Genomic DNA, 144,179 nt, shown 5'->3' on the forward strand with positions numbered 1-144,179 from the left:
TACAAAACAATCCACAGCTATACACATGTATATCCATACGCACATACCCACCCAGGCACACATACATGCACATACATGCCACAGGTACACTCATGCAAATGTCCTATGCATATATCCACATATTCAACACAATCACACCATACATATCATGCATGTACATATGTGCACTCATAAGCTATATATATATATACCACATATATAGATCTACATGCACACTCACACACATTTATATACAGACATATCCATCTGTATACACACATTCACATTCTTTCATATATAGCATAAGTATACCACATCATCATAATATATGTATACATCCCTATGTGAACATGCCCATATATCCATATGCCATGTATCATAACTACATATATATACCCATTTACACACACTTTCACATTCACATAAACATACAACACTCACATCATATCCAAACATGTATATTCTTTTCATTTTTGCATACATACATATAAAATATACACACACATTTTTGTACCCACATTCACACTCTCATACATGCATGTACAATATGTATCACACACTTCATACTCACATATGTATGTATTTATACTTATTTATAATACATGCGTACACATGTACACACATATCACAACTACATGTATGTGACACATGCATACTCATCTCTACATGTGTGCACAGAGACTAAGTCTCCCCAAGGACATTCATACACAGACTCATCCACATGTACATGCAGAGGCACATAAACATACATCAAAAACATATATGTATGTACTTACTTCCATAACTAACACATACACATGTTTACATACATATCCAAACATACACATGTGCACACACAATGTATGAGCACACACTCATGCTCTAACATATCTGTGTGTGTGCACATATCCATACCCACACATGTAAATACATTAACATGAGTATACACACTCATAGCTACACATATATACATTCATATCCAAATCTTCACACATGCACACATTATACATGTTCATATGCTGGAATAGACTCAACCATACATACTCATGCGCTCGCATACTTTCTTATATGTACATATACATGTGCACAAAATACCTACACAATATACGTGAGTACCTCCTACACATGTGCTCACACAGCCCTGCCATCAGTTTGGTACGAGGGATGGTCCCTGGGTCACCTGTCCCCCAGCTTAAGGCTATCTCTCTGCACCCATCCTTCTGTGCACACTGGGCAGGGGGAGCTTCTGTGTCTTCATTGGATTCTCATGTCCTCAACAGTCAGACACACACACGTACTGGAAAAGCAATTGCTACTCTTTGTTTATTTCCCTATAAATAAACTCCCAGTACATCAGACCCTCTGAGTATTTTTAGGAAGTTCTGGGTACTGCGGCAGAATTCAGCATCTTGCCCATTCATAAGCTCTCTGCATTTCAGAGAAACAAAACCCGTCGCAGATTCCACCGACATTCTGCCAGTTTGCTCTCTAAATAATTCAACATTAAGATCCAGTCAACTCTCCTACCTCCTCGAAAAACTCCTGCAAACAGTGCCAATTAAGTTGCTGAAAACAGCCGATTCCACTGATACTGTACAGATAAAGCTGACCATTAAATTGCAATTTGCCATCGCAGCCAGCGGTGGCTGCTGACAGCCTGCCGGGCTTGTAATCTCATTTAACCCCTCCTGTCAGAAGCGACCCACCCCTTCACAGAAACCACCAAATTAGACTCGACAGGGCGGTTGGGAAGTGAAGCCTCTTTAGCTAAAAGTCAGGCCTCAGTGGGCAGCCCTGACCTTCAGTGGCCCCACTGGCCTCACGGTTCTCCAGGGACTCCGGAGACATTTGCTTCCAGAGAGAGGCCTGGTGGCAGAGGGACAGTGGGGCGGGGCCCTGGCCACAAGGACCTTGGATTTCCCTGGGGGCAAATTACAGAGAGTTTTTCTAAACAATGGAGGGAAATTTCACCTGGGTCTTTCAAGTCTTTCTTTGGTAATAAAAGACGAATCAGGTGCTTCTGTTCAAACCACACTGGCTCAATATTTTCCTCTGCCTGTGGTGCCCTCTGACTTGGAGCCAGGGGACGCCTCTGCTGGAACACAGAGCCCCCCAACTCTGGCCTCACCGCCTGCATTTTAGATGAGGCCATCTTAGCTGGTGGCTGGTGTCTTCAAAGCCGCCCTGGCTGGCATTTACTGCAGTCCAATTTTCCTAAGAGAACCAGCTGCCCGGGGTAGCGCCCTCCATCCTTCCCCGCTGCTCCCCCCCATTCCACCTGTTTTGTTCAGTGCCCAGTACAGTCCTGACAACATTGATTTCTTAGGGCATCTGTGCGCTGTTCCCCCAAATCAAAGCCCGGCCCGTGGTGTTCAATATCCACAACACCCACAGATCTGGACTTTAACCCAAGTAACTTTATATTGCCCCATTAGAAAAAATTCTGTTCTTTTCTTTATTCTCTCTCTCTCTCTCTCTCTCTCTCTCTCTCTCTCTCTCTCTCTCTCTGTGTGTGTGTGTGTGTGTGTTTCTCTCTCCCCCCTTCCTCCCTCCTTTCTTTTAAAACAATCAGTTATTAATTTAAGAGCTTCTGTAAATATACAGCACCCTCCCCGGCAACAAGAACAAATGAAATGTTCTAAGACCACATGTCAAAACAGCCTCTTTGCAAGCAAATGTAGTTTGGTCCTTAGAAAGACCCCCAAACAACACCGTACTTTAAAGTCTGCCCACTCAGCCCCTTCGCTGTTTGAACCTAAAAATTAGGTTGTGATTGAACAAATAAGAAACTCCTATAGTGTTTGGAGGGGAGGAAGGGAGATATATATGAGAGAGAGAGAGGGAAGGAAGGAGGAAGGGAGGAAAGGAGGGAGGGAGGGAGGGAGGGAGGGAGGGAGAGAGAGAGAGAGAGAGAGAGAGAGAGAGAGAGAGAGAGAGAGAGAGATTCTTTTAAAATTGCTTCTCATTGGGAGCAATATGTCTCCTGAAAATCAGAGGAACTTCACAATGCCTGTCAGGTCTGGGATGCACTCTGGCTCCCCAGTGCAGTCTGCTGCTTCTCCCTGTGGGCTTCCACTGCTTGCCCCTGGCTGACAGCCCCTGTGTCCACACCCTGCCCTGACTCACCATTCAGGCTCCCAGAGCCACACAGCAGGAAGGAACGCTGAGCACTTCTGGGAGCTGCAGCTCTTGGCTCAGGCTCGGTGGTGGTCAGTTGCGGCTTCAGAGGCCGGTCCATCCTTGCTGCTGACCAGCTCAAGTTCTAAGCCCTCCCCTCAGCCTCATTTTTCTCCTCCTTCACTAAAGTTAGCTGGACTTGCCACCGAAGCCACCTCAATGTTTATCCGACTTCCTGGGGCTGCAGTGAAGTGAAGTCCTGCCTGCCCAAGCCTTTTGCAATGGAGTGGTTTATTTAATTTGTCAGGATAATGGGAGCAGCTGAATGAGAGACAGAGAATGCAGAGTGGAATCAAAGAAACAAAGGCTAAAAGTACCACTATTTTGATTCTCTTTTTAAAATTACTTCCAAAGTGTGGTGTCTATTGTGAAGAAGAATGCTGAACAAAGCCCGGGGTCTTGGCAATATTCACAGAGCTTATTCACCCACAGCCAGCCCTGTCTGTACATTCAGAGGTAGAATACACTTATAAATGATGTATTGGAGGGACTATAGCTCCCATTGTGCTCCCAGTGTAAACAAAAAGGCAGACAGGAGCTGACTGGCATATGGGCAGCGAGGCCTGGCTGGACCCAGCCATTCCCTACTCTCAGAGGGAAAGTGGGAACGGGAATAGCTCACAGGGCAGGCTTCACTCCTGTGCTAGCCTCTCCACCCATTAACCCTGGAGCTGGCTGCAGGGCCTTCTAGAACATTCCACTGGGCAGCACCGACTAGACTATATCTACCCATCACCTGCCATAAACTGACTCTCCTGGTAAGTCCCTTGGAGGATACCTCTGTTGACAACAGCACCCCCATGTTTCAAAGCACATGACTGTCGCCTTGGAGCACCATGTACAGAGACTGCAGTCCCAGGTTAGTCCCCGGGAAGCAAGCCCTTTGTGGTTATCCAGCTGGCCAGCACAGCAGAGGGGCTCTAAGCTTGTGTCTCCAGCCACTCCCTGTTCCCCAGCTAGGCAGTTCTTCCCTGTTCAGCTCCAGTGTGGAGACGCAATGTATTTCCTTAAAACAATGAACCCTGCTTTGTAGGAAGGGCTAACATGTGCAGTTTGAAAATGCACACCCTGGGGCTGGAGAGATGGCTCAGAGGTTAAGAGCATTGCCTGCTCTTCCAAAGGTCCTGAGTTCAATTCCCAGCAACCACATGGCATCTCACAACCATCTGTAATGGGGTCTGGTGCCCTCTTCTGGCCTGAAGACATATAGATAGACAGAATATTGTATACATAATAAATAAATAAATATTAAAAAAAAAAGAAAATGCACACCCTGTTGTGTGCCATTTTCTCCTGGTGAATTGTCTTCCCGTCCTTAGCACAAGAGAAAAACCTTTGGGCTCTTTCCCTGCAGGCCTGCCCGCTAATAGGGGCTGAGCCCTTGTCTCTCCTTAAATAATCCTCATGCTACAACCCCAAGGGAATTGTCAGGCAGCCTACTGGCTTAGGGTCCTGGGGCTGTTTCTACAGGGAATGAGCCAGTTTAGGCTGGGGATTCTGTGGGCTTAGAATGGAGCTGGTAGGAAACACATCAAAGATGGGATATATTTTGAGGAGCAGTTGTTTTCTGCCCAGAATGACCCTTTGGGCCAGAGGGAGAGAAGGTGAACTGATTTGCAGCATCTGGTACCCCAGGAAACACCGACCTTGGTGCTCACCAAAGGCTGGGCACAGACTGAGGCATGCTTTGTTTCTGTGGAGAAAAAGGCTCCAAAAATGTCCACACTAGACAGACGAACAAGCCAAATCTTTCAAAGCGCAGAGGATTCCCAGGCTAGGGCTTAGCAGGGTCTGAAGCACCTAATCCCTGTGCACTGGGTTAGTTTATCTAGGCGTTGGTCAACATGGTTCCAAGTTTCCATTCCAGCGAAGCCAATGAACACGGCTGAGGTGCAGCCCACACTTCGGGCTGTACCCGGTGGCAGCATGACCCCGCCCCCTTATCCCCTCCAGCAAGACGAACCATGACCCCCTCCACACTCAATCCAGAGGTGACTCTGCAGCCTTCAGAACCTCCCGGATGTCCCATGGTTACTGTGCAGCTGTGCCTTGATATTGTCACAAGACATCTGTGTCCAAGGGAACCTTTTAAAACTACATTTGTTCCACGACAGCACGGCAACCCTTCACCACACATTCCCAAATCAGGATCCTTCGAAATGTCTTTAAATTTTGGAGAATTCCATATTTTCAGAGGCTGTAATAGTATTATTTTACTACAATACTCCAGAAAACTTAGACAATTTTGTGTGGTGAATGCATCAACAAGATCCAGCCCTGGCTGTAGTGTCCACAGGGTCAGCCTTGCTGAGCCTCCACCCTTCCCATTCCATAATGCAGTCATAAGGGTTACCACAAGCAGTGATGAACTCATGGAATTCAAGCGTCACGGTAGCCGGCCTTTCAGGCAGGAGGGGTGGTTTTTTGTGGTTCCAAGGCTGAGGCTTAGCTAGAGGAAGGAGCCGATCACCTCAATGATTAGATGGTTTGGATGCAGCTTCTCCAGTCAGCAACACACCTGGGTACACGATCCCCGCTCCCCACAGGGTCCTTTGCATTTTTCAGCTTTTATAAAAAATATTTTACCATTGTGTAGCTAATGGGGCCTACTGAGTCCACATTGTTGGCCTCAAGTGGAACCAAAGGTCTCAGGGGCCATCAACTTCACCTTGACTTTGATGAACATAACTCCAGAGTACGGAAATTGAAATAGGGTGTGTGTGTCATGGAGACAGATAGCAGAGGAGGCTAAGAAATCTGTAAGGTGGACTTTGACAGAGGGGGAAAATGAGATCCAAAGAAATTTCACTTCTTCCATTAGTTAGTAAACAAACTGGGGTTAGAACTTAGAGGTTTTCAGCCACCCGGGGATGAAATTTAACAATATAGCTAGCTCTTCTTATCTGTGGCTTCCTCATTGACCAGTCAACCAACCATGGGTCAAAAGTATTTGAAAGAAAGGGTTGCTTTCCTAAGCACGTGTGAACATCCTTGTCCCCATTCCCCAGGCAGCAGAGTGTAAGGATCACACGTGCAGAATTCATGCTGTGCTAGAAATCTGCCATCAAGAAGTCATTTCAAGGACTGGGAGAATATGGGCATAGCCTTCACCATTCGGGGCTGGAGCATTGTGGGTCTGGGTACCCACATGGACTTCTGGACCTTACCTACTTTGATACTAAGAGACAACTGTATGTCATCTCTGAAGAGCAGAAATAAAAGATATTTTAATCAAGCTCTATATACAAACTTCCCACTACACATCCCTTATTTCTATGCATTTTTCTGTCTTGTTCACAAAGTTCTCAGATGAAGAGTGACTGGGTTGCTTCTTGCTGTGTGAAGACACAAAGACGTCTCACTCAGAAACAGGGAGGCACGGTGTGGGGTTGACTCTGCTGAAATCCCAGTCTGCCTTCCAAGGGCAGTGACCAAAGACTGAATGTTGAAATCACAGGACCCTCTTGCTGTTGTGGCCTGGCCCCCCTTCAACTGTTCGGAGCCCCTCACACAGCAATTCCACATTTCGACCAGGCAGAATGATAACCATCCACACATGTCACAAAGAATCAGGGGAACCCTACCTTCCTGCCTTCATTGTGAAATACCTTCAGGAGCCTAAATAATGTGACTGCCTCACTGTCTACTCCTGGAATCGTTTCCCTTCCATGCTCTGGTTTGCTTAGATTCTTCAAACAGTGTGCTTTGGATTCCCCAGAAGAGTAACTGAGGAGAGGCGTTTCATATGGCTGTGGTGGGCTGCAGGCACCACTGGGCTGAACAGCAAACCTGCACAAAACATGAACTTTCATTTTTTTCCAGCTTTCTTTTTTCCTTTTATTTTTTTTTAAATATGCTTTAAAATTCCTTGCAGCCTTCCTTCCTAACTGCACAATATCAAAAGCGCTCTGTTCTAATCCTCTCCTGGGCTGCTTCAATTAATCACTTCTTTATTACAGAACTTGGCATGCTGCCCTGTGCCCACCAGCAAGCACTCTCTCTCTCTCTCTTCTCGCTTGCTCACTCTGCCTGCACAGAGCCCAGGCTCCTCCTTTCTCTTATGCTGCTTAGCCCTTCTCATTTTCTTCCCTCATTTAGAGACAAGCTCCCCGTTTCGCCTTCCGTTTTGTTCTCAGCCCCTAAAACTTGGCTTACTCTTTCGTTGCCTTAGTAAGTATTACTTTGCACTGGCTCTGACTTCTGTGGCAGCTGGGGTCCATGGTAGATATCGTGGTGGTGGCAGGCACTTGTGAGCACTCTCTGAGTGCCAGGTGCTGGGTCTGTGAACGGTGCAACCCTCCAGAATTCTGCGCAGAAGGGTGGATGCCAGCACCATTTGCGCAGGAAGAAAAGCGATGTCAGTCAAGGTTGCCAGTCACTGGGATGGGATCAGAACCCAAGACTGGCTTGCTCTTGGTTCCTTAGCGATGTCAGCAGCATCTGTCTCCTAGGTATAATGTCCATCCTGCCAACCTGACTCTGTGAACTCTATCCTGCTGGGGCTGGTTCAGGTAACTCCAGGACATAGTTATTCTGAGATAGCACTATCTGGCTCTCTTCCACAAGGCACATGCGATGGTTTGAATAAGAATGGCCCCCATAGGCTCATATATTGGAATGCTTAGTCATCAGGAGTGGCACTATTTGAGAAGGATTCAAAGGTGTGGCCTTGTTGGAGGAAATGTGTCACTGGGGTAGGCTTAGAGGTTTCCAAAAGCTCACACCAGGCTCAGTGTCCATCCATTCGTCCGTCCGTCTGTCTGTTTGACTCTCTCTCTGCCTGAGGTAACTTTCAGCTATGGCTCTAGCACCATGTATGGCGTTATGGTCCCTGACACAATAATGGGCTAAACTTCTAAAATAGAAGCAAGGCCCTAGTTAAATGCTTTCTTTTATAAGAGGCACGTTGGCCCTGGTGTCTCTTCACAGCATGCCAACTACCTGTGCTTTGGCAGCTCCACTGGCCACGGTGAGTATTGCAGGGGTCACCAGGGTCACATGTTCAGGAGCATGGATGGAGGAAATGGTTCCCACCCTTCCAGGACTCCGTGGCTGTCAGCTTTTGATGTACTGTTTTTTTGAGGAAGAGTTAGATCAAAATGACAGTCTTGAATTGAGCATACCTGATCTTGGTGGAGATGGACATCAGACACCTACCTCAACAGGATGAGACCCTGCCTTCCCCACCGTCCCCTAACTCACTTCCACACTATCATGGGAACACGAATGGAGTAGAATGTGCCACATAGACCATCCCCCACCTTCTCAACCCTGTTGGCAGAGTAGGCACTGCCCATGCTGCTCCTCTGAACTCTTGTATGTCACCCCAGAAGGAAATAATGGCCTTGCAGGTGGCTGGACCATTGGCTGAGTTGCTCTGAAGGAGATGTTGGACTGGCACAGTCATGGGGTGCACTGAAGAAGTCAGTGGGACCAAGATCTGCATCTCTAGAGACACAGGGAAGCTGCTGCTATGTTTAGGGGATTTAGGATCATGTGTATCACGTGATTTATCTGCTAGTTTCAGCCATACCATTTCTGACGGACTAGATTGGCTTGGTCAATCATTTATCAGTGTGGAAGAGGAACTTCTGCCTCCTACACAGATCCATATCTTAAGGCTATGATTTTCCAGCCAGTGTGATGAAAGATCTGACACCATAGGTGAGGTGGCCATTGTCCCTGAGAATTAAACTGTTTTCAATAATTTTGCCCCAGGTGTGGGTTTTGTGGGTCCACAGTGCTGACCTCTCCTGTCCACTGTTTGGCAACTTCATGCCCAGGGACATGACAAAGTCATAAAAGGTAGGTCTCTGATGCTCTCACCAAAACCAGAGTGTGGGGCTCACTGCAGGCAGACTCTCAGAGAGACTCCACTGTGAGCTGAGCACATGGCTGGGTTGGCAGGCAGGGCTCCCTGCCGACACCTGTCCTGAGGTGTCAAGTATTCCTGGTAACCATATTCAGCAAGACTGACTTCTCCAGTAGTAAATCTGAGCTCCCACACTGGCTTGGGGACACTCCCAAAGGACAGTTGGGTCTCGGGGGCCTCATTCAGTTGTTGGCAGTGGCTGATACATGGGCCCAGGCTGCTTTAATCTGAGGGATAAAGGATGAGGAGCAGGGCAGGCCAGCAAAAGCTTCCTTCTCCAGGTGCAGTTTCCAAACAGGGCGTACAGGTGCTCATCAGGGGAGACTGACAAGGGCAGCCTCATGGTGTGAAAAACACTTGCCTACCCCTCTCCCAGGACTGGGAGAGCTTGCAGAGGCCCAGGTGGGCCTCCAGGGGTTCTGACACATAGGCAGCCATCTTCCCCATAGGCGGCCATCTTCCATCTTCCCCTTTCACACTTTGCATGTGTGCACCAATGATGAAGTAGTTGAGGGGACGGTTGTCCCTTAGTCATCTCCGTGGAGAACATGTGACTGCCCCCACAGTCTTTCTCAGGTGCCAGTGCAAAGCAAATGTTTTACTGTGGGGCCTCAGTGGGTTGTCCTAAGGACTGAAGAACTGAACTGTGCCTGTCACATGATGTGGCAGAGTCGGAGGCTCAGCAGGTGAAACCACTTCCGAGGTCACACAGCTAGGCACAAGGTGTCAAGATGTGTGCTCCTGCCCTGCGTTCGGTGCCTCTGAGGGCTAGGGATGATGGCCTTGGGTTGAGAATATGAGCTCTCAATGTGATTCCTCCCCTGTAGAGGTCCAGAGAAGCTTTCTGAGGTGGTGCACAACGCCCCGGGGGACCTGATGAAGGCCGGGCTCCCAGGGCTTGTCCTGACACTCTTACCTCAGCTGTGGGCTCAAGCCAATGGAAGGTTGAACACATGGGCTCCCACAGTTATGTGGTCTATGATGATGGTGCCATATCTCAAGGATGGGGGAGGAATGTCTAGGGACACATGTGAGACCTACCAAGGGTCCAGAATTAACTGAGACCATCACGAAGGTCAGGGGGACAACACGGTAGAGAGTGTTACCCATAGTAGTGGCCAGGGCTGCCGTGAGTCCTATGGATGTGTTTTCTTACGAGTGTCTACATGCAAGTGCATCTCAGCCTGCTAAGATGGTATGGTCCTCAGGCTTCATGGCACCGAGGCATGTCCTCTGAGAGGCCTCTGTTGGTCACATAATTGTGAAGTGCAGGGGTGGCACTCAGCCAGTCTTCGGGGACATATGGAAATATGCAAAGACAGCTTTGAATGTCCTGACTCAGGAGTAGAGTATGTGCTCCTAGTATCTCATGGCTGGAAGGTGAGAAGGCTGCTGGCCGCTCTATAAAGCATAGGATGGGCCCATAACAAAGAATTGTCCACCGTGTCCACAACATGGAGGTGCAGAAGCCATGCACTGTCAACATGGGCGTCCCAGCTACTCCACCCACCCGACCTGCAGGCATGAGGTGCCTTTTCTGGGGGTATGCTCAGATTCTCAGGCTCTGCCAAGGCTATCACCCGTTAGCTAGCATCTGGCTGTCCTCTGAGGGTGCAACTGGCTTATTCACCCCAAAAGCTCTTAGACACATGCCACTCAGACTGTACAGCCCCACGTGCATGCTCTTTGCACCTCAATAATCATTGTGCACATTGCTTTTGCAAGTCAACGTTCAGATTGACTGCCTGCATGGTAAATTAATATATTTTAATGCTTCAACCCATAAATCATTCATCTCAAACTTCTCATCTCTTATGAATAAGTTCATCATCTTCATTCACGTTTTGTCTCAAAAAAATTAGGAGTTTAGCTTGTCGAAAATTTCCTTTTCCTCTTGTCTTTTCTGCTGCACAAGTTGGTGAGCCAGGAGATTAGCTTTTCTTCCACAGCCGAGGAGAAACTAGAACACTGCACAATCAAAACCAATTGCTTAGGAAAATAATTCCTTTATGTGTGGGAATCACCAATAAGCAGGCTGCTTTCAAACAGAAATTGTTGCAGAGCTCGCCAGGGTAGGAGCATGGGAGTCTGAATTGGGTGCTCTCTGCTGAGTTACTGTTCCAAGTTACAGCAATGCCCATGTCCCAGAAATGACTTTTCTCTAAAGTGGGTGGACAAGATACTACATGAGAGTTGGCTGCTCCTAACATTGTTTTTACAAGGGTGTCTTTAAGAAAGCATCTTTGCTCCATCCCCACCCCCCGTCTGAGTGACCACCAGCGTCTCTGACAGCAGCATGTCCTCGGTCAACAGAGTACCCCTTGCTTGAGGGGCCTCTGCTGATGCTGTCTCTGTTTAGTGCCATGTGTGCAGAGATGCTCAGATTGGCCTGGGCATCACTGACAGGTTGGCTTTTTATCAGGAGGCCACCTCCACACACTTCCCTGTGGCGACTAGTCAAGAGCTGGCGCAGCCTCCTTCGAGACAGAGGGGATCCAAAAGTCACACTGGCGATTTGGAAGGACCTGGGCTGGAGGAAGACTGCAATGCAAACTGAGATTTCATTTCATTTTTTGAAAGAAAACCTTCCATTTAAGAACAAGCGAAAGCAAAAGCTTGGAACCAATTTATATGTTTGCTGTCTTTGAATCATTTTCGCAGTTTGAAGAAAGAAACGAGGTAAATTAAGGTTGTCCCAGGGTATTTCTCCTAAGAGGTTAAAGTATGCTCTAATGGGCAGATTAATTCTGTGGGGGAAAATAACATTAAGTCTTTCCGAAGGCTCGAGACTTCTCAAAAGCATTCTTACTGCTTCCTTGCATTGCAACAAATGCAATCATCTGGCTAGATAATCTGGCGTCTCAAATGACTCTGCTCTTAAGCCCCGTCAATTTGATCTTCTCAGGTTAATTGATTATCTCAACAAGCTTTCTTGCCAGAAAAGATCTGAGTGCTTACATCTTTTCATTAATTCCCGCTGTTTGGTGAGAAGGTGACAAGCAGGAAGGGGCTGCTTGGCTTAACTCCTTCGTGGCCCTGTCTCTAGGGAAGATGGCGAGGCGGGTCTGGGCGTCACTGCTGGGTCACCCCCAGGCCACCCATGTGGTGACCATGATGATCAGAAGGGGCGCTCCTGCAGAGCTGAGTCTTGGGGACTAAGGATGGTGTTAGCCTCCACACAGCAGCTCCCAGGACCCTGATGGCCAACTGGGCACCATGGGACAGTGGATCATCCTAGAAGAGGCCTAGCTGGGGCTTCCCAGGGGAGGTGGAGTGTTTATCAGTCATCAGAGAGTGGCCACTGAATTTTGTTCTGGGGAACAGCTGGGATAGTGGGACCTGACTCAGACTCAGAGTGTTTCTGTGGGCAAGAAAAAGAGTGTTGGTATTACTGGGTGCTCTGATGAGACAAAAAGAACTGGCCAAATCTCCTGACATAAGAAAGATGGGTGCACATGCAGACACGGTGGGCATCACAACACTCTGAGGATAAGGCTCCATCCCTAGAGTGAGCCCAGCAACTGAGGCCTCTCATTTCCTCCCTACACACAGTCTGGGAATCCTTCTACCATCTCTGTACTTGAGTGAAAACCAGAGCTTTCAGAAAGCAGCTGGGGCTACAGCACCTGGGGCACACCCTTCACCTCCCCATCAGCCAATGGGGGTCAGTCATCCATCGCTTCACTCTGAGTAGACATTTCTGTTGCTTGCACTTCCAGGCATAACTGGAGAGCAAAGGAAGGAGAACAAGATGGATCCGTATACCACATCTATGCCAGCAGTGCCCGGGAATCCAGGCACAGCGGGCAGGGACCTCAGCATGTCCATCCGGACACAGCAGGCAGGAACCTCGGCAAGTCCATCCCACATGGAAGTGGCTCCACTCCCCAGAGGCTGAGGGAGAGAGGCCATAGCTTTGTTTTCCTCACGCCAGAGAGGCAGCAGTAAACAGGCATTGATCATGGTCGTTACCCCAATCACACCAAATGCTGTTCTTGACTGCTTCCAAGTGCCTTTGGAGTTCCGTTCCCTTGCTGTTGCTCTTGGAAAAGAGGGGAAAGTGGAAAAATTATCAGGAACCATCTAGGGTCTCCCAGATTAAAATGCGTGAAAATTAAATACACGTGAAGTGGTCAATATGTGGCAAATTAGGACGAGACTACTGAGCCTGTGCCTCAAAGTCGGGCACATGCCAACCTGACAGCTCTTATTGCCCTCGGCAGAGTATTTAAGCTGGTTGGAATCCCCAGTGTCAGGAAAAGTCAGGGCCCTGTTATTAGACACATTTAATTAGGATCTACCCCGCTGCTCCCAACAAGTATTTAATTAACTTCGAGGCAGGGCAATTAACTTCAGATGGCGGCTGATTTTCTTGCTCACCTTCTGTTGACACTTGGCCTGTGCCACATCCTACTTTGCTGACAGTGTCATGGATAGCACCCTTAGAGGACCAGTGTCAGGGTTCGAGTCTGAAGCCCCGGGCGTGCTATCAACAGGAGACACAAGACACCCAGCCATCAAGCTCCAGCAAGGATGTCACGGGTTACCTAATGGGAGAGGGAGAGGCCTCTTGACCTGAAGATTACAGGTAAAAGGGATGGGGAAAGGACCCAGCTGAGAAGCAGATGTAACCCAGAGGCAAGCTTGCGCTGCCTCGCCCATGCACAGGGGTGTGTCTGTCCGCAGTCGATGAGGCTATATCTCCATCTCGTTCCAAGAGCATTCTGATGGATGGCAGAGACCTTGACCCGTACCCTACTGCTGGAAGGGTGAAGAGACCAGGAGGTGTGGCCCTAGCCACAGGCCAGCCCAAGACCCTCAGTTGGTGCTTCAAGAGTTGCATTTTCAATTGCTCCTCTCCTGACTGTGATGTCTCTATCGAAAACAACGACACTTCCTCTTACAATAGCAACACTGGCTGCTGGATCTGTGGCTGCTCTGCAGCGCACTGGGCTTCTGGGGAATGATGGGGAGAGGTTTGGGAGCTCACACCTGGCTTCAAAGGCCCATATGTTTTCAAAGGGAGTCTGGTAGTTTTACGGCCATGTTCATTGCTGTATAACATGTCCACAGGAACCAAAGACGGCCTGAGTGTCCATTGATGGATGAATGATGGACAAAATGTAGTTTACCCACAGAGACAAATTACCCAACCTTCGCAGTAAGGATATTTTGACCCACGTTGCAGAATAACGATTCTTGAGGACATTACATAGAATCAGTAAACCACCTTAGGATAAAAATTGGAGTGTTTATAGATGTCTCTAGGGTGGTCAGACCTGGACATGGGGCACAAGATGGTTCCAAGATAGAAAGAGGTGGAGGGTTGGTGCTTACTGGGGACAGAATGGGAAGGTAAAGGGGCTTCTTAAGGTAGCGAAAGCCATGACCCTTATGGATGTCTCTAAATAGGCAACTTGAAAATCATCTATTTGAAGATATATGTTCTTTAGCAATGGATTCTCTGTTTTTATATAGAAACTGTGGATTGTCCACTGTCAGTGTACCTAGGTAAAGAGTAGCCACAGAGCAGCTTTCCAACCTTTGATGGCTGCACTGGGAAAAAGGATTCTTTCAGTGTGCTGTCACTGAGTTCCTCTGCAGGGAGAAGGGGTCTGGCTGCTTTATGTTCTGTGCCATGTCTGCGAGCCCAGCAGGTGCACACGTATCCTGTTGGTTTCCACAATGTGGGACAACCTGTCTCTGTCTGTATGTCACCGCCATTTCCCGCAAGTCAGCCCTCACACCCTCAGATCAACAGTGAATGGCTCCTGATGAGGAAGACATCCAGATGGAACCTGGGGCATCCTAAGTGTGTCTGTCTTCCTGATCTGTCTTATTTCCCCGTGGCAGTTGAAGTGGAGTCACAATGGCCATGAAAGCAGGAAGTAGATCGCTGAACTGATCATGGACACTAACCGGGTACCTTCTACTTACTGGGCCCCACGTTACATGCTATGATTCAGACGTCCATCAGAAGCAATAAGGGCTTGCTCTGTAGATACTTCTGGTCTTGAATGGGAGGCCTGTAGACTGGCCACTGTCCAAGGGACTTCCCACATAAGGACTGGGCACCTGGGCATGAAGTAGGGCTCAGGTCTTTGTACTGGGAAAAAGAGGGCTGCTTTCTGTGGGAGGTGTGTGTGTGTGTGTGTGTGTGTATTGAAGGTGATTATAGTCTAAATTTCTGATTCTGTCAAATCACTTGCCAACTGGTTAGCTTGCAATCAGCAGTTGGTCCCAGAGTTGGCGGGGAGGGCACACACTTTGCTCCCATGATGGCCTACTGCACATGTTACCCAGGAGCCATGGGGAAGGTCTGTGTTAGCTTCCATGCAACAGCGTCGGCTCCAGGTGGGCAGAGGGACTTCTGTGGCTGTGCTGAGCTCTAACAAAATCAACAGCAGTGAGCCACTTCTCTCTCCTCTCCATGGAAAGGCCACACGTCACAAGGTTGTTTCCAAATCCACCTGACCTTCCTACTGGACATCTAAAGAGAGGATTGCCACGCCTATTGTGTCTCGGTGCCCAGGCTGAGAGATGGTCCCGGCATCACACCGTGAAGCACAGACTAAGCCCCCACATTAGCTGGGGACTTTCATCTTCAGTCTCTCATTGAGCCCTTAGAAAATGTCACCCACTGCTCCAGGTGCCAGTCCATGGCTACAACGCTATCCTCATGCTTACACAGTGCTGGTAACTATATGTCTGTTTCCCCACTGGGCACAGGAACAGGGTGGTGGGAGAGGTGACGCTGAGGGTCCAGGGCCACCAGCTCTGCACCAGCTATAGTAACACTTGGCCTCCTAAAGCCCTCTGCCGTCTTTGGACAGTGGGAGGCAGAGGCATGGTGGAGAGCAGGCATTTCCTTCAGAAGGGAGGCGGTTAACGCAATTGGGAAATAAACAAAACTCATAAGGCTCCGAAACTAAACAAAATCTCCAAGTCAGGAACTTCCTCAAACTCACAAGATCCCCCAAGTCCTGGATTATGTACCTATGTACATAATTTCTCTGGATTATGTACCTAATAGGGGCTACTGAGGAGACGATACCGGCCAGTCAAGATCCCCGCAAGCTAAATAGGGAACTTGTGAGATGCAGCTTTCCTCAGGTGTTACCCGCCTGGGGTAGGGGTGGGCCATTTGGTGGAGCATCTGCCTTAGAGTCACCCATGTTCCTGTAAGTCACCCCAATACACTCAATGATTCCCCAAGGCAGATGTTTCTCCCACCCCACCCCCCTCACAAGACCCTCAGACCATTATCTAGAATAAATAGACAGGTGTTCATGCCTCCCAAGAAAAAGTCACCAGTAGGTACCCACAATGGTCAGCGACCAAACTTCTACTTGCATGTATATAGCTCAGCCTGGACCATGGTAGACTGAAGTGTGTGTGTGTGTGTGTGTGTATTTTCTTATGGTGCTATTGCTCATAACAAAGAATAAATTACAAGTTACCTAAAATCCCCCACAAGAAAGGTCTGGAAGTTTTGGCTAACCATGCTACCCTTTGCACGAGCTGGTTCCCAGGCAACATGCAACACGAAGAAGCATGGGTTGTGTCCACACGTACTGACTGAAGAGGGAGGTGTATGCATTCAGTGCGAATATTTCTACTCAGGACTCATAGTGGTCCTTGCCCTGCACATTGGAGCTGCTGCAGGAAGCGCCCATCCCCCCTCCGTATCAACAGGGGATTCCAATTGTTCAGTGACCTTTAGACTGTGGAGAAGCCGTAAAGAACTCTCCTACTGTCAGTTAGGTGGTATAGAGAAAGAAAAAGTTATATTTAGTCTAGTATTTTACCAATATTGATCTCGTACACTGTAATTTAGAACAATAGGAACATTGAGAAATAAACCGCCGCATTCCATTGTAAGCTCTCGTTACGCCTTCTTCAGTGTTGGCCTTCTTGCTGGATCATTTATGATATAGGATGTGTGTATTTTCCGTGCCACATGCCTTTCTAAGCCTGGGTTAGCTGCTGGCATTTAACCCTGTGCAATTTCAAAGCTAGGAGGCGACATTCTAGCGTTTGAAGTGACAGCTGTGGGAAGCCACTGCCTTGCTCTCACAGCATCTTCCATACCTTGTTCTAAAAAGTCACCCCGCCAAGCTCCCTGACAGCACGGCATCCCAGCAAACAGATCTTCCCAACCCCATCCGTGTTTAACTAGTGTTTCTCTGTGCCTCCTATCTTCTTGTCTAAGTAATTACTTTATATAAATGTTCATTTATCTATGGAAAACAGGAGCTAACCCAACTATCTGCTCAGATGTCTGTGTGCCACCAGTGATAAGCCAGCGTGTTAATGACTGGAGAGTTAGAGCCACGCATGGATTTCACACCATGTTTCCCAGCTGATGGATCATTGCGACTGCCAACTGAACCATCCTCTGGAGCACATGGAGCCCAGACCCTGCAACCCCACATGGTGGTAACTGAACATGGGAGCTGACAAAAAAGACAATACCAAAAGATTTCTGCACAGTGATGCACAATGACCTAAAATTAGCTCAAAATTGAATGCGTAACGAATCTGGGGTGTTGCTAGCTTGTGCTTCTCTGTGTCGCACTGTGTGACTTCACTACAATTGTGTTCTGAACACACAACATGGATACTTTGCACTATGCATGTGGCTACCACACTCAGCACCAGCGAATACTATCAGAAACACTTAGGTTCACAAATTCTCTTTACGAGTGGCAGTATTTTAACTGTGCATACAAAGTGTGTTGCTCTTACATGAGTATAATGGATTGTTTAATTACAGAAAACAAAGACTTCTAATATTTGCCTACCATTACTCCTTGGCATATAGGCATCAAAGGAATGTATCTGTGATCATCCTTAGTACCAACTTGACTGGACTTTGAATCACCAGGAGACACCCCTCTGCCTGTGAGGTTCTTTCCAGGAATGTTTAAGACCCACCCTGAATGTGATTGGTACCATCCATGGTCTGGGATCCTGGGCTGAGTAAAAAAGAGAATGTCAGCAGAATAGGGTGTCTGCCTCTCTCTGCTTCCTGATTGCAGACCAGTGAGAGCCCCGGCCTCATATGTGCTGCTTTTCTCACGACAGACTGCACCGTCAAACTGTGAGCTGAAATAGCCCCTTTCTTTCCTTAACTTGCCTTTTGTAGGGGCTGGAGAGATGGCTCAATGGTTAAGAGCACTGGGTGCTTTTCCAGAGGACCTAGGTCCGATTTCCAGCACCCACATGGTTGCTCAAAACCTCCTGTAACTCCCGTCCCAGGGGATCCGATGCCCTCTTCTGGTCTCACAGGTACAGCACATACATACACGGCACACAGACTGCTTTGTAGTCAAAACACCACCATACACAAAAACATATAAAAAAAGAATACAAATATTGAAACAAGAAAAAACAGATTTTTCAAAAGATAGCTTTTGTAAGTTGTTTTGTTTAGTAATAAGAGAAGCAGTGAAGGAACTGTGCTTGGATTACACTGTTAGGAGTGCAGTTTCAAAAGTTGTTTCAGGAGCTAATTTGAGCTTCATGTGAATTTTGGTTTGGGATTAGAACAGAATGTCCAGCAATTTCTGACTGGCCCTGAGCATCCTTCTGCTGTCTTATTTTGCTCATTTACATCATCAGCATTGATGCTTGTAAAACAGAAATATTCAGCAACTTTGAAAAACGGTTGAAAAAATTATTCTATATCCCACGGTGTTAATATTCAGCCAAGGTTTCCTTGCATAAAACCAAATAAGCAAACCCACATCATTAGCACACATGTTTCATTTGGCTTTTAATAAGAGGTAATGCCATATGAATTTTTAAATATAAGTTTATGAATTATTACCAGTAAGTATTAGATTTTTATACCTATTTCATATGCTGGTTTACCTGAGGTCTTGCAAAAATTTCTCTGAAGAAAAATGGTCATGAGTGGAACTTTCAAGAAGGCCTGTGTGAGCTGGGGGAACCGAAATGAGGACACAGGAGACTCTCACAAAGGGAACACCACTGATAGCTGAGAGCACACAATTACCCAGTCTGTGAGTGTGCGTGGGTGTGTGTGCTGAGAGAGAAAAATCAATTTTCATTTCCTGGGCTGAAATAGCTGTTTCTTTTCACTGTATACTTTCTGTCTGACTTTAAAAAAAAACAAAAACAAACAAGAGTTTGTTCTACAGTTAGAGTAAATCCTACTACACACGAATGTATACAGATTATAAACCAGCCTGGAAGCAACTTTCTATTGGTTCCAGAAAGAAGACAAAAGCCCAGGGTTAACGCTCAGATAACGAGAGATGCCAGCAAGCAGGATCATCTACCTCTCCTGGTAGACAAGGAGAAAAGGCGTGTGGGTGCACAGGTGTGAGCACAAGTGTGTTCGAGAGCACAGCTGAAGTGCCGGGGTGTGGGTGTAGAGGAGGACGGGCACCACGCGCTCCCGGTCCATCATTCTCATGAGCACCCATGGGCTCATATTGACGCTTGCGGAATTTTCTTCAAATTGACCCATTTCCTTTTGCATTTAGCTAAGCAATGAGACTCATAAAATCAGTCTGATGTGTCCCTGTCAGTTTTTCTAGTACAGGTTAGAATAAAGCCATAGCCACCAACATCTGTGTGCTCCGTTGAATACCTGCACCCTGTACCCCCAACCCAGGAAGAAACTCATGCTGATGCTGGGGGAATACTATGGAGGCTAGAGAAGAGGCTAAAAGGCTCATAGCTTGGGGTCTCCATGGGCACCACGCTGGCGTCTTTTGCCAAGTTACTGGTGGGTGCCCTGGGGGAAGTGGTGTTCCTGGCACAACACTCATCAAATCCAATCTGCAGCAACAAGGCAGAAAGCCCAGATGAACAAATATGTTACAAGATGGAGCTCTGGGCACATCCAGATACCCTGGTTAGCACCATCCAGCCAGGGCATGTTCACTGGTTTTGAAACACAGTATTAGAAAACTTCATAGTACACATCGAAGCCTGGGTAGCCCAGAACAGCTGGCTCTGGATGTTTAGTGCCTCAAGTCCCCATCAAGAGTGTGAGTCTAGTCACAGGAGGGAGAAGAGACTCATGGAAGTTTATTTCCATATATATATATGAGGAGATACACACACACACACACACACACACACACACATATATAATGTCCTGTTATTTGCAACTGATATGAGGTCCAGGTTTTGCTCCAGGTTGCCTTCCTCCAAACACACCTGGGCCTGTAGACAGGGCATCACTAAGACTGGGTCTCCTGTGAGTCTGGATCTCAGAGACTTTAGCCACACACCGAGCATGCAACCTATGAAGTTTGAGGAGAATGCCCTGAAAATACTCTAGGAAAAACATACTCTGGGGGGAGGGTGCCCATGAAACACAGCAGTGAGATGCTGTACTGGCTGGCTGAGCATCCGGTATGAAGGTCCCCACTAGCTGTGAAATGGAACAGGAGGACACAACCGATCCCCACTGTCATCTTACGTGGGTCTTAGTGCTCCCTGGCTACCAGCTATCAGTCCTCCCACTGGAAGGCAGGCTCCTCTCTCCCACGCAAAGACACCATTCATTTGGGGGTGCGTTTCTTCCGGCAAATCCAGATTTTATTTCAGCAGGCTGAGGGATAAGTGTGCCTGGAGTAAGAAGCAACGGCTGCAGATCCATGTCTGATACTCACAAGATGCGGAAGGAAGGACAATAGCAACGGAGCCTTCCCTCCTAGTTTTCGAGCTTAGCAAAGCTATCCAAGTGGCTTTGCTCCCTTGACCCACACGCTGTCCTCAAGAGGCAGTGTATCTTACAGAAGCACAGAATCAGAGGTAGGTGTGATGTCTAGGCTCCATCTAGATGGGTCCTACCTGGCTCCTGCATACAGACCCAGCATGTACAGCCCTGGGACAGGCCGTGCAGGCGGTGATGGGGAGCCAGCGTGATTGCTCAGTCAAGGGAAGCAAGCCCATCAGCGGTTGATTCGGAACGCCTGGTTAAATCTTTTAAAGGCAGCACTCAGGGGAATTCAGATTTAACTGATGGGACCAAGGAAAAGCTTATAATTTAGCTATCACTCCGCTCCGCAAATGGGAGAAAAGGAAGTAAAGGCAAACGCCGAGGCTGGGCCCCGGTGCACACACTGGGTGACAGGTCTGTGAGAGCCACTCACGATTTCCCCTGGGTGACACCAGAGGCAAGGGCTGAGGTTGTGAACTCCAAGGAGATTTACAGGGGGTGGGGGAGGGCTCTCTGGCCAGGTGAACAGTGTTACAGAAGTGATCAGACTGATGGGTACGGTGTAGGCCGGAAAAGGGGCACCAACCTGGTGTGCCACACTGTGACAGTGTTTACGTGTTCACACTTTCATCCCTAACACTTCATGTTAGAGAAATGCTCCCCAAGCATGAGGCCACTGAAGGAGGCTCACCCGTGTTCCGCTGTGTGTGAGACACTGGGAATGAGAGTCACAGAAGGGAGGGAGTGTGGAGGCAAGGATGAGAGGGAGAGAGGGAGAGGGAGAGAGAGAGAGAGAGGGAGAGGGAGAGGAGAGAGAGAGAGAGAGAGAGAGAGAGAGAGAGAGAGAGAGAGAGAGAGAGAGAGAGGATAAAAGATACGGAGGGAGGAAAATGTAAGGGAGAGAAAGGAAAGGAAGAAGAGAGAAGGTAAGAAAGGTCAGGAAAGGAAGAAATGGAAAGGAAATAAGTAAAAAACTGAATGAATGAATGAATGAATGAATGAATGAATGGACTGAAGCTTTTTGCCAGGGGCTAGAGAGATCAATCATACTGGGTGGCACACTGGGATAAAATTCCTATATTGGTACTTTTCTTGTCCTAGTAACCAAGCACCTGACCAAGAAACTGAAGGAAGGGTTTATTTTTGTTCATGGTTTGATGGGACAGTTCATCATGGGGCAGGAGGGGTAGTGGGGAAGGGACGGTGGTCAGCAGCGGGCAGCGGGCACTGGGCATCAGGCAGCGGAAAGTAGGCAGTGTGTGCCACTTCCACATCTCGTCTCCTCACACCTTAGGAGATCCTGATGGAAGCAGCTGACAGAAGTGTGGTGGGGCTGTAAAACCCGAAGGCCCTCACTGAGCCTCTTCTACCGAGGTTCCGCCTGCCAGGGATTCCATGGCCTCCCCAACAGCACCATCAGCTGGAGACCAAGCTCAAATACCTGAGCCTGTGGGGGACATTTCACACCCAAACTGAAAACATTAAATGACCAACTGTGAAACTTTTTGTTACAAATAATAAGAAACAATCTAAAGCTCACAGGACTGAAGGGAGCGTGTGTAGATTAGCCACTGTAGACAGTTACTCAGAAGCCCGAGACAAAAGTGATCAGAGAGTGTGGCTTTTTTTTTTGTTTTTAAAACCGCATTATAAAAAAACACAGGCAGAAGAGAAAAAGCCGCGTGTGTAGAGGCCCCTGAGACCGCAGTGCTTCATAAAAGTCTAATCTGCTGGGGACTCCTGCTGGCAGCCTCACTCCCAAAGCTGCCCCAAGGTTCCAGTGTCTTCTAGACTGAACTTAACAGCAAGATGGACTTTCTTTCTCTCTCCTTCTCTTCTCCCCTCCTCTCCTCTCTCCCTCTTCTGTCCTTCCTTTCCTCCCTCCCTCTCTCCTTTTCTCCTCTCCTTCTCCTCCTCTCCCTCTACTTTTGTTATTTTGTTTCCAAGGCAAAGACTTCTAGGCACAGCTCTGTCCATCAAAACATGGTGACTGCTGAGTTTGGGACAGATTAGCCCTGGGAACTCGATCTCTGGTTTCAAGGTGGTCCAAACAGCACATGCTAGGATGTCAGAGAGAACGATGGCAGGATGCTCTGTGGCTGTAAGGTCTATGCTGCTCTTACATGGGTATGGGCACAGTGGAAATGAGAGGGGATGCCTACTTCTTGCCAGCTAAGCCAGTCCACTAAAGGCTCAGGACTGGCAGCCCCTGGAGATGGGGGTGGGTGCCCCTTTGTTATCCGACAATTGCCATTCTTCCACACCTCTACAGCTGAGGACTTGGACCTTGTGAGAAAGCACTCCTGTTTGCCAGTGCTCTCAGCAGAGTGGGCTGCTGTCGCTTCCTGGGCAGAGCATGCCCGGCTCTGTGTGTTGTGCTGCTCCCAAGGCACCAACCACGCTCTCAAGAGCTGCGGCCCGTGGGATTGGAAAGACAGACATGGACAGGGCCACTCAGACCCACCAGAGTTACTGCCGCGGTTCTGTTCACATGGAAATGTGCTTAGGCAGGAGCCAATTAGAAAGGAAGAGAAAACACAAATAAGGTGTCCTGGAAGCTGGAAAGGGGCAGCGTCAGGCAGTGAGGTACTTGCTTCAGGGACACAAAGCACCAAAGGTGTTTTCTGTGAGCCTCAAACAAGATAGAACCAGTCTCTGGGCACCAGGTGACGATTCCAGAAGCCATAAACCTGAACGCGAGCTCGTCACCCCCAGGTTAGGGTTTGGATATTACAGCCCTTGGAAAATTATACTACAATCAAATGTATCAAATTCTATAACCAGCAATTTCAAACTGCGCATTCCAAATTGATATATTCTGAACGCATGAAAGGACCTGATCCTGGCTTTGAAATCAGCTGTTCGCTGTACAATGCTGTCTGACTCTGAAACGCGGCGGGGTCCTTTTCCCTCCTGCACCTGGAGCTTCAGAAATGTCAGCAGCTCATCGCAGACAGGTCTGGCTGATGTTGGCACTGCTCTCAGCCTGCAGCACCAGGACAAAGCCAGGAAGGAGGGCAGGGAGAGAACCATGCGCACTGGCCTGGAGCAAGGATGCTGGTAATCGCGGACACACATCAAGGAGTCAGGCTGGGCTCTAACTCACCAATAGTTCAGGCAGATCAGAGAAGACAGGACTGAAAGTAAGCAGGGCCCAGGATGGAAGAGGGGCCCTAGGTACAGCTGCTAAAATCGCTACTGCTTATGTAAAATGCTTCATGAGGAAGTAAATGAATTAAAATGGAAGTCGGTGCCCTAGAGGGGCAGATCCTCGGCTCCTATTCAAACCCCAGGGGAGACACGGGTCAGGTCTTCTGTCTGGGCGACCCCAGGAAAGTGACCCAGGTGAAAGGGGTCTGTACCGCACTCCCTACACAGGGAGGCAGGTGCTAAGGGATGAACCAGCTCAGCTGCTGGGAACAGTGTCCAGGTGACATCGAGTGGCTGCAACTCTGCCTTGACAACCACTGCTCCTGTCACCTCTCCTGAGAGCAGTGGGTGCTTCAGGCGGAAGGTGGCATGGGGTTAGTCTGCTGCCAGCCGTGTTGAACACCCTGATGGGCATTGACTACACTACCAGTAATAAGCCAAACCACGGACCTGCTCTGGTGCCATTCTCTATGTGGGAATACTGAAGAATCAACCATTTCTAGCTAAAGTTAATGATGAGAAAAGAAGGCGTCTCCAGGACACACTGGGAGAGGGTCATGACATCTGGCTAGAGAATGGGTGGGCTGAGCCAGAGACTCAGGAAGGCAAGGTGAGGAGGCTGAAAGGGCTGAGCTTGCAGGGAGCGGGAGGGCACAAGGAAGTCCAGGGAAAGAGGATTTGTAGTCTTTCAGCAAAGTCTGATACCAGGTCTTCGCAAGATGATCAACTGGCTCTCAGATCCACCCAAGCCAGGACTCTACTTAAATCTGCCCCCGAAAGACTGCTAAATACGTTAAATCAGTGTCAGTATACAAGCAGGGCACAAAGAATATTTGTCACATATAAGTGAATGAATGAATGAATGCACAAATGAATAATCACACTTGCCAGAAAAGACTATAAAAACAAAGTCTTTGGTACCAGTTTGCTACCCAGTGATCCCCAGAATTATTGCTGGGAAATGACACCAAAGGTCTGCTTTCTGGTCACCACAGTGAGGCCACACCACAGAGGTTGGCTGTGAGTTGCAGCTTGTGGGAGGGACCCAGCGGAAGAAGCCTAGTCCTTCTGCAGCTCAGGAAGTTAGCAGGTACTGGTGATTACTCTTGCAGTAACTAACACCCCTCACCCCGTACCTCCTTCCAACCATGCCAAAACAAGAAACAGTGACTTAGACTTCATACCACCTAGCACATAGCTGCCACCTGACACCTTGTCTCCTTCCAGAAATGCTTTTCGATGCTCTTGAGTGTTGACAGCATGCCCCAAGCCAAGGAGAGATTATCTACGTGAGCCTAGGATGACACTGGATTTCTTCCAGTTTGGAGCAAGAAGGAAGGATTGCTCCTTCTGCTACTCTATGGTGGGGAAAGTTACTTTACAAACAATTATGTCTAAGAATAGTGTCCCTAAAGCATAAATCTTGGCCATGGGAAAGTGCTCTGGGGCTGTTATTGGTAGCAGACACTTCGTTATCCGGGTCCCTCAGATACAGAGCCTTAGCTGTGTGGGATCCTTGGCAAACCTGGACTTGCCTTGAGGGAGAAGCTCCATACATGGATTCTCCGGGGTGCACCCAATGAACAGCCTCATACTGGGGTACTTCCTTTTCTCCCTGCTTCTCCCCCTCTTTTCTCCTTCTCCTCTTCCTCTTCTCCCCTCCTCCTCTCCCTCCTCCTCTCAAGTGAACACATACAAGTTGTAGGTTGCCTGACACCCTCTCTGGAGTAGCACAAAACTGGAACTGTCTTCAGGGAAGATTCTGCTTGTGGCCCTGGGCCATGTTGTCCCACTCATGCAAGGACGGGTGACTAAGGTCACAACACCATCCTAGGATTCGGTGATGAGAGTCACTTAAGGTATGACCATGATAGTTAATCTTCATTACTGACCAGACTGGATTTTGAGTCACCTATAAGATACATCTGACTGTGTCTGTAAAGGTGTTGCCAGAGAGGTTGAACCGAGAGGCAAAGACCTAAATATGGGTGGGAGCATCCCATGGGTTTGGGACCTGGGATGAATGAAAAGGAGAAAGTGACCAAGCAGCAGCAACAATTACTCCTCTCTGCATCCTGACTGCAGATGTAACTTGACCAGCCACCTCATCCTCTTGCCTCTCTGCCTTCTGTGCCACGATGGACTGTACCCCCAAAATATGAGCCCCAAACCCCCTTCCTTACTTAAGTTGCTTTTTACATTTTTCTATTTAATGTTTTATATTTTATTTTATATGTGTATGAGCATTTTGACTGCACACACACACACACACACACACACACACACACCATATGCATGCCTGTTAACTGTGGAGGTCAGAAGAGGGTGCTGGATTCCCTAGAACTGGAATTATGGATGGTTGTGAGTTGCTATGTGGGTCTGGGGAACTGTACTTGGGTCCTCTCCAAGATAAACTTGGTCAGGATTTTGTCACACTCTTAAGAAAGGCCAACCAATACAAGGACAGAGAGGAGGCTTCCTTCAGGTCAAGGGTTCCTAGCCTCATACAGAAACTCTTGAGGAGTGCCTAGGCTCCCCTGACCTCCTAAGCCAGTTTTCCAGGTAATTCTGATATGTGCACAGTTGGGGTACCATCTGTCTACCCCCACAACTCTCCTTTTCATGTGAAACTTCTGTGTTTTGCATTGTTTGACTCAAATACTCATGCTATAGAGAGGGGCTGACTGCCGGGACTGGAGACATCATAGCAGACCATCAATGGGCTGGAAAGTCCAGTTCTGAAGCCAGTTTGGTGTTGCTTACTAAGAATGTCTGAGATACTTCCCCTGGAACACCCTGTCTCCCCATAGGTAAGAAATGAGACAAGATGCTTTGGGAACTTCTCCATCTCTCCTTGCTAGACAGAGCAGAGGACTCTGGGACATCCTTAGTACCATGGGGTCAGAAGATGCTAAGCTTCAACAAGAAACCTCCACAGCCTGCCTTGGCCGTCGAGCTGTCTTGTTGCTTACTGCCAAAGTGCAAGAGGTACAATTAGTCATTCAAGGCCAAATCCAGGGCGGAGCCTCCTCCTCCTAGTTGATTCTAATGTCCCCAGGCTTGCCATTGATGAAGTTGCCATGGTGATGTAGAAGACAGAATTTGGATAAAGACTGCAAAACGTTACTGTGCAGACAGGGTTCAGAGCACAGGCAGGCACCATCCACCGCTGCTTCCCCCAGCAGAGTCAGAGCCACAGGGAGAGGCAAAGTGCCTCAGTCTCCCACGACCCCCAAAGGTCAAAGCCACACACACAGGGATTTGTCTCCACACCCCAACATTCCCAGATGCCTGATGCGCAATGCGCTTCGGAGACTGCGGTTTACAGCTGAGTCGCTGGCAGCTCCTCCACGTGCTCAGTCCCACCGCACTCGGTTGTACCCAAGTCAAGGGTTTCCCCAAGGATTTTCACTCAATATGCATGAAATTACATTTAATTACAAATTTAATGTAAATGAATGTAATCAGGTAATCAGGATGTGTGATATTTGTGGCCTGTAGTGGTGTACTTCTGATGTGTGGATGCAGGTTGCAGTTTTCGCAGAGCGTCGCGGAGCAAGACGCCATGCAACGAAGGCGGATGATTGCGAAGTTCACGTCTCCATCCCCTCAACATGCCATTTATGAAATGCTGTGTTTAGCCAATACTTTTAACAATTTGCTAAATATGTTTTGTAAAAATCAAACAATTTCATAGTTAGTGGCATGCTAAAAAAGGCCCAGGATCTATTCTCTTGGCTGCATATAGCTCAAGCAGCTGACGCCAGTTTTAAAGAGTTGCCTCATTATAAATCTTTGAAAATAGGAATTCAGAGTGGAAGAGCTGACAGAGCTTCCCTCGAAACCAGGGCTCCAGCATTACCAGATTCCCAAATGTCAGTGGCCAGTGGCTGCTCAGGCTTGAGATGGGACAGCCTGTAGGTGTGTCCCTGTGGCTCACAGATGCAGCGATCTGAAAGCAGGTACACCTGCCTGCCTAGGCTCCCAACGAGAGTCTGGATGCACAGTGCTGGGGTCTGTAAGCTGCTTCAAGGAGCTCTTGCCTTGTTCAGTGCCTCTGTGTGTCCTAGGCACTGCTTCCTTCAGGGAGCTTTGTCCTTCTTTATTCTGCCTGATGCTTTCTGGAGGGTTCCATTTGGAGAAAGTGTGTGGATATTGAACACATTGAAAGATGTTGGTACCTGGAGGAAAGATGCTACCTGGCTTGGACTCCAGGTTAGACTGTAGAGGCCAGGACAAGGGATCTAGAAAAAAAACGGCTGCGGCTATTCCAAGTCAGTCCATTGAATTAAAGCCACACAGCATAGAACCAGCAGGTACAGTATTACGGCTCAACATGGCAGCCTCTCTTGATGCAGCTGGCCTTTGTGGGCTGCTCTCCAGACCTTCAGTGTCCCGATCTTCTTCGCTGGGGGACATGTAGCTACCTGTCATTCTCCTTTTCTGCCTCCCACTCCCTTCTTGCCTACTGTAAAGAAAGGTGAATCTTTCACTTGCTCTAAGCTCTCTGTGGTGTGCCATCTCAGGGTAAAAACTCGTCTAGGCCCAGCCAGCAGCACTGCTGAGCTCCAGATGACAGCATAGGGGATCAAGAGCACACACTAAAAGGAGCAGGGCTCTGAGTCTTCTATCTGTCCGTTTGTCCATCCATCCACGACATCCTCCTATATCTGCTTCTGCACATCTCAGGGGAGAATGAGACTGCGCTAGCAGGAGTTCTAACTCAAGATGTGTCCATCCTGGTCTTCACAGCCAGCAGGCCTTCATCCACACACTTGGCCTTTCCTTCTGCACACTCACGTGACTTCTTGTGGTCATCACAAGAGTCAGAAGCAAGACACACCACGCCTTGACCACACCTCCAAGCCCGAGCTTCATTTACTGTCTCATCCCTGTGTGACGAGCTGAAGCTCACATGGAGGACTCTGCAAGCACCCTGACTACCCACGGCCCAGCTGTCTGGTCCACCTTGCTGCAGAGTCCTTTCCTACGAACTGGGGGTGCTCAAGCTCTGGACTGTGTGATACAGCAGCAAGACCCAGCATTTCCTGACTAATGTGGAAAGCATCTCCCATGAATGTCACCCTGAAAAGGAGAGTTGGATGCTCAGACCACTGTGACGATGAATGTTTTGCGTAGGTAGAATATGCTAAGTTCTATAGTGTCAACATACAAGAAAACGTACCCAGCACAGCACAGCTACCTAAAATTGTACTCTGAGTCTGCTCCCCAGGGGGAATCTCATGCCCACTCCTGTACGGCTGGTCGTAAATTCATGGCTGAGGCTTTCTCAGGTCCTAGGGTAGAACCGCTATTGATATTTACTATATGGTCAAGCTGTCAAATTGTCGTCTACATATTTACATTTATTACTGTACACCTGGGATGTTCTCAACCCTGGTTGGAGAGGCTTTTCTTTGTGATGGGCAGCGGTCAGTGGAGAGAGGCAGAGCTGGGCAGAGTGCTCAGCCCTTAACGGACCTCTGTATCACCCCTCCCCCAACCGAAGCTGGGGCAACGGGAGGCAGACAGATGTAAGAGCTGGAGGATGGGGGGGTGCTCTGAAATGTAGTCTTTGGGACACGATACGGCCACTATAATCACAAGCTTACAGCAGCTGTGCTTACTGGACTTGCACAATATCAAGTCAGCCAGTATTCTGGCATAGACAGGGTCCATGATCTCCAGCCCCCATCCTTACTGAGGAGCCGTTGGTAGCTTATTATTTAATAGAGGCGAGGGAATCACTCTTTTTTTAAGACTGGCCACTGGTAGGATTTCCATGGTCTAGTAGGTGTCCCCACTCTTGTGCACATAGGCAGCTCTAGCCAGACTCAGTAGTTATTAAAAAAGATTAAATTGCATGGGGGGTGTTTTAGGGGGTGACACAGGAGGAGCTGGAGGAGGAAATAGGAAGAGATATGAGCATATCTCATTGCATACATGAGTGAAATTCTTTAAGATAAAATGTAAAAACAAAGCTGAATTATGAAATTTAAATGTCATCTTAAAGATATGCAGGAAGAAGGCACATGAAGAAAACCTGGAAAGACCCAGAGACCCCAGGCCTAGGGAGGCAAGAAGAGGGGACATGGTCAGCAGCCGCTGTAGGTGGATTATGACTGAAGTTCCTATGTGAGATGCTCGCCTTTGGTCACCGTAGCTGTGTTTGCTGGAGGACCCTTGCAGGTGCAACTGGCTGGGAAAAGGCAACAAAGAGCTGGGACAACCCCACCTCACTGAGACTAGTGTTCCTACAGGAAGATGGCTACATGAAGAGAGACCCCTCCAAAGAAGAACTCCACATGAAGGTCAAGACTGCCATCAGTGATACTTAGAATGGCTGGGGTACCCTTAGCGAGGAGTAGCCCAGGACAGGGCTCCGGAAGAACACATCCTGCCCACATATCAGGACATATGCCCCGAGTCTGGGAGGGAGCACTTTCTTAGACCAGCCCTTCAGCATCCCCAGGGAAGCTGGTCTCTGTGGCACGGGGTCACCATTTCGTTGTGACCAAGAATTTCTATACCTGCATTTCATTTCTATACAAAGGAAAGGGAGAAAGAAACATCTTTAAAAAGAGAAAAGCTAGCTGCGTTTGGCCAAAGATTCCCCGAAGCTGGGAAGGTGCTGTTCACCCAGCACACCCTGTCTCATGTGGCAGAAACCCTTCAACGTGTAGGATGCCAGCCACCACTTCTTAGTGGGGCCACGTTATCCTGGCTGGATGTCACCCTGGCTTATGCAAATGAACAGGGACACTATACACTGTAGGGGCCGAGGGAACCCACATTATGAAGTTCTGTTTACTTCTACCCCTTAGGCCCAAGGGAAGGCAGGACACAGAGGCCCTGAAACACTGGTGTCTGGAAGCTTTTGGCCATTGTCTGAATCATCTAGGCTCTCACAGGACTGAGGCAGAGACTTACAATGTAAATCTTTACAAGTGAAGGTCACATGGGTGGTTTAATGTCACTGATGTATTCTTTACCTTGCTTAGGCCCATCAAGGGCTTTATTGCCAGCACCCCCAGACCCTGGGCAGTGAGGTCTATCTGCAACCTCACCCCCCAAAGGGAAGAATCCAAGACTTGCCAATGAATCCAAGAACTTCTGCTTCAATCCCTTTTTACACAGTCTCACTTCGCAATCCAGGTTGACTTGGGGCTATGTAACCCAGGCTAGCCTCACACTTGAAATACTCCTACCTACATGGGTCTCCCAAGTGCTGAGATTCTAGGTGTGAGGCCCCACCTTTGGCTTAGCAAGGAGGCTTTGGAGAACATATTTAAAAGTGAGAAGTCTCCAATGGAATGGCAGCAGGACCGCACTGGGATAGGTTGGCCGCAGCAGCCTGCAGGAATGGAAGAACGGAGCCGACCAAGGTGGCAAAGGGGGGCTGTCCCCCTGCAGAGGGCACTTCAAGGATGTGCTGTGCCATCACAGCCTTCTGCCAGCCTCTTGCCGCAGGACTGTGAGAGTGGACAACATTGTTCTCCCACCTCTCTTTGGCTGCCGGCTGTGCGCTGTGCCCAGGTCTAGTTTTAGTTACAACAGGTGCCAGGGACTTGGGTGAGCCAGGACAGAAAGGGGCATTCATCATTAGATGGCTGCTGTCTCACAGCCTGCTCATCAAAGTGTCCCCGTGGCTCTGCCCAGGCCAATTTGTATAGAAGTCTCCTGATGGGCACAATGATTTATTCATTCCTCCCCAAAGATGAGTATCAAATGGACCCCATTATATGATGGATTTCAGCTCATTTGCATGATTGCTTAGCCCATGCTGCCCTGATGGAGCTCAGGGCCTGGGAACTGGACACCTAACACCAGAGTCCTCGTGGGAACCTGTCCCCTAAATGAGCCAGTTCCACGCTCAGAGTTCAGCATTGCAGGCCCAGGTAGGGCAGGGACATCAGCAGCAAGCAAAGGCCACTTCTTCACACTGCACGGCCTCAAGTTTATGCAGAAACCACTGTACTTGGAGTCTCAGGCAGGGCTGTGGAGAGCAGAATGGGTATGGCTAGAAGCTGGCCCAGGGTCCCACTCTGAGGCCATCTTTACTTGCCTAAGGAAAGACGTCCTTGAAATGAAAAGGAACTTGGCGATACCAGGCTGGAAGAAGAGGCTTGTCTTGGGGATGGAAAACAACCAGGAAATTGTAACTGTCTAGCTTTCAAATTGTTAATCAATAGAAACATTATCTTTTATTTTTTTTTAAAAAAATGAACTTCAAGCTGAAGTTCAGTTCTCCGACCTGATGGGTCCAGATGAACAAAATGAACTTGCGACCACTAGAGATGAACACCTGGCTGCCGGAAGCTGGGCACAGTGGGAAATTATGTGGGTGCAGACATTTCTGATCTAAGAACAGGGTTGTGACAGAAAGACTTCCTGGCAGACAGTAGGGTACCAGTTCTGTAATCAGACAGAAGTCGCATTGATTCATCTGATTTATTTTCAAAATGGATCTGGCTATCCCAGATCATGGAGAGGCTCCAAGGCAAAGACAGACCTGGTCCAGGTGGGCTCCAGTAGGGACTGATTTTCTCAAGGCTCCTATGGTTCACATGGGTGGACGTGCATCAGAGGAAGCTGGTTGAGTAATGGGTCATGCTTATTGCTCCTTCCCACCCATTCCTGAACACACCCCAGGGACCATGGGCAGGGCAGCAAGCAGTAGTCTAAGCAGACAAGTGGCTTCCAGATCCTGTGCAATCTCCAGAAACCCCAATAGCCTAGACAACCTATGATAATCCCGTTAACCTCAATTTGTATATTTTCCAATATTAATGAGCCGAGGGCTACAAGGCGTCCCTCAGCGGCGGCTGCCTGGGGCTAGCTCCAGCACAGACCGCAGGAACGTCAAGCGTGAAGTACGCAGTCAGCGGGTGCTGGCTTGAAGTGTCTGCTTCTGGCAGATCCCTGATGGTTACGATTGATGGTTTCGCAACCGTAAGCAGATTCCAGTGTATTCTAGAGGAAAATGCCAGGATGACTTTCTAACCCCCTCTTCTATTTGCTCCTGGAGAGCAAATATATATGATTTCTGTCTAGCTTTTCCATTGCACATTCACGCCAATTCCCAGTCCTACCGGCTCCACAAACGCGTAGGAGACAAGTACCTGCAGATGTGGTAAATTGCGTGAAGCAGATGTCCAATTTTGTCCATATTAAATAAACAAGCTCCTGCTGGGAGCCAGAAGGGACCTCTGCCATTGGCTGCTTGGTGGCAGCTCGTCCCTTAAAGCAGCCTGCTGCTTTCACCACAGCCAGTGACCCATCCTCAAAGTCCAGACAGCGCCTCTCCGTGGTGGCCCAGGTTACTTACGGTAACCTTCCATTTGGCTATAGCAATGCTCTTGTAGGCTGGTGACATCAGTGCTGTTGAGGACACAGTTGTCACAGTACAGGGCTTCTACAGGAAGACAAGAGGAGGATGAAAATGCTCCAGAACCTCCTGCATCTTTATTCCCAATTCCTTGCGTCGCCAGCAGAAAGGGCTTGTGCAGGGATGGGGAGACAGTTCCGTAGACTAAGTACCTGCTGCCGAACAGGTAGAGACCCGAGTTCAGAGTCTCCAGAGCTCAAGTAAAGTTGGATATGATTGGACACACCTGGGATCCCATCGTACCAACAGCAAGATGGGAGGTGGAAGCATGAGAATCCTCAGAAGTTCAAGGGTCAAGCAGCCTGGCATAGTCGAAGCGCAACAAGAGACTGTGCTTCAGAACAAGGCATAAGGAGAGGGCCCACATCTAGGCTGCCCTCTGACCTCTACATATGTGTCATGGCACGCGTACACCTGCTCTCACACCAAAGCACTCACGTTCACATTAACTTGCTCAATACACACTATAACACGCACAGAGTGCATATATATACTCTCCCTCCAGCCCACCGTAGGGTTCCAGCATGGTCTCCCCAGTGAGATGTGCGGTAGAGATGTGTTTGTTTCCAGCTTGGGTTCTGGGGGCCCATGGTGCAGACCTGGGAAGGGGGTCCCTGTGAGCTCCCCAGGGCACAGAGTTACAAGGAAGGGGCCCCAGGAAAGCAGGAAACACAGAGAAGAGAGGGGAGCGGCAGACAGAAGAAAGGCACACAGCTCAGGATGTTCCCCATGAACACGGACTCTGCAGAAGAGAGCAGCAGGTCTCGTTCCTGGGTGGCAGAGAGGGAAGGCTGGAAGTACCAAGTCCAGGTTTGTGCTCCTGCTCTGCAAACAGCCTGGTTGTTCCCCAATCATGTCCCCCTAGTATTTCTCCTCATCAGACCTTTCTGTCCCTCCTCAGTCACGTGTCTCTTGGGTTCTCTCTTCTCCCCAGACCCTCAGCCCCCCAGGTTACTCTTTCTTTCCAGCATTCTGACTCTCCCCGGACACTCGACCCACCCTCCTCCAGCCCCAGCTCTGGGCTCAATGTGCTGCTTTGTCAGGCCTGTGATCCGAGGCCACGTTAGTGTCTGACACCTTCGCACGGTAAGGGCACCAGAGCAGTGAGATGGGGCACTAGCAGAGAGGCAGCCGCTGCCTGAGGCCTGACAGGATGGCTGTGGAGCTGGGAAATCCCGCGTTACGTGCAGAATGTCAGCTCGTGGAGGTTTGAGTGACGTGTCTTCGTCTCTCACCCATCATTACGTATCTTGACACCTTGGCAGCTATCTCATTCCGGTCATTATTCTTTCAGCTTTTTTATATGCCAAGCCTTTCCTTAGAGATACTGACAATGTATGTACACACACACATGCGCACACGCGCACATGCGCACACACACACAGGTGTATGACCATTTGGAGTTTGTCTCATTGCCAGTCTTTAACTTAAGAACACATCCTGACTCCTAAGTCCAGTCAGGAAGCCAGAGATGTAGAGCAGGAGCAGACCGAGCCCACTACCAGGGCCTCCGCCGTTCTCTAACATGGGACCTAGAATGGAACTTGGGTGGAGATGCTGAGGACTGAGCAGAGGGTGTATTTTAGCACATGGGACCTCAACTTTACCTCGGCTGGGTAAAGTTCAGGCTGTGATCCTCAACGAACTCCAAACATAAAAAGAGGCCCCATTTCTAACTCCTCTCTTGAGGCCATCAGGGACCCATATCATTCCAGCTGTACCTTGGCATACACAAAGGCAACATCACTTGGGTGGGGTAGGACCGTTAGGCCGCTGCTCCAAGGAGCCCCGTGTCATGATTCCAGAGACCGAGAACAGCCATCCTTGGCATTCATGGGGATTGGTTCCAGGACCTGCCATGGGTGTCGACATTCGTACGGGGAGGCTGCAGGGATGGCTCAGTGGTTAACAGCATGCGTTATCCTCTCAGGGGCCAGAGGTCAATTTCCAGCACCCATATCAAGTGACTCACAACTGTTGCAGCTTCAGCTCCAGGAGATCTGACACCTCTGGTTTCTACAGACACCAGTACTTGCACATATGTGCACATGTGCACGCACACACGCGCGTGCACACACACACACACTTAAAAATAGTAATTTTAAAAATACACATATACTAAGTTCTTGATACAAAATACTGCATTTGAATATCACCCCCACACACATGCCATTATACACCAAGACCATCTTCTGATATTGTGTACCCATACACAAATGCTGTGCAAAGAGCTGTCTACTGTACTGTTTGGGGCAAACTATGAGAAAAAAAATTCACATGCGTTTGACACAGAAAGAATTTTGAGGTACAATTTTAATTTGGGGTTGGTTGATTCTGTGGATGCAGACCCATGAGTGTGGAGGGAGATGGTTCTGCAGGTAGCTCAGCCCCTGGAAACTGGGGTAAGTGGGCAAAGCATCCTAACAACGGCTGATTCCCCGAGAGCCGAATACCACAAAGTTTTGGTAAGTACAAAAAGTCAGTGTCAAGAAAGGAGGGGAGATCAATCCTCCTCAGGCTCTGTGCCCAGCATGCTGTCCTCTGACCCCTGGTCTGCTCATGGTAGATTTCAGGAAGCTGGTGAGCTGTGTGCGCTCAGCTGTGCTGGCTCTGGGTCACGTTTGTGCTGGGAGACTTTCCCGGTGAGCTCTGCCTGAAGCTCGGTGCTATCTCACCCACTCTTCTCCACTCCTGCTGACTCTAGCCACATACATCACTGTCACTTGGCAGAGTCACACTATTGTCCTGTCCCACTAGAGGGTGGCTCAAGTTTCCAGGTGTTTCTTTGAATTGGCTTTCCTTCAAGAATTAAATGGCTGGAATTACTGACTCTTTCTAATGGCCGTTTCAGTGTGGTGTTTAGAAAGTCTCTACGGGACCCATTCTGGAGCAGTAAACACCACAGAGTGAGTGATGGCCCTGGCTGGGGTCCTGAAGGGAGGAGCCCTGCTCAGCCCACGTTAACAAGAGGCTGGGAGTTTGATGATGGTGCCAGACTGAAATCAGAGTTTGGCTGCATACCTGGAGACAGAGGAACAAGGGGAGAGGGCTCAGGATACAAGACACTGGAACCAGAACTGGGCAGGAGGATTCCGTGCAGGATGCCGAGTGGCCATCAATGGTTGCTCCTGACTGGGAAGGTCCCTATTCCATTGCTCTTGCACATCATCCAGGCTGTGAAGCCGGCTTCCTCCATGAGTACCACTCTGTCCACTAATTGGTCTCTCATTTCTTCAGGGTGCCCCCTGCCAGGAACCACACACCACGGAGACCCTGGTAAGCGGCACAGTCCCACGGTGTACTGGATGAGAACAGAGAAGACTAGGGGCTTATCCTCAGCTGCAGGGCCTGAACCTCCTCCTTGACTGGTGGGTATCTGTTGACATTGGACAGGGATAGTGCAACAGAAGAACTGGAGAAGGTTCAACGCAAGATGAAGAGCCTGTGGTTAGAAACATCCTGAACCCCACAGCGATGGCACAGATGGAGGTGCCCAGACTTGGCTCTCCCCTCAGCCACAGTTTCTGTGGCTACAGAGTCAGGGAAGTCAAGAACCTGCTCCCTGAAGAGCTGGTCATGGACAAGTGCATCCACTGAGTGTCCGCCTCCCTCTACCCAGCTGTGGGGAGAAGGGGGAGAGGTGCTCTCCTGCTCTGTCCAGTTAACAGCTTTCCAGGCCATGCACCGAGTGGCTAGATGCTCCTTCATCTGAAAAGAAGCAGGGTTGGCTAACTGCTGGGTGTTCAAGTGCTATTTTGGTGTGGTAAGGTCAGCATACCAAGAGGTCTCTGAGAAGAAATTCTGTATCTCACAGGCCTTAGTAGACGGAGAGCCACGCCGGGAGGCATGAAGATCAGTCAGTGCCATACGGTGGCCTTTACTGGTTCCCAGGAAGTAAGCAGGTAAGCAGGCTCAATGGGTTCAGGTGTACGGGGCTGTATGTAGATGCCAGGCACTGACTCTGAGGATTAAGGTAACAGATACTAAGCCAGAGTATAAGAGTCCACAAAGGAGATGGTGTGTGGGTGTGTGAAGGGGAAGTGACCAGGTTCTTAGGACCTCAGAACTGTCAATGAAGCATTTAGACACTATATTACGTGCTATTACAGAGAGACTAGAAGCCCTGAGTCATTCCTTAAAAACAACAGAAGCTTCTATTAGTGCATAAGACAGAGGGCTGGAGGATTGGCTCAGCAACTAGGAGCACTTAGCCGATCTCTCAGAGGACCTGGGTGCAGTTCTCAGCAACCCCATGGCAGCTCACAACCATCTGTGACTCCAGTTCCAGGAAACCTGAAGCCTTTGTCTGGCCTCTGTGGGCACCCAGCCTTGTATGTGGTGCAATAAATACATGTAAAACAGTTATACACATAAACTAAAAATAAATATTCTTAAAATATACCTGGTATGCACAATCTTATATTTAATGGAATATATTTGCATACTGTATTTTATGCTTGCAAATACGCATAGCCTGCTGCGACAAATATTGCTACTTTGCAAATCCTTTTGGATTTTAAAAAACTCTCTTTCTAGACCACAGATAGGAGGGAAGGTGTACTCAGGTATCTCCTTGAACACCACTTAATAAAAATTATTCATGCCCCTGCTCTGTGGAGGTGGCGGCCTAGGAAGTAGAGGCAGGCCTTCACACTTGATCCTTCTGAATTAAAAAGAAACTCAACAAGCAGAGGAAGAGAACCAGGCTGAGAGGCATTTCTGATTCATTAATTCAGGCTAGAAAATAAAATAGACTTAAAATGTTTTTCCTTCTTATTAAACCGGAAGCTGACCTTTGGCATTCTAAATCTGACCCTATTGCTTTAAAAAAAAAGTCAGTCCCCCAGCCAGCCAAACAGACTACCAGCCAGCCAGTCAGCTCACTAGCCAGCCAGGCAGCCAGCCCACCAACAAGACAGCCAACTAACCAACCAGCCCACCAGCAAGCCAGGCAGCCAGCCAACTAGCCAAGCAACCAGTTCCAGAAACATAGGCACCCAACCAACCAATGAGCCAGTCAGCCAGCTATGAGTTTACGCAGGCAAAAAACTAGCCAGTCAACTTGATAACCAGAGTGCCAGTCAACCATCCTGCCAGCTGAGTAGCCAGCCCCATAATCTGGTCTGCCCCGGGTGGAGAACAGTCAACAACAGAGGTCCCACTGGAGAAAGGACTGAACTGGCCTGGGCCCTGGCTGCTGCAATGAGTTAGCCTGGGTGCAGTCAGAGGTGGAGCCCAGGTGAGGTTGGGTATAGAATAGTAGTGGCCATCAGGACAGGACTCTAAGGGCCTTCCATGAGCTTCTGGAGGAAACAGGACCACACACTACAGTCTGGATTTTGTTGTCGCCAGGGCTCTTTGGACACCACTGAGTTCAGCCATCTGCAAAGCTCCCAGATCTTACTAGTTCCCAATGTGTCAATGAGAGGAGAGGGATGTGGGTCAGGTTAGAGTGTGGGTAGTTAGGGAGGTTGAGCAGAGAACATTGCTCAGCATGTAGATGTGATGGCCACCTTGGTCTCTCGTAGAGCCCTAGACATTGTCTTTAACACCCTCCTCACTGCCATCTTGTCACCAAGGATCTTGACAGCTCTGAAGGTGACAGATGGTGGTCAGTCCATCCCAGGTTCAAAGTCATTAGGGAAGCCATCACAGCAGCACCAGAGCAGGTGCTGAGAACCCTGCCAGGCCAGCAGATACCTCCCCACTCCACTGTCAGGACGTCATATCTGGGCCTAAAGGGGCCGTCACGACACAGGCCTCTGTCTCCTCCTGGAGCCAGCTGTATGTGTCCCTTATTACACACACCACTGACTGAAACTTTTCCTTCCTGATGCAAACACATCATGTGATCACCTCACTGGAAAATCCTAGAATGCAAAGCATCCCACAGTTCCCCTTGGCATCCCACGCACACCCCTGGTGCCTCACCAGACTGCCGTAGTTTCTGAGACGGTAGAAAAGAGTGATCTCTTTGGCATATGGAAGGTGCCTGGGCTTCCTCCTGTCCAGGCAGGGCACTTGGCTCTCTGAGTTGCTCACTGCCGTGTGTGTTTATTTTGAACATGTGCCTTTTTGTTATAGTTCACAGGCAGTCCCTCCCTTACCGGCTTTAGGAACTCCAGTGGTCATGCAGACTTCTGAGCTTCATCGGAATCAGCATTTATCAGAAGCAGAAAATAACACTAGTTTCGAAGCATCACTGGAGGTAATACTACATGCTTGTAAAAATGATTCGAATGTGTTGGTTTACAGGGCTAACTAATCAATCTTCCATAAAACACAGCAGACAAGCACACAAAATTCAAAGGTAATGGACAGCGTAAATAAAACCAGTTTAAGATTCTGACAAATGGTTTGTTTTGTTCTGAAAAGCAGCGAGAATTTCAGACTTTGACAAAAATTGGTTGCCATGTGTCTTAGCTCATGCAGAAATGATTATTCCTAGATGGGTTTATAGAGAATTGCCAAATGGACCCTATTCTATCATTTTGCTGGCTCTTAACTGAAGTGCCCTGGGTCTGTATCGCTGCGGCGGATGGGACTGTGATTGCTAGCAGTGGCGAGGTGACTTGTCATTTGTGTTGTGCCACACAGCACCGTCTCGTACTCCCAGTGCAGTGGGGAGCATGCCGGTTCCTTATCCCACATCCTCAGGAAGTGACCTCTGAGCTCTTACGGTTTCCAGAGAGCAAGGATGCTGGGGTTGTTCATGTAGCCCCTAGGAATCTTAAGCTTAATAGTGTCTGTCACACTGAGAGATCAGCCACCTGACCTAGGCAGGTGCTCTGTGGCGTGGAATGTCAGCTGGGCTCTCCACGACAGAATGGTACGGTAGCTTTGTCCCAGCCAGCGGCTTAATGAGGAGTGTCTATCCAGGAAGCGCAGTGAGGGTGTCTTGGTAGGCACACACACAGACGAGCTGAGAGGGAGGGGTCCTCCGACTCCAGGGAAAGAAGGGGTTTCAAAGCCCTACTGTAGGACCCTCCTCGTTATTTGGTTTGTGCTGAGTTGCGCTCATGACAAGAACACTGTAATTGTGAGTTTAGGGTGTCCCTGAGTACTGAGAGTTACCTTGGTGAATTATTAAGTGATGAGGTCATGTGACCCCTGAGTTTATAGGTAGTCATTGGAACTGTGGGCGGGTGACCTGGGACTGTGAGCTTGTTGCCATCACCTGAAGCAAGCTCCATGCTATTGGTGACTCTATTTTTTTTTTATTCATCATCTTTTAAAAATTTATTTTATATACCAATCTCAGTTTCCTCTCCCTCCTCTCCTCCTGTTCCCTCTCCCCACTTTCCTCTCCTCCCATCCCTCATCCACTCCTCCTCTATCTCCATTCAGATGGGGTAAGGCCTCCCAAAGCACAGCACATCCAGTTGAGGCAGGGCCAAGCTCCTCCCTCCTGCATTAAGACTGCACAAGGCATCCCACCATAGGGAGTAGGTTCCAAAGAGCCAGCTCTTGCATCAGGGACAGGTACTGGTCCTACTGCTAAGGGCCCCACAAAAGACCAAGCTACACAACAGTTACCAGATGCAGAGGGCCCAGGTGGGTCCCATGCTGGCTCCCTAGCTGGGTGCCTCTGAAACTGACCCCAGGTACTAGGCCCACAATGCGGCCTCCAACACAGTCTCGAGTCTTCTAGTAAGAAGGCAGGGAAAAGGAAAACCATATGAAACACCCAGGCAGCTTATGACATGGCTGGTATCAGACTGTCAGCCTTTGGGCCTTCATTGCAGAACCATGCATTCTTGGAAAGGGGTAACCACTCCCTCCAGGGTACACCATGGCAACTGCCCCCAGGAGTGAGATGATACCCGTGACTTCTTTGTGGGTATCGTACACAGGCAGAGTTAAGTGACATTCCCACCTCACCCACAAATAATGAAAACAGAGTCCAGGAGACCTGGGAGAGTTCTGAAAGACACCATGGGAGGTGACAAGAGTCACCTCTGTGACATACACACGCATTCTGAGACATCTGCCTGCTGCCACTAGCTTCCTCTGCTCAGGCACGCCTGTCTTCCCAGGCTGACTGGGTGGCAGTCAGTGACTTTTCTTGTGCTGGGTGGAAGGCAAGGCATTTGTTTTTGTGTTTATGTTCCCTCTTTCCCATGATCCAAGCAAAGGTGTAAGCTGAGCTTTAACTGCAAAAGGTGCCCGCGGACGCCGCGATGTGTTTGAACCGCGGGCTGCCGAGCGACTGCTGCGGCTGTGTCTGCCCCATCCTGAACCGCTCATTACAGCCCCAAGAACCTGGTATTAAGCCGCTCTTTGAGTCTTATCCAGGCATAATGTGCTGCTCGGCTGAAAGGCTGGCACTGCGAAGAGGATGCAGAGGGTGTAATCACAGCCATTACCGAGGGCCATCAATGCAGCCAAACCTACACTTTCCACAGTCAGTAGCAGGCAGCGCGCTGAAAAGGAACTATTAGAGGCCCAGCCTGGCCTTCGGTGTGTGATAAACGGCAGAGAGGAGACCTATTAGGGCCCTGTTTCCACGGGGCAGGGGACACGCTGTCACCCTCTGAGGGGACGAGACCTGTGTGTGTTTAGAAAGGTCAACTTTTCAGGGAAGGCTGATGGTGCCGGGATTGGAAAGCTGCTGCCCCCTCACTGCCTGCAGCTCCCTGCTGTATTTGTCCTGTGTTGAGCATTTGATCCATCCACCCCTGGGATCATCTAGTCCATCCAGGTCGCTGGCAATGATGCAGGGGCAGTGAGCAAGGCGTTTGGGTCCTGTCTGTCACCCCAAGTGGGCCATTGATGTTTTACGGGCTCAGTTTGTGTCAGTGTGAGTGGGCCAGCATCCTCCAACTACCTGTCTGTTCTGGACTAGAGTTCCCAGCCTCATCAAAGATGTCCTGACAAGGCTTCAGGTGGTATTTCCAAAGCAGAGGCCAGGTCAGAGGGTACCATAAAGGAGGGCTTTCTGCACCCAGGTCAGATGCAGCAGGATTTCACGTCCCCTGTGACATATCCCATCTCTACACTGGGAACTCTGCTCAGGAACCTGTGTGTGTCCTGTGCCCTCAGGAAGGTAGCAGGGAGTGCCATCTACACCCGGTTTGAAAGGAGAAATTTTACTGATAAGAACGAGTGCCCTTATGACAATGTCCCATATCAAGGATGACTTTGAAGGTTCCATTACCATGATGTCAGGTGATCGTGCAGCAATCGTCCCCAACTCCACCCTAAATGTTACACAGGATACCTTGTGTCTCCCACAGAACAGGACATGGCATTCCAGAAGCCTCTAGCTTCCAGGATGTCAGGTGACCACTGGGATGTTTATCCACATAACCCATGGGATCCTTGTGCCGCGGATGCAGAATGAAACCTCTGGCTGAAGGGTGGCGTGGCCTTGGATCTCAGTGTTCCCACCTTACAGTGGTATATGAGCAGGAGCCCTGGGCCAACCAGGGGCCAGTCCCATGATGCTCAAGGACAAGGTGGTCTTGCTGCCTAATCTAGCTGCCTCTATGGGAAACAAGTCTTACCGGTCTCAAATTGTCCAGTTTGGGCACCTATGGCATTATCTCTTTATATCTTCATTCTGGTTTGGAACGTACCTCTGAAGTCATGGCCAGGGCTGGCTCTAAGAAGACAAACATCAGTATTTGAGAATGTCCTTTCTGACATAAGCTCTGACAGTCCCTAGACCTGGTGGCCACTGCACTTCAGTGGTGGTCTCCCCCTTTTGCCCAGAGGGGACAGGTGCCCCTGACACAGCCGTGGCTGCTGTGCTGGTCCCATCACTGCTGCCGTGTATACAACTGTTCTTAGGACCCCAGCTCCAGCAGGTTGCAGCTAGGCCCCCGTTTTATTTTAAAAAGTGGAAATCCACCGGAACTCAAACTGAGATCGTACATCGTAAACACATGGGAAGTGTGTTGGGGTTTTGCGGCTGCCTCTCATCCCTGATGCTTTCACACAACACACGCACATACATGTCAGTTTGCACACGGGGGAGGGTGCCCTGAGTATCTTCTTCATTTGGCCCCAGCAGAGGCTCATGGTAAGCACATGGCTTGCCCTGTCAGTGACATTCCTTCTAGAACACAGCACTTTCTTGTCTTCCCCTTCTGTCGGTTTTTTCTCTGTTTTAAACTTAGGTGCAGTGCATCTGTGTTGAAATGGCTACCACAGATTGGTCCCCAGGCCCCATGGAGCCACAGGACACTGTGCTGCTCTCAAAAGGGGCCTGAAAGCCCAGCTCCTCATTCAGGGTTGGCTCCTGGCCCACTCCCAGCCTCTGAACCTGACTCCTGAGCCTCTTTTACCTTCGGGAGACTTCTGAGTTCTCTGTGGCTCCGGCTTCTGATTTGGGATTGAAGGTTCACTGCACACAGAGAGACCAGCTACCTCTATGCCCTGCTTCCTCTTGCTTCAGGAACCTCACCTCTCTAGGATATTTCCCTCTCCTCGAAGCTGTCTTAAGATGGGTCTTGACAGGAAAATGGCATAAAGCCAAGCCCGGGACTTATATTTAGAAATAATTCCTGCCTGAGTGCGGCTTGCTTCCCTAGCCTCTGAGCTCACAGATGAATTAACACAAGGAAACGAAGGACTGGAAAGTTCCTGAAGGGAGGTGAATTGCCCAGGTCTGTCTCACCGGCAAGGTCCCGACCCCATGGAGCTTTTCAGAGGATAGCCCAAGAGACACCATGGTCCACTTTCTTCTCTCCTAGGGCACATCAGAGAAGCTGCTGTTTCAGGCTGCCTCTCCTGAGCATGACACAATTTTTTCTTCTGAGGAGTCCAAGACTAGGAAGGAGCAAGCTGATATGTGGGCCCCTCCTACGCCCAATTCCATCTTCCTTGCTCTCCCAGAAGTGAATTGGGACCTTCTTCAGGCTTCCAGACTAACCAAGCCTTCAGCCCCTCCTCTGCCTCCCACTACTTCTCTCAGGACTCAGAAGTAACCCACACAGCTTCCTCTGGCCCCAGCAGAAGCCAAGTCACTTGGCCCCAGGGTGACAACTGCCACGTGGTCTCAGGGTCGTGGTTCCTCAGGTGTCACCCTCTACCCTCACTGCCTTGGGAACTGAGAGCCACACTGAGCCTCCTGCCCCCATAATTCCCCATCTGGGCTTGCTGGTCTCCCTCAGTGTCAGGAGCATTGGAGGCAGGCTGGAGCGCTTCCTGGAGCGGCACTTGCTCTTCGGACTTTTCTCCTCCACACGTGGAGGCAGCACATTTCCCAGTCCTCCTCTGAGAAGCTCTTTCAGGGCCAGAACCCTACCAGGCTCCCTTGCCCCTCCTGCAAACCATCCACTTCCAACCAGTCATACGCCATGTTAATTTTATCTTCTGAACTGATCTCCCATGCAGCACCCTCTGTATAGCTCCCCTATTACAGGGAGACGGCCACTTCTAGGGTCCCCTCCACCCAACCCTTTACCCCAGGAATGCCCAGGGTCAGTAGGGGCTCATTCCAGGGAAGGCATATTTCTCTGGCTCTCATGAAGGTCGTTAGAAAACAAATCACTTACGCAAGAGGCACAACTGTGCAGGAATTGGATCCCTTTGCTGACATGGCTAAAAATAACGTGCCTCGTTAGCACATTCAAACAGTGCGCAAAATTACATAGGACAAGCTAAAGACCAAGTCGGCGCTCGGCATGGGGTCGCCTTCCCTCCCAGGCGACTGCATGGGAGTGCTTAGCTGCACTTTCTCCCAGCACACAGAGGGCCTCCGCAGAGAGCAACTTGTTCTCACCCTAATTATCCTGGTAATTAGACTTCAGGTCTCTGAACCCCAATGGCTCAGGAGCCTCCTCCCCCAGACCCTTGCCGAGGATGACAGTGGGACCCAGAGCTGCTGCAGGCTCCAGCCAGGCATGAGCTACCCTGGTTTACCCTTTAGAGCCTTAACAACAGCCCGACCCTTACAGATTTGTTGACTCGCTTGTTTTCCCTCTTGCTCTGTCATAAGCTGCTTGCGTCCATGGCGCTATTTTGTCTCCGTGTGCGCTGAAGCAGAGTGAAGAACCTTTCCTCCTCTCCACGGTGATTCAATGTGACAACTGCCATCTCTACTAATGCTTGCGATAGGGGCGGCTGATTCCAGGACACAATGCAGGGAGTCCCCCGAGTCTCTTCTGTGAGGCCTTTCACCTGTGTGCGCATTTCACCGGGGGGACTCTGATGTAGTAGTGAATCCCTCTGTATTAAAATTCTCAGAATATAAACAGCCAACCAAGCAGGCTGATTGATAGCCATGTCTGTACAGCCTTTACTAACTTCAGGGAGAAAAGTCTTTTCTTCAGATGAACAGCTTGGCTGGGTTCTGACTAAGCCAGGGAAAGACCTGGAACAGGAAGCCTACCCCTGTCCGGCCCCATTAGGAGCTTTCTGGGGTGTCTTATGAGATGGTGATACAAGTACCTGTCCTCTGTGGCCACCACCCAGTGAAGAAGGTGTCCCTACTTTCCTGAAAGGGGGGTTCTAGGAAGCCCATGTCAACTGTGGTGACCATTGTGTAGCCCAGGCTTGGAGGCACAGGGGAGAGACCTGCTTCTAGACTCAGGAAGTCCTTGCTGACTGCATGAGAGTCTCACTCCACCCAACTCCCTGTCATTTAAGATGAGGTCATGATGTCCAGTCTCCGAGTGTAAAGGGCTGGACCATCCTTCCACTCTTTCAAGAGAAACAAAAGCTTCTTGACACCGGAATGAACAGAAAACCTTCAGTTGGAAGAGTTAACCCTAAAATCAGATCCAATTTGGTGTTTCAGCCTCCTGAGTGTGGGTGCAGACCTGAACCTAGAGTGTTAACAAAAATACCGATCCCTGGTCCTCAGTAAAGACAGGGACAGACTGACTTCAAGGACAGGAAGGACAACTTATTTAACCATTTTCTGAGCACTGGTGTAACTGAGTATATCAACTACCAGCAGCAAAAACAGATGTTACAGGGTTAGTGTAGCATCAAGAAATGGGACCAAGAAACTCTGAGGGAGGGAGTTCAGATTCTCAGAGTGGTGCAGTGTGTTATACATCACGTCTACTTGATAACACAGCAATAGGACCATAAGAAACACATACAGAAACACAGACATAGACACACATGCACATAAAAGCACACACATATACAGACATAGACTTATACACACAGAGGCACATATACACAAACACACAGACATAGACATATAAATATACAGATACATATACACAGAGACATACATAAACACACTGACATACAGGAACACTCTTACACACATACACACAGAGATACACATAGCACATACACATTCACATGAATACACACAGACACATCCACATTCACACACACACACACATGCAGATTCCCAAATACACTGATATATACACATATAAACAGATACATAAACACATAGATACACATACACACAGACATGCATAAACACACAGACATACAGGCACACTCATACACACATACACACAGATAGACATTCACATGGATACACATTATCATGAACAAACACAGACACATATTCACACACACATACATAAAGACATACACACACGGACATGAAAAAGTTGTGATTCCTACACAGAATGGGGAAAGCAGCTAGAGGAACTGTCCCCAAGGCAGCTAAGACATGGGCTTTGACATAAACCTTATAGGAAATAAGGAAGTGTTGTGGAATAATCCCTTCACACACCATGAAGATGTGTCGCAGTGATTTGTTTAATAAACAACCTGGCTGGCCAATAGCTAAGCAGAATAAGGTTAGGTGGGAGGGATAAACCGAGAATGATAGGAGGAGAAGGGGAGAGGGAAGAGTCATGGGCCGACTCAGAGAGAGCAGGATGGGCATGCTGTCCTGAGAAAAGGTACCAGGTCACACCACAAAGCATAGATAGGAATATGGGTTAGTTTCAATGTAAGAGTTAGCTAGAAACAAGCCTGAGCTATTGGATGAGCATTTACAATTAATATAAGTCTCTGTGTGGTAATTTGGGAACTGGCGGCAGGAGAGAAATGTCCGCTCACAAGGAAGTGTTTTGATGTGAACAAAAGCACCAACACAGAAACTCATAGGGTGGAGTAAGAAAAGCTCAGTGGGGTCCCCACTCTGCAAACATTCCACACTTAACAGAGAATAAAGGCCACAGGATGCTGGGAACTGAAGAAAGAGTGAATCAAAGGAGCTTGAGGGAAGAGACCTTTAAGGTCAGAGCAGAGCTCTGCATGGAGAGATGGGGGAAGAAGGATAGGAGCTCAAGATCAGCCTGTGCTTCAGAAAGGTGTTTTTCTCGATAAAACCAAAGAAGAAGAAAAAAGATTCATGTATAAATGAAAGAAATCAAGAGTAAAAAATTGAAAAAAGTCAGCAAAGGAGGAAATTGTTCATTTTAGAAGATCGACATTACTGATGTCAAACTTTAATGTGTTAAAACATTAAATAGGAGATTTAAGATGGCTGACATTGGCACGAGAAAGGGGACCAGCACCACTGACAAGTAACAAGGGATTGCTTTGCTGGTCAAATTTCCCACCAAGACCAAATGGTTTTCAGAGTTAATTCTGTAGAAGAGGTGGGGGTATTTAATATTTAGTTTGTTCCATGTGACCAATATGACTCCAGCGCAGTAGCCAGATGAAGGCATTGCAGGAGAAGGAAGCTGCAGACGCGTGGAAACTGGTTGATTCACGGCGTGACACGGAAAGGATAAGAAGAAACAGACACAACCAGGTCAGTGAGTGAAGCATCTAACAAACTCCCATACCTTTCCTGATAACTACACTCAAGACATTAGAGACAGAAAGGGAAGTTCTCAACCCGAGAGGTGGAAATCTCAGAAGCAAAACACTAAATGCTTTCCCCGAAGATCAGGAGCAAGACAAAGGGCAGAGAGCTGTCTGCTTTCCATTCGGTGCCGCACTGGAGACGCTAGCCAAAGCTAGTCGGCAAGAAATGTTTATGTTGTAAGGAAAGAAATAAAATAGCCTCCACTCACAGATGGTCTGATCGCGCACATATAATCTAAGAAACACATGTACTAGAACTAATGTATCTGTGTTACAAGATACAAGGTTAATATGCAAGTACTAATTGTGTCAACTATGTACAACCAGCAACAAACAATTTAATTCTAAATCTGAATTCTAAAACCAATTATGTTTATAATAGCACTAAAATTAAAATAACTAAGAATATATTTTACAAGACAAGTGCCATTTATATGATGAAAACTGCAGGTTACCATCAAAAGGAATTAAACAAAACATAAATAAAATACATCTCATGTTGGCAGATTAAAAGAAGGAACAATATTGAGATTGGAAACACCACAGGTTCAATGTCATACTTGCAAACAAACATCCCAGGCTGTCTGGGCATGGTGGCATATGCCTGTAATCCCAGGATTTGGGAGGCTAAAGCAGGAGATTTGCTCTGAGTAAAGAAACAGCAAGGATTACACAGTGTGACACCATCTCAGGTGAAAAAAAAAAAAAAACCCAGCTGAATTCTTTCTATAAATGTCAAGGTAAGATACTTCACATGGAAGAGCAAAGGAACTGGGCAGGCAGGCTGCTTTGAGGGAAAACATTGATCTCAAAACTTCCTACAGAACAAAAGTAAATAGCATCCTGTATCCGCATGCAAACACATGTCAAAGGAAGGGAAGTGCGAGTCCAGAAATAGATCATCATTCTTACAGAAAGTTGACCCTCAACCAGAGAGCCAAGACAAGTCAACGGGAGAGGATGATCTTTTAGTAAATAGTTGAAAACAAACTGAAACAGTGCCGGATTGATTGAGAATGCATGCTAACAAACACAGTGACTTCATCTCGCCGCGCAGAGGAGTTTGATAATAAAAACCTCAGTGAGAGATGGGTCACCCCTGGGAAAACTTGGGCAGCGGTCCTCCTCACTCTCATTAGCTGTCAGTCTCTTAGATGTGGCAAAGAAAACGGAAAGAACAAAAAGAAAAAGTAGATAAGGTGGAAAGGACATCAACAGAAAACCCGATACAGCTTATAGGACAGGAGAGATTTTCAAATTATACATCCGATAAAGGCCTAGCACCCTGAATATATAAAGTGTTTTTGCCTTTCAAAAATTAAAGGACAATAAACCATTTTTAAAGTGATCAAAGGATTTGAGTGGTAATTTTTCAAAAATATACTCAAAGAATAAGTACATGGAGATGTGGTGACATGGGGACATCATTGTCCATGGGGAAATTCAAATCAAATCCACAGTGAGGCGAGACTTCAAGCCCACAACAGAGTTAACAGAAGTCCTGGCTTGGATGGGGGGGAAATCTCAACCGGATTCTTGAAATTCTTGAAATTCCAGATAGGTCAGTGACTATGGGAAGTAGCTTAGTAGATTCCCTAAAATTTAAATATAGAATTATATGACTCAGGAAATTTACTTCTATGTGATAATTAAGAGAATTGGGATAATATATATATACAAGAGAACTATGTACATTTATTTATATCAAAGTTATGAACAATAACCCAAATGGAAGCAACCCAAAGGCCATTGAATGAATGACTAGATAAGCCAACACAACCGTGGTATGTTCATACAAGTGCTGCTATAAAGGAGGATAATGTGGCGATAATCCCTACATATGGTGAACTTTATAATATGAAAACTAAAAGAAACCAGCTGAAATGATTGTTTTGGACTGTAGGTGTTCATTTAGATGATATGCCTCAAATAAGCCAATCTGTACAACAGAAACTGTATTTGTTGGTGAAGTTAGGAGATGGGGCAGAAGGGACTGACCTCCAGGGACTATGGGTTTCCTTGGGGGGACACCAGAAGACATGATGGAGATACTTGTGAGTTTATGAATATTGAGAAAAGCTCAGAACATTGTAACTTAAAAGGGCTAATTGTATCTACAACAGTCATTGCAGTGAAGGCAGTAGCTAGAATGTTGAGCACTGTGTGGGTTAGAAATAACAATGTAACACATATGTATGGATCATGGTCCAACAATGTGTGCACACCAAATGAGCTGTCACATTTCTGGCCATTGGTTTAGAGAGACAGAGTAGAGTGTTTTGAAAGAAACATTACGGCATGGTTTGATCATTCTCCATCCAAACACCTAATAGACACAATCACAAACCAGTTTCTCTCTCTCTCTCTCTCTCTCTCTCTCTCTCTCTCTCTCTCTCTCTCTCGCATGTGCTTCTGCCTCTCCTGAATGCTAGGATTAAATGCATGTACCCTAACACCTAACCTATTTACCAATCATTTTAAAAAGGCATTTTCATTTTACTTTAAATATATATTGTTTGGGTGGAAGCTCTACCCCAAGCCCTCTCTTCCATCTCTCTCCAAACCTTCATGTATCTTAGAAAGCCCGACAATGACCCCTCCCCTAGAGTTGCTCAAGATCACTCCCACAGGATACTTAAACCGCCCCCCAGGAAACAGACGTGGTTTTCTGGTCTTCCTTTTCAGTCTCCTCTCTGGAGAGACGGAAAATCATCTGGGAGCATTTTATCCATTAAACCAGGGCTTTTTCTAATTCGGTTTGATTTGGTCTGATTGGGATTGCTGTGGCAGCAGAGAGGCTTATCAGGATACAGGAACTTCTCATCTGGAACCGTATGTCCAAATTTAACATCTCTAATTTAGATATACCTAACAGGTAATGATACCTGGATCCTCAAGTACCTTTACAGATTCGAAAATATGACATTTATCAAAAGCTTCCTATGACTGAGAGGCGTGCCAGCTCTTGTAGTATCCCGTAGCTCCTCTAAGAAGATGGATAACTGCGGAAGAACTGCTACCTGGAGGTTTGCTTTAATGCAGTAAAGCCAGACACACAGCAGAAAGATGCCTTTCACCTCATCAGTTGCCTGGACCCCGCCTGGGCGGGACGGCAGGATACTAGGAGAATCGACTGTTCCATCCTGCCAAGACAGGTAAACTGATCCCTATCCCCACAGGAAAATCTGTCAGACCTCCCAGATTTAGCAGCTAAAGGCAAGTACTGCTTCTGGGCTTGTGTGTCCCAAAGACCGCGGAGAGACTTGGGATTGACTAGGTAGCTGAAAAAAACTGTCTCACTTCTGCTCATTACTTATCCCTCTCAGATCTCTCTAATGGAGTCTGAGGACTAGGGTACTGATAGGTCATTAGTTCACTAGTTAAGTTTCCTGCTAAAATAGACAGGTGTGCCTCTTCCACAGACTTCATAGTCAAAGGCTAACAGGTGTCAGACACAACTATAGAGTTTTAACTTTCCTCTAATTGCCTTTTAAAATGTTCATACATTTAAACCTAAAGCCATAGCATTTTGCTATGACACCAAGCGTAAATCTGTTCCAGTTGTTTTACAGATATCTGCAGGTCCCTGCACAGGCCCACCCCTGCTGCCAGACTCGTGCCAAGGCCAACCTGCAGAGGGCCCTCCAGATAATGCCAGCACCTGCGCCAACTCCTGGGCCTTTACCATTGGTTCCACTTCTCCAGACTCACGTGGGCACCTACCCAACAACTGAAATCCTGTTTTAAAGGGCATTTCTGCTCTCGTGTCTTGCTGGTTCACCCTTGCCTCTCTGGTACAACCAGGACACTTCTTTGTCCCATACTGCTCCTGGACCCACTGCCACCATGTCTCTTGTTTGCCATTACTCCGCCGCCTTTGCTCCCATGCTCACGAGTCCACTTTTTGAAAGCATCTTCCTAGAAGACCTACCTTTTCCCAGTGGTTCCAGAGATCCCTCGGGCTCTCTGCCAGTTCTGCCAATGAGTGATCCTGCCAATGAGTCTCCCCTTTGCTCATTAGCACATAGGAGAGATGGGTGCGCTTGGATGCCCAGGCTAGCCCTCCCACATTCTGACTTTACTCACTAGCAGAGCATGAACTCTGCCTAAGAGAATGGGGAACAGACACAGACATAGGCTCAGCCTGCAACACAGAGCCTAGCATAGTTGAACTCGAACATATCCGACAGTTTCCCTGAGTGGAGGCTGTCAGGGACACAGCCAAGCGCAGGCAAGAGGAGCTCCTGCAGAGGCTGTGGGGTAAGTTCCTTCTCCTCTAGGAAAGCCCACTTTTTGCCATGGAGGACAGATGTTCTGGACTCATCCACACCAGCCAGAGCACACACGTATGTTGACATTAGCATATGTAACCTGTCTTCGCAGCAGCGTGGTGCTTCACTAATAATTAAATGGCCGAGTGCCCCTGCTTATACTTCGTGACACAGACCAACTATCCCAGCCACAATGCCCAGTGGCTGTCCGTCAAGTAGCCCAAAGGACCCATGAAACCACGGGTCACAGCGAGGATGGAGCTGTTCCCACTTCGGAGTTCCATGTGGCTTTTTATCCAGCCTGAAGGACCACCGGCTAACAGACCCAGAGGGCAGACCCTCCTGTCAGAAGCTCTGTCCCATCTGCTCTGAGCACACAAAGCCAGATACAATAAGCAGAGTGTTGTGAAGCAGAACAAATGGTGTGGACCCGTCATTCACCAGCGCAGTGACAAACAGCCCTTCATAACAATTATCTAGTTAAAACACCATTAACAATTAATGACATACATCACAGAACTTATTGAACCCATTAAAGACTAATTTACTGGCTATAAAAATATGGCATTAAGAATTTATGGATCATTACCTTTTATTCTGGAATGAAATATTGGGGAGAAAAACTCTTAGAAACCGTGGAAAACAATTACTCATTAAAGCCGTGTGAAATGAGACGGTGGGGCTCGGCGCCGACGGAAGAGAGAAAGCCAGGCAAAGTCGGAAGGTGTTTTCTCAAGTAGAGGCACTAACTTTTGTCTGACTTTGAATTGGATGAAGGTTTTATTTTCAAACAAGATTAAGATCTACAATTAAAGCACTCAAACAAAGTTATTTTAATGTGCAAGAAAATCTTCTTTTGGAAAAAATGTATTAGATTGTGACTGATAAAAAATTCCAATCATGATTAACCATAGTGAGGTATTTTGGGACACTATTAAGGAGAGTGTGACAATGTGGAAATTAATTAACTAGTCCCCCTTACGGGGTTTAAAATATAATACTGTGTAACAGCTGTTTCAGCTTTAAAAATGATTTTTTCCTTTTTAACTCTGCAACCCAAATTTGACAGCTAGAAATCAGCTTAATTTCATTGTAGTATTCAGTTTATTTCTTTGTAATGGACCAACCATGCGGCGAGAAGGTCCTCATGGTGTAAGAGCAAGTCTACAGCGTGACCTTCAGGTCCCTGTGCATAGGCTGTGTCGTCTGTCAGTGTGTGTGTGTGTATGTGTGTGTGTGGCGGGGGGGGGGGACAGACAGTCCTGAGCCCTGTGCAGGAGGAGTTCCTGTGCCCTGGGAGAAGAGACACTGTATTTGTTCTGAGTTTGAAATTCTAGTTGTACAGAGGGTTTGGTCTGAACCATTCAGAAATGTTTTGATCTTAGAATCTTTGCATCTATGAAACTCAGAATTTGGAAGCAGAAGCCATCAAAAGGATGGCCTTCCAGCCACGTGACACAGGGGTCAACCTACTCACTGGTTATGCTGTTGCTGTGAGCCAACACTTGGGAAAAACACCTCAGAGGAGGAGGGGTTTTTTGTTTGTTTTGTTATTTTTTGTTTGTTTTGTTTTTTGGCTTATAGTTTCAGAGGATCCAGTCCATAGTTCTTGGCTCCAGTGAGGGAGAACATCATGATGGCAGGAGTAGAGAGAGAGAGAGAGAAAGAGAGAGAGAGAGAGAGAGAGAGAGAGAGAGAGAGAGAGAGAGAGGAAGAAAGGAGAAGGGCAGAGGAGGAGGGGAGGGGAGGATGAAGGCCCCTGGGATTATGTATAATTTTAAAAGCATGCCCCAATGATGTACTTCCTGCAGCTAGACACCACCTCCTAAGTTCCTACCACCTCTCCAAACAGTGCCACCGACTTGGGGATCCAGCATTTAACAACCAAGCTGTGGGGCACACTACACAGTCAGACCCTAACAGAAAAGACACTAAAGCACAGAGCAGGTGGGTGATCACCTGGGGTGACACAGCCATCAATAAGCCCAGCAGAGCTAAAGCCACATCCCGAGTCTCTGTCCAGTGTCTTCCAGATGAAGCATGGGTGGCCAGTGACCAGCTCTGTCCTGTCTGCTTGCCCCAGGGTGGCCTTCCATTGCCTTGCTCAGAGGAGCATTTGCATAACATTTAGATTTCTAGCGAGTGAAAAGCCTGTCAGACGAGACACTGCATCCTCTCCCATGAGTTTCCAGGGTTTGGTACCATCGCTACCACAGGCACTCCAAACCCTTACGATTTCATAAAAAGAAAACAAAACCTTCAACTCTGGCAATAACAACATGGGTTTTCTGGGCACCGAAGCTTCCACCCCATCTCAGTAGGACCACGGATCCCCCCAAAGTCTCTATGGGGACCTCTGTGAAGCAGCTGTTATGTCCCACAACACTGACACCTCCTGAGGCAGACAATTCTCTCCCAAAGCAGGAAGATTGCAAGGATTTTGGGGTCTTGCCTGTCTTCCCCAGGACCACCACTCCTCCTTAAATACACAGCTGCTATTTAGTCTGCTCCCGAGGGCCCCAGTAAGACTGTGTTGTCAGTGTGGTGACAGGAAACAGTGTCACAAAGCTGAGGCATGCCAGCTCTGGTTTCTCACCAACTGGCTGGAGCACTTGGTGTTTTCAGACAGTAGACATTAGGTGGGAAACAAACATTCAGTGTGTGGATGGTGCCCGGGCGTTCTCACCCTTATTCTTCCTCTCATGTTTGCGACCACACAAGGACAGCGTGTTGAGGGCTACGAACAATCTATAATTCTTAATGACTCCACGCCAACTCAACAACAAAGAAGTAAATTTTCTTCCAAAGCCATAGCCATTTATTTTCACTTGGCTTTAATTTTTCCTAAACGTAATTATAATTATTAATATATACTCTTGCCTTGATGTTTATATTCTAATTGCTAAACAGAATAGGTGCCAGATAATAATAAACAACAATCCAGTAAATAAAAGACAGATAAATTCATAGTTATTCCAAGCTGAATTCTTATATACATGCTATAAATTATAATCTGTTTACAAACTAATTAATATTTGGAAGATTGCTAGCTGTGCTTTTAGTAAAGTAGAGTTCTGAGGTTCAAATGCATCATCAAGAAACGAGATGGTCCCTGTCCTGGGGCACTTGAGCAAGAGCATGCTTGGAAACTGGTCAGCATGACTAGTGACTTGGGGGCCAGTGTTGGGGATGTGCATCAGAAACACATGTACAAAGGTACGGACCATCGGTGACCACAGTAGACAGGCAGAATGCTGCTCTTTGGCCCACTGACTGGCACACCAGCTTAGTGGGTATGCTACAGTCGCGTTATGAGGTTCTGACAGTTGATTTGGATGCTTGGGGTGGGCATCTCCCAAGATGCCGAATCCAGGCCCTTAAATGCTGTGGTCCCAATCACATGCTTCATCAATGGTTTGAAACCCAGAGGTGTGGGGGTCACAATCACTCAGGAAGGCCCTCTCCCTACCCCTCCTCCTTCATCTCCATCAGTAGCAGGTAGAACTTTAGCAACCCAGGTTTGGTCTGCTCAAAAGAGGGGACTGTTAACGGTCAGGTTAGGGTGGCTACTAGGCAGGATATGGTCCATGAGGCTTATTGTAGGGCTCTGCCTCACAGTCAGAAGATTCAAACCTATGCTTGATTAAAATGTAGCAATGGTCTTTTCCATCTCTCAGTACCACCCTGCAGGACTTCCAAGATGTCCCATCTTGCCTTACAGGCTTCTCCCTCTCTCCCTACAACTGTAGGATGAATCCTTCATTCTTAGCATGCTCAGGCCCATCTCATGGCTCCAGACTTCTGCAACCATCCCTCTCTCGGTGTGTTTTCCATCCTTTCATCTGACAAGCCGGCTTTATTGGGTCAGTATCTCAGAAACAGAACCTCCTGTGTCTGCCCCGCCCCTTCCCCAAATCCCTACTGCAAAGAGAGTTCCAGAACCCCAGTGCTGAGATTTTCACAAAGGAAGGACGGAAAGAACAGGATATCCGGTGAGCATGGGAGGCCACTGCAGCATGCTGGACAGACACGTCACGGTGAAGTCGTACGAAGTTCTGAGAATGAGTGCCTTTATCTTCAAAACTCTTTCTCTTTTCTTAGCCCTGCGCCATTGTTGAGAAGCCTGGCAGAGTTTAATCACCTTTGAAGCGTTTGCCCACAAAGATATTTACAGGCATTCATCTCTGTCATTAGCCTTTGAACAATTAGTCATTGTACAATTAACACACATCAGACTATCTCGCTCTTCAAATCTCCGTGCACAAACCATAAATCAAACAGTCCTAGGCACTTTAATCATCTCCTTCCCCTCCTGTGTCCCACACCTACCCTGCGTCTTTCCATTTCTGAGGTTTTTCAGAGGAATATAGGGAGACCTGAAGCCAGAGACACAAGTTTTCTGGGCTTCTAGCGGGGCCACTAAAGGGAGAGGTATCTGGTCGCTACGTCTGACCTCCTTCCCCGGGCTTCCAGGGACCCCGAGCCTCCCTTATGGGACAGAGGACAGTTCCTTCTGATGGAGCCTTGGTGTTCCAGGTTGTTGGAGCATGAAGAGTGGCCATGCCTCCCTCAGGACAAAGACTCATCTCTTATCTGAAATCCGGACTTCACCTGACGCCCTATACATCACCTCACAGCCCTGAGAACATCACACTCTGATGTGTGATAGGAGCCACGCTCTCTGAGGCGGTTGTGTTTGTGTGCTGGGGGTCAGGGGAACTCCACTGTGCCATGAAGCCTCCTGTAGTCACTTTGGTGAGACTGTACCACTCTCCAAGAGGCGGAAGTTGGCACAGATGGGCCCCATAGCAGTCTCTTACCCTCACCACTGACTTTTTAAGGACACTCTTTGGAGGATGCTCTTCCTTCTCAGGAATGCCACCCAAGAAGAGGAGACAGTGTAAGCACAGGGCAGCTCCCCCTGGCACCAGTGACAAGTAGATGGCCTCCCACACACTTGGGTCCCTTCCACACACACTTAGCCTCTATGCTCCCTCTTATCTTAGCGCAGGTCCACTGTGTCTGATCTCTGGACGGTTGGGCATCGGCAGGGGCAGGGGCAGGGGGCAGGGTCCAGCCTCTGCTGCTCTATTCGCATCCACGGCATTCTTACTCTCGAGGAATCCCGACTGTGTTTCCCCCAGTGGCCAGCACAAAGAGAGAGTAGCCCAGTGCAGAGAGACCCAAGTCATCCCAGATCAGGCCAGGTGTCTCAGGTATCCAGGCGAGGGCATGACAGAGTTTCGTAGCCCACCCATGTGTGAGGTACTGAAAGCTCGGTGACCACTCTGCAGGGCTGTGGTAGCTCAGGAGCATCAGGGAGAACACTGTAAAGTTGAAGCTCAGGATGGGGCTCCCTCAGGGCACACAGGATGATGCACATGGAACCACCGGACAGCCACCATATTGGTCAATCTGTCCCACGTGTCCAGGAACTTGGTCTTTTCCATTACTCCAAGGCAACTCAACCTCCCTGCTCCCCCAATATAAATACCAGTGCTGCCTCCGGAACTTGCCTGATTGTGGCATCTGTCTGGGGGAACACAGATATTCCCGTCCATTGCATGTCACAGCTCATGCAAGTATTAATTTACCTTAAAAAATATTGTATTGTGAGTGGCTGGGAAGATGGCTCTGTCAGGAAATTACTTAATGCAGAAGCCCAAAGACCTGAGTTCAGCCCCTAAAACACGTGTAGAAAGTCTCGGGGTAACAGCATATGCTTGTAATTCCAGTGTTGGGGAGGCAGACACAGGTGGATCCCTGGGCCTCACTGGCCAGCTTCATCAAACTGGAAACTCTTGGGCCAATATGAGGTCCCGTCTCAAATCTAGATGGTTCCTGAGAAACAATAGTCAAGGTTGTCCTCTGGCTTACACACACACACACACACACACACACACACACACACACATACCATGTACACATCAGTTAAAATGTACAAGGACACGTGGTGACCTTCGTGATGGAGGTTGGGTGGCTGAGGCTCCTTCATCTTCCCAGAGGGAGTTTCCCTTGGGCTTGCTACCTCAGTCCTTTTGGAACCATCACGTCCTCTGCCCTCCAGTGTCTGGACCTTCCAGACTCCCGGCTCTTTGTTATGAAATGACCTGCAATCCATTAGCTGTGCTTATTTACATCATAATGGAACGGGCCCCACTCTCCTTGATTGGATTCCAGTGAGCCCCTCCTCCTAAGAAGATTTTATTTGAAGCTACGCTGAGGAGTGGACTGAGTTGGGAGCCCTGTTGACTCCAAGGGTGGGGAAGGACCACTGCCTTACCGCACGAGAAAACGGAGAGCCAGGATAGTAATGCAGACCAACAAACAATGGCTGCATCTTGGCGAAAGGAATGGGATCCTTCACCTGCCATTGAAACCTGCCCACTCTCTTCTGATGGGTGTCATTCGGAGGAAGCCAGGCTTCCATCAATAACAACATGGAGTCAAACATGATCTCTTAAATCCATGTGATCAAAACCCCACATCCCAGCAGCCTCTGTAACTTCTGTCCCTCTTTCTGTCCCAGAAGCAATCACAGAAAGTAAAACACACACACACACCCTCACGATCACATAGGACTACTGCTTCTTGTCACTGACTCCAGTGACAATAACAAACAACCCAGGGACTACTTCCCTTTTCCATCATGAGACCTTCCCATCCTCTGACTGCCTTGGAGTCTCTGCCAAACCATGGGGACCATGGGGACAGGAGCTTTGTTTTCTTCATCTGTGCAGTCTTTGTTTATGTTCACAGAACTTCCCACTGGAATTTTTGAGTCCTTAGGAGACTGTGGGACCCAAGGCCAACAGCTGCTTTGCTCCTTGCTCTCTGTGGTGTCTAAAGGAACTTTCACACATCCGACCCTCAGTGCAGTCGCTGGATACAAAGCGCCTCACTCGCTGAAGGGCCACACCCCGGGCTGTGGTCCTGCCATGCTCAAAGTTAGAGCCATTCTTCCACTGACTTCACCACACAGACTTTCATTTCCTTCTACTGGATAGAACTTTTTAGGAATTTGGAGATTAAGGAAAACAACACCCCCCCCCCACACACACACACATAAAACCTTATGAGCTTGACCACTATGCGGCTCTCTACTATGCATGACAAGTAATCGGGACCATGACACTGCAGGCTCACAACTGCCACGTGCACAATTTTGACATCTCAGATCCCCGGGAAAACAGCAGTCAAGCATGCATATTCAAATCAGCCACATCTGGCTAGCTTTTCTACCAGCTGAACTCCTTAAGTGTTCAGCCCCATGTCAGCTCTAATGACTGCGACACTCTCTGTGCATAGCAACGAAGGCCCTAGCCACAGAATGATTCCGTCAGTCAGGAACCTTCTAGAAATCATCCCACCCCGCCTACTCACTCACACACAAAAGCTGAAATGCTGGGGCATGGGTTACAAGCTAGCAGAGCTGTGACTAGACCAATCTAGGGACCATTCCCTAGCACAAAACTTTTTCCATGGTGTAGTCTAAGTATCTATCTGGCAACTCATCCGTTCTTCCTCTCATCCACACCGTCTTCCATCCATCCCCCATCCTCTCGTCTGCTCACACACACTTCCTACTATCCACATGCTTTCTCCTATCCTCATGCACTTTGTCCTGGAAGGATGCTGAAGGGTCTGGTTGGTCTATTTTCCAGAATCTCTTTGTGAATACCTTCTGAATGCTTGTGTTGAGAACTGCACCCCAGCTTGAGGTTCCTGACTTCTGATCTGCTATAGACTTAAGATGAATTGGAGAAGACCCGCCTGCAGGGAATCTTAGCAGGAGGCATGTAGAACCCTTTCAGAGATGTCCTGTTGCAGCCCTCAGACATGTGACTGGGCTCCTCTGCAAACATTACGTGTTTGGAAAGGGTGCCCATCTGTTGGTACCCAGCCTCTGCTTGTGTCTGTGAGTGGACAGTGATGATTGGCCAGATGGGCCCCAGCACTGCTGGGAAAGCGGTCCTGCTTTCGCCTTGAGGTCCCTGCAGTCAACTGTTCCCTCCCCAGCTGTCCCAGCTTGTGTGAGACTTGGTCCCAAAGGGGATAGCACTAACCACCCCTGGAGTGTGCATCTCAGCCCCATTAACTTCAGAGGTCCCCTCACAAAGGAGGTCTCGTCTGGGTCCCCAGTCAATCTCACCAGGGAAGACAGACTGGGAGTGTGTGTCTTCATTCCTCTCCCGAAGACCTTGGGCTCTAAACTTCCCTGTTGGGCTCTCTAAGACCAGCTATACCGGTTAGGAATCAGCAAACACCACAAGAGGAAAAGCCCATGCCCTGCAGAAGCCTTCCTCCTCCATAACCTCTCCTGCTGCAGCGTTTGCAGCACAGGGTAACAGAGTCTCTGAAGCCCCAAGCTGCCTACTGGAGTAGTCATTGCTAGCCTAACTCTTGGTCTTGGTGCCTCCATATTGGCAAAGACCTTAGGCATGGCACAGAACCCACTCTGCTCAAGTTTCCCAGCTCGACCTGCCAGGGCATGGCCCCCAGCTCTGGGTACCAGAGAGTACATAGCACATGGTGTCATGGCATCTTTTCATGTGATCCCAATGGGAAGCTGGCTGCTTGGGGCTGGCATCCCCTGCAGCTGCTACCCAGTAGAGCAAATTTTGGTTTTGTTTAAAAGGAAAGTACCATCTTGTGCAATGTGCGGAACAGTTGTGGGGCTGAAGTCACATGACACCAGACAGTCTGAAGGCAAGACTTGACATTCCTGTTCAGAAATAGTCACTATTACACATCAGGATTGTTGGGGAACATGATTGAAGACCCAAGGACCAGGTTTGGGGACCACAGTGCAGAGATGGTCCCAGAAATGCAAGCATCCCATTGGGGGCTAGCGATGGAAATACCAAAGGCTTCCGGCATAGCACACTGGGTGGATAGAAGGGAGGCTTGGTGTTCCAAACCATACTTTAGAAAAGAGGTCCTGGGTTCATATCCTCCCAATTCCCCTTGCCACATAGTTAGGCTTCCAAATAACACACACTTTTAAAGCAAGCTGTGGGAAAGTGTGATTTTATGAGTGTCTCGAAAACAGTTGAGACAATTACTAGGCAATTTATCCAGAGCAAATGCCATTGTGCTGTACCCATGGGGCAGGTACAGTGTTCTGGAGTCCACAGACACTATCATGGAAGCACAGATCCCTTCTGGAAAATGATGCTGGGAACCTATAACCCAACACATCTTCTCGTACACCTTTGTTCATGTGTACATGACTCGTGGGGCCCAACACCATGAGGTGCCCTGTGAATGCCAGCAAGTTGTGGTGTGTAGGGAAGGAACACAGGGAACATGTCTGGTTGGGTTCAGAATCGATGCAATTTTTTTTTTCAGAATATTTCCTCTCATTGGGTGGTTAAATGGTTGCGTGCTAACCTGCAGATGTGGACGCCTGGCTGTGTACAGAAGAAAAAAAAGCACCAGAACAAAATCATCACGTGACATCTATGGAAATATTTTTCTATACAAAAGGGATAAATAGAATATTCCAGGGAGATTAGCATAGTTTTGAAAAGAGCTTAACTGTAGGACGGAGGGGAAATCGTGCTTCTGCTTTGAAGCGTCCGTGAGACATGAGCCCACGTGAGGCCTGTGATCTGAAGCTGAAAGCCACAGCGATAAGATGGGAGACGAGACATGCAAAGTTTTCAATCCCGCTGGACAGAAAAGGCAGAGCCGCGGAGCACTGAATACGAGGTAGGAACACGATAGGAACATCTGTCTGGAGGAGATGCCTCAGAAGACAAGAGAGTGGGCAGCAGAGGAGGACCTGAGAGTCACAGACCCGAACACAGGGAGAGACAGACTCAACGGTGCTCCCCAAGTCTGTCATCTAAAACGCCTTTTTTTTTTTTTTTTTGGTATTTTGAGACAGGGTTTCTCTGTGTAGCTTTGGAGTCTTTCCTGGTACTCGCTCTGTAGACCCGGCTGGCCTTGCACTCACAGAGATGCGCCTGCCTCTGCCTCCCGAGTGCTGGGATTAGAGGTTTGCACCACCAATGCCTGGCTCCGCATTTCTTTTTTCTTTCCTTTCTTTCTTTTTTTCTTTTCTAAGGAAAACAAGATGCTCCTTGCTTAGAAGACATGAAACTCATAATAGACCTTGTTCTAATAAGGAGGGAGCATGTCAAACCAACAGCCAATCATGTCACATTGTTAGAGATGAAGCCACTGAGGAACATCTGGAGAAGTCCAAAGGGGGACCAGAGTGCCTCTTCTTGGTTAAAGGACAAGATGGCACCGTGGCTTGAGAAACTGTGACCATGGCAGGAGCATCAGTGACTCCAACAGCCATCAAGTGTTTAGTTCATGGGAAGAATGCAGACCACTTTTGCCGCGCACTGCGCCCCCGTGTCTGCAGTCTGTGCCCTGGCACCCAGTTCGCCAGCTTCAGGCAAGGGGCTGGAGGCTAAAATACACAGACACAGAGAGACAGCGACACGGGTCATCCTTGAATTCCCCAAGAATGCCCCCTTGATTGTGTTCAGGGGCAGATTATATAGAGATAGCCACGCCCCAGTCAAACCCACCAGAAACCACTCTCCTGCCATCAGGAACTCCTGAAGGTCTCGTGCTCAGAGCAGCTGTAGGCACTCAGATCAGGGGATTACAAGAAATTCAGGATCCGGTCTCACTGCTCCCAGCACACTTTGGTTTTACTGATGTGTAGGACGAACACATGGCATGAGGCTGTCTCCACTGTTGGGAAGTGTCCGCAACACATGCTTTAAGGTGTGAGGAGAATCCCAACCTCCCCATGAGCAGAGGCAAACAAATTACAGCTATCTAAACCATGTTCACACCACAGAGCTCAGGGCAGATGATGGGGGTGTGTAGGTGAGAACTGGGGAGCTCAGGGCAGATGATGGGGGTGTGTAGGTGAGAACTGGGAGCTCAGGGCAAATGATGGGGGTGTGTAGGTGAGAACTGGGAGCTTAGGAAGGATGGTTGGGGTGTGTAGGTGAGAACTAGGAGCTCAGGGCAGATGATGGGGGTGTGTAGGTGAGAACTGGGGAGCTCAGGGCAGATGATGGGGGTGTGTAGGTGAGAACTGGGAGCTTAGGAGGGATGGTGGGGGAGAGAACTGGCCTAAGCATTCCCTCTGTAGCCTTCAGAGTACGGCATGATGACATCACCTTCAGAACCAGATTGAACTGCTCGCGCTTTACCCTCACCTTGATTCTGTCTAGAGTCACCTATGAAAAGCAAGTCTCAGCCGGGTGGTGGTGGCGCACGCCTTTAATCCCAGCACTTGGGAGGCAGAGTCAGGCGGATCTCTGTGAGTTCGAGGCCAGCCTGGTCTACAAAGGGAGTTCCAGGACAGGCTCCAAAGCTACAGAGAAACCCTGTCTCGAAAAACCAAAAAAAAAAAAAAAAAAAAGGGGGCTGGAGAGATGGCTCAGAGGTTAAGAGCATTGCCTGCTCTTCCAAAGGTCCTGAGTTCAATTCCCAGCAACCACATGGTGGCTCACAACCATCTGTAATGGGGTCTGGTGCCCTCTTCTGGCCTGCAGGCATACACATAGACGGAATATTGTAAACATAATAAATAAATAAATATTTAAAAAAAAAAAAGAGTCTCGGTGGAGGACCTGCCCAGATCAGATTAGCCTGCATTATGCCAGCGAGAGAAAATGCCAGGAGGAAAATCCACTCAGCTCAGGATGGACACTGAAGGCCTGAGACCTAAAAGAAAGCAGGTGTTGCCAAATGCTTTTCCCTCTAGCACAGAAAGAGGAGTCAAGGTGGGGGCACACCAAGTGTAACCATAGCAACAACATACCCCGAACTCAGCTCATCCTGTCTCCTGACCCTTCACCAGTCAACCAGAGGCTGTGCCCTTCTTGAGAACCACTATCATTAATTCAGCCACTTCGCCCATTTGAATATCCCCATCTGTTCTGATGTTGCTGATGTTAGGTTCTGAGTTGGTTTAAGCCTGTTTGTTTGTTTTCCTTTTTGCGGTGGGGTGGAGCCCAGGGTGACCTTGAACTCCTGATCTCCCTGCCTTCACCTCCCAAGTGCTACATTGTAGGCACGAGCCATCATACCTGGTTCCTGTCTCATGGTCAACAGAAAACAGGTAAGTCATAAAGGAGGGAGGGAGGGAGGGAGGGAGGGAGGGAGGGAGGGAGACAAGACTGTAAAAACTCTAATAGATACTTTAAAAGCACAATGGCAAAGATGATCAACATTGAGGAGCAGACAAGAATTCCAGTGGAGAGATGAAGACAGGAAACCAGAATCAAGGGGGGGGGGGGATGCTATGTTAGCAAAGGTGAATCTATAGAACATGAATAATGACATCATCTTATTATGCCTAAGCAAACACAATCCATAAAATATGAATATGAGGGCAGGTGCAACACAGATGGGGAAACAGCCAAATAGAACTTCTGAAGTAGATCTAATAATTAAAGTTAAAATCTCGCCTGATGGGTTGGACAGCAGGTGAGGTCAGTGGAAGCAGGGGTCACAGGTCAGAAGAGAGAGGCCATGGGAAGAGACGTGGCATGGAGAATAGGGGAGGGTGCTTTAAGGGAGCGACCACAGCAGGATCCTCTGCCACAGGGACACCAGAGATGGGGACTTGTCTCCAGCGTGCTGACAAAGCATCGCTGCCCACTGAAGATGCTGTGCCCAGTCAGACGATCTCCAAATGCCCAGGGACACAAAGAGAACTCAAGTCAGCACATACGCTCATCTGTGTTCATTGCGGCTCTCATCATAATAGCTGAGGTATGGAATTCATCAACAGAGAGACTGATAAAGAACATGCCCCCCCCCCCACACACACACACAGAGGAGGGGAGGAGGAGGTTTGGAAAGGAAGAGAGGAGAGGGAGAAGGACAGTGGGGCATCTTTATAAACCCACTGACTTGTCCCGTGTGTGCCAATTAAAGGAAAATATAGCAGGATGTTCGCTATCAAGGAAGGAAGGCGATGCAAGCGAGGTGGTGAGGAACAGGAGATGGGATGGATACAGGGCAGGAACCTAGGAAGGAAAGAACCAGAGCAAGGGTAAGAGAAATGACCTGGTGGGTACCAGCTAGTCGGGTCAGAGGTCAGGGGTTGAGTTCTGAAGGCACAATGGGAATAGGGGAAGGGCTCTGCCTGCAGGGCAACAAGTTCATATCCCTGTGCTAATGGCTGCATTAACCACCCAAAGGATGGAAACAGCTGAAGGGAGCTAGCTTGGTGGAAGGAGAGAGAGGAAATGAGGAAACACCATTGGTCCAGATCATTCGAGGGAGGGAGAGAGAAAACACAGAAAGCAGGTGAGCCGTTTCTAGAGGTGTCCCTGTGCTCAGCATCACCAGCCCAAGAGTCATGGCAGTTCCTTGGGGTATAGCTGGATGGCAGCCATGGAATGGGTGTGGCTGCTGTCCCACTGGAGCCCTGGCCTGTCCCCAAGCTTGCTAGCTGTTGAAGAAGGCTCTATTCTGAACCGCCATTTTCCCAGGGCTTGGATAGATGGGTTCCTCAGACCCACAAAGGGCTGTTCATGTCAAGACCAACAAAATTTCCCCTGCCCTGCCATGTTGGCCATCCTGCCTCTGTACACGTGGTCAGAGGGCTACATGGGCTGCACCCATGGGTCTGGAGACCCTAAGGGGAGCCAGAATCTTGTCCTCCACGGCAAGACACACAAGATGCCCCCAGTCAGAGCCCAGACCCAAGTTCAAAATACCCTGAAGTATCATGACACCTGCTTATTGGATGAAGAACATTTTCCCCTTTCCCGCTTCTGTCTTCATAATCGGGCACTACGCCATCCATGTATGCCACATTGGCCCCTTACATGTGGTCCTGTGGGGTTTCCATATTGCTAAAATCCTGAGACATACATACTATTCCTCATCCCCCTCCATAGCTGTCCATTTTCTTTTGCTTTATTACAAGGGTTTTACCATGCATGGATATAATACTTTTCCCTTAGAAGAAATTCCTGAGCATGGGAGCATAGTGTCAAAGGTCACGGTATTCAAGAAGCCACATGTCCTTAATTGGGGGATGGCACCAGAGGTGCTATATCCTCCAGTATAGCATGTGTTACCATGTCTACCTCCTGTATTTCAGAAGTGTGTCACCCATTGACCTGGGACTCAGAGGGCAAAGGTCTCCTGAGACACCCCGGTTTAACTTCCCACCTGCACTCTGGAAAAGCTGTCCCAGTGATGGCTTCCCCCAGCCCACCCCTCCCCCTTGATGCCTGGCCACACCCTGGGGTCCACATCCTTTGATTCTCCCACTTTAACATGTGGTGTGGAGAGCTCAGGGGTGCATGGGTGAGAGAGGAGCCCAGAGCAATGCTGAAGACGGCCTCTCCTCAGTGTTCCGCCAATACGCCCTTCCCCACCCGTTTAAACAATGGCTTCCACATCATCATACGTCCCAGACTGTCTCATCCACCTCAGACTAACAAAACCGAGCTTCACACCAGGTCTTCATTCTACTGCAAACACTTAAAACAACTCACTTGACACAATCCTGAACTTTTCTGTCTTAGAGGACCCAGTTCTGCCAGGACTCACTCTTTCTCTCATTTATTTTCTAGTCTATCAGGAACACAAAGGTCAGTGTGCCCTCTCCCCTTGTGAATTAGATCTTCTAGAACATGGGCAAGTCCCCCTGAGTCCAGGCCTCTCATCTGGAGAGCACAACACAGCGGTGGCACTCTGAGTCCAACTTCCTGTGAGTCCCAAGAACACAACAACGATCCGTACAGAAACCGGCATCTTCCAGAACATTCTATGGCCTGCACATCCCATGACCCACTTTCCCAGAGATCACACCAGCACAAAGGCCTTACCTGTCAGAAAATGGTTGTTTTCCAGCATGTGGTCCTCTATGGAGTTCTCTGAGGTAGACCACGCCTTCCTCTCCAGCTGTGGAAATTTGTAATCCAAATAGGCTTTCGAGGACATACTGACCCATGACACTGTCCCTGGGCTCAGTCTCCAAGAGGGAAGCAGCCAAAGTGCTGTGTGTGACCACTGGGTGTGGAGACAAGGGCTTCCCTCCCTGGAGCTCTGCTGTCTGAGGTTTCCTTCTGATAGTCTGGATTTTAGCAGGAAAGAAAAAGGCTACTTGGAGGTCTGGATGTTTAAGGACCAGATCCCGACGTCTTGGGATGCTCAGAGTTCCGACATCAGGGAACACCCCCAATCTTAACCTGAGGGATGAGCCTGGGATATGGATGAAAACAGGTTTTCCCAGGGATAATATCTCTTCTCTCATAGACAGGAGTGTGTGGGGAGCAGCAACATGGAGGCGATTCAGCTGCAGCTGAAGCTGAAGACACAAGAATCCTTCTCCCCATGTCTCCTGTTCCACTCCTGATGCTCACCTGGCCCAGACTAGGCCCTTCCCACACCCGAAGCATCACCTCCTCCAGGTACACAATCACGAAGTGGTGACATCATGCCCTAGTGTCACTGGCTCCCAGAAACAGTTACCAGTCAGCTCAGACAAGCTTTGGATGTCTCGAAAGAGAGGTCTACTCCATATTGTTGGATTTCCATCTCCATTCACCCTCTGTAGCCAGTCCGGGTTCTGGAAATTGTCCTCCATGGCTGCGGTGATTCCCCAGCTGCTTCCTGGGTGCACTTTTCAGGGCAGCTCCCCGTGTTCAGCTGTGTCTGGCTGTCCTCAGGGCTGCCCATGCCTAAGTTCCAAAACTCCTTGCTCTTAGTCCTCCAGGGACTTGGCTTCCTTCCTCCTGAGGCTTCCACGCTCCCAGGAGACTCAAGCGTGACAGCTAGTTTTAATCTTCAACATCACTTAACCTAGAATCCTCTGGGAAGGGACTTTTTGTGAGGAACTGTGTAGACCAGGTTAGCCAGTGGGCATGATTATGGGGGATTGTCTTGATTGTCTTATCGATGTGAGCAGACCCTGCCTCCACCTGGGGGGCATCATTCTTGGGGTTTGAGCCCTCGATAATATAAGAGCAATGAACTTAGCTCTATGCATGTGTTTATTGTGTCTCTGCTTGAATGTGATGTGACCAGCTGTTTCCAATTTCTGCCTGGAGAGGCCTTTCAAGAGTGTCTTGACAGTCTTCAGAGAACAGTGCTGGAAAAGCCTACAAACCTCTCCTGGATGTGTGCAGAGCCGTTTGTACCACGTGACTCCATCAGGGAATCAGATGTGATCCATGTGGTGTGAAGCCCATTCTGAGACACCCAACCTCAGTGGCAGAAGATGGAGCCAATGTGGATCAGGAATCAAACCTGGAACCCACATGAAGCAGACGCTGTGCCTTCAAGTGGGAACACAGATTGAGAGTCTGACTCCCTTCCTCATCTGCGTGTTGAGGACCAAAGTAAGACGTGGAGAAGATCCCACCAGTTCTTGGTAACGTGAGCCTGACAATTAGTGCCAGGCTCCCTGCACTATGTAGGGTCATGTTAGTAGCTGAGAACGGCTGAGCTGTGGCCAGCTCGGGTCCATTTCCCCGACCAAGTGGTCCTGGTTAGCTGCATTGGGATGACAGTTGGGCCTGCAGAGCAGAAAGATTGTGTCATAAGTCAGGAAGTAGTTTTGGTGAGCAAACAGTATTTGTTTAAAAAAGAAAACAGCAACACAGCACCCCTTCACACCACCCCTTCACACCACCCTTTCACACCACCCCTTCACACCACCCCCTTCCCACACACAAAGAAGAGATCCCTCGGTTGTCGAACAACACCTCATTCTTCAGGTATAATCTGCTATTGCCAGCCACACCATCAGAGATAATGAACGAGCAGACCTCCCTGAATTTCTTAGGACAGGCATGGCAAGACACCTGTCTTCTCTAGGCCATATTGCCATCGACAAAGCTCATACTCAAGATCCACATAAACAGACAAACAAATAAATACATAACATAGAGACGATCCATAATGCTTCAAGTAAATTCATGACTTAGTGTTGGGCCATATGCAGTCTTCATGCCATGGTTTGGATGTGCCAGCGAGGCTCCCAGTGGACCTTGAGGAAGCCAAGGCGTGGCCAGCAAAAGTATGGAATCTACAGCCATTACCAGGGAGGCAGGGTCTTGCTCAGGCAGGAGCATGATCTTCATTCTATGCAGAACCTAGGAAATACAAGGGTCTAAAGGATGGTGGAGAACTGCCATCTAAGACCTGTCAATCACACCCTAGGGCAGGGACTCAGAAATAGAGCCTTCCAATCACAGGCAGAGAAAACACAAGAGTGATCAGGAAAGATGACCTTACAAGGAAAACCATAAATGCTTCTTACGGTGCAAAGTGAGCTCACACACATGAAATGCAGAATGAATGCTGGGGACAGGGCGTAATATGGGAGTTAGAGTCCAGCTCTCACTCTTAATCCATATGTTTAATTATCCTAATAAAAATACCATCTCTTTCAGAAATGGGGCAGGATAATCTGACTCATAGAAAAATAAATATGAATGACGAGCTAAGAATATTATTTTAGATGTGTGTGCATGTGTGTGCGTTTACTAAAGACGTTCAGAAGAGGGCATCAGATCTGCTGCAGTCAGGTGATAGGCAGCTGTGAGCCCCCAGACAGAGATGGTGCTAGGCACTGAACTCGGGCTCTCGGCTAGAACAGTGCCTGTTCTTGGCCATCTCTCCAAAATAAGAACATTATTTGTAAAAGAAGAGTGAGATGACCAGTCTCCATGGACAGTGAAGCCTGTCACATGACCCCACAGCCAGATCTTTGACAACTCTGAAAGTCCAGACCAGACACACGTGACTCCTGCAATTTAGAATTGACAAATGGTGTCAGTGCAAATGAGTGAAGGAAAGACGGATAACTCACAAACGGTGTGAACAGCTGTCAGTCAGATGTCCCTCTTTCACTGGCTAATGTCCAAGTAGGTCAACCTCTCAGACACAGGAAGTAAAAACCGCAAGTGCAGAAGAACAAACCACACACAGCAGAAAGAATCAGATTGAAGCTGGATTCTTTTTGTTGTTTATTTGTTTGTTTTGTTTTTCTATCCCAAAGTTTCCCTCCCTCCCCTCTTCCCAATTCCTCCTTCTCCACCTCCCCTCTACCCTCCATCCATTCTCTCTCCACTGTTTCTCTTCTGATACAGGTGGGCCTCCCATGGACATCAGCCAGCAATGTATGTCAAGTTGCAGTGAGGCTAGGCACCTCCTCCAAGGTTGGTTGAGGCATTCCACGAGGAGGAATAGGTCTCAAAAGTAGGCATCAGAGTCAGAGACAGCCCCTGTTCCCACTGTTAGGAGGCCCACAAGAAGATCAAGCTACACAACTGCCACATACATGCAGAGTGACCAGGTCAGTCCCCTGCAGGCTCCCTGGTTGTCGGTTCAGTCTCTGCGAGCCCCTAGGAGCTCAGACGAGTTGATTCTGAGGGTTTTCTTGGGAGGCCCTACAATCCTCCCTCCCCTCTCCAGGATTTACCAAGCGCTGCCTAATGTTTGACCATGAGTCTCTGCATCTGTTTCCATCAGTTGTTGGGTGAAGTCTCTCTGATGGAAACTGGCTCAAGTTGAGGCACTTGCCCAAAAGCTGTCTCCATGCCGATTTACATCTGGTCCATACACCATGACCTATAACATGCAGTAACCCATAGCCAGAAGGAGAAGTCGAGTCTCAGCCAGTCACAAGCTAGCACACCTTGCTTCAGACAACAGTGAAACCAGCCAGCGTTGCCTCTCCCTAGATTCCCTTGCTGTTGCTTTGTTTTCCATTTTGGGGGTTTTGTCTTTGTAAGGCAAGATCTCCCTATGTAGCCCCAGCTGGGTAGAACTTTCTCTGTAGACCAGGCTAGCCTCAACTTGAGCAGATCATGACACCCCTGCTTCCCGGTGCTGGATCACAGGCATTGGCCACCCTTCCCTTCCTTTCGGATGTCTCTTCCTTCCCAGTCAGGTGAGCTCCAGGAGCTTCATCAAAACTGGGGCCGTAATACGAGAGCCAGGAAACTGGCCCTGTGTGTGAGGGAAAGTGTGAGATGCTGTGGGGGCCCATCTTGTTCCTCTAGAAAGGACCAACTATTAAAATGCTAGCACTTTCAGGGCCTGCTCATCCCACTGGGCCATCATTAAAGATCAAGTTTGTAAACTTCTGATAAAATAAACTGCATTGAAAGCAAAGGCCATGTGTGCTGTCTTCCTAACTTGGAGGTCCACTCACTGTTATCCTGGATACTTTGGGGGTCATGTCTTCCAGGCAGGGCTGTTTCTACCCAGCAACACGCTGGCAGCCTCATGCCCACTGGTAGGAGCACTTATTCTGTGGAAAATGGCAGGCACTCATGTCCCTTAGCTCAGGTTTCTGTCCTACTGTGCAGAATGTGGGTTTGATGGGTGGAGAACCAGGGTCTCGGGCGTGACAGTCAAGGCAGAAGTCAGGAGACTGAGGATTGGGCAGACCGTGAACTTAGCGCACCATCTCTAGGTCCCTCAGTTGTACAGCCTTGTGTATCCCCCTTTCTCACTTGCAAGATTTCAAAATCGTGAGTGGTCAGGGTTTTTCCACAATGAGCGTGTTATTACTTCCTGCCCCAACGCTATTGGTTGACGTGGAGCTATTGATTCAGTTACGAATATTTCTATTTCTTTCCAGAGTAAATCAACATTCCTGGACCATGCTGTCTCTTCTTGAAATATGCACGATTATGTCAGATTCCCGTTGTGGTTTATGGCACAGGACAGCACGTGGGAGGAGTATTCTGTGTCCCTTCCCTCTGAGCAGTACCAGCCTCTCGTTCCAGGAAGGCTCAGCAGCTCACATCCAAGGTCTGATCATTAAATCTCAGTGGGGTGCTGGGGGTTGGCAGTGGAAAGACTGGAGATGAATAGAGAGATTCATTCGTGGTACTAAATTTAGACAGCCTCTCTATATTTAGTTTAGATATCAGTTAGGAAAGCGTTCAGCCTAGAGAAGTGCAGATCAAGGGAGAAGCAGGGCATTTGCTCAACCCATGGGCTGACTGGCTAAATTCTGGCTTCCAGACATTCTTATATAATGTCTGCATTGATGGTCCATTGGCAGAGTGGATCCCGTGGCCCTCTCCTGTGGGTGGACACCGGGGGCTACGGTGGTTGGCAGTGTTCTCATCGGCAGCACTAATATCTGTGCTCTGAGGGTCTGTCTCTCTAGGACCTCACAGGGCACCGTCTGGGGATGGAGAGGTGATTCCATGTTACATCAGAGAGCACCAAGAGGCAGCGATAGCAGAGCAGCTTTCTCAGGGCTAACCTGACGTGGCCCTATCTGCCTTTCCATTCTGCCATCACACTAGCAGGCTAGGTATGGGATGGGGGACTTCCCGCTATGTCTTGGAACTGTGGCTCCCCAGGAAACAGTAGGGTGTCCTTGGGCTCCAAGCCACATGATGCCCTTGGTGTGTTCTGGGTTTGTGTGGGACTGCTGGGGTAGCCAAGAGGGTCATCCAGGTTGGCCCTGACATGGGATACACAACCCTCACTTTTCAGGTCTCCATGGGCTATGTGTTATGTTAGATCTAAGATTCCCTCAGAGACCATATGTTGGAGACTTGCTTGGTCCTTAGCCTCTGGTACTGTAGGCAGGTGATGGAGCCTTTAGTAGGTGATGCTAGGGAAAGGTAGTTACGCCACTGGGGCTTTTACCTGAAGGAGATATAGGGAACATGGCCCTTCTGTTTCTCTCTTGCCTCCGAGGTACCTTGACATACCCACATTTCTTTCCCTCTCATGCCTGCCACAGGCCCAATGCAACAGGACTAAGCTATGGGCAGATACCTCTGAAACCAGAAACCAAATTAAACCTTTTGTCCTTGTGAGCCAAGCATCAGTGGACAACACAGTGATGGAGAACTGCCCAGATCTCAGCTTCCTCGAGGGCTTTGGGCAGAGCCTCTCCCTGCTGCCATGCCATGTTATGATGATGGAAGGCCCTATGATGTGGGCTACCTCTTCAAGACTGTTCCCCTATCAGTACGGGTTGGTCCAGCCCCTGAGGCAGTGTGGGAAAGAGGCCTTTGGTATGGGGCACATGTGCAGGAGTGTGGGAGCCACGGTTCCTTCTGGGTCTTCCTGGTTTCCCTGACCCCCTACTGGGGAATCTCTCTATATATTGAGTCCTAGCTTCCCACACAAAGAGGCAAGGCTGAGCCAGAGTCCCCAGCTGGCACTGAGCAGGAATGACCTGGGTCATGGGACATCCTGCATCCTACTCTACTCTGCCTGAGACTGCCCAGCACACTCTGAATTGTCCCTCTAGAAGCAGGTTATCCAGGCTGGGAATCTTATTGCTAATTCACCTATTGGGTGATCACTCCCCAGACTGGCCCTGCTAGAAAGAATGGAACCCAGGCTGGCCCTGCTAGGAGTGGAGGAAGCCTGACTGTCTTGCTTCACAACAGAGGTGATTTTTGAATATTATGTGGTCAAAGCCTCCCCAGCCTGGTGGCAGCCCTTCTATAGAAGGGCTATAGCCACAAAAAGATGGGCATACCCAATGACGGATGAGCCCTGGTGGACAAGGCTCTTCTTCAAACATCCATTAACTTTTCAGGGTTGCTTTGTCACCTTGCTATAGCACGTATAGAAACAAATAAACCTTCTCTGATAACACCCTGGCTTTGGAGATCCATCCTGACACTGCATCACCTTAGAGGTCACCAGGGACATCTTGGAGCCAGGGATAGGGGGTGTGGTCAGGAGAGAGACCCACAGAAGGCTTGTTTCCCAGAGCAAGTTAGGGTCCCCAGACATCTTACATAGCTCAGTCCCCCACACAAACAGGAGCTCGCCTTGCTTCCTGAATCCCTCCCCGCCCCCAGGGCTGTCCCCTACCCCCAGGACTGACCTGGACACCATCTGCTGCTCCCTACTAATGGAGAGTGGAGTGGGGAAGCAGAGATGGGCTTTCACGGCCAGGGGACTGCCATTGATTGACCACTCTTTATGTCCCTGGCTTTCTGCTGCTGTCCCGAGTCGTGTGACTAATACCTGGCCGCATTGTGTGCAGAGGCTGAAGTGCAGCGTGTGTTAGCATCCCACACTCCTGCAAGGGTGGCAGTGGGCATTTGCTGGCCTATTTATAAAGATAATTGTTGCCTGCAAGGGTTCTAGACAACCACTTGTCACGCTCCAGGGAGGAGCGGGGCTCTTTATCACGTCTGAACTTAATAAAGAAGGAATAATGTGGCTGGAGAGAAGGGACAATGTGCTCGTCCTACCATCCCCCTGCCGCTTTTCTGCTTCGCATTGTGTGCCCAGCAAACAGCTTGGATGCTCATTGCTGCTCTACTTTCCTTCAGGGGACACAAGGAGAAACTGATTGGTTTGTGACACCCCCAAAGAATGTTCTCCTCTCCCACCCTCACCAGTCCCAGCATGGGGGGCTTTCTGTCCTCACCCCCAAATGTCTGGCCTGATGGGGAGGGCAGACTGTCACGGTCAGCATTGAGGCCCCAAGACAGAGGTGGTCTCAGAGGGAGACCTGCTGGGGTCAGGAAATGAGAGACCCGTCTCCCCTAAGGGCACATCCATCCTTGTGGGAATTTAGTAGGAGTTAGCCATATGAACCCACCGAGCATGGGAACCACCCACATATACACAGGCCCCTCCTTAGCAAAAGTGGAGAAACCACCAGTTTTCCTTGCAGTACCTTCTTCCTCCACAATGGCTGCCCCTACCCCTGCACCAGCCTTGGGGGGTTGCTACACTGGGATGGATAAGGAGAAGGCAGATGGTTGATGAGCTCCCGGGCATCAGCTGACTCTTAACCTAGCAATCTGAAGTAGCCCGGCTTCCATGGCTCTGTGTGTGCCTCTTACACAGACCGAGGCCGCTAAGATGGGAACCTCCTGTCCTGGCATACACTAAGGAGTAATAGGAGGAGGTATTCAAGATATGTCTTTTTAAAAAAGAGCTCATTTCTGAAGAACATATCAAACCACCAGGATCTCAGAAGTCGGAATCAATTGGTAGCATTTCCATGCAGCTAAACATACCGTGTCTGCTATATATGAACATATGTTCTATGTGTCCAGTATATTTCTACATTCCTTTAGGCAGTGAATGACCGTCTTTTTGGTTGGGTGTTTTCTTGGAATCAGTCAGAGGCATCCGTCTCTGGAGACGCTAGTAGGCCAGATCAGAGGGAGGAGGCAAAGGCAGCCTAGTGACACATTCACCGTGTGTTTATAGAACTGTGTGCCTCTTGAGCCTTTGGCTGGGCTGTCAAATGTGTGTCATGGCACGTGTGCTAATGGAGCATGTGCTATGTGTGTACATCTATGTCAGCAGGCCCATTGTTTTCCTATTAGTCCTTGCTTCTACCATAGAAGGACACACGTCCTTGTAGTCTGTACCCAGACAGACGTCTAATAAGGGCTTGGTAATGGGAATAGATAAGAATCAAAGCAACTCAACAGCAAGAAAGTAAATAACTCAGTTTAAAGCAATCGCACTGGGTATGGTGGCTCATGTCTTGTAATCCCAGCACTCAGGAGGTTGAGGCAGGAGGAGTGCCAAAAGTTTGAGGCCAGCTTGAATGTAATATACAATTGGCCTGGGAGTACCAGGCAAACCAAAGCTGCAGAGTGAGACCCCTGTTTCAAAAATACCAAAGGTGGAGGGAGTCAGAAGATTCACACAAACATTTTTTTCAAAAGAGGAAATAGAAATTGTCAACAAGTACGGATAAATGCTCCAAGTAACCAACCACTAGAAAAAAAATCACATTAAAACCAGAACAAGCTACGGCATCACACTGTTAGAAGAACTGTCATGCGAGAGACAGAAGAGGGCCAGGTGGTGATGGCCAGCCCAGTCTACAGAGCTAGTTCCAGGACAGCTAGGGCTGTTACACAGAGAAACCATATCTCAAAAATCAAGAGGGAGGCCGGGCGGTGGTGGCGCACGCCTTTAATCCCAGCACTCGGGAGGCAGAGGCAGGCGGATCTCTGTGAGTTCGAGACCAGCCTGGTCTACAGAACTAGTTCCAGGACAGGCTCCAAAGCCACAGAGAAACCCTGTCTCGAAAAACCAAAAAAAAAAAAAAAAAATCAAGAGGGAGGGAGAGAGAGAGAGAGAGAGAGGGCAATTGTAGGAAGAACCCCCAAAAAGTCAAAAATAAAACTGCATGTCAACCAGTAGCTCTACTCCTGAATTTGCCTGTCGAAAAGCTGAAGTCTGTATGTCCAAGAGATTCCTGCACACATGTGATCCCTGACAACCAAGTGGTGGTTTGAATGAAAACACTCCCCACAGACTGAGGTGTTTGAACACTTGGTCTCCAGCTTGCGGCACTGTCTGGGAGGTTATTGAACTTTTAGTAGGTACGGCCTCGCTGAAGGAAGTATGCCACTAGGAACAGGTTTTGAGGATTTACAGGTCCACCTGTGCCACTTCCTCTTCTCTTTGCTTTCTTTTTTTTTAAATTATTTATTTCTATGTGTATGGATGTTCTGCCTGCCTGTATATCTGTACACTATGACCATGCAGTATCCACAGAGGAGGCCCTCAGATCCCTAGGGCTGGAATTGCAAATGGTTGTCAGCTACCAGGTGGGTACTAGGAATTGAACTCAGGTCCTTTGAAAGAGCAGTCCGTGCTCTTAACCACTGAGCCATCCCTCCAGCTCTCTCTTTGCTTCCTATGTACTGATGAAATATGATCAGTCAGCTTCCAGCTCCTGCCACTAGGCCACACCTCTCTCAATATAACAGACTCTCGCCCTCTGGAACCGGAAGACAAAACAAACCCCTCCTCCAGGTGCTTTTGTTCACACTGATTTATTACATCAGTAGAAAAGACCAATACACCAGGTATCCCTCAGCCAGCGAATGGAGATCTGGAAGAAAATGTATAAACATAACCAAGTAGGAGTCAGCTGGCGGAAAGAAGGCCTGCCGTTTGTGACAGTTCGGATGAGCCGGGAGAAAGCCACACAAAGTCGTAAAGAAAGTATTGCACTGTCTCCCTGCTCCATGGAATGCAAAAACGCAAAAGAGTGAATGAGCTCAGAGGAGAGGAGAGGGCAATGGTGTTCCTGGGGCGGGCAGTGGCTGGAGGTGGGCTGCTGCCATGATGCTGGTGCTTGACTTGAGACTGGGGGCAGAGTCAGTGAGAGGGTAGTTCACCGTGGTGAGTGCAGTCATTAGCAGTGCATTGCCCAAGAGAGGACCTCACAAGTTCATAATACAAAAACAAGGTGAGCGGGTGATGTCACGTCTATGGAGAGCAGCTCTAAGCTCTAGCAATCCCTTAACGGGTGCACATGTCCCAAGACATGACAGTTATAAACACACACAGTTTCTAAAGCAAGAAGGAAAATGCTAAATGAGTCAAAAGCCAGATTCCAGGAATAAATATTGATCCCTTCCCTCAGATGCTGCTTCAACACTAAAATAGGAAGAGAAACGCGAATGGGCTGCTCCTAGCACAGCCGTCCCCTGTGGTCAGAGGCGTGGACGTGTGAGTCATCTCAGAGCTGGCTGGGGTCTGACCAAGCCTCTGATTCTTGCAGTGATGATGCTGACCCACCTGCTGCACCTGTTCTCTCGGGCCTCAGGGTCTCCGTGAGCCAGGACAAAGAATGATGTTCACCCTGAGGAGCAGGCTAGGTAGGAGCTAGGTATTTATAGTGTGAAGCTGGTGTAGAAGGCCCAGGAAGGAGGATTGCCACAAGCCTGAGAGCAGTCTAGGATACACAGAAATTCCAGAGTTGGCGGAGCTGCAGAGTAAGAAAAAGAAGCACCAACAGCAGAAGCCACCTAGCAGGTGACCCCAAAGGACAGATTTTGGGGGGACTTATCCAGAACTCCTCTCGACAGTGAATCTAGTTCTGTGATTGTTCAACACTGTCATCTTAAAACGCACCCGTACGTCCCTGTCAGGCATGTTCCTCAGCAGCAACTTGCCAACCACCAAGTGTCACCAAGAAATGCGCATCGGGCACTGAAATGGATGATAAACAACCTGCCAGGCCAAGCCATACCACTCACTACTCACGCTTGGCCAAAGTTGTGGAGAAAGGGGAAGCCTCCAGGCATCTCCACAGGATGGCCTAGAAGACAGCAGAGATGCACTTGACACTCATTTGATGTTAAAAGGATCAAGACTCACGTCAGAGCAACAAGAGAACCATAGGATGCGTAAAGTACAGGGGTCTCTGCCCTTGCCCGCTCCTCTGGCACTCAGGGGTTAGTCGCACTGGCTGAGGACTTCAGGGACCGCACCCACCTCACCCCTGCAGCATCAGGCTCGGAGGCTGTGTCTGTGGAAGTGCCTCCCCTGGCATCTGCATGTTTTGCATTTGTTTGAGCCTTGCATCTGCTTCACACAATGAGCAGTAATTTTAAACCTGTTTAGCACGCATTTAGCCCAGATACTTCTTTTGTGACCCATTCACTTGCATCTGGGTCCCAGTGCAAAGAGGTTGTGAGCAACAAAACGAGCACAGAATGGCACCAGCCAGCAGCTGTATGGGTGCACAGGCCCAGGGGAGGGCGGCAACCCGCCCTGAAAGGCCATGCCACTGGCCTGCAGCTTCCTGGGCTGCTCTCACAGTCAGGGTTATAGATCCCACTTGGGGAGCAGAGCTCTCTGATGGACTGAATAAGAACAGTACCAGGAAGGAAGTGCCTTCTTCCTGAAGCTGTGGAAATAGCGGGTACTTCTCATCCACTGTCCACAGGAGGCGACACAGATAAGTGCCCCCAGGGTGACTAAAGTACCAGCCACTAAAGGGCTGGTAACTAAACAAAGCACACTGAGGTTCACGGGGTGGGGGGGGATTGTCACCCAATATCTTTCACGCCAGTATGTCCCTTGGTGGCTCTGTGTGCTCTAGGGAGGTCACATTGTGCAGGCTTTGGAGCAGTCCCTAGGGCTCTGGCTCCTCATTGTGACCATGGCTGTGGTATCTCAGTCTGTTGCCATGCCAGAGATATAAGTGGAGACACTCCTTGTGAGCAAGCCCCCCACCTTCCTGGTGCTAGGGTCTATTCTGAACCGGACATAGGCACACCTTGGGATATAGTTGGGGGGTCTGGGGACCTCCAAACAGCTGGTATGTCTCAAAGTCGGTGGGCTTTAGAGTCAAACCGAAACCACATCCATTCATGTAAGTTTAAACCTGCTCTCAAGGCATCAAAAATGGTATTTTCCCCTTCTACGAAAGGTAGATACATGCTCCTTACATATGTGCAGAGACGGTAGACTGCTGAAACCACACATCTGTGCCCACGCCATGATCTGTAGGATGACCTCTACCAGGAGCTTCTCTCAGGAGAGTGGCATCAACGGACCCTTGTGTTGAAAATGGTATCACAAGTGCCATGCAGTGGCCCTGAGCCACTCAGGGTGATGGGGCACCACAGACGTGGCTTGTGAGGAGAACTGAGCTTCTGATTTTATTTGATTTTGAATGTATCAAATTCATATTTAAATCTGAAGAGGTACACGTGGCTGACAGCAACCGTGTTGGACTGGGACTCATGGCATCTGAACCACACCACTTCCTACCACCCAACAGGAGATTCACACAGCGGGGACCACACACAGTCACAACGCTGACTCCGAAACAATCGATTTTTATAACTTGAAGATTTACTTTTCTTTCATATGATTTGCTTGCCCTTCCCCTGACGCACACTGAAAACATCTCCAGAAACTTAGGAGGAAGGGGGCAGAGTCTGATCGCTACCATTTCTGCCTCTGCTGCAATCCCCGGGGACAGATTTTAATTTAGATCCTTTCCATTTCTCTTAAAACGCGGTCTTATGCGTCCATTACATATGCACATTTTTTGGAGGCCACAGATCGATATAAAGGCGATTAGTGATGTTTTTAACCTTTAAAAATAGGTCAATAAGTCGGGCCCTTGAAAACAAAAGATTTAAAAATTTGTCTATTACAAAATAAAATTTATCCGGGCCCTGGTGTATGTTAAATCAGTGGCCACGGAGGTTTTTATGGAAGCTGGTCCTTTTACGGACTGCTTGATGAAGAGCACTTGGCACGAGTGGAGTATTTGCTGTTGTTCCACGCCTTGTTTGCCTGCTGATGATGACACTTGGATCGACTGATTTCTGCAGTCACAAAGTAGACGGAGCAACAGGATCTTTTTGTGGGTGCTGATAATATTAGATAAGTTGACAGAGCTAGAGACGGTGGTGCAAACTTAGAATCCCAGGGTAAGGCCAGCTTCAGCTCCGTGGTGAGTTCAAAGCCAGCCTGGGCGACGTGAGATCCTGTCACAATCACTCAACTCCCCATAAAGCTGTATTTAAAAAATATGGAAGAAGCCTATAAAACGCACTTCATTTATTAGACAGATCACATGGAGAAATGGCTTCTTGGCTTTGGGGCCCAATCCTTGGAGTATCTCCTCAGGCCTCCTACTTTAGGCTCACAAGGACGTCATTACAGAATGACAGTAATGAGACATCAGTATCAAAATACTCACAAGAAAGAGTTTCCCCTCTGCCTGACATACTGCATGTTCCCTGGGGCCCCTACCTTGTAGACCATGCCCCTGCTCGGGCTAAAATGTCCTCCAAGGCCGATGGCCTTTCCCACAATCCAGGGAACCTTTCAACCACGTTCTAAAAAATAGGGCTGTGGAATGAATGTGTAATTTTGCCAGGTGCTGGAGCACAGCAAAAGTGAACTGGCTTCTGTGTAGGGTCACCCTGTGCTCATTTCAATGTTAGCAGGTACTTATTAGTATGCAACGCAAGGCCTGGCCTTGGAGCACAGTGGCGTTAGCTGCCAAAAAGCGTGGACGGTGACCAAGCCAGCGCTCCCTGGAATGTTCCACGGAGCTTGTGAGCAAAGGGGGCTCATGGAGTTTGTGTCTTCTCCTGTATTTTGTAGGGTTCACCGGTTTAGTCAAAGGATCCTTGGATGAAGATGCCCAATATCACGATGTCAGGGCCTCGGGAAAGAGCTGAGGGAAAGCTAAATAGGACCAGGCAGGAGCCAGCATTTAGAAGGCCTCCTTCAGATCGACCCATAAGCTACACGATTCTATTTCCCCCCTCATGTTCTTAGACAACAATTATTCCTTAAAACTGAAGAATAGGTTTCACGGAGTGGCACGCGAGACAAAGAGGCTCTTGTTGGCGATGCTGTTCAATAATAAGCTAATAAAATGTTTGAATGCCGGTGTCATCGGAGGCGGGTAATAACACATCTCCTGCTTCTCTTTATTTTATTTTTATAGGCCAGATAAATTAAATTAAACCGGCTCTCCCGTTCAACAGCTTGAGATGCGCCGTTAATAACAGCTCTCTCTGCTCCCTCCACGAAGGATGGGCTGCAGGGCGTGGAGGTCATCTTCCATAAGGAGGCCGTGCGTGGTGTGGGAAGCTATGATGGACAGAGAGAAGAGACATGTTGCTTGTGTTTGCTCGAACAGTGACGGTGCCCTGCTAGCAAATAGTGAACCAGCTTGCTCTCTGGAGCCCAGGACCTGGGCCACCCCCAAGCAGCTAAAGTAAGCTGCGGAGTCTTCAGCACGTCCATTACCAGTTCGAGTACAGCTAGAGCATTTTTCGCTTGCAGCCCAGCCAAGACTTCAAGTTAACAAACTGCTTAAAGATCTTCACCTCTCATTGGTAAACAGCGCGTCGGCCGATATAGATTGAGAAAATTAGTGTTTTCATGCTGTGTTTTCTGGTACATTACCTAAACTCAATGTGTAACCTACACATGGCGTCTCACCACTTGCTAGCATTGGATCATAATGTTTCACTACCAACTCTTGGCGTCTCAGCAATAATTTGACAGGCGATAAAAAAAAAAAAAAAAACAGGAACAAGCTCGTGGTGCAATTTTTATAGTCTGTTCTTTGCCATCTCTGTCATTGGAGTGGAAGGAATGAAGACATACAATTTAACCAGTATGTTTACATGCATCTAACTGATACTTTTCTCTGGAAAATTAATTGAATTACGCCTATAAAATACGTACATTGTACGCTTATCAAGCTGAGGTGATTTCAAACAATTAGAGGAAGATGTTTACATTACCAATAAAAGATTATTACCTCAGCAGAGCAGCAGGGAAAGCTGTCTCCCACCCGGAACCTTCCCACTGGCTTTTTGACAGCCCACAGAGAGTGTGGAGGAAGCCCTGCAGGGTGACGTCCCGGATGAATGTGCGCTGTTGATGGGGTAGGCATGACCACGGTCAAGGACTCTTCCTGACCATATGTGGATGCTGAGATATGCAAAAATAATGTATCAGGGGTTGGACTTCTCAGTGGTTAGGAGCACCAGCTATCACGCAGATGTGAAGACATGGACTTGACCTCATGTGGTCACTCACAGGAGTCAATTAACCAACTACAGCCCAGAACTCTATTTCTACTTGCTCTGTGTCCTCCCGTAAGCGCATGGCATATTCTGGGTGACAGTTTTGTTGTGTCTGTGTTAGGAGACCAAGCCTTCAGGATGCTTACAGTTCTCCATTCCACTCTCTGGAGGATCCTGACATGACCGCATCCCCAATTGTGAGCTAGGCTGTTACCAGTTTTCAAATCAAGCTGCCATTGAATCAGTTGGAACAATTGCACAAATAGGCGTGCACACCTGGAAGAAACCTGGCCGGCGAGAGTAAGGACACTTTTCCTGACTGTTCTCATCAGCACAGACCCAAGTTCCTACTTCCCAAAGGACCGCGGGTAAGGGGTGGGAGTGGGACCCAGGCTCTCTGACCCAGGCTCAGTACCCACTGATAGGGCAGGTCCTAATGTCCTCACCATTGCGGGGACATAGCCTGGGCTGCAGACATCTGCTGTGAACCTGAGAGGCACATCTGTATGAGGGCCATGTCTGCACAAGGGTGCTTCAGGGAGCCTCGAGTGCTGCCTCTTGGGCGGCCCTGAGTGACCACCCAGCACAGGGCTCGAGCGGCTTAATTGAAAACACATTCTTTACAAAGGTCCCCATGACCCAGCTGGACGGCTCTGTGCTGCATTGCAGCAGGAATGAAGAGCCAGATCTTAACAGGGTAGAGACAAAGGCTCACATTCCCAAGTGAGCAGGGGACCGCGGGGACACTCCCTCCATTTCCCAGGTGCCGAGATAATCAAAACCAAGCTGCTGCCTCTGTTTGGGCTATTTCTAGACAAATGTGACTCTCTGACCCACTGCCTTCTGGCCCTACTTCTGCCTAGAAAGGTCCAGGCAGGAATTTTCAAAGTGGCTTCTGAGATCCTCCATGTGAGGGGGCCTCCTGAGCCTGCTGGGTCCAAACCTGTACTGATGTAGCCTGAAGGGACTGGTATACCGTATTAGAGGGTGATATGTAGCCATGTTCTTCAAACCGGAAATCCCTCCTGGGAGGAGGAGGAATCCTCACAAGCCTTAGGAAGCCAAGGAAACTTCAAGCCTCTCGAGAATCCCCAAATTTAGAGGATGCACAAGGTCCCCCCTAAGGTTATAAAAGCAATAACAATGCTGAGGAGGTAAGACTCTTGGAACAGGCCCCTGCCAGCTGCACATCAGGCAGGGAGCTCCAGGGAGCTTTCCTGTCACCCAGACATTCATACTTAAGTCACCCCTGAGTAACCCCAGTAAGCTCACAGCCTTGCCAAGCTAGACTTGGGCAGAGTCCTTTCTCCGCTCTGTCATCAGTGTGACCTATTTGGGGTGAAGAGACACGTGTTCTTGTCTCTCCAGGAAACGCCACACAACAGAGGCCCTGGTCTGTGAGTAGGCACAGGGCAGGGAAGGCTCGGCTCCAGAGGAATCGGTGCAATGTTTCCTAAACAAGAGAATGGTCCACACCCCTGGGATCACAAGGGTAGGGTGGATGTGACCCAAATGGAACTACAGCCATCTCGTGTGTATTTCCCTTTGTTCTGGGTGGAGCGTCAGAGAACATAAACCCCCTGGAGAACAAACCTTTCCATGCGGTTACTCTCAGGAGCGAGAGCACTCAATAAACCCTGCCAGGAACCAGTGCCAGTAAGCAAGGACCCTAACACCAGGATAGCTTCCTAGGCTCAGACTGACCCCTCTAGCCTCTGGTCTCCATCATTACATTTGGGGGACTCATGGGTGCTCTGGATCCCAGGACCTGACACCTGGAATGGAATGAAGTCGTGATTCGCCCCACCTTGCGGCTTCAGCTGTGTGGCGGTTTGAACAAGAAAGGTTTTCCTAGGCTCATGTTTGAATGGTTGGTCCCCAGTTACTGGAATTGTTTGGGAAGGATATGGCCTTACTGGAGTAGGTGTGCCACTAGGGGCGGACTTTGAGGTCGCAAATGCTTTCAAGCACGACCCAGTGTCACTCTCTTTTCCGGCTGCCTGGGATCCAGATGTAGAACTCTCAGTTCCATCTCCAGCACCATGTCTGCCTACACACCTCCATGCTCCCTGCTATGACAATAATAGACCGAGCCTCCGAACCTGTAAGCCACCCCGGGGTCCACATAGTCACCCAACCCTGCAAAGAATGCGGGGGCCCCTGCCTAACTGCTGCATCCTACCTCTAGAGCTGAAACTCCTGATTCTAGGGCTCCTGCCGACCCCAGGCTGAATCCTGGGCTCCAGGATGTCTGCAGGTGTTTCCCCAGAGCTGTGCCCACATAGTTTGTGGGTACAGAGAAAGGGAGTCCTTACTTGATGTTGATCCCAGAGCACATGACAACCTGGGACTCCTCAACTTAGTGTGGGGGTGTCTCACTGGTACCATCTGGGGAAATCCAGAGTGAAGGGCTCCCTTAGTATCGCATGCTCCACTTCCTTCCTCTCCCATCCCGTCTGCCTTCTCCTTTTCCTTCCCCGGGCATTTGACAGCAGCAGCCAATTCCTCTAGAATACGTGGTTTCCAGTCAGCTCGAATCCCATGCTTCTCTCAGAGGATAGGAAACCAGGAGTGTGTAGCCTCGAGGCTTTCCTATGACTTACTGTACTCAGTGACTCCTTCTTGGACTAGCTAGCCGAATGTCTGCAGCTTTGGGTGCATGAGGGACTGGGGGACAGGGACACAGCCAGGTGACTTGCCAAGGGCCATACAGTGACAGTTCTCAGGCTACAGGACCCAGGTTCCATAACTGTTACCTAGTGTTAGCTGTGAGCTTTGGATAAGCTACTTCACTTCTCCGAGTGTCTGCTGTCAAGCGGCAGAGCTGGAGGGCGGAAGCCACTGTTCTGCGCTATGGGCTGTGAGGAGATGACACCAGGCCCAGCCAGGTCTCGCTATAGGCTCAGTGAAGATTGAGAGCCTGGCTTTCTGTTGCTGCAGGAGAGAGTCCCAGCAACAAGGTGTAGGCCTCAACCCCCTCCATTGTCTCTCCAGGAGGAGAGACCAACTTTCCGGTTAAATATATATTCAGAGAGCATTAAATTGAGCGTGAACGCCTTAGAATCATCCAAGTGGAAGCTTCACCAGCCCTGTAGCACAGAGGAGTGAGTGCCCGCTGAGACAGTTCTCCCTGCTAACACTTTAAAGCTAAGAAACCACAAGCCAAGCACTGCCAGTAAAATCTGGCCTCCTCTCCCTCATTTGTTACCAAGTCCACAGTCAGTGCAAAGCCCACACAGGTAATTAGGGAATAAAGAATAATTAGATAACGAGGTGAAAATCAGTTAATTATTTTTAGCTAATTGCAAATGAAAAACAACCGTTTATGGCTCAGAATTTTTCAATCTGGTCAACCGTGTGCCAGAAAATGCTGGGAAGGGCCTGGGACCCTGCACCGTTGGCCATTGTGCTTTTCTGTGATCATTGAATGCAACACAGGACCCTGGCATATTTTTATTCCTTTTTTTTCCCATAAGCTTCAAAAATTATTTTTTTTACAAGTTCTCATTTGCATAATATAAAAACTCAAACAGGCCTATAAGACTTAGGGCAGAGAGGGCTGTGTCCTGCCCAGCATTCCAGAGACACAACTAGGCTACAGCTCATCCTTCGTCTCCTTCCACTGCCCCTATTTACCTCCACGGTTCTAAGCAAGGCACACACACTTCTGGGCCTTTTAAATGTCCTTCTGTTTGCTGCTGCCATGCACAAGAAACTACGGAGGCCGCACCAACCCTCACACAGGTGTTTCCTCCCCCAGCATCTGCTGTGGTGTGTAACACTTTGGTTTAGTGGGGTTTTTTGTTTGTTTGTTTGGTCAGGTTTGTCTGTCCCTCAATCCTGTCTCCTTATGCAAGGCAGAGACTGGAAGCCCATGGGTATTTCAGCATCTTGTCCTGGGAGGATGCCCTCCTCCGGCACCTCCTCTTCTACACTTTTTCCTGTTGCCCTGGCTCTCTCTGCTCTTCTCTGGGATGTGTTTATTGACTATTCTGGGGAGACTTCTGTACTAAGTGATTAGGTTAAAGTTTGGAACATGAAGCCATCTTTTCTGTGCCATCTTGGAAGTGAGTCTCCAGGTTCTTAGCTTTGCATGCCCAGAGGGTAAGTCTGGAGAGCTCTCTTTAATTCTGATTTGTGCTTGCTTTCAATGCTCTAAAAACATTCAGGATCTTAATTCCTGGAACTCCAGTCTCCCCAGAAAGGAATCCTCCAACCTCCTGCTGGGGTCTAAGGTGCCCAGACTATATAACCTGGGAGACAGACTCCTTTCTGGAGTTCTGGGACCGTTTTTCCCCAGATCAGGTTCCTTCCTCGTTGCTCAGTGTCCTGCTAGAGTTGTCATGGCTGTCTTCACAGGAAATAAGCACTGAGGACCAAACTTCTTCTACAGCCCACTGCAAGCCAGCATATCATGTCTACTCAAGTCCAAGCCTCAACCTTCCATCAGGACCCTCCCAGGAACCCATGAGATGGCTCTGCTTCTTGTCAGTCAATGCTGGCCCAGCCCCTGTCACCTTCCTTGCTCCCTGTGCTTTCCAGCTCCCCAGGTCATCACCAGTTCCTCAGTTTCCCATCTGGGCTTATCCCTTTTTAAGAAACAACATGTCACCAGTGTTTTGCAGAGGCCAAGGAGAGGCTAAGCCTGGCTATGAGCCCCTTTGTGCTTGACCTTCATGGAAAACCTAAGAGAAAACATGGCCATGCAACAGTCCACAGGCAGTGAGGTGGGAGGAGCAGACCACGGCAGTGCCTAGCAGGGCACTTGCTTCTGATACTCCAGGTTCATGGGCAGGCACAACACAGAGGATGGGCCGTCCAGAACACATGGCCCTGGTCTTCTGTCTGCTAGCTTCCCGCAGACCCATGACCTGTGAGGACACACCCTAAGGTCCCTTCCCGGGATCTTTACACTTCCCTAGGATCCCCAGGCCCAGCCTTCAGGAAGAGTCCCATGAATGGGCACAGTCACAGGCCAAGATATGGCTTGGGCTACCTCTAGTTCTATCCTTTGAGTCCCTGCAGAAGCTGGGCCTGGCTATGAGATTCCAGAAGTCCAGAAGTACACAGTCAGCAGGAAGGAGGGACTTTGTTGGGCCTGGAGGCGGGGGACAGGCAGGAACATGGAGGTATGAGTGGGGGACACAGAGCAGGGATCATGGAACCCCCAGGTTTGATCCCTTTCTCAACCAGAAGTTCCGGAAAGGCCAGTGTGAGGCCACAGGACAGGGCTCCTGGCAAAGAGACTGTGAGTCTGCTGAATTGGCAAAGTCATGTGATGAACTCAGAGCGAGATGCTGATTACAAAGCCAGAGAGAAGTTACAATAATGGCTGCAGCCCATACCAGCAAGAGAAGGCTAACTGTGCAGTGTGCTGTAACCCAGGGTTGCCCATGGAGAAGCAATAACTGGCCAGGCGAAGGTACCAAGGGCCGCTCCAGAGAGTCATCAAATCAGGCAGAGGGGTGGGATTTGCTAATTCAAAATGGGATCATGGCAGAACCTTTTGTGAATCTATCCACAAGGCCTGGATGCTACCTCATCCTCACGACTCTACCAAGCTTGCAAGGCTCCAGCCACAGGACCAAGCAAGGGTTGGAACAAAAGTACAGACTGTTGATCATGATGAAACTGTTTAAAGACGCTGTATAGGCTAACATGAAAAGACTGACAAACACAGTTCTCACATCCCAAGCCCGGGATGGCTTCCTCCCCAGCACAGCTGAACCTTACGCTAATTCGCTGAACATCTTTCCATTTCAAACTTCAGGGCTTAATGACCCGAGGAATAGAAATTGATGAGGAAGAACATGCCACCCCTAATCTTAAAATATATTTATCATCATGATCATTAATCTAAGACTTTCTCCCTTGGGAAGAAATGTGCAATCAAGAACAGAGGCTCTGTATTTCTGGCTGTCATTCTTAAGTTCCTTGGTGTAGAAACCAACTTCCTAGGCAGACATGGGGCTGAGCAGAGGATGGGAAAGGCCCCTGGTCGGTAGTCAGGTAGGACATGCATGAAGCCATTTGTTGGGAGCAGTGAGACCCCAGATCCTGAATTTCTTGTAATCCCCTGATCTGAGTACCTACAGCTGCTCTGAGCACGAGACCTTCAGGAGTTCCTGATGGCAGGAGAGTGGTTTCTGGTGGGTTTGGCTGGGTGGGGCTCTCTCTATATAATCTGCCCCTGAACACAATAAAGGGGGCATTCTTGGGGAATTCAAGGATGACCCGTGTCACTGTCTCTCTGTGTGTGTCTGTGTATTTTAACCTCCTGCCTCTTGCCCGAAGCTTGGTAACTGGGTGCCAACGCACAGAGTGCAGACACGGGGGCGTGGTGCGCGGCAGCCATCTTGAAAACAGACCATGTGACTAAGAAGGGAGGGCTGAGTCCTTGACCTGTCTCTTCAAAGAGAGAGGTGCAGTCAGCAGGGTGGGGCCCAGGCTGAGGTCCCGTGCTTGGCCTTGCTGTTCTGGACTCAGACTTATTTGGTTCTAGGCTGCTGTTGAATTCCTTCTCCCGATTTCCATGCCTGCTGGCTCCATTCACCCCAATCTGCTTCCGGTAGGTCTGCAGTATCAAGTTTAACCTGCTAAGCTCACTGGGCTTTGCCTATCCCATCTCCTCTGCTTCATGGCACCCATGGAGCCAGGCTGCCCAACCCAGCATTTTTGCAGGGTGTTGGACCAATCCCCTGATATCTGCTCATTTCCTTCTGTGTGATGTTCCAGTAGCTTGAGAATTTGGGTGAGTTGCTTGTGACCCCACCTCTAGGACTGATGGTGGGTTGGGGGTTGTCTTGTTGACTTCCCCTTAGACCTAAGGTGCATGTGTTTGTAGAAGTTGGGCCAACTCTATTTTTGCTGGCTCATGGGAAAAAGTAGATTTTTTTTTTTAGGGTGAATTCTTTTCCCCCAAAGGAAAAAAAAAAGCTTCTGAGTTACCTGGGATTCAGGATTCAAAGCAGCCTTATACAGAAGACAAACACATGTGAAGAGGTGTTGCTCTCGGTTGGAGCGCTATCAAGGGCCTGGAAGATCCAAGGAAGACTTGGAAGAGAACAATGGGGGCAGGGAAGCAGGGAGAGGTTGGCCTCCACAAGAGAAAGCAGGGTCTGCTCCCTTAGATGCAGGCTGATGGAAACTTTCTGGGGGTCCAGTGACATACCCCACCGTCCCCCACTGAATCCAAGGGCTCTCGACTGGGGTTGAGCTTCTGGTTCTGGCCAAGTAAGAACAGAAGTCACTCGCCAGACCGGTGGGACATAGTTAGCAGGTAACAATAGTGACCAGAGGTGGCCACACCTTGAATGTGACGGTGACTGTAGTCAGGGCCACTGGAAGAAAGAGCAGGAGCCTGCTGGACCTTGTAACGGGGCAGGTACTTCTGTATGGGGAGAGGGGATGGAAGGAGAAGCTGCGGGTGCAGGAGTCTGTTTGGTCTCTGGGAGTTCCGGCCCATCCTGCCTTCAGCAATTAGTCCTTCTGAGCACCACTCTATAATGCCCCCAGCACCTGCCACTCCTAGTGCCCCAAAACAGCATGGTGGTCTTGTTTTCTTCTCTGGAGGAAACAGCTTGGTAGGAAGACTCAGTTTCTAGGCAGAAATACCCACCTTTTCTATGTAAGTGACTACCAGTACGGCTCTCAGGAGACCTTCAATTCCCTCCAATACTACATTAGCAGAAAGATTAGCAGAAAGGCGTATGAAAAGCAGAGCTAGGCTGGGAGGGTGTCTGTGTGTGTGTGTGTATGTGTGTGTGTGTCTGTGTGTGTCTGTGTGTGTCTGTGTGTGTGTGACAGAGAGAGAGGAGGAAGGGAAGGAGGAAGGGGGAGAGAGAGAGAGAAGGAAGAGAGACCAGTACATAGGAAGGTAGAAAGTTTATAGCTTGAGCCACATAGTGAGACACTGTTCACCAAGGCCAGCTGGACTGTGACTGAAAAAGCATGGGATAAAACCGAACTCTCTGAACATGGCGGACAATGAGAGCGGAAGAGAGGCCAAGGAGAATGGCACGGGGTTTTGATCCTACTTCATGTTCTGGCTTTGTGGGAGCCTAGACAGTTTGGATATTCACCTTCCTAGACCTGGATGGAGGGGGGGGGGACCTTGGACTTTCCACAGGGCAGGGAACCCTGACTGCTCTTGGGACTGGAGATGGAGGAGAAGAGGAGTGGGGGGAGGGGGAGACGGGCGGGAGGAGGGGGAGGGAAATGGGAGGCTGGGAGGAAGCGGGAAAATTTTTTTTCAATTATATATATATACATATATATATATATATAAACCAAAATGAGACACAAACAAAAACTGAACCAAAGTACACAAAAGAAATGCACAGGAGGCTGGTCCTCACACGGCTCTGATGGATCCCTATGTAGATTTCTCAGAAGGCATCCCTGTAAACAGAGGTTTCTCTGTCCTGCCCCATCCCGCAGCCATTTCTAAATAATTACTCAGAGGCTTACAAACTGCTTGGCTTATAGTTCAAGCTTATTAATAACTAGCTCTTATATTTAAATTAATCAACTTCTATTAATCTATGTATTGCCACATGGCCTTGGCTTTTACTGGTCTGCTGGCATCTTGTTTCTTGAGCAGCCTGTTTGCGTCTCTCTTGACTGGACCCTTCTTTCTCCCTGTATTCAGTCTGGCTTTCCCGCCTAGCTCTATCCTGCCTTGCTATAAGCCAAAGCAGCTTTTATTATCAATCAGTAGAACAACATATTCACAGCATACAGAAGGCTCATTTTACAGAACATCCCATCTCCCAGAGGTCACAGTACATATAAGGGCCACCTCACAGGGCCAGCAAGAGCTACCTTTGCAGATAGCTCTCCTGGAGGGACAGCTCCCTTCCTTGGCCCTTCTGACCTTGGCTCTTTCTACATTCACCTTCAAACCAAGATCAAACCCAGCAACTCCATCTCCAAAAGAACAAAGGAGGCAAACAAACAAACGAACAAAATAATCAATGGTTTGGCAGCCTAGACAGAGGTGCCTGGAGGCCAGTGCTGTGGGATGGGTCATCCAGCCAGGCCACAAGCAAGTTCTAAGGACAGCTATTCTCCTGAGGAAGAAGGGTCTTTTCGGAAATAACAAGCCAGCTCCAGTCCCCAGAGGCTCTCACCAGGTACTAGGAAACATGTGAGCCTCAGACTGTACTGCTGGCCTTTGGGAGAACCGTGGAGTGCAGGCTTATTAGAGAGCAGGTAGCTGCAGATCCAATTAGAAAGGTATAACAGAGTTACAGGGAGTGTCTGGGCACGACTACCGTATGAGTTCCCATGGGAAGAGAGACAGAAGAGGGCCGTGGGAGCCCTGTGAAGCCTGAAAGGCAGCTCTCAACCAGAAGTGTGGCTAGGGTTAGTACTGTTTGTGGAATCATTGATCCAAGAGCCAAACAAAATAAAGGAAGAGATACTGAAAACTCAGCTGCCCTGCTGGGACTAGGGGGAGGTGCAGGCTTGGGCCCCCAAGGTTCTCCCGTCCAGGCAGCAAGCCCACATCTTGGAGCTCAGAACCCTGACCTGTGAAATCCGCAGGACAGAAGCAAAGGTCGCTGGGCAGGTGTCCAGCCCGATCTCCGCAGGGACAACCCAGAGGTGGCATTTCAAGGAGCTCTGTTGCCGCCTGAGGCCCAGACTTCAAACAGCAGAGTCAAGTTGGGCCCCTGCTTTCAGAAGCTTCTGGGGCACGGTAAAAATTCTCAAATGTCAGCCACCCAGCATGCAGTACGCAGCGCGCTCCAGCCAGGCCAAGCATTTACCCCAGCTCTGCACTACAGATGAAATGCCTGAGGTACTGTCTCACCGAGGCCCAATCAGAGCGGGAAGCACACTCTCTGAATTAGCCATCTTGTGTATTATCCTAATAGAGTATTATTTTTAAACCACCACAATATTTTAATTACATTCTCAGCATGAGTCATTATGTACCTGAGTGAGAAAGCTCTTCTGACTGTAATTGCACACTGGAGTCCCACGATATAGTCAGTGAACTTAACCCGGGGATAGATTGACAGAGAGATGGCAGCTCTCCCAAGGCCACCCCCAATGAACCAGCCTTTCTTTCCTCCCGCCCCTCTTCTCTTCCCTCTGTCCTTGCCACTTCCTTCCTCTGTCCCTTCCTTATCCCTCATTCCCTTTCTTAATTTTATTCTATTATCTTTGCTGAGGACCCTTATGGTGGTTCTTCTTGCCTCCATGTCCCCAGCTTGGCACAAAGTCCAAGTCTGGCTTGCTGTATGGTGGATGCAGGAAAACATGCCAGATGATGGTGGAGGGACCAGCACTGACAGGCTGGGGTCATGGCAGGAAGGGTATTCCAGACACCCTTTGGACTTTGTGGGAGCTGCAGAGCTACCAAATCTGCTTCATCGAGAGGCCCTTGAGGGAGGGAGTTTTGAATCAGGTAAGACGGGACACAGCGTGACAGCAGCCCTCACTCATCTCCTGAATCAGCACATATCGCCGCTCCAGCAGCATAGAACAGCAGGAAAGAAGCTTCACAGTACTGGAGAACATTCTCGGGGCCTAGATGTCGGAGATGGCTGAGTATGCAAAGTCCTTGTTCTGTAAGCCTGGGGGTGGGAATTCAGACGCCCAGCAGGCACGTGAGAAGCTGGGAGCAGTAGTGAGCCCCGCAACCACACAAAGGAGGAAAGCCGAGGGTCACACCAGCCTGTGAGGTAGAGAGAGGGGGACCCTGGGAGCCCGCTTACCAGCTAGTGCAGCCAGGTCTGTAAGCTCCAGGTTCAGTAAAAGAGCACCTCAAAAGGAGAGCTGGAGAGTGACCGAGGACGATACCAGGAGTTGGCCTCTGCCCTGCACACACACACACTGCTACATATTGGCCTGCATGTGTGTATGTGTGCACACGCATGCGCGCGCGCACACATACACACGAATAAGAGAACAACACATGAAGAAGTGATTTCTTGATGAACAACATAGACTTTTAACCAATAAGCAGTTCCTAAGACACTAAGGGCCCCTAGTTAAGTCCCAGAATTCCCAAGCAGGGACCATCAGCCATCTGGAATGTGCGTTTGGGGAGCACAAGACTGGGCGTGCAAGGCAAAGGTGAATGCTGGTTGTGACGGCTCTTAAAACGGGCATGGCCGGAGGTGTGAGAAATGATTGAGGTTAGGCACATAAATAACCAAGCCCAGGGAGGAGCACTGGCTTTGTGTGTGGTGACTGTGGGGGTCCCAGGGCCTGAGCTGTTCACCCCTTCTTCTTCCTCCCCTCTGAGTGCTCTCTGTGCCTGGTTGTCATCCTGTGGGGATGAGGTCAGCGCAGCGCCCAGCAAGCCGCATGGGTGCCTCATGCCTTACTAATTAGGACCCTGCCTTTGGGGAGACTCCTGAGCAGTTTAGCTTTTCTAAGTATAGGGAACAGGCTTCGCTCCTATCTTTTCTTCCCCTCTCTTTCTTCCCTGTTCTCGGTATTCAAGAGGACTACCTCCTACAGTTCAAATGTGCTGACATGCTGGAGAGGGGCTCTTTTCTCTGTGTTTTGTGCCTCAGTGCCCACCCCAGGCTGGGCTGCACAGGGGAGGGAAGAAATTTCCCCACCCCTGCATGGTTTTTGCTTTTCTGCCTGCTCCGTGAAATCCCCGTTTTAGGATTAAGGGCTAGTGAGATCTACTCATGACCCATTGCTGAATTAGACTCACTTCTCATGTCCATACTGAGATACAGGAAACAGGTGTCACATAGACGAACCTGGGATACCTTGAGCCCTGAAACACCACACACCCGGTAACTCTGCCAGGGCAATCTTGGCTCTCCATGGCTGCTGCCCCTGTTCCTCCCTCCCACCAAGTGATGAAGGCTGGGGCTGGGTCCTTTGAGCTCAAGAAGATGGGAACAGGCAGATCCCAGAACTCACTGGCCAGCAACCTAGGCTAATTTTTCAACTGCAGGTCAACCAGACCCCTTATTTAAAGATAGATAGATAGATAGATAGATAGATAGATAGATAGATAGATAGATAGATAGATAGAGAGTAGGTTCCCAAGGAATGCCACCCCTAAGGTTGTAAGCTGGTCTCCCAGTAATGTGTGCACACATGTACTGCCCCACAACCCGGACACAAAAGATCAACCCCAAATGTTTTAGTTCCAGGGTCTCCCCTCAGAAGAAAGATTTTGATCCATCTTCAACCACTTGAAGCAAGGGAGCTCAGGGCTCTGGGGCTGAGGGAGGAGGGTTCACGTCACATTTAAGGGATGTGAAGTACAGCCCTGTAGAAGGGATGGAATTGTCTGAACCTGAGCATCTTGACTCTAAACTCCTTAGGAAAGAGAAAATTAAAGCAATGAAGAAATGGTTGAACATCCCTCGAAACCACAGTGAGGATGTTGGGGCATTGATATAAGAAGAGAGAGAAAGACAGACAGACAGATCAAAATAGAAAGTTGAGGAATGGTACAGAAACTTTCTATCTGGTAAATAGTATTTCAGAAACCTGTAGAAGAGACTTATTTTATTTTCAATATATGTTGGCACAACTGTGGGGGAAAAAATCTAAACTTCCATGGTATGCTGTATATAGAAATGAATTCTAGGTAGATCAATTATACACAAAAGAAAATACATCTTAATTGTCATGGCTGAGTAGTCCTTGTCAAGACTTACAAAAAATACTAGAGAAGAAAAGGTAGAGATATTTTTCATAACCAGAGTGAGAAAAAAAAGATACAGTCTAGGACCTACAAAATCAAAGCTTGCTAAAGGCCAACGAGATGGTTCGGTGGCTGAAGGAGCTTGTTGCCAAGGCCAAGGCCCTGAGTTTGATCCCTGGAACTCATGTGGTAGAAGGAAAGAACCAGCTCTCTCAAGTTGTCCCACACAAAACAAGTAAAAAATGTAAAAATGCATCATTTGAAAGACTGCTATTACACATGGCTTCATGGGGGTCTGCAAGGTATACAGTAACCCCACATATAGCAAATGATTGACAGTCCTAAAAGTCTGCGCACGTGCGATAGCATGACAATCAAGGTGACAACCTGCCCGTCAAACCCGAAGTGATCACACGGTGTCTGTTACTGGGGACCAGGATGGCTGTCTTGTAAATGATTATAAACAGACGTGTGGTGTGCTTTTGTTCCCGTTCTTTTCAGTTGCCGAAAACGCTTGAAGGATTAGTCACACTACTGCATGCATCATCCCTTGTTCCTTTGCTTCCAGAACATGACTCCACACTGCAGACTTTCCGCACTTCCTACATCCATCCACCTGCAGACAGACACCTGAGCCCTTCCAGCAGGAGCTCCGCACACTGGGCTCGTGATGTCGGCCACTAGTCTACACCCCTGTTTTCTCCAGGTCCCCCTAGCCCCAGGATTCAGCATCTCTGAGCTACGTGGTCAGTTTGCTCGACCCTTATAGAGAGTGTCAGGTCAAGTTTTCTTCCATCCCCATGCAAAGTTTGGAAGGCGCTTATTGTCTGGATTTTATTTTTAATAGTGTTGCAATCCAGCTGGGTATCTCCCTGTAGTTTTATGTCATTTTCCTGTCGATTAATAATGGTGAATGTCATTACAGGTCCATTAGCTGCTATTGGAAGTTCTTTGGTGAGCTGTCTATTGAAACCTTTTGCCTATTTTTAATTGGGTCATTTGTCTTTTTGTTATTGAGGATTCTTTATGTATTCTGGATGCAAGCCTTTTTCTTTTTCCTCTGGGGCAGTGCCTTTCTTTCACCCTCTGAACCGTACCCTTTGCAGGACAGAACTTCATAATTCTGGTGACATTTAATTTGTCACTTTTTTGTCTTTTATGAACCATGCTGTCTGTGCCATACTCAAGAAATCTTTGCCTGATCTTACATAAAAAATAGAAAATTTCGGATTACGAGAAGAAACGAGAACAAAGAGAGAAAACAAATGACTAACCGGATCAAAATATTTGAATTCGTACTGGGAAGTGATAATTTGTCTAGGAGATGAGGGTCTGCACATCCATGAGCAAAAGACCAGCCGCCCAAGAGAAGAAGTCACCAAGGGAGGCCAGAGGATAGTCATGGAAAATGAAACCCAAACGCGCCTCTCACAGAAGCCCCCCACTTCAACTCACAAAAAGAGAAATGTAAATTTAAATCACACTGACACATTACTGCTCTGCAGCTCAGCAGAGAGAAAAGTTGGGAGACAGACTGAGCTGGTGGGGGGAGTGGGGAGACAGACTGAGCTGGTGGGGAAGTGGGGAGACAGACTGAGCTGGTGGGGGGAGTGGGGAGACAGACTGAGCTGGTGGGGGGAGTGGGGAGGCAGACTGAGCTGGTGGGGGGAGTGGGGAGGCAGACTGAGCTGGTGGGGGGAGTGGGGAGGCAGACTGAGCTGGTGGGGGGAGTGGGGAGGCAGACTGAGCTGGTGGGGGGAGTGGGGAGGCAGACTGAGCTGGTGTGGGGGAGTGGGGAGGCAGACTGAGCTGGTGGGGGGAGTGGGGAGGCAGACTGAGCTGGTGTGGGGGAGTGGGGAGACAGACTGAGCTGGTGGGGGGAGTGGGGAGACAGACTGAGCTGGTGGGGGGAGTGGGGAGGCCACACTCTCATGGGGTCCCTGGTACAGAGAACAAGTGCTCAGTCACTGGGTTCTGGATGACAGGTGTTCAGTCACCTGGAAGGACTTCAAGGCAGCAGGGTGGCTTGATGTTACAAATCACTTTGCATTTTACAAAGAACTGGGAAAGGAGCTTGAAGGCTAGAAACACACAGACATAAGCGGCTCTGGAGACCACAGTGTTACTGCCATTACAGACGTATCCACATATGGAATTACCACACTGTACCCTATAAATGCATAATCAGTATGTGTCAGCGAAATCTTTGAAAAATATAAATGCACAGAATCTTGACCTAGAAATACTTCAGAAGTTTATCTTTTACAACTACCGACACACGTGAGAAACATACATCCATTGCAGCACCAGGCAGAACACGAACACATTAATGAAGGAAGAGGCCATAGAGGCAACCTAAGGCTCGTCCACAAATCAAAGTCTGCTCCCAGGTGAGGTCTTCCTCCACAGCCTAGAGCTCAGGGCTGAGATCAGCAACCGGAAAGGGGAGCCCCGACGGGTCAGGAGGTTTGCTACCATCTTGTCTACCGGAATCCGTGCACTCATTGCTCATTCAAAATAAAACAAGAGAGGAGATGTGTGAAAATGAACACAAGGAAGGACTTCCCAAGCCTGAGCCGGCTCGCTAAAGGCAGGCACACAGTTCAAAGAGTACCTACTACCTTCTGGTAGACCTACTGCATTCTGGGCTCGCTCTTCTAACCAAGCATGTCCACCCTGCAGTCCTGAAGCTGCGTGAGGCCCAGGAGAGCTATCAGCAGATCCCAATTCAAAATTACAAATGAACCTAATGAGCCTGAAATTTGTAAATGTCGAAAGGTGGGACATGCCCCGTGGCCTTGCAGCCCCTCAATGTCGGTCTGCTCTTCCCTGCGGTGAGAGGTACCTGTTGCAGCCTCACAGGTGCAAGGGGTCACCTTGGTGCTCATGCATACTACTGCCTACCTGGAACCTTCCCGGAAAGTCTGATTTCTTGGTAACAAAGAGCACGTGTATTCATGCTTGCTTCCCTGATGTCTCCTGCAGCCTTCCATGAGCAGCGGCTCTGCGGATCCACAGAGGTCCAGACTGCTGTGGGAATGGTGCTACTGGGTCTTGCTACCTTGTCTCTGCCACAGAACAGAGGCCCACACAGACTCAGGGCTGCCCTGACGCCTCTCACCCCACCTGTCAGGAGGATGGGGCCCTTCTGCCTCTGTACTTCTCAGCTCAGCTCTCCACCATCTCATTCTTCCAGTCTGAGTCCAGGCCCCCTGGCTTCTGCCGGCCTCCCTCCTTGACCCCAGTTATCTAGAGAAGTACAAATAACCGGGACTCTCGGTGCATTCAGGCCACCCGGTTTTCTTCCATAATTGTCCCAGAATGTCCTATACCTATTCCCGGCTCTAGTCAATGTCACATGTGCAAAGAGCTGTCCTTACTCAGAGTGCTGCAGAAGGCTGGTGTGGAATGGACATGACCGTGGATGCTGCCGCCTTGGACTCCCAGCAACACAACTGCCTGCAGTAGACTTGTACAATATTGCATGGAGAGGAGGGCATAAGACCCTGAGCACCCCCACCCCCGACACACACACACACACACACACACACACACACACACACTCCAGAATACAAAAGCAGTACCAGTTCCTGAGATATTTTTCTCAGGGCTCCAGCTGCCTATAAGTTGCCCATGCTCCTGTATGCAGCCCTAATTAAACTCGCTGTTCACCAAGCTGTACTACAAAGCCTGCCCTTGGTACCCTATCCACATACTCCCTGTCCTTCAACACCCTTCTGCTGGTGGAGTGGGGCGGGGGGGGGGGCGAGCATTGCATCTGGGGTTTGATGGTCTGAGGTTCTTCCCCTTTCAGGGCGGAGGGAAGGAGAGCCTACCCCAAAGAGTCAGTGTGCTGGGATGTTGTGTAGCCTACAGCTGGGCTGCTTCCCACCTCCGCTTCTGACCTGCATCGCTCTGCAACTGCATTCCACGGTTATGCAAAAGCTGCATGCTTGCGTAGAATTGCAATCTTCACCCCCATCCCCCCGGCCCCCACTTAACTCCCAGGCTCCTGAGCACCCCATGGGGTACTCCTTCCTTCCAACCCCCACAAAGGCCTGCGTGCCTCCTCCCTCCTGATTACACTATACATGAATCACTTTTTAATGTTTGCTTTAATACATACAGATTCTTTAGACAATAATAATATAAAAAAAATCAGCAAACAGCATCAGAAACTGGAAATCTCTTCCTTAACATAGAAGTGGGTTTCTTAACGTCACGGGAGAGAACTGAACAGCAAGCCTGACAACATAATTAGAAGATTGTTACTGGGAAGGGAATGGCATTCTTTATACAGCTCTTGCTCTCTCAATAAGATTATTCCCTCTGAATAGCTAATCAGCTTTCTCCAGTTCCCCAAATCCAGGGCTCGAGCTGCTCTCCCGGTTCCTCCTACTTACTAAATGGCAAACAGTGACACCTCAGAGGGGAAATTTCAATGTGAGCAAACAGCAGGATGGAGGGGTGCAGAGAGAGGGGGCTCTGCAAGATTAGCAGCAATTTAGGAAGACGGCACTGTCACACCTGGGTTGACAGCGGCTGACAGGGGCTGCTGATCTCTGCTCCCACCTCAAATTTGAGTGTCACGCTTCAACAGAAAGGAGTGGCGTGAAATGAGGCTTCCAGAAGTCACTGTGGAAGGCACAGCCCGTGTTCAAGGTGACTTATAGAGCCAGGGATGGGGGGAACAAGGGTCGGCCCACCCACGCCCACCCGTGCCACCAGCTCTGCTCCGGAGGACAGAGCAAGAGCTAAGGGTCAGACAGTTATGTTTCCCAGAGCGAGTATGCTCTTCCAGCACCAACTGCTGCCAGAAAAGCATGCGCACAGGGGAGGGGAGGGTCTCTTTGCAACAGTTCCCACCCTGGTACATCTCACTGAAACTACTCTTCAAAACTCTTAACGACTGAGCCGCCTGGCCAGTCTACTCCACCAAGTCTGATCTTAAATATGTGGCTTTTCCTGTGTTCTTCTGGGTGACTGAGGTCATGCTGAAAGATTACAGCACTGGCTAGAGACACTGAGGTGTGGTAAGGGCTCCACTGTGTATGCTGTTGAAGACAGGCCTTGGCATCTCTCACCCCAGTTATGTTTAGGGGGATAAGTTTGTTCCCAGGGCCACTCCTGATCAGCACCACTGCTGGGCTGCGTTGTGAGGGCAGAGACTATGGAAGCCGTCTCATTCCTGAAGCAGTTTCCACCCACGCTGGTCCTCCCCACTCATAAAAGGTCACAGACGTCATCATTCTCCAGCCCTTGGCTGAGGAGCACCCATCCCGATTCCAGAGCTGAAGAAACAGCTCAGGATCTGAGCTGTAGATGTAAGCCCTGAGCTAAGAGGATGGAAAAATCAGCTCAGGGTTCGTCTGCAAGTGAGCCTTGGTTCCCCAACAGGATCTCCTCAGAGGAGCGCCAGGGGGAAAGTCACATGTTTAAGACCAGACTGGGGGCAGATAGGGACTAGAGAGGTGTTCAGTGGTAAAACCCTGCATTTCTCTTGCAGAGAAGCTGACTTTGGTTCCCACTGCTCACATCAGGCAGCTCTCAACTTCCTGTAACTCTAGCTCTGGGGGAGCTGATGTTTCTGACCTGCTTGGGTAACTGCACACAAGTGTACACAACACGCACATACACACACAAACACACCACACACAAACATACACACACACACACACATCTAAACAAGAAGCAGCTAAGGAAGGCAGGGTTTACCTGGGCTCATGGTTTGAGGTACGGGCCAACACAAAGAGGAAGGCTCCAGGAGAAAGAGGGTGCCATGAGGACCCCTTACCACACGACTGGACGGAACAGGAAACAGAGAGCAGACAGGAAGCAGGGCAAGACTACGAAGTCTCAAGGTCCACCCCTAACAATCAACTTCCTCTATGAAGGCTCTACCTTCTAAAGGTTCCAGAACCTTCCAAAACAACACCAGCAACTACAGACATAGTACTCAAACTCCAGAGCCTGCCAGGACATTTCTCATTCAAACCACGGTCCCAGCCAAGCAAAGCTATAAGGCACTCTGGTGTCTGTGTCCAGAGGACAAGGCCCAGCTATGCTCTGGCATTGTTGGGCACACACTGACTCATGCCAGCCAGAAGCTCTAGAGGTACCTGCACTTGGATCACAGCTACTGATGGAGAAGCTTGAGGCTCATAAATGTCTCCTGATCCGTGTGCTCATCAATCATCCAATGAATGGCATGGGTGCCTGTGTGCCTGGAGCTAAGCCATACTGGCCATCTTCAGCCTTCCTGCCCTATGTGGATGCAGAGGGGAATACCCGCTAACCCATGGTACCGAAGGACTGTTGCTAAGTGTGGCAAGAGGTAAGTCTTCCAAGAAGGGTTAAAGGGATGACAGCTAAATACGTTTATAGTTCAACGTCTAGACAGAGTCCTTATAGACCCTGTTCCCCAAGGACAGGTGTCCTGAAAGAAAAACAGAGGAAGGACCATCCATCATCCACTCACTCACTGGTATGCGCACAGTGAATGGACCCTCTTCTTCATGGGTGGTGGATTGGCGTTTGGTCCTATTGCACACTGCTCATTTCTGATTGTGAGCACTCATTTCCCAATGCTTCTGGTGTGTCCACTACTTCCTGTCAAGCATGTCCTATCTACTGCCACTCTCTCCTGACACTCCAGGCCTTTCTGTTCCTCTGCCTGGCTTCCTTCTCCCACAGAGAAGCTGTGAGCTCACAGCTGGCCTGGCCCCAGGCTGGAGGGAGCATCTCTCCCCTGGTTGCTCTGCTTGCTTTTTCTCCTTGGGGAGACCTGATGGTAAAGGCTTGGCTGACACCATGTCTACACTATTGACACCTGCACCACATGAGACAGCCCTACCCATGGGCTTGACTTGGCTGCTGTAATCAACTCTCTCCCTGTCACGTGCCCACTGGAAGCTCATACTATGCAGGCTCCTAATTTACCTTGTACCTTTCCTAGACCTCCATCTTCATGTTCATCCCAGTGGTCCAAAGGAGTCTCTGCCGGCATATCTTCTGTGGCTCGGTGGTGGCTCTTAAACCCAGTCCCTCTGAAGACCCCACTACGTCCCAGATAGCAGGGACACCTTCACCCGTGAGGCAGTAACTTTGAAGCCTGAGGAAATGCCTCACATCCTTTCTCAATTTACCTCCTTCCACCAGCTCTGATTGACTCAGGATGCAAAATTCAAGCAGAATTTTGTTATGCTTTTGAAAGTGGGCTTACCCCTTCCCAGCATGCCTCTGGAGAGTCTTTGTCTCAGAATTCTCCTCTGAAGTGGCTAAAATCAGCTTCCTTGCCCAAGGTGAAATTCATCCAATTATGGGACTTTATCAGAACACACTTCTGAAGGTTGGCCTTATCTTATGTGCTCATGCAAGTCAACACCATGGTGTACCCAGAAAGTCTCCCTAAGTTTGACCACATCACAGAAGTATAAACCTCGACTGAGAACAGTCAAACTGCACAAATGAAGTCAGCCACTGCCACAAGATGACTTTGTCAGCTGCATCAGTGGACAGAGGAAATGGTGACCCTCAACTGCTTGCTCAGGCTGGGGGTCTCAATGGGTTTTGGTTTAACCTCTGAGGGTGCACAGCAAAATATACACTGTACGTGCGGAGTTGGGGCTACTTCTGAGCTCCTGTGTGCTAGCAGGATTTACTTAGGCTGAACCTTAATGGCGCAAAGACCCCATGGTCTGTGATCCCAGTCTGAACCCTCAGTGTCCCCATTAGCTGCTGAAGGTCCCCACTGTCTTCTTTGGAAAAGCCCTAGAAAGATACCAACACTTTGGCTTATCCTCAACCTGCAGGGTTTCCCGTACATGTGGTGTCCTCTGTTTCTCCTCCCATGTGTCAGAAACTAGTTCAAACTTCAGCCAAAGGTAACAAAACAGCCACACACACTGCAGGTATATATGGAATGGGCTCTCGGGATCCCTGAATGGGGGATGGCGAGGATGGGGTACAGCTGGATTCCTGACTCCTCCATGGTTAGCTATTGGCTAATCTGTAAATTAATTGTTAGGTATGGAGATGTTTTGTCCACCATGAGAGCTCCTCAGTTACCACACAGAGGATGCCCTGATTTTCACACACTTAACACGAGTCACCCGGGAACATCTTCTCATCAACCGGCTCCTCAATTTTAATCAATGGCTTATTATTTCCCCACACTGACTTATTTCCATGATTCCACCATGTGGAGCAATCAGGAGATGCTCCATTGAGTGTTCCAGGCAGAATGGGAAGCCCCATCATTGACCTGAGATGGCAGCCTGCTAAGAGCCCACAGTGTCTACCCCCAGACCCAAACCCACACCTGCCAGCAGCTGCAGACATAGTCACCATATCAGGCTCCTTATGAGAATTACCAGCCAAGGGAGGGAGGTTAAACTCTGGGGTTCTGCTCATCGTCCCAGAGATAGGTGGTCACCAACTATAGGTGGGATAGATATTGGATTGGTCTGTGACAATGTCCCTGTTCCCTACCTCCCTGGCTGATAACTGCCAAGGAGTTCAGGCCAACATCACACAGGACCAAGGCTGTAATAATGGGATCTAATTCCCAGGTCTTTCCATTGTTTGGTGCCAAAGGCTTCTATCCAGGGAGCCCCTTATTACGGCTGAATCAGAGGCTGTGAAGGCTGTTGGTTTACAGGACCATTCCGAATCGCTGGAGGCATGTGAGGCCCATCATTGGCGGCACTGTGATCTTGGTGCAGGGGCAGGTTCTATCTCAGGCCAAGCAAATGTATCCACCCTTCCCCCAGCAGAGACAGGCACTCCACTCGGGCTGACAAGGGTAACTTCTCTCCCCACTGCCAACTCAACTGTCTGGGAAAGACTCACTAACAAACTCATCCTCAGAGACGCTCAGCATCTTGCCTGGAGGCAACTTTCTTGGAAGAAAGGAAGGAATGGCGGTGAAATTCTAGGCGCCCCGAGGCTAGTGGAGCCATGGGGTGAGGACACAATATTTGCAAATGTCAGCAAGTAAAATAGAGAAACTGAGCCACTTCTGAAGTCGCGCACCTCCACAAGAGTCTGTGACATCACACCCCGGAGGGAAAAGTGAGAGGGGTGACCATAGTCCTCTCCTGGAGATGTGGAGAGACGGCAGCGTGCAGTTCCTCCAGGCATCAGGGCCTTCCAAAGTCTTCCCCGAATCCTTGCTTCCTTTCTCCACACGAAACACTCTCCCGAGACCATGGAGATGCCCTGACTCATTGCACAGGGACTCTCTGTTTACCTACACCTCGTTGGAAAATCCAAGACAAGCCTCTGTGCGAGCACAGCCACCCTTGGGACAGAGGCAGTGACCACTGCCACAGTGGGATGTAAGATAATTTGATGTTTATTTTTCTCAGTGCCGGGGATGGATCCTGGGGCCTTGTGTGTATTAGACATGTGTCTGAGCCCCGAGTCCACATGAAGAACCCATGTGTGGTAATGTCTGATTATAACTACAGTCCTGAGGTTGTGGGCACAGGTGGATTCCTGCAGCTCTCTGGCCGGGCAGACTAGCCTCCTTGAGGAGTTCCAGGACAGTGAGAGATCCTTTCTCATAAAAACAAGGGGATGTGGATGGCTCCTGAAGTTAACTTCTGAGCTCCAAAGCCAGGACAAGTCATGGTGTACACACATATATCAACACACACACACACACACACACACACACGATGTTCGTGGCAAGGTTTCCAGCTCAGCCCCTGATGGTGATTTGACTGAGATTTGCTGTACACTCTGTGGGCCTGAAAAAACTGGGCAGGTCTTTGGTAAACCAGACTTTGCAACATTCCCCAGCTCGCCATGGTAGGAGAAGGGCTGGAGTCCCATGTCTGGAGTGATTTTCCATTGCACTGCACATGAAGGAGACAAGCCTGTGTGATCTCCAGGACACAGGCTCAGCTGGGGACTTGGTGGGACTTGTGGTGGACGTGTTCCCATGCTGACCATCCACACCTGCCACCAGGAATCATCACTTACTGATTCTACAGGAAGATAGCCGATGCCTAGTCTGCTCAAATCAGAAAAAAAAGTGTTTTCTGGCAGTCTTTTGAATTAGCCTTAAAAAATAATACAAAGGTATTAACACAAATGTATTAAAAGCAAGCAGATAAAGATATACAGAAGATACTCATGTAAAATTGCCTTCATGCTGTCCTTTCTATGACATATTTGTGTGTGTGTGTGTATTCATGCATGCATGTGTGCATATGTGGGTGGAGGCCAGAGGTCATTGTCACGTAAAATATCTTCCTCAATTGCTATCCACCATTTTGTGGGGATGCATGTGCCTGTGTGTGTGTGTAAGAGAGAGTTTGTGTTCTCGTTTGACTTTTGTTGATGTGATTAAATGCGCTCACAAAAAGTAACTGAGGAAGAAACATGTTTGCTTCATCTTAAGTTTGCAGCCCATCATGAAGAAAAGTCAGGGCAGAAACACAAGGCAGGAGCTTGGAGGGAGAAACCATTGAGGAGTGATGCTTACAGGCTTGCTCCGTATGGTTTACTCAGCTGCTTCCTCCCTCCCTCCCTTCTTCCTTCCTTCCTTCCTTCCTTTCTTTCTTTTTTTTTTTTTTTTTTTTTTGGTTTTGGTTTTTTGAGACAGGGTTTCTCTGTGTAACAGCCCTAGCTGTCCTGGAACTAGCTCTTGTAGACCAGGCTGATCTTGGTCAAACTCACAAGGATCCACCTGCCTCTGCCTCTTGAGTTCTGGGACTAGAAGCGTGTGTCACCTCTGCCTGACATTAGCCTGCTTTCATATACAGGACAACTATCCAGAGGTGACACCACCCACAGTGGCCTGGGCCTCACCAGATAATCATTAACCAAGAAAACACCTCACCCCACAGAAATGTCCACAGACCAATCTAACAGAGGCAATTCCTCAACTGATGAACTTATGTCCCCTCTTCTCAAGTGACTCTGGTTTCTATCAAGTTATCAAAAACGATTGAGCATAGTGTGTGAGTGAGTGTGTGTTTGAAATGTCTGTGCATATGTGTTTATATGTGTGCATATAGATGGAGATCAAAAGTCATTGCCATGTATCTTCCTCAGTTGTTCCCCATCTTATGGAACAGAGAGAGAGGTGGGGGAGGGAGAGAGAGAGGGAGAGGGGGAGAGAGATCTGGGAGAAAAAGGGGAGAGAGAGGGGGGAGAGAGATAGAAGAGAGAGAGGGGAGAGAGAGAGAAAGAGAGAGAGAGGAGAGAGAGAGGGGAGAGAGAGAGAAAGAGAGAGAGGAGAGAGAGAGGGGAGAGAGAGAGGAGAGAGATGGGGAGAGAGAGAGAGAGGGAGAGAGAGAGAGAGAGAGAGAGAGAGAGAGAGAGAGAGAGAGAGAGAGAGAGAGAGAGAGAGAGAATGATATACCATAGTGCTGGTGTAGTCGGTCAACCTTTTAGAGTTGGTCCTCTCCTACCTTGGCTAAGTCAGGCTCCCCTATTTCTGGTTTATTGCATACTCCAGGCTAGCTGGCCCGTGGGCTTTTGGGCAGTTCTCCCATGTATCCTCCCATGTTGTCACAGGCATGCTGGAGTGCAGGTGTGCACCATAGCATCTGGCTTTATATCTGGGTTCTGGGGGTCTAAACTTAGACTGCCAGGCCTGTGCTGTAAACACTTGCACCCACAGTGTCTCTCACCAAAGCTGAGAATCTCGCTATTTGGCTGGACAAGTTGTCCGGCCAGCCACAGGGATATTCCTGCCTCCGACTCTGCAGTCATGGGACTGTAGGTGCATGCTTCCATGCCTGGCTTTTAACACAGTGCTGCTGGAGATTTGAAGTCGGACACCTCACAGTAAGTACTTCATGGACTGAACTACTTCCCCAGCTTCCTCTAGCAAGGATTTTTAAAGCTGTTTGGGGTAGCTGCCTGATCTTGTAGCACAATTCATATAAAACCAGAGACAGAAATTGGGGTTCAACCTGAAGATCAGAAAAGCAAAACAGCCAGCCACTGGCTCTTACCTCTACCTCAGTCTGAAATGCCTCTGAGATACTCAGAATGAGACTGTGTTAGAGCTGTGTCCTCCTGTCTTATATTCCTCCCCAGTACTGGGATTAAAGGCATGCACCACCACCACCACCTGGTTCTTTTTTTTTTTTTTTTTTTTTTTTTATTTTCGAGACAGGGTTTCTCCGTAGCTTTTGGTTCCTGTCCTGGAACTAGCTCTTGTAGACCAGGCTGGCCTCGAACTCACAGAGATCCACCTGCCTCTGCCTCCCGAGTGCTGGGATTAAAGGTGTGCGCCACCACCGCCCGGCCCACCACCTGGTTTCTATGGCAACTAGTGTGGCTACTGGGATCAAAGGTGTGTGTCACCACTGCCTGGTTTGTAAGACTGATCAGTGCCGCTGTTTTACTCTCTGAACTTCAGGTAAGTTTTATTTACTAAAATATGAATGCAATACAACTTCTCTAGAAAGAGCCCAAGTGAATAAGTTCCACAGAAACAACGTTCAGTGTGCACATGGCAGGCTCCTCTTCAGATTCTGTACTCAGCCGTGAAACCTCACATCGGCCAAGTCATGAAGACATGAGGAAGACATGTGCCCCGAGGAAAATATTCCATGCAACTGCATGGGGGAAGGCCTTGGATGCAGCTCTGCTGCTCATGCAACCAGCCCCAGTTTGAGAGCTTTCTGGGAGTTTTGAGTCACCACACTGCATGCAGACTCATGGATAAAGGGGTTAAGTGCTCCTGTTCCCCCCATGTGCTGGACCCTACACATTAACATGCAGGCCAGGAACAGCTTAAAATCAGAGACCACGAAGGCTCACCAATAGCTCAGCGGGAGGCAGAGGGCAAGTACCTGCCAGTCACCAGAAATGGGCCTTTGTGTGCCCAGACAGCCTAAACAACACCCTGGTGGGGTCCACATCACTCTGGCTCTCTGCAGGCCCAGAGCAGGGGCAAGAAGGGAGGAACACAGACTCAGGCATAGAGCAGGCTGTGGGGACAAGGCCCAGGGCCCAGGGTCCTCTATTGTCCTCAGGGCATTCTTCCTGACAGGCAGCCTCCTGCACTGCAGTGCTCCAGGCAGGAGTGAGTCCAGGAGCTGAGACTGAGGTCCCCTCCCTGCTCAGCCCGGACAGGACTTCCAGCCAGCTTTCCTGGCTGACTGATTTCATTTCAAACTTATGTCCACCCAACGGTGCTTTAAAAATGACCTGGCAGAGGCAAGCACACAGCCCATGCTCCCACCCAGCTGTCGGCTAAACATGTTGCCTTAAGAGAAGAAAGTAGAATGGTGGCCATGGCACAGAGCGAGCACAGAGAGATGTGGGACTCTGGGAAAGTAGTTAGCCAAGAAGAGTAAACCTCTGGGCTGTACACAGTGGAGAGCGGCTGAGAGTCAGAGAGATTGCTGTGTTTATAAACACACGATAGGAGAGGGAAGGCTTGAACACAAAGGCAGGTAAGTGTCTTAGGAGACATGAGTCTATTGTCCCATCCACTCCCCTAATCTGCATATACGTAGGGAACACTTACACTGTCCCCTAATTGTTATACGGACCAGGTATGGCAGCCTGAACCCCACTGATCAGAGGCTTCAGGATTTCACTGTAGACTCCATTTCAACGTAAGACCACAGCTAAATTTTTCTGGAAGAATGCTGCGGGCAGATGCGGTTAGGAAGGAGCAGCAGAATGGCCGTGAACTGTCCAGCACAGAGATGTTCCAGGCCAGAAAGACACCTCTTCTGGAGATGCACCCCACTTCCCTTCAGTTGTGAAACACCCGACTATGACCTAGAGTTGTGGTCCTTGGGGCATCTCACTGTGGTGGCTGTGTTTGGTCCACAGTGAGAACAACCCATTAGAGAGCTTCCATCAGGTAACGTGGGACAAGGGGTCATGGGATACTATGTCTATAGCGAAGGCATGGAGTAAGCCAGAAGAGCTGCTCTGTTTCCACCTCCTGTGGCCCCAAGTGATGTAAGCAGATGACCTGTGTCCACTCCCATGACCTTTAGGATAATCTGGGGTCATCAGAGACACCAGGACATGGTTACTCCCCTTGCTGTCTCTCCAGGCTCCTCTCCCTTCCTTGCCCTCAGTCTCTCTGCAATGATGGGGTGTACAGTTGGCACTCTCTTGTGACAGGAGCCTCCCTCTGTGCTGTAGTCTGAACTGGCTCCAGTACCATCAGCATCTCTTTCTCCCTGCTTCAGTACAGTGGCCCTTAGGGCTCCTCAAGGTCATGCATGGTCCACTCGGCAGCGGTCCCTGCCCTGGACCCCCTGGAGAGCCTGTCAGCCCCCATCTGACTATTGATGCCCTGCTTCCCACAGGGCTTATTGGCCACAGCAGCATCCCATGTGTGACACTGATGTTGTATGAGTGTTCCTGGAAGGTTTAGGAGTTTTAAGAAAATTGAGTAGGTTGTTGGAGAGCAGCTATTTCATACTATTTGTCCCCAAATCTTAACGTAGTAACATGGAGCGGTACTCGGTAATTTGCCGGCTGATAACGTGTGGATTGCTTTAGTATATTCATTATAGTTATTTTATCTCAAATATATAAATAAACACACCGGCTTTGTGGCTCTAATCTGTGTGGTGGGTATAAGTCGGCGCGCTGCGCCTGCTGGCTACAGGTCGGTTGCTCCTGCTATTACTGTCATTAGCTCCTTCTCAGTGTTGCCAGGAGGACGTGTGGCGCTCTCTTAAGCTTTCAGATGACATTGCAAAAATCCCTAGGTCAGGGAGGAGAAAGACGCTGACATACAGGCTGTTGTCAATCTTGGTTCTGCTGTTCAAAATCCCCGTTTACGAGCATGCTACGCAGTCACGGAGGTGCTCTTCCTGAACACACAAGGACAGGATGTGTGGCCCACCTGCACAAGCCACCAGTTGCTGCCCCAAGCTGCAGTGATGTGGTACCAGCATTCTGCTGTGGCCCTTCTTACCCTAATGCCGGGGAAATGCTCCCCGGATACACCATCTTTCTCCAATGAGAGCATCTACAAGAGGCTGATCAAGCACAGGAAGGTTCAGAGCTTTTTTATCAGCCACACATGTGTGACTTACACTCCTTTCTGGCTCCTCCCCAGTACTGCTGCAGGTCAACCATCACCACATGATTTCTTCTCCCCATTCAGGTCCAGTTACGACGCTGACGCTCAAAATGCCGCTGCAGCATGTTCCGTGGAGAGAACCCTACATATTCTTCCCCAGCTATTCCATATTGCCACCCTATTGCTTCATCCATTGCACGAACTTCATCTAAACATCCTTGCACGTTCGTCAGTACGTGGAGGGCGGGAACTTTGTGTTGACCTGGAGAACAAGGTTGACACATAGGGGCTCCCTGATAGGTATTTCCAGAGTGGAATGGATGGACTAGAGACCTGGAGCTCCTGCTCACCAACCCACAATAACGTGTCTAATTGAAAACTAGGACATAGGAGGTTGAGAGTGGACAGGAAATTGAGAGAACTTGAGAAAGGATTCTAGACATAAAAGAACAGAGTTAATCACGACTTCTAGGTAGTCACAGATTTTTCAGATTTGCTCTCTTTACTGGCAGCCAGCAGAGGTGTGGAGCCTTTAAGAGAAGGGCTCCTGACTCAGCATCAGCAGGAAGAACTGCATGGCTTCTTTAAGAAACAGCTTCCTGATTCACACTGGCAGCACTAACTCTGGTTCTTTCGGGAGGTCCTGCACTTAAATGGGGTTTGTGAGCAGCATATTACTAGTGGCTTAATGGTGACAAAGACCCTCTGAGTCCCTGGAGATGGGACAATGAGCATGGCTCAGAGAGCTGGCAGTAAATGTACCTCCATCATGTTGGATGGGGTAGAACAAACAGGCAGGGCTATGGAGTTGGTTCTAACTACACCCACTTAGCATTTTTTTAAAAAGGTGCTCCTGGTCAGAAAATGATTATAGATATGCAATAAAGACAGATTCAGACAGAAATAAACCTTTGAACAGGCCATAGTATATTTTAAAAATGTATGTAAGCTTGGGAGAAGGAAGAAAAAGAGTATAGACCGTTATAAAAAGAAATAAATAGTTTTAAAAAATAAAACAATGTCTTTAAAGAGGCAGTAAAAGTAATATAATAAAGTACAGACAGTTATAGATTAAAGGAGTAAAGAAAATAAGTCATGCAAAGATGGAATATACACAGAGAGTTTGGATTATGTATATTATTGTGTTTTCTTTGAATTTTTGACTGCAGAGAGACACTTGATTCTGGGGGTTGCTAAGTTAAACCAACATAAAGGTATCTTGACTTCAAAATTTGAATCTAAGGATAAGTTGCTTTGGAAAAGAGCTTTTGTTTCCACAGATGATAAGAATCTGTAAGATCCTCCCAGGTTAATGTGGTTTGATAGAACAAGACCCCCCCCCTGAAAGTTCTCTATGAACCCTAAAATCACTTTGCAGCAAACAGTAGGAAGCAGTTTGGAGAAAACAACACCCAAATTCCAAAAATGATTGTTAATAAATGTTTGTTTTCATTTAAAGGGGGATATGATATAAAAATGAATACTTTTCATTGGTATAGATTCTGGTTTATTGATACAAATTTAAGGTCTATTTTGTTTTATGCATATTTATACTCTTGTTTAAGGTATTATGTGTTTGTGCAGCTCATTTTAAAATGTAATATATAATTTAAAATTACAGATTAATAGATAGTCATTTATAATCGTCAAACTCGTGATGATACACAGATGAATAGAAATGGGTTAAATTTAGGTTGTTTCCAGGTTCTGGTTATAATAAATAATGCTGCTATGAACATAGTTGAGCACATGTCCTTGTGGCACAATTGAGCATCCTTTGGATATATACCCAAAAGTGATATTGCTGGGTCCTGAGGAAGGTTGTTTCCTAATCGCCACACTGACATCCAAAGGGGATGTACCAGTTTGCATTCCCACCAGCAATGCAGAAGTGTTCCCTTTACCCTGCAACCTCCCCAGCATAACTCAAACTCAAAATGACAAATATCATACATACTCACTCATAAGTGACTTTTAAACATAAAGCAAAGAAAACCAGCCTACAAATCACAATCCCAGAGAATTTAGACAACAATGAGAACCCTAAGAGAGACTTACATAGATCTAATCTACATGGGAAGTAGAAAAAGACAAAATCTCCTGAGTAAATTGGGAGCATGGGGACTTTGGGGGAGGGTTGTAGGGGGGAGACGCAGGGAGGGGAACAGAGAAAAATGTAGAGCTAATAAAAATCAGTAAAAAATAAATTGATTAAATTAAGATATAAGAGCTAGCTAGGAATATGCCTGAACCATTGGCCAAACAGTATTGTAATTTGTATAGTTTCTGTGTGATTATTCAGGTCTGGGCAACCAGGAATGAAAGAGCAGTCTCCACATACAAGAGCATTTGGAGATGCTACAAAATAGTGGGTGCTATGCAGGGTACCAAAATGGGCACAGTCACAGTTCCTAGAGTGGATGCAGACACTGAAACACTGGTAAATGTGGGCAAGTCATTGTGTAGACATGTCACTGGAATGACACTAGCCACCTGGGTTTGTTTCACTACAGTGTGATCAGGTCCACAGGTAGAACACTGTGCCGTCAGGTGTTTTACAAACTCTCCATGGCAATGAGTGCACCAACCAGTACACAGCCCTTCTTCCCAGACTCTGCATGCCTGACACCCTGGGAAAGGCCATTAGCATGTCTGTGGGGGCGTGTGTACAGGCTCCTATGGTCAAGTCACAACACATTATCCTGGAGCCGATACAACACCCATGGACATTCAGAGGCAAGGCATTGGCTCCAGGGCAGAAAGCCAAGCTAGACCCAGCTATGCAAGGTGAGGACAGATACCTCCTCGAAGATCATCCTGTATAGTTCGGCTCCAGCAGCAAAGATCCTGAATTCTAGAGACTGGAAACTAGAATCTATGACTGGAACTGTTCCCATCAAAGGTCATGTTGAAGTCTTACTCTTCCTAACAAGAGAATGTGCCCTTTTCTAGGAGTGGCAGATATGATTAGCTAAGGTGTGACCACTTGAACAGAGTAGGTCCTTAACCCAGTATGGCTGTGTCCTCACTGGAAGCAGGGAAGCAGATACATGACAGCAGAGATGGGGGGCACCAAGAGGTGTGGGAGTCTCCCCTAGCGTCTGAAGGAAACAGCTCTGAGGATTCCAGAACACGACAAAGTATATGCCTGCTGCCTTCAGCTGCACACACCAGCTCAGGGGGTCTCTGAGCCTCCACAGTGACAGGGTAATGCATGTCTCGAAGGCACAGCACTGCTGGGATTAACACATACCACCAAGTTGCAGGGGCATCTTCCATCCTCCCTAGCAACTCTCCTCACCCTGTGAAAGCTTCTGGTCCTTTCTACCTGTCCTTTTGGGAGACCGCTACTTTTGTAGTAGAGAGGGGGCAGTTAGAAGCAACTAGAACACCCCACACAGTCATGAGAGATGGAGATGGGAGGCAGTTAGAGGCTCAGATGCCAGGAAACCACACATCAAAGCGGAGGGACCTGTTCCTCAGTTGTCAGCTGAAGTCCTGAGGCCAGCTCACCTGGGGAACCTGGAAATGCAGAACGTGGTACAGCTAACTACGCAGAAACTGAACCCAGAAAGCCTCAACACAAACAGGTTGCCACTGTCAGCAGCCCTGACCTACCAACTCTGTTCTTGCTGATACCAGTTTGAACTAGATAAATCCAAGTCAGATGTGCTGACTATACACAGAAGATTCTGAAGCTCCAGCGCTTTCCCACAAACCTCTGTACACTGTCAGGGAATCTCGCCTACCACGGTGCACCCACAGCCAGCCCATGTCCAACCAGTGACTCGCTGGCAGCTGGCTGGGTGCTCTCCCTTCCCTCTCCTTTTGACTCTGGTGGCCCTGACCTGCAGGGCTGGAAATAGAGTGATATTATCACCAGAGACCTTGTGCCTGCTTAATCTTCAGCTGGTACCCTACCTCACTTGCTGCATGTCCCATGCCCAACACACACAGGGGGTACACACACACACACACACACACACACACAGAAATATACCTAACAAAGACACACATGACAATGCATCATACCTAGCATTAACAAACATGTGCAAGAGTAGATGGTTATATATGCACTGGTACACACACACACATACACATTCAAATGCATGTGTGTGTTTCCTGCATCCCCAACACGGAGATCCAACTACTTTCCTGTGGGGTTCCAGATGCAGCTGTTCATATCTGAGAACCAGCCACCCTGCTGGTCCAGCTCACAAGGTTCTTTCTTACACGTCCCCTCAAAGGACTCAGCTCCAGGGCAAGGACTGAGTCAATGGCGGGATTACCCAATGTTCTAACAAAGACAGTGTGGGGGTGGGGTGGGCCTGCATTTATAATGAAACTATACTTCATCTTCCTTTTCCTCAGCCCGGATTATGTGCCTGCCTTTCTCCTCTCCTCTCACACTGATAGCAAAACACACTTCCACACCGGGCACCCATGCTCACACGTGTGGACACACATAGCCACAGGCAGATACAAAAAAGCCATAGCCAACAGGACAGGGTGACTTGTTCAGTTTGCCTCATGGGATTCACCTCAATGTCTGGCGCTCAGTGCATCGTCTCTGAAAGTCTGAATGGCATGAGGTCTTGAGGATATCTGGTGTCAAGCTCCCAGTCCTAGGGACGAGCCCATAGGGGGAGATAACCTGATTCCAATTAAGAGTAATTGAGAAAGAGCATCTCAGCACTGGAAGTAATGGGGTCAGTCATGATCCCTGCACTGAAGTTGGAGCACATTCATGAGGGAAGGAAGCCCATTTGCTTCTCGCATTGTTCCTGCTGGGAAGAACTATTTAATCGCATTTGAACAGCCACAAGGTCAAGACAATGATTATTTTCTGGGAAATCAATAAACTCCTCAATGCACTTACAGCCTCTGCAAGCAATCCAATCACCAGCCATATGCAGTGGTTCATCTGGTGGTTGTGTCCTAAACGACGAGGCTTTCCGGGGCACAAAGCCTCAGTGAGATGCAGACACGATTGTCTTGACATCCAAGTTAACTCTGGAGCTGTTGTTGCAGCCCTTCTGGGGTCATCTCACAGCTTACAGAATAAACACTCAAGGTGGAGAAGCATTGCTCTCCTTTGCCTGCCCCACTTCACACTGTGAATGCCCACAGTGTGTCCTCCTTTGCCTGCCCCACTTCACACCATGAATGCACACAGTTTGCTCTCCTTTGCCTGCCCCACTTCACACTGTGAATGCGCACAGTATGCTCTCCTCTGCCTGCCCCACTTCACACCATGAATGCACACAGTATGTTCTCCTCAGCCTGGCAAGCTTCATACCATTAATGAGCACAGTGTGTCCTCCTCTGCCTGCCCCGCTTCACACCATGAATGTGCACAGTATGCTCTCCTCTGCCTGCCCCACTTCACACCATGAATGCACACAGTATGTTCTCCTCAGCCTGGCAAGCTTCATACCATTAATGAGCACAGTGTGTCCTCCTCTGCCTGCCCCGCTTCACACCATGAATGTGCACAGTATGCTCTCCTCTGCCTGCCCCGCTTCACACTGTGAATGCGCACAGTATGTCCTCCTTTACCTGCTCCACTTCACACCGTGAATGCGCACAGTATGCTCATGTATGAGGACCTCTTGATAATGATCTGTTATGGTGTACTGTCCCAGAAATACTCACCCTGTGTTGCTGGGAATGAGACAGTCAGATGCAACACAAGGTCAGGCACAAACCAGTTGTGCATGTGTGCGCATGCATGCAAACACGCAGATATGAAAGCAGGGGCCCGAGGCTGTTGATGCTGGATATCTTCCTCAGTCATTTGCACCTTCCTTTCTTTCTTTCTTTCTTTCTTTCTTTCTTTCTTTCTTTCTTTCTTTCTTTCTTTTTTTCTTTCTCTCTCTCTCTCTCTCTCTCTCTCTCTCTCTCTCTCTCTCTCTCTGTCTCTTTCTTTCTTTCTTTTTTTTGAGCTGGGCTCTCTAACCAAATCTGGGCTCACCAATTCTGCTAGACTGCCTGGCATTCCCTTGTCTCCCTATCTGCAGCAGTAGGTAAAGGCACATGGCTGCTTGCTTGGGTGCTGGGGATCTGAACTCACATCTTCACTCTTGCACAGCAAGCACTGAATCAGCTGAGCCAGCTCCCCAGCCTGGAGCCCAACTTGTAACTCAGTTCAGAAAGAATGCAGAGCCCAAGACACTGGATACTGTTTTCTGGAACCCTGGCCATAGATTCATACACATTTTTAAGGCTTAAAATATAAAAGAGGAGAAAGAACTACAACAATTACAGCCTTAGGGACAGACAGACTTCAGGTGGGAAAGAGCAGGAACCACGTGCTGTTTATCTAGATAAAGAGGCTCCAGGGCCTGAGCACTTGGAAGCAGCCTCTTCCTTCTCCACTTCTGACTGCTGTCCTGTTTCCTATCTCTGTCAACAGTTGGGAAATGGCTCTCAGTCGGCATCTTCTCCTAGCCCAGGAGGCCTACCAGAGTCACAAGAGCTTTGGAGACAGCCGACTCATGGTGTTCTGCTTAACGGCTGCTTTTAATGAAATGTTAGCCAGGTCTTTGTATAGCATAGCATCCTGCGCACCGCCGTTTATTGCTGAGAATTTCCAAGAAGTTCATTTTCCCAGTAACGGGATTGTTCAGAAGATTAGGGCTGGATATTTAAATGTGCAACCCCTGTTTGCCATCTTCTCTTGTGGTAAATGCCTGGCTTCCCACAAATGGCCCCACGATGTAGGTTTTAAAAATCCATTACAGATTTAATAGGGTGCCGTGTGTAAGCAGGCTCAGCAAGCAGCCACCAACAGACAGGTTCTTCTCATCTTAGCCCAGAGAGACCCCCTGCATGGAGAATCAACAGAGGGGCAGCGGAGGCTGGCAGTGCTCCTGGGCCCCTCATGAACCCTCCAGGAACTGATCCGGCAGTGCCCAAACGGGTGAGACAATTAAACCTCCCTAAATGTGCAGGGCACTTTGAAGCTGAAAGCTCTATAAAAATGCTAAGTATTAGTGCAGGCAAGGAGGGTGGGAAAAGGAGAAATCTGAGAAAGAGACACCTATGTGAAAAATGTGGAATGAGAAAATTGTGTCAGATTGAAGTTTTAAAAGTAAAAAAAAAAAAAAAAAAGAAAGAAAAACGAAACCCAAAAACCAAAACAAAAAAACACGAAGGCAAAAAAAAAAAGCATGCTTTGAAATGAAAGGAAATGGTAGGCTAGGTTGAGCAGTGCAATTTAAAGCACTGTCGTAGGGTTGGGGTCACCAGGAGACATGGAGACTCTGAGCAGGCTGCTGATAATTAATTCCTAGAAAGTCAATTAATATTTCCTCGCGTCACTCACAAAGGGCAGCAGCAGATGACAGCACACATTTCCCACAGGAAGAGGCTGGACGGTGGGGAGGATCCGCGGCTTCAGCGGGGTGGGTGACTGAGAATTATCCAATAGGTCGAGACTCCACGGGACGGGGGTAAACCCACCCCCAGGACCCACAGGAAGACCTGAAACAGCCTAGCAATGAGTAATGGATGGCAAACAGGCTCCAGAGTCAGGGCTCTGAAGAGAGATGTGGGGCTCCAGCCTATTTTAACTGATAAGACCGGTTTTCTCATATCTCACTCCCTAAGGTCAGTATGCACAAGGAAGCATGTATACATACACATATTTATACACAGAGACATGTACACCCACTCAGAATCAGGAGCACTCACACTCAGGCAGGCAGACACACATGAATACATACAGAGATACGCATAGATGCCCATACATAGATATGCACAGAAGCACACAGTGGTACACAATGTATGCACAGAGGCGCACACAGGCAGATTACACACAGATACATCCTAAGCCACGTGCTGGAGCTAGGCTTCTGCAGCCCCACACAGCGGCATTCCTCAGCCTCAACAAGCATTCTAAGCAAACACACCTTTGCCTCCCAACAAGGAACCACAAGCGCACAGATATATTTTGTGATACAGAATATTGTGTACTAGGCAGGTTTTGGGTGGTTTCCTTTTCAAAACACAATCAAGACAAACAAAGGGAATTAACGCCTACAATATCCGTGCATGGCTTTATAAAACACACAGCTGCCTGCAACCTTGCTTGCTCCAGAGGTAAACAGCAGAGGAAAGACGCTGCTGGGCGGGGAGGACAACCAGCCACTGGGAACAGAGCCAAGGCCAGAGAGTCACTGTAGTCTAAGGTCAGGGCAAACCCAGCTCTGAGTGAGACAAAAATACCCTGGAGACATTCAGGAGCTGCCCAACAAAGACTAAAGTAAGTGTGTGTGTGTGTGTGTGTGTGTGTCACTGGAGGCGTGGGTATCAAGCCGGATAAGTGGGGAATGCAATTAAGGGAAGAAAAAATGAAAGATAATGAGATTAGGGACAAGCGAAAGGACTGTGGTCACCTTGAGTGAGACTCTGAGGAGCAGATAGTGATCAACCTTTTCAGCATTTAAAGAAATGAAGCCCCAAAGGCAGCTGTGTGGTTAGTAATCCACAGGAGATATCCAGGGACCTGAGGAGTGGTGTGGGAACCCATGCCAAGAGTCGCCCTGTTCTCAAGAGGTCTGTTGGGGAGTAAAGAAAGACACGGAAAGCTGGGTGGCAGAGAGGCATCGTCAGGGGCAAGATCCAGGACAGCAGGGGTCTGGCTTCCCAGGAAGGAGGGGGTCAGGAGGGAATCGTTAGAGGTGCTGAACCTATGGGTCCTACGAATTTAAACATAAACTCTCTCTTGTCAGGGGTTGGCACTGGCCAGAGAGGGCCTTCTCCACAAAGCCAAGTGATAGGACCTTGTTTTGGTGGGATCTGTCTTGGAGGGACTATGATCCCCATCCTCTCATGTGTCCATTGTCCAGCAGGAGCCTCCAGGGGTCATAGTGCTGATGGGACTCTGAGCTGACACCTGGTTATACAAGGGGCATCACCTGCAGTCACCTGTGATAGGGACAAGGTCAAAAGAACCATGGACGGGGGTCGTGGCAGGGTTCCAGGAGATACTTAGTACCCCTGTGGTCCTCAGGTCCTGGAGTCCCTCCCCCTCTAATACCTGTAACCTCGAGGCTCTGTCAGAGAAGCCAGGCCTGTCTGTCTACAGTGGCCCTGTGGCTCTGCTCCAACACAAGCCCAGAGGTCAAGGTTGCCTTGTGCTCATTGTCCTCGGATAGTGTTCCAAGTTTGCAAAGCTCACGGATGGCCCGCCTTGGGGTTCCCTTTCCTCACTCAAAGACCGAGCTGGCTGGGCCTCCAGAGGGCCAAGAGACCCATCTCTCAGACCAGCTAGGGAGTCCCCCAGCAGGCCAGGAGGTCTGCCTCTCAGAACGGCTCTCACAGGTCAAGTCTTGCCCCTGAGGTTTTGTCAACGTTGTTATGTTCAGGTGGTCATGGACTTTCATGGCCACCATTTCTTGCCTCCTACCTGCCCGTCTTTACCGTCACAGAACCGCATGTAGAATGCAAAGCCGGGATCCACGCAGCACAGCGTGACTCACCCATCAGGAAAGAAACACCACTGATGTCCCAGGAGCTGGGAAGTAGCCTTCTTCTGGCCTTTATGTGTATAGCACAGACTCAGCACCTCCCTCTCTCTCAGTAGCCCAGCTCCACCTCGGAGGAGGCCTGAGGTAGGTCAGGGCCACATGGAAGGAATACTCAGACAACTTTCTTCACACAGGCCAGTGTTCGAGGCTGTGTGTCCAGTCATTTCCTCTCGAGCTAGTGTTGGATCCAGAATCTATCCTGCTTGTACCAGGGCACTTGAGAAATTCTCCAAGTCAGAGAGAGGTACCTCGAGGGCTGCAGAGCCAGAGAGGGGTCAGCACCTCAGCCTAAGGCCTGTGATCACGCGGTTACATTCCTGGAACGCACACCATGGACTTGTGGGAAGTCCCAAGGGGGATCCTCACTCAAGATCAACAGGGAAGACATGCAGAGGTTGTTCAGAGGCTCTTTAGCTTCAGGTTTAATGGTCACCGTGTTCCTAACTCTCACCCCTGGTGAGGGTGTTAATTGCTTGTCTTGTGCTATGAATAAGACAAGACACAAACAGTTTAGGGCAGGTGGAGCTTAACCCTGGCCTGTGTCACAGGATACCATTTGTGTCCTGGAGCAGTGGAAAGCTACCTGCTCACACCCCGTGGACTGGAAACAGGAGAGAATGCAGCTGTCTATCCTGCTTCTTTTCTTCCCTCCTCTGTCAGTCTGAGTCCCTCATGTTCGGGGTAAATCACCTCTCTTCAGTCAGACCTTTCTGGAAACTTGCCCAGGGACGGCCTACAAGGGTAAAATTTGGAGTCCAGTCAAGTAGATGATGAAGTTGAACCATCACAGGTTGAAGCTACTAGCCTTGGCCATGACAGGCCTCAGTCACAGGGCTTCTTCCTCAGTACCTATCCACCATCCTCTCTGGCAGCATGGGGGAGAGATCGTAGGGACACACACACACACACACACACACACACACACAAGGCAGCTCTCTACCACTGAGCTATAGCTACAGTTATAGCCCTCTCAAGCATGTCCTGACAAAAGGCCACATTGAATTCTGCATTGCAGAGCCAGGCATCTGAATGATCTTGTAAGAGCCTCCAGAGGGACAGGCCAAGTGAATACATGCCCACAGCCACCAAACACCAAAAGGGCCTTGTCCGGTGTCTACTGCAGTGTGGACTTAAGACATCTTTGCATATATACCCAATATACATATATATGCACATATACACACACATATATGTGTACAATATATATGTATAAGTATGTAAATATATTGTGATGTATATGTTATATCTATGTATGTATGTAGGTTCAGGTAGAACTGGGTCAAGTGAGAGTTCTATTTTCACCTATAGCAGACCCTCTGTACCGATTTCTATAGGGGTTGCATAACTGACATTCCCATCAGCAGGGTGTCAGTCCCTCCTCCCCACACCCTTGCCACCGTTTGCTTTGTTTCTGGAAGACAGCCGTTGTGACTAGACTGAGGTGGATCTCATACAGCTTTGGTTCCCTGTCGTTGTGGGCACCCAACATCTTTTCCATGTGCTCCTGGCGATTTATAACTTTCCGTGTGAGACACAGCCATTCATATGGTTGCCCATGTATTAATTGGATGACTTGCTCCTGGTGTTTAATTTTTAAAATTTTTACATGTTTTCAATATCAATTCCTTATCAGATGAACAGCTGGCGGATTTTTCTCCCACTCCGCATGCCATCACTTTGTGCCTTTGTTGCCTTTGCAGTTTTTAATTCTATGCAAGTCCATTTGTCAGTTGTTATTTCCTGAGCCACTAGAATCCGCCTGAGAAAGCCCTCACCTCTGCCTGTGTTATACACTGCTCGGGGCACCTGCCTGAATAGCGCTCTCGGTTTCCACGGAAGAGGTCACTCCAACGAGCCCGGAGGCTTGCCTCTGCACTGTGAGCCAAGCACAGACGCTGGCTTTGACTCCGCAGCTCCCCCAAACACCTGATAACTCCATATAGTTGCTAAAACACCAGGAACCCCTTTAGTTAAAGCAACTGCTAGCGTGTGACAACTTGCTGGTTCAGCCCAGGACACAGGGGTAAGAAACCATATGTAAAGATGACAGACTCTGGCATGTACTCAGGACAGGAGATGCATGTTCCGGAGGACAGCAGAAGAAACTGAAGGGTGCTCGAATCTATCACCACACACTTGATGTTAGCACAGAACCTTGTGATGAAACAGAGCCTCACTGTTCAGTAAAATTCTGTAGAGTGGGGCTTCCAGGGCTGGGCAGAAACTGTTTCCTCTGGATGAAGACCAGTGCAGCAGAGTCTGGAGACCTCTGAACACCTGGGATGCCAGGGCACCCAGGGCACAATGGCGGTGGGAAGGGACATCCAACTCAGAGCTCAGGGCCCTGTGAGGACTGGGATACACTCTCTAGGTCAGAACATGTCTGGCATGTGATCGTATGTGAACGCACGTGGGTCAAAAGGCTTTGAAATACGCACAGGTGTGTGTCATTCCTCGCGTGTGTCTCAGCACCCCATCTTTCTTTCCCACTCGCCGCCTGTGTGAGCCTCGATCAAGTGCGCCACACCAGAGTTGTGTGTTTGCTCTAACTATCCTCACTTGGCTTTCCGGCTTCCAAATATTTGATGGTTTCCGTTCCAAACCATGTTGGGCAACAGCAATTGCACAGATGTGGCTCACAACAGATCATTAAATCTTGAGAGAGACAGAAGGGCATTTGAAAGCAGTTGCAGTAATGCCCGAAAAACAAATCTTTCTCTGGTTCATAATATGTAAAGAAGTCTGCCCGTCCTCCCAGAACCCACACCGAAATGCAACTACCATAGGTCAAGAGGAAGGACCTTGAAGAGGAGCCGGGCTCTGACGACTCTGCCCTCTAAAGTTGGTAGCTACTGTTCTAGGGCGGGGGCTGTTGGCAGATTTCCTCTTAAGCAAGGACAGACGCTCTGGGCTCATCACTTTCCCTGCTATGGGGACACCAGTGTCAATCATTTTCTTGCAGGAGGGGTGGGAAGGCCATGTGGGAAGCCCCAGAAGGCTCTGGTTCGCTGCTCAGAGGGTCTCCTCAGCAGCCTGCTGACATCATGAGCGAGATGGTGGCCTCTCTGTGCGTGGCTTCTCTCCGGAGATTCTTCCTCTTGGGGAATGGTTCTCTAACACACACGAATGAGACAATCTGTGTTCACTCCCTTCCTTTGAAACCAGCTTGGCGTGCGTGGTCATGGCCATGCAGCCACACAGTAGTCTGGCCCTACAAAGGTCTGGTGTCTGATGGCTCCACCTCAAACTTCACCTTATGCCCCTTATACAATGCTGTCCCATCCGTCCTTTCCCCTGCCCAGTGTGAAGCATGTGCCTCCTATCTACTCCTCATGGACTCTGTCCTCTGGCGCGTGTCTGTGTGTGTACGTGGGGTGGGGGGTAGAGGTTGAGGACAATGGTCATTGAAACCTACAATAGGCAGCTACACGTCACCTGCATGGGCAGAGGAGCAGAGGGGAGATGGTGTGCGGAATGCACCTTCTTTTCCAAGGGGTTGTCCAAGGCAGACCTAGCTTCTTGGTAAGCTGTTTGAGTTGCTTGTGCAGGGTGTGTTAGCTGTGGACGCACATGTGACATTACCTTTATATCACATGGGGGTGGGGGTGGCAGACATAGCCTTAGTCTCAGAGCTGTGACTTTATCTCCCACCATGTTCTCTCCCCAGCCTCCACACTCATCAGACAGTCTGCTTTGTGGGCTTTTTCTTCCCCCAACCCCTCCTATATTTAGGACTGCCATGAGAACCGTGAGTGGTGATTGTGCTGTAGTCGGCTCTTCTGTGAGTTACTCTCCGGGAGCAGGGTCTTGCGAAGTCCCCATAACTTTGGGGTGTGTTCTCCACAGACAAGTGGTAGGGCGGATCTGGCAGGACTGGGCACACATGTATCATGCCAACCGGAGCACATTGAAAATGTGATTTGCAAAACCCCGAGGTAATTAGCTGTTAACTTGCTAGTGATCCCAGCCCTGAGCACTGAACCAGCCCCTGCTAGATGCTCAGCTCCTCTTATTTAACCTTCCTGGATCTTGGAACAGCACACAACCTATTATCTGCACAGCTCGGCATTGTCTCTGCCTGGGAAGAGAACATTAAGCTGCCTTTGAAATCTTCATCCTGCCACTATCTGCATGCATTAGCATATCTTATGATTTAAATCTAATTATCAGAGCTTTCCAAGGGATGGAACTGAAAGTGATCATCATGGAGTCCCTTCACACAGACAGAAGAGGCTGAAAAAGAGCCAACAGAGAAGCTTCCATGTGGCCATGCCTAACCTGAGGAGAGAGCATAAAGGCAGCCAGCTCCATCATGGACATTGCCCAGTGCTCACATGGACCGATAGGCTGTGCTCCTGGGATGCCATGAGGATGTCACAGCACAGTGAAGCTATATTCTCCAAGCAACTGCCATGCGCCATTCTCAAAGCAAGTGCTACTACCAAGACGCGTTTCATAAAGGGCTTGGTACACATTCTTCTGGGGTGGCCATGAGTAAAAACACCAAGCTTAGTCTTACCTGGGTTCCTCAGAACAGCCGAAACGTGACACATTAGTTCTGGGGGCCAGGAGCTCTAACGTCGAGATCTCAGAATGAGGGCAGACCTGCCTGATGCTGTTCACCTCAGCTGCCCCTTGGCTTGCAGATGGCTTTCTCTCCCAGAACCGTCCTACCACCTTTCATTTAGTGCACCTGATAGAGCTGTCACACCTTTGTCCAAAGATCCCAGTGTTCTCGGGTCAGGGCCTATTCTAGCCAGCTCCTTTTAGCTTGGCCATATCCAAGGACCCTGCTTCCAAAATAAAGTCACACTCCCAGACACTGGGGTTTAGAACCTGGGCCATTTTATGTGGAGGACGACAAAGTTTAACCCACAACTGTTTGTTAACTTCCCTCGGCTAGAGCAACCGGAAGGGGTCTGTCTAGAGTCTAGTAATATGGCTGCAATGAAAGGTCTTAGGAAAACCTTTCCCAGAAAGTCTGACCAAAGCCTGCCTTCCACTGCAAACTTGAAATAACCTCATGACGGTCAACTAAGATCATAGAGAAGGCAAAATCCTTATCGTCCACTCAGGATGTCCACCTAGACACGGGCTTTTCAGCTAAGAAGACTGTCCACTCTAATAAAATCCCAGGAATGGGCAACATTAGCATCAGGAATCTAGCTCTGCCAACATTCCCCCTGAACACATACACACAGCTGGTCAACGAGATATTTAACTCCTCCAGGGAGAGCTGGGATGGTTGATAAAGTCCCAGGCAGGCCTGAAGGGGTACACTCAGACATAACCCTACAAAGTAGGAGCAGGGCAGGGCTTCGAGGGGCCCTACGGGGGCTCAGCTTGATGACTCATCTTCCTCAGTCAGGAGGCTCTGCTCCTGGAGAGCACGCTGAGAGATTGAGGAGCCCCAGCTCATTAGACACATGTACCACGGGGCTGTGAAACTCCCGCCTGTTCCCTAAACAACTAGGCACTATGGAGTGTGACTTTGTCTAGAGATAGGCTTCTCACATGAGAACTGAAATGGGACTTTAGGAGAGGGACAGAAGCACAGACAGAGGGATCCCTGCTCAGAACCCAAAGTGCCAGCTATCGACAGCGATGCCTTCCCATGGCAGAAGCTATGGGTCAGCCTGTCGCCACTGCAGCAGATGTCCGAGCAGATGACTCAGTGCAGAAGAACTTGCTTGCTTCTACTTTCCGGAGTCTCAGTCCCTCGTGGCTGGCTCATGCCAGCGCAGACAGGAAACATGCACACATGCATGCATGCACACGTGCACACATACACACAGAGCTGGGCTGGGGTGCAGTAGTGTGAGCCAGGGCCGTCAGTTCTCCCCTCTTCCTCTTTATCCTCCCTTTCATCCAGGTCCTCTGCCCCAGGGATGATGCCATCTGCATTCAGGTTAGCTAATACACTCTGGAACGCCTTCACAGACAGGCTCAGAGGTGTGCTTCACTAGCCTCCAAGCTACCTCTCAACCCAGTCAAGAGTAACCATCATCACAACTGAATTCCCACCTGCAAAACCCCAAGAAAAGAAAATTCACCCATGGCTCCAGGAGAACCCTCTTGTGTGGCTCAGTATAGCCCAGAACCAAATCCATAGGATATGAAAGGGGCTTTCTGAACCTGCCCCCTTGCTGGTGCGCTCAGTGCCTGTAGGGATATGGGGTTCAGGCTGACATGTCCCGCCTTGGCTTTCTTCCTCAGATTATCCTGTTCATCTTACACGCCACAGCACTATCTAACACCCAGAGCCCACCTTCCCCTCTAGTGAACATTCTGGGTTCCTTTCGGGAATCAGAACATTTCCAAAGATGCTCTACCAATGCCTTCAGCACCCCTCATCACGTCACAGCAAGTTCCTGATGGCCCCAGAGTCACTGGGAGTCTCTATAAGGACAGGTCCCTGAGTCTCAGCATCTGGCCTCTTAGTGGACTCTAGATATAGGTGGATGGAGTGAGGGTCCTGGGTCTTAGGATCCAAGCAGCACCTGAGTACAGATGTATATGGGCTGCCTGTTTGTTGGAGCCTGGGCTAGAGCCGCCATATGCAGCTCCTTCTTAAGCCACGGGGTCAGAGAGGCATCGAGCTCTGGGTTCTTTGTTTCCTGGAGAACGTATCTCCACATGATCTGGAGTCAGGAAGGGCACACTCCCCCCACCCCCGGCTTCTGTTTTTAGCCTGGAGCTGCCAGGCTTTCCGATGCCATGGTGATAGGAGTCATAGAAATAGAACAGATGATCAGTTGCCAACACGGCCCTGTGCTCCCTGCTCCCTGCTCCCTGCATGTGGAGGCTACAAGGTCATCCTGCTCGCTTTCTCTGTGCCCATCTTATAAACCACACACACGGAGGTCTGAGGCTGCACTTGGGCCACCCAAGAAGGTACAGGGAGGGTCACAATGGCCATCGCTACCAGTGTCCACATTCCCTCCACCTCATAGGCCCTCTCTGGGAAGTAGCATGGACCACAGCACAGCCAAGACCCAAAGGGCAGAGGACTCCTAGGTAGGCAAGGGTTTAGGATGAAACCCCTGACTATAGCTTTCAAGATGGCAAGAGGTAATGGAGCATATTCAATATTCTTGCATTTTGTGTGACGTGCTCCCAGGTAATCTTTATCCTTTCAGAATGGCCTGGGGTAGGAGACACAGTTTTCACACCTAAAACCATTGCCTTATGACTGACTCCCCAGATCTCCACACCAGCCTTTGAATCAAGAGAAAGATTCAATACCCCACATGGGTCAATGGCAAAGGACTGACCCCAATCCCTCTTCCCAGGGAGGCACTTCAGTTGCATGCTTCCACTGTACTGTGCTTTGAAAGTGAATTTCCAAAATGCAAAAACCAAGGAAGATATATATGCAAATATACTTTGTAAATATATTAATAGAATGAGATACATTATTGTCATTGGAAGGCCAGTTTCTTTTTAGGAACAACAAGTACCCTCGGCATCCATGGATGGTTGTCTCCAGAACAGCCACTCTGGATTCCTAGGTCTGCAGATGCTCGAGCCTCTGGTATAAAAAGGTGTGTAGTGACGTGTGTTCACTGTCAACCCCACACCGAGGAGGCAGGCTTCGAGGTGCACCTGCGAGGGTTATCGAGAATGAGGCTGGCCTCTGGAATATCTGTGAGGGATTGTCTTGATGACACTGGATGATGTGGGAGGACGCAAGTTCATTGTGGGTGGGAGCATTCCCTACGCAGGGAATTCTGACTGGGCTAACATGGAGAAAGGAGGCGCAGCAGCAGCATGCATGCCTGCCTTCATTGCTCCCTGCTCTTGAGTCATCTCTCAGGTTCCTGCCATCTTGATTACCCCTCCATGATGGGCTGCAACCTGGAAGGAAATGGGAGCTCAAATAGACCCTTTCCCTCTTGAGTGACTTCTGAGAGTCTTCCATCACAGCCAGGGGAAAGAAGTTAAGACACTAGTGCAAAGCTCCGCACACCCTCTCACCCACCTTTCAGTGATTTCTGTGTGACTGGGTGGCAAACTGCGTGGTAGTGCTGTGCAAACAGCTGTCCCAGGGACCTGATTAGGGACCAGAGACAGAAGGAGGCTGCGTGTGCTCGGTGTAGGTGCCGTTTTCCTCCAATATTATCAGTCCATGGACTATTGCATCAGCTGACGAGATGCAGAAAGTCCCTGATGTTCGTACAAGACCATGTGGTAGAAGAGCAGCCTTCTCCCCACAGTGGGACTCTGAGGAGGAGGAGCAGACTTTCAGTAGAGATGAGGTTCAAATCAGGGTCCATCTACTTTCAAGGCCCAATGTCCTTGACCAAGGGCCATCTCAAAATTTTATCCCTCTGCAGAGCAAGCCCTTTGTTGAAGACCCAGATATAAGGGGCGAGTGAGTGTCTGAGTTATTCTGGAATTGGTGGGCAGCAGGTCCTGGCTGTCTCGCAGAATGAGTCCTGGACACCCGCCGTGGCAGACAGCAAGCCAAGCTCAGAAAGTCCTCTTCCTGTGGGCTTCAGGGAAGTCTTGGTCCTTGTGCTCAAACCCCTATGGTGTAGATGCAGAGGAGAAGGAGGCCGATGTGTTTTCCCTCACATGGCTCTTTGTTTAGAACTTTCTTTCGGAACAAATCATTCTCGTTGGATACAGTTGAAGTAATCCTGGTACAATGAATGCAGTAATTTGGGGACAATGGCTCGAGGTTTTACAAGGTTACAGGCACCCAGCAGGTTAGTCCACCATGCAATTTGTAGGAGGCATTGGGTTGTACATCCAAACCTGATTATCACGTTCATTAACACAATCAAACGCTGCACTTGGACACAGCCCATGTCTCCTTCTTTTTAAAAACCCATGAATAGAAATAGGAACCTGGTCAATTATCACCCACCGAGCCACTCCAGCATTCTGGATTGGTAAAGCAACCGCTTTCCTGGAGCAACATGGCAGATAACAGCGAGAGACTGAACAGCTCCACTATAGACTGCTCATGATCGTGACATTTAACTTCATCTTTACAGCAATATGCCTTCCTCCAGCTTCCTTCCAGGAGCCTGAGACATCCAGCTAGCTGGGTGAGGAGCAGAGAAGTGAGCATCCCAGCCAGCATGCTGGGAAAGATGGTGAATGTGTCCTTCCTGGGGCTCAGGCTTCATGACCCTGGCCCACACATGTCCCTGCTGAGATGGTTCTCATCACAGCTCTGTGTGACTCTTGTTGGATTATCTGAGATAATAAACTTCCCGTTTCTAACCCTTCATCTATAACAGGGGTGTCCATCCTACAGATGCTGCATTGTGGTGTGGTCATCTTCAGAAGTGTTAGGTGGCATTCATAGCTATCCTGTGATACAGGCAACCCACAGGCTGCAGACTGGAAATTCCTGACTCATGGGAAGGTAGCTAGTCTATACCAAGACAAGCATGTACGAGGTAAAATTAATAAATGGACTAGAGAGAAAAGTTATCTGTGGCGCAAAGACGAAACTGGCATAGCAAGCTGATGACGGTGTCTCCCAAAGACCTAAGGCTGCTTCCAGCGAGGCTCACCAAGACTAGATAATGAAGTCAGCCGACATTTAACCCCAAAGATGGCCAACTGTGGGCTGCAGTCCCTCAACTCTGACCCTCGTAATCTACACATCCCTTGCTACAGTTCCCAAGGACGAGCACAGCCGGAACTGAGCACACCGTGATTCTGCTGCATTCCAGCTGATATGAGCAGACCTCTGGAATGGAAGATGCGATTAGCCACTTTGGCAAATTCCACCAGTGTACTGGGGCAGTGGACAGCATGCAGTACGGTTTCATCTATATGTATGACAAACCAGCAGGGCCACTCTTGGACAAGACCTGCGGCAGTAAGTGTTCATTATAAACATGTAAGCTCATCAGGAACTCACTCATCCACCAGATGACAATCCTACCTGACCAGGAACAATGAATAAAGCCTGGGACTGTTCTCGCTTCTGGCCTTGCCTAAGAGAAGATGGAGCCACCATACTGGGCTTCCTGGATGTTCTTTTGAATGCAGAGGCTGTTGGAGACCGTGACGGATATGGTAGAAGAGATACCTGTCCTGAGAAGACTCTTCCCCCTATGCCTGAAGAGACAAGACTCAGATGGAATGGAGGGGGGCTGACAAAGTGAGACCCCCCAGGATCCTACTCAGGCCCCGATCCTATCTCCTTTTGATATATTTTCCATACCAAAGCAATAATCCATGCCTCTCTTAGGCTATCTTAGAACAAGATCTAAGCAAAGCAGTCTGAGAAACACCATTGCATGTGTTTCTTTTCTAAATAAGCATTGAATTACATCACCTGGGAGAGTACCCTGTGAGGCAGATAGACACCTCTTGAGAGCGAGCCCTTCTGAGCCTGGCAGGGCTCTCCTAGGCTATTAACACTCATGCGAAAACTTGCCATTCTGAATTTTTTCTAAACGTGCAATGCAGGAACAGAATCCACTCACCCTCACCCTGCCCCACACATTCCAGAACATTCTCACTTTCCCAGAAGGAGCTCTCTGTGCCCAGTGAACCCCACTGTCCAGCTCTCCTCCAGCCCTGCTCATATCCCGTCTTACTCCTTGAGGGATCACAGAGGAGCAGAGCAGTGCCCGTGTGTCCTTTAGCATCAGGCTGATTCCTCATCAAACAATGCTTCGAGAGCGAGCCAGGTGTAGCCTGTCCAACTCTGGGTCCTCTTAAGGCGAGCAGCTGAGCTAGCGCCACAGCCGCCGTTCTCCTGCCGGCTGCAGCAGGTCACACGGTTTTCAGAGATGACTTTGCACTCACCTGTGGAGCTGTAAGTCCCTAGTTCTTTAGGAAAAGAGTTAAAGAAAATATTAGAGGTCAGGGGATGTGTTCTAGATTGCAACCTGGGTCTACAATGGGAGGTGTGCAGCAATCCATAAGCAGTTGGGTAGGTTTTAGTGTGGCTGCAGTTGCCCAAGAGCAGCACAGGCCTCAAAGCCAGGCCATGCTCACCCAGGAGGAAGACAGAGCCAGTTCAGTCTGGTTCTGAGCATTGGTCTCCTTTGAGAGGGCGTCTTAGACAGATCGGCCAGCAAAAGCATTTTGCCGTGCAAGCTGACCAGAGTTCAGTCTCCAGATCTCCTGATGGAGAAAGCACTGGCTCCTGAAAGTTGCCCTCTAACCTCTATGTATGGTTGTATGTTCACACTCATGCTCACACACCCATCATACGCACACACGTGCACACACACACGCACAGGCACGTGCACACAAATAAGCGCAATTTTTTTAGAAGTCACCTGCAATACCAAAGGGGACTCTTGGGAGAGAAACAGCAAATGTAAGCAAAAGCCGGGTGGAAGTGCTAGAAATAAAACAAACCGGCAGAAGCTGGCTCAAGCCAGCAACATTCCCAGGGCTCAACACCGGCAAGTCCTGAGTAGGCAGGAAAGAGGCATAGCCCTGGAGCTGCTGAACCAGGAATGTGGAGGGGCGGCGCAGGAGAAAAGCCAGAAATCACAGAGCAACAGAGCTGGCTGTGGATCCAGTCCAGGGCTGGAGAGAGGAACACTGGGAGGTCAGAAGTAGAAGGTGGAACACAGCTAGAGAAACATCAGACTAGTTATCATAGCTATGAGGGAGGAAAGGGTTCATTTGGCTTATGGGTTCCGGTCCATGATGGAGGGAAGGCAAGGCAAGAACTCAAGCAGAGGCCATGGAGAACTGCAGCTCACTCCCTGCCTCACTCTGAGTGCTCAATGTCTTTTCTAGCCCGAAGCTCCAAATGCCACCACATCCCTTCCCAAAACAATATGGCTAGGTCCTTCACAATAACACCCCACTCCTGGTAACAGTTTCTAGCCCAGACTGTTTCTCTGCCACGTTCATAAAACACAGGCCCAAAGTAACTTGGTGAAAACGGTTGGTTTGTCTTACTCTACGGAGTCATAGGAGTACCTTGCGACCTTTACTATCTAAGATCAGTTCTTTCTCTTACCACTGTGACTCCCCACTGTGATGAACTGTGTCTTTAATTGTGAGCCAAATAAACCTTGTCCTCTGAAGTAGCTTTTGTCAGGGTATTTTATCCAACACAGGAAATAAACTAAGAGTAGTTTGTTATAACTACACCTACGTTGTACAGATTGATATGCACAGGAAGTGACTTCCCTTGTGCTAGGAGCAAGGTAATGATATTCACGCTGACTACCTACTCAGTGTCACAGGAAGGTCTACCCAGCAACAGGAAGGGCAGAGAAAGAAAGTCCGATAGCCTGGGGAAGAACGAAGCAAACTAGGTTTTCTTTGCAGGTAACATGGCTGTCTTACAAGAAACACTAACTTAAAAACGTATAGAAAACATCTTGGAACTAAGAGGTACGCTAAGCAAAGCCATAGGTATGACACCTCAAGGCGTTTGCTTTCTAATACACTAGTGTAGAAGTCCACTTCCAGGCCAGAATCTCAGGTTAGCCCTTTTAGCGCAGCCTATTACCGCCACACACTGCGCCCGCCCCCGTGTCTGCGCTCTGTGCGCTGGCAACCAGTTACGGAGCTTCTGGCAAGGGGGCTGGAGGTTAAAATACACAGACACACACACAGAGACAGCGACACGGGTCATCCTTGAATTCCCCAAGAATGCCCCCTTTATTGTGTTCAGGGGTAGATTATATAGAGATAACCACGCCCCAGCCAAACCCACCAGAAACCACTCTCCTGCCATCAGGAACTCCTGAAGGTCTCGTGCTCAGAGCAGATGTAGGCACTCAGATCAGGGGATCACAAGAAATTCAAAATCTGGGGTCTCACTGCTCCCAACATATTACCAGGATTCTGAAAACTCCTCCTGGCTTGGTGCTCAGACTTGGACTATGAGCCTGGAGATGGGACCACAAGGTCTTGACTACACCCACCATTTGCATCTCTACCTAGATAGAATCCATTGAGTAGAAGGTGGGTGCCTCTCAGAGACTTTCACACTAGAAGAGAAGAGCAGAAAACTTGCCTTCCCATGACTCAGAGTGTGGTATTCACCCCCTCCACCCCCAGGTTCCCTCCCGACAGAGACACAGAGCACTGTCCAAGTTCAGGTGCCATATCCTTGGCAGTCAGGTGACCACTACTCTCACTGTCATCTGACCCTTGACAGGGCCACTTTATGGGCAAAACCGGAAGAGTAGGGAGATCCTGGGCCACTTGCCTACAGTAGCAGTGGACAGCAGACATCTTGCCCATGCCTCACCTTTTCACCTTGGCTTGCTCCCTCAACTGTTAACAGGACTCCTAGCAGCTAGGGATCCGCCAGCTGAGTTTTCCATACTAATACAATATGAAATTTTAAAGTGACGTTTAGGGCATAAAGCTCAATGGTAGCCATTTGCCTAATGTGTGAGGCTTTAAAAGCATAAATATGAGGTCCTGGGTACAGATCTAAGAGTCGTTGTGTGCTCGTGATTCATCAGAATTTCTTTCATAAATGAGCAGAGACTCACGGCTCACAAAGGAAGCTCCTAATTAACAGGTCTCGCCACCCTAGTGGAATCTAGCCTTCAAAGTCATCTCAGCAAGGGTGTGTCAATATTGACAAACCGATTCTAACATCTGAGACTAGAATACAGAGATGATGCCGGTAAGGACCTCGGGCCACCCAATCTAAAGACATACGATCGGGGTGGTGAGTAGGACGGTGTGGACGGTCAGAAGATAGCAGAGAGCAGCTGGTTGGATTTCATCCACAAGGTGCAGACAACGGAAGGAGGTTTTTTCCCATGGTCTGAGATACTGGAAATGTCTGCACAGATAAATATTGACACACACACATCCCACTTCATCCAAAAGTCACTCAATACAGAGATCGTGCTCGAAGGTAAAACCTAGAGAAGGAAAGACGTTGACTCAAGGCTTGGTTGGAGTGTTTCTGGATAGAATCCGTTAAATAGAAACCATGGGGTTGTGGGGATGACTCAGTGGGTAAAGTATGAAGGCTGGAGTTCAGAGCTCTAGAACCCATTCAAATCCTGAGTGGGTGCAGAGGCCTGCCTATATTCCCCTCACTTAAAAGGCAGAGCCAGGGATCCCTAGAGCAAGTGGAAAGTAACTGTAACAGCGGTTGGAGGTTCAACCAGAGACGCTGCCTCATCAATAACATAGGAAGCGATTGAAGAAGACACCTATCTATTTTCAAGGTTGGGCGTCAACACACTTGCATGAACACTCACACTCGTGTGTCTACACACATGAATGCACAGACATAGACACGCATCACACACTCACAACATACAAAAAAAGGAAAAAAATTATCATTAGATTTTATTGTAGAAAACTTATAAATAAATGTATAGTTTATTAAAAACACTAACCGCCAGGCCTGGGGGCGCATGCCTTTAATCACAACATTTGGGAAGCAGAGCCCAACTAAAAGACACAGCTCCTTTTTTTTTTTAACAGGCTTCTAGAATGGTCTTCGGATAGAAGGAAAGGGCGTTGCTGTGCTGTACCTGTAGTCACAGCATACACTCCACTTCCTGTGAGCTCCTAGAGGTGACAGTGCTGCTCCCAACTCTGATTATGGGACAGAAGATTGCTGGGCTTTCAACTGGATCTACACAATACAATACAGGCGTTTATGTGCATGTATGTGTGACTAATTTAATATTGCCCTTCCTGCTTTGGGATCCATTTCATGTGTCAGGGTCAGTGAGAACAGCTCTGTTAGAGGTATTCCACCATGGTGCCTGCCTAGGTCCCAAAGCCCTTCCCACGCACTTCATTTCCTTGTAAAAGTGCCAGCAGGAAGCCGTGACCAAAGAAAACACGCAGCTGGAGATCCATGAATGAATAACATAGATGTGTGTTATTGTTATTCTCCAGGAAATCTTATGTGGCTCCATTCAAAAGGGAAAATGCACGAAAGTATGAAAGTGATATTAGGCAGATGTTAGGCTGGGGTTGTCAATCTTGTCTAAGCAGGTGCTAATGTGTTATAATTATCCCTTCTACACTGGATGTTTAGGATTTGGGTTCCCACCTAGTCAATCACGGCTCTAATTGTTAAGCTACTTCCATGGCTCATATGCTAGGTAATAACCAGATAGGATTTAATATTTGACATCTACCGTCAGTTGCCGTTCTTCTGACATGCGTTTCCCTACGCCAATATCTGTAGCTTGGGCTATCTCGTAGCTTTTGGGTAAATCGATATAGTGCCGGGAATGAGGAAGTGAAGATGGACCGGCCGAGAGCTCCCTCTCCACCTCCTCCTGGGCTCCACGGAGGAGTGCAGCCTCGACACTCCGGGATATTTGGATGTGATTGTTACACCTGCAAGAGAAACCGCTTCCAACTCTTCGCCCTTACTGGCCTTCATTGTGGGGAAGGCTACAGCCTACTGATGAGGAACTGTCAAATGCAGGAGACTGTAGGTTCTGATGCTGAAGGTACAGACAGGCACATACCCATGTACATATGCATGCATGTAGATGGATACACATACATATACGTATAGAGAGTACATGCATACATATTGTGCTAATAGTCATATTAGTACAAAACACATGTGCATACACATCCATACAACATATAAACATATGTGTATGTATATGATCACATGCACATACAATATATACACACCACACACATACACACGTGCACACTCTTCTGAGATACAGGCAGTTAACTCTGGTCTGTGGTAGATCTGAGGTCATGCCTCCATCTTCCTCTCCAGAGGGCTCCTGGTCACAGACATTTTCTATCAGCCCCCTTCATGCCGACTTAAGAGGGTTTGGCTGAGCAGTGGCATTGCTGGCCACTCAACAGCACGTGTGCCTACGTGAGGCTCTGCCAGACACAGTATAGAGAGCTGGAAGCGCAACCTAGTCTGAGAGTAAACTCACTGTAATTCGGAGGATATTTTCCTAGACTCACGCAACTTTCAACACTCTTAATGTGAGCATCTGTATGGCAGTGCTGCGGATGACTGTCCTCCGGGTGAGACTCAACCATGGGTGCTGCCCTCTCGACTTCTCGTGAGACCAGACGAGATTGCGCTCCTTAATGTACTTCGTGGAGGGGGAGTGCTCACGAGTCCCCATCTCTAAGGATTTATTAGCATCAGTGGTTGCTGATGGGAGGACTTTTCTTCAGCAGTGTCTGTAAGTTGTGCATACTTCTACAAGTAAAACTCAGAGTCACTGGATCATAAGCGAGACTTGAATAGAGCTGTTCATGTTTCTCTGGCTGAAGTCATACCAGACAAGATGTCAGGGCAAAAGAAAATTATTCCCTTCAAAATAATTTGACAGAAAATAAGGGCCTACACCAATTCAGACTCGGGTCCTTAGTTAGCAAGACGCTGTTGAGCTTACAGCCCTGTTCACACTTCAGGGCAGGTGCGCGGAGCCTGTAACAGATACAGCCCTGTTCACACTTCAGGGAAGGTGTGCAGAGCCTGCAATGGATCACACCAGTTAATTCACTACTATTCATGTAGTTCATGTAGTGAATTACATGTAATTCACTACTATTCAAGTAGTGAAAGCTCCAAGGCTTTCCTGCTTAACATTAAACCAGAGAAGGCACAGCTCTGACAGCTGAGTGGCACCAAGACTTCAAAGCAAGGAATGGAGCAGAACCCAGCCATTTCTCCATAAATAAAACACACAGCCCAGAATGGGACTCAGCCACTTCTTGTTAATACACACAGTCCAGTAATCATGCCCTTTAAAATCACTTGGGACCTTTAAGATGTCAAATAAAATGCGATTAGCATGGAGAGATAAACCGTGTAAGTCTCAACGTGCCTGTGGAGATAGCCTGGTGACTTAGCACCAGGCCCAGAAAGCAGAGCAGCTGCTGGGAGCGCAACGGAACTCCGTCCCCTCTCCATGACTGCACAGGGGCCTTTGGACGATGTACTTGCCGGTACCTGCTGTGGATGTCGATCTTTGGATGGATACACTCCAAAACCAACTCTCAGTGTCAGTATAGTGGCATAAACAAATTCAAGGCAGAAATTCCGCACAGGAGAAGCGGCATTTTTACCTTATCGAGGAGATCCCAAGTTGGGGTTTTGCTCTTGCTGGTTGTCTCTTCAGCCCCTGGCTTATAGCCAGCGATGTCTTGCTGCTCTGAAGCACCATCCTATACTACCAGAAGAGGTGGCCATGCTACCCCTGGGGACCTGTCCCTAACCTGGGCATGATGGTGGTGATATACAGCTAAACATGGCAGGAAGGCCATGATGAGTTGAGAACAGACCTTTGAAAGGAACCCCCATAGAACCTGTGGAATTCATCTCTTTCAGGGGACCCCAGTTTGGGGAATCTCAGGGAAGTACCTTGGACTCAGGGTCCCAGGACCCCTTAGTCATGGAGCACAGCCTTGCTGACATTCTCTGCCCTCTCACACCCATCCCCAGGGCACTGCACATGGCCCTGCAGAAGCAATGCCAACCTGGATTAACTTGGGTGGCTGGAGAGGCCCAGGCACGCATCTCAGCAAAATCCTGGCTATGGTTGGTTCTGCTTTCACGAGAGCAGAGGATCCGGGGTGACGGATGTCGCCTGGCTATGGTTGGTTTTGCTTTCACGAGAGCAGAGGATCCGGGGTGACGGATGTCGTGCCGTCCTTCCAGCTGGCAGCGGCTCCCGACTCCCGGCACACCGGCACATTTTTCTAAGCAAGTAGCTCGTCTGCCTCCTGTTTCTTCCATTGTACCACAGGCAGCCAGAATAAAATACGCCAAATACTCCTGGCAGAGGTGCCGACAGCTGATGGATGTAACTTCTCCATGCATAATATGTGAGGAAAGGGGTGAGGGCTGTCTTAAAAACGGCCATTTTTCCCTCACTTTGGTGCCAGAGATAAACAAGGCACCTCCCGTGGCGAGCCAAGTCATCACTAGTAAAATGTACGAACTTCCTAGTTCCAAATCTATTTCCCATTTTCCTCAAGCACAAATAGCAGGAATCTGGATTTGCCGCCACTGTCCAAAACAACCAGTGTCAAGTACAAATAAAACACCTCAGCAGTGACTGTTCAAGAGGAAGCTGCTTCAGCCATTGTCTCTTTAAATCAGAAAGAAAGGAAGAAAAATATTCAGCAAGTTACAGAACCAAATGTCACATTTGTCTAGACCCCAAATCCCCTCTGTTTAAACAGGGTGATTAATATCGGTTCCTGTAGGAAATTAGATTCGGGGATGCACGGCAAAGCAGATAGGCAGATTTCTGGGCAGGGCAGCCATCTCGGGTAGGGCGCTGATTAATCTGCATCCCTGGAATACAAAATGAAATGTTGGGCTCTCCTGGGCGACAGGAGAAATGACTTTCCCCTCCTGCAGGCAGAGGGAAGCAGGGCCAAACCCAGCAGACGGGGAGGCCACAGCGTCACGTGCGGCGGGCTGTGTGCGGCAGGGCTCTGGTTTTCAAAACATCATGTCACGTTTACAGATGTAACGGCTCCTTTCCTGGCTGCTGACAGCTCCGTCTCAGAAAGTTCTCTTTTCCTCCTCCCCGAGGATGTGGAGAAGAACCGAGCATCCCCTTTCTTAATAGCCCTCATCCCTAACCCTCCTCCCCCAGGTAGATGGTAAAGGCACACCATCCCCAGCTCAGAGCAGTCACACGGGACCGGAAGCAGCACAGACCGCCGGTGTTCCTTGGAGCGGTAGATGTGCACGCACACTTTCTTTTTCTTTTTAAACGAAAGGCTAAATGCATGGAGATATTTGTTCAAATATGGTGCCAGAAACTTAATTTGCAAATTTATGTGCCTCTCCTCCTAAATCCAGTCCTCTCACCCATCCCTCCAGAACGCCGGTGTGGCCAATGGTATCTAGTCTGCAGTGAGCATAAGATTTGGACCGGTGAATAATTGTGTTATTTATTTAAAAAAATATTTACAGCAAGAATGAGCAATGTCACTTTCAGTAGGAATTTTGTAGTTACCAGGAACCCAAGCCTGCTATTCTGAACCATTCAGGGCCTCTCCAATAATTGTATAGAAGTGGGCATTATGCTATATTATTAAGGCTGTAATTTCCTGCTGAATCTGTCTGGATGTTTCTTTTTATCACTTGGCAATTTCTATCTAGTTATAGCATAATTAAGTTTCCTGACCCTTGCTCAGTCTTTTAACAGGACGCTTGGAAATATACTCGAATTGCAGATCCCAGGCTGATGTCCTCTTCCCCACACAGTAATGGATTAAAATTATGAATCCAGTAATTGTACATCACACATTACTTTGCATTGAATGTCTCTCTTCTCATTTTCTGTTAGTGACAATCAGCCAGAGGTACAAATCATTTCTGCAGGGAGCAGGGGCCTCGGGAGCCACCTGTGCCGCGTGATTATCGGGAGGCACTGTGGAGCTGGGCCCCGGCAAGCAAAAACAAAGTTAATAAAAGAGACTAAGGAGCAAGAGTTTTTTTCCTGCCCCCAGCTTATTCACCAAAATTCAAACTGACCACCTAATGATACACCATCCATCACAGGCAAGATTAGAAGCAGATGGGAAGGGCTCTTGAGCCCCATGGAGCACAGGGAGCAAGGGTGTCACACACACGGACCCACCACAGGCCTCAGAAGTGCCTGCTCTCTCTCTAATCGACATATTCTGTCCCTACTATGTGATCGCACACCCTACGGGCTCTGTAAGTCAGGCTATGTCCTGTGTGTACATGCTGCCCAGCTGGGGCAACTTTGCCATGTGTCTGATGCGGGGTGGGGGTGGGGGCTGCTCCCCAGACAGAGGACCAGACTCCAAATCCTGCAGAAATGCCCCAAAGGAGTGAAGAAAAATGTCCTTCGTTTTCCAGTTTTCCCTGACCTATTTCCACCAGACATAGTATGTTCTGGAAAAGAGATACCATCTGAGAGTTCATAGGAGCGTTGGAAGAGGGGTGTACGTACATCCAAGAGCCCAAGGTCTTCAGTGGAACAAGAAGCTGCTCTGCTTGCTTCCTCCGCACACATACAGGTGTGCTTTCTGGGAGGACAACCTCAGTGCTAGCTTCACAGGACCCCAGAGCCCCCACAGGCCTCTGAGGACGAGGCCCTGTTTATGTGCAACATGTAACCACACATTCAGTGTGTGGCAGGCATGATGCACGTGTAGATGAGACATGTCATCTCACATGTTGGAGTGTGCCCTTAGCCCTTCCCTGTGTCTCAGCATCACGTTCAAGTCTTCCCTGGGGAGACATCAGTGTCACAGTGAGTCCAGCTAAGTGTCACCGTCAGACCGTGGGGATTCTGTAGGATCTCTCATCAAAATAAACAGGCAGGACAGAAACATCCTGCTGCCGTGTCAGAACCAGAACCACGCATTTTAGGAATTTTGTCTGTGATGTTGCAGACGCCATATCCTGAGGAAGTCGGTCCTGTGTTCTGTACCCTAAACACATCTGATCGTTGCAACCAAACCAGACTCCCCAGAAGGACAACAACGGACATGACTGGCGTGATGCTCCAGAGTGGGGACAGTCACGGCAGTTCAGATCAATAGCTTTCCCCAGGGGACACCGTGAGTGTGTCTGGAGATCTTGGTTTATCACAGGCCAGATGGAAGGCTCTGCAGCGCACATAGCCCTGACTCTGGCGAAGAAACAGCCACAGCGCTGAAAGAGAGGAACCTGCGCTTTAGTGGACTAAATGGCGGCTACGAGCTGAGCACAGGAGCCTGGCAAGAGCAGAGACAACCAAAGAGCTCAACTTCTTACCCCACCCCGGCTTCTCACCACCAAAACTTAAACCCATTTGTAACATTTTGTTTTCAAGCCAAGAGAAAATGGTCAACACACACACACAGAAAAAGAGAGAGAGAGAGAGAGAGAGAGAGAGAGAGAGAGAGAGAGAGAGAATGGGAACTACAGGATTTCCTCCTGTCCATTCCTGATGATGCCATTAGGAAACTGAAAATAAAACAAAAACCAAAATTGTCCTTTCTGTGGAAACACACCGGACTGTGGAATTTGCAGCCCATGTCACCAGCCCACACAGATTATTTTATGAGCGGGTAGCAGCAACAGCTCATACATGTGGGAAGCATAAAGGTTTGAAACTATGAGGTTCAGCACGTGAGCCTGGGGGAGAAAACTTCCATTTTTCCCGTCTTCTTCCGTGGGGCTGTCAAAATCTCTTCCCGCTCTTGGTGGTTACATCCTCCTGCCTGAAGACATGTTTGTAATTGGCAGTTTAACGCCCTGTCCAGCCTCACCTTTGATTCTGAACTTCTTAATTTCTAAAAGCAAAGGAAACTGTCACTCACTTTTGTTTTACTGTAGAGTCAAACATGGGACCACTTGGTAGGTGTGAGCCGCCTCTCTTTCAAAATCCAGCAGGGTAGGAGTCGCTCAGAGCTGCCTGCAGCAGCGTGAAGCAGCTACTAATAAACATGCATTTGTGCCGTGTGATGGGAGGAACCGTCACTAACTTCCTATTGTTTCATTGATAAAAATGATCTTGGGAGCAGAAGAATATATTAACCGTCTCCTTTGGTTTTCCATCTAGAAGGCTGAAAGACGTTTCTAGAATAGATCAACTTTCTTTCATTCTACGGAATAATGCATGAATGATTATAACACACGCTCTATCTCCCGGTTTTGCTGCACTAGTGGAGAAAGCGTCTGACGTTGTAATCACAGCTTGTTGGGTCCTCAGTCTGCTGCCGTTCTGGCTTATCACGGTGGTTAAATGTCCATTCTTGTTCGGTGTGATAAATGTTATGGCCATTTCACAGGAACGAAAAAGAGAGACATGTTAAACCAAATATTGCTTCAGATTGTGTCTTTTATTCTCCTTTTATCATCATATCTCAATTTATAGCATAATCATCATTATCAAGACTGTCAGCCTCATTTAACCTCCCTGCTCTCCCGTGATTCTTTGCCGGCAGGTCTGATTGCTGCCTTCTGCTGACTGGTTGATAACGGCTGACTGATTGGCCCTCCCCACGAGGAAGACAATGATATATAGAACAGGGCGACTTGCTCTATATATTAATGAGGAGCTGGCAAAGCTTTGATAAGGCTACAGAATAATCCATCAGCGCGGGAAGGAGCTTGTAAAACTGGGGGAACGTTTCCTGGGCAGCACCTGGGAAGGAGGTAATGACCCGGTAGCTAAACGGCCTGTCAGCTGTCTCCCCTCTGTTGTAATTAACATCAGATAGCGGCGTATGGATAACCCAAGAAGTTTATCAACCCCAAATCCAGTCCCGTTCCCCCCATGTTGTGCCCACCACTCACGTCTTTTACAACATATTTAGCAAGCCAGCAATTAATGGCTCATTTTCTTTGGCGTTAGGAACTGTTTATCTTCAGAACTGGGCTCTTATCAGAGGCTGTTACCTATGAAAGGCAAGAGGCCTGGCGCTTTGTGCTCCGGCTGTTACACTTCCCCAGCAGAGGCAGCTTCGCCATTAGATACAATGCCTTCAGACGGCTACTTGAGTTTGAATGCTCCGCTATTACAGGCATTATATGAAATTGCTTGTGTTATGTGAAGGGGATTACAGAGGTTCTGGATCAATAACTTCAGTGGGTGTTGGGAGTGATTACAGTGCTCTGTCAATTTCCCCATTCGGCCCTCCGTGTTGATTTACAACACACCTCCTCCTCCTTCACACCAAATCACTCATTTCCTTGGTAAATTCTATATATCTCAATTTACTTTAAGTAGCTGATTTGTGTAAAATAAAACGACTTCCTCTCCTGTGTGTGCAACAGACCTAATCCTATAGAGTAAGAAGAAGTGTAAACACCAGGGAAAGCAAGCGCCTCCTGGAGCACAGCGGTCGCCCGCTAAATAGAATAGCTGTAATTGAAATATCTCCACTCCCCGGGCTTTGTTTAGTGTGCAGCGTGTCCTCATCCAGTTTCATTTTTTAATTTGTGGGAAGGAGCCGTGGACCAGCTCTGTCTCCTCAAGGGCAAGATCCGTGGACCGGAGAGCAGGTCCATTGACTGCTCCGTTCTCACAGAGCGGGAGGCTCAGAGAAAGCCTAGCACGAGCTGTGAAACCTCCAGGACCAGTTTGTGGGAGTGGGCTGATCCACAAGCTCCCGCTCCACACAGGGTCTCAGGCCGTCCCTTTTCCACTTTGTATGTATGGGCGAGTGCCTGTGGGGGGGCACGTTTGTGTGGGCACACGCGTTCATGTGTGCACACGCGTTCGTGTGCGCACTCGTGTACACGAGTATGGAGACTAATGACTTCTATTGATAGGAATCAGGAGGAAAGAGCCCCAAGGCCTGTGGCAAGCAAAAGTCAGACGTGTAGGAAATATTCTGGGGCCGGAGTCTGGGATTTCTTCACCACCAGCAGCTGTCTGGCAAATGCCCCTGAGTCGCGACGAGGAGCTCTGCCCGCCACACACAGCCTGGGGCAGCATTTACTCCAGAAACTGGTTTTTGAGCCCAAACTTGGCACTTCTCTTCTATCCACTCTGGCCTTGGAGGTGCTCTTGGGAAGCTGTGTGCTTTCCCACATATAAATAAAACTTACATAAACAAGGTGTTTACAATCCATCCAAGACAGCCCCCAAAGAGCTCCCCCCACCACCAATAACTGTCTAGGGCTCAAACGGACAAATAAATAAAGCCCTGGACTCGCCAATCTATTAACACATGATTTCTGGGTACCGGAGCTATTCAAATAACAGAGTAGAGAGGAGGAAGGGCTAATGCTATTATCCACCCTGGCATCAAATGTCCTCTGCACACAAACATACAGATTACCCGGCACATCTGGGGCTGCAGGTGCTCATCCACTCCTGCACATTTCTGATATACTTTGTTCAAATTATAAAGCCAGGAGAAAATATAGGATTCTATTAAGAATGCAAAGAAAACAATCTCTATAAACGGTCTATATTCTCTGAAAAGCCCTATTGTCCCTGAGAGCATAATATTACTTAATATGCAATTGAAATCAAAGATCTACAAGCTCTGCCATTTCCCCAGCCCCTATAAGTCAGCATCTTTTGATGGCTACTAGGTGGCTGGTGCTCCAGACTCTGTGACTGGGGAGGTGGGGGGCACAGGTGACAGATGGACAAAATGCTCTGCTCAGCATCAGCATAGGGTCGTGACAAGGCAGACAAGGACAAGGACCAGTGGATACCCTCCAAGGTAAGGCTGGCACCTTGGTTATGCACACAACAGGGCAGACGCCCATCCAGCCCTTACTTCCTGTTTCATAGGAGCAGGTCTGGGTCTCTTCCTAAGCTTAGTCTCCTGTGTGCCCAGCCACTAAGCATCAATCAGGTTCCAACAGGACAGAGCAGAGAAGTCTTGCTAGTTTTATCATAAGACACAGCTCCGTGTGGTTTGTGTCAATGGGTTCCCAAGGAAAGGCTGGGTTAAAATTCTAGTCTGTGGCCCTCGAAAATTAGACATGTTTCAGCTCAGGCCTGCACACCAGCTAGCATGGGTGGCTCAATTCACGTGGGTATGGAAGGAGAGCCAGGCATG

This window comes from Chionomys nivalis, chromosome 20 (assembly GCF_950005125.1).
Source record: "Chionomys nivalis chromosome 20, mChiNiv1.1, whole genome shotgun sequence".
Classification (NCBI taxonomy): Eukaryota; Metazoa; Chordata; class Mammalia; order Rodentia; family Cricetidae; genus Chionomys; species Chionomys nivalis.